The sequence below is a fragment of the Meriones unguiculatus genome, chromosome X (assembly GCF_030254825.1).
Source record: "Meriones unguiculatus strain TT.TT164.6M chromosome X, Bangor_MerUng_6.1, whole genome shotgun sequence".
In the NCBI taxonomy this organism is placed as follows: Eukaryota; Metazoa; Chordata; class Mammalia; order Rodentia; family Muridae; genus Meriones; species Meriones unguiculatus.
Window position 1 is genome coordinate 14,109,061 of NC_083369.1, and position 121,896 is coordinate 14,230,956.

The 121,896-nt window shown below is 38.9% G+C and overlaps 1 protein-coding gene and 1 pseudogene across 1 annotated transcript; both read left to right on the top strand.

Moving 5' to 3' along the window:
• Positions 1 to 60,234: 60,234 nt before the first annotated feature.
• On the top strand, positions 60,235 to 115,709 carry LOC110542913 (fibronectin type III domain containing protein 3C1-like). The gene is made up of 26 exons (XM_060374627.1): positions 60,235 to 60,345; positions 62,015 to 62,131; positions 62,474 to 62,549; positions 85,965 to 86,041; positions 87,564 to 87,837; positions 89,230 to 89,847; positions 91,088 to 91,143; positions 91,614 to 91,753; positions 93,790 to 93,849; positions 94,293 to 94,431; positions 95,120 to 95,173; positions 96,239 to 96,360; positions 96,465 to 96,639; positions 97,644 to 97,730; positions 97,918 to 98,056; positions 98,639 to 98,710; positions 99,143 to 99,261; positions 99,381 to 99,486; positions 99,893 to 99,999; positions 100,211 to 100,324; positions 101,557 to 101,706; positions 109,819 to 110,093; positions 110,403 to 110,615; positions 111,113 to 111,279; positions 114,230 to 114,351; positions 115,122 to 115,709. The coding sequence occupies exons 1-26, from the start codon at positions 60,268 to 60,270 to the stop codon at positions 115,455 to 115,457; spliced, it is 3,993 nt and encodes a 1,330-aa protein (XP_060230610.1). The 5' UTR covers positions 60,235 to 60,267; the 3' UTR covers positions 115,458 to 115,709.
• Positions 115,710 to 116,927: 1,218 nt separating this feature from the next.
• LOC110542914 (biogenesis of lysosome-related organelles complex 1 subunit 1-like) lies at positions 116,928 to 117,326 on the top strand (annotated as a pseudogene).
• Positions 117,327 to 121,896: the final 4,570 nt, after the last annotated feature.

Genomic DNA, 121,896 nt, shown 5'->3' on the forward strand with positions numbered 1-121,896 from the left:
AACATAAACTAAAATCATGTTTGAAATTTAAAATTCAATAATTCAAATGGAAAGCCTTACTGGATTTCATATGGATCATGTGAAAAATGAAATACCAGGACTGGAATACCAGATAAAAGAATTTGATCATTCAGTAAATGTCAATGATATGAACTCAGTGGCTGGCTCTTTGACATTCTCCCCCCACCTCAAGGGAGGAGCAACCTTGCCAGGCCACAGAGGAGGACATTGCAGCCAGTCCTGATGAGACCTAGAAAGCTAGGGTCAGATGGAAGGGAAGGAGGTCCTCCACTATCAGTGGACCTAAAGAAGGGCAGGGAGGAGATGAGGGAAGGAGGGTGGGATTGGGAGGGAATGAGGGAGAGGGCTACAGCTGGGATACAAAGTAAATAAACTGTAATTAATATAAAAAAATAAAAATTTAATTAAAAAGTCAATGATAGATTTTTTTAAATATGTTTTCAAAACTAAATAAACTTGGGAGTGTTATGAGATGCCAATGAAAAGACCGAACCTATTCAATTATGGGTGTAAAAGAATATCATGTCAAAGACATAGAAAATTTTTTCAATAAATCATACAAGAAACTTCTCCAAACCTAAAGTAAACAATATCCATCCAGATACAAAAAAAACTATAAAATGTCAGAGAGACAGAACCATAAAATAAACTCTCTATGATATATTAAAGTTCTAAAAATGTAAAATAAAGAAAGGGTATTGAAAGATGCAATAGATGAGGGCAGAATCACCTTAAAAGATAGGCCCATAAGTATAATAGCTGATTATTCAATAAAAACTTTTAAACCAGAAGGTCTTGGAAAGGTGTATTCCAAGTTCTGAACAACCACAATTGCCAACACAGAATATTATGCCCCGCAGAACTATCTACCATATAAAGCTATCCATATCAAAAAGAAACTAACGTAATTATTATTCACTAATTCAGCTCTACAAAGGATACTAGAAAGAGTGCTTCAGACTTAAGAGAAAGATAAATATACCCAAGAGGCCATGAGAAAAAAATAAACAATACCAGAACAATTAATCAAATAGTGTAAAGCCTCAGAACTGGTTCTTTTTTTTTTTCATGATTATTTTGGTTATTTAGGGTGTGTGTGCGCGCGCATGTGTGTGCACGCATGTGCATGCATGTGTGTAATTCCATATACAATACATGTTTATTTTTTCTTATTTCTATGAAGAATGTCATTGATATTTTGCTAGGGATTTATTAACTTTGGGTTGTAGATGACCTAAGTTCAATCCTCAAGATACATGTGGTAGAAGGAAAGAATTTTCTCCTACAAGTTGTTCTCTAATTTCCCCATGCATATGTCTCTCTCTCTCTCTCTCTCTCTCTCTCTCTCTCTCTCTCGCACACACACACACAAATCAATAAAATAAACTTAATTAACTTTTTTATCTTTTTTTAATTTTTTTTATCAGTTACATTTTATTAACTCTGTATCCCAGCCGTGTCCCGATCCCTCATTCCCTCCCAGTCCCTCCCTCCCTCCCTCATCTCCACCGTGCCCCTTTCTAAGTCCACTGATAGGGGGGACCTCCTCCCCATTCATCTGATCCTGTTTTATCAGGTATCTTCAGGACTGGCTGCAAAGCCCTCCTCTGTGGCCTAACAGGACTGCTCCTCCCTTCGGGGGTGGGGAGGCCAAAGAGACAGTCATTGAGTTCCTGTTAGAAATAGTCCCTGTTCCCCTCACTTTGGGCTTAATTAACTTTTTAAAAAGAATAGTGTTTCTTCCAAAGAAAATCTTGTTGTTTGTAGCAATGGCTGGTGCTTAAGGATATTAGGTTAAGTAAGCCAGTCACCAGAAGACAAGGACCCCATGTTCTCTTTCTGATGTTCAACTTAAAACTTTTTAATGTTATAAGCTACATTGAAGTGACAGAAATGTTTCATAATTAATAAAGAGAAAAAGCAAAAAATATAGAAAATGTATGCATAAGTTTATTCTAACCTTGCAATCTATTCTTCCCTGCCATTTGGGGTTTTTGTTTGTTTGCACTGTTTTGCTTTATTTTTGAGACAAGGTCTTCCTAGGTGGCCCAACCTGGCTGAGAACTCACTGTGCCCACATGGCTTCATTCTCCGTGCTTTTGCTTTCTAATTGACGGGATCACAGGCATGCAATGTCACACCCAGATCATTAAAAATCTGGTATCCCAATTTACATCTCTATCTATTGCCTCTCTACACATTGATGTGACTTTTTTAAATTCTAATTACTTCATTTTATCTTCATGTGGAGGATATAAATAGTTTACATACCATATTTACAATATTACAGCATTCTGGAACTGTCTATACAGTTTCTTCTAGCAATGACCTTTATGCTTTCTTAAGTTTCTTTCTACTTTCTAAGGGCTCCCTTTAACATTTCTTCTAAGACAGGCAAAGGGAAGACATACTTTCTCAGCTTTTATTCTTTTGGGATTTTTTTGTTACTCCTTCAGTATTGTGGATATTTTATGCCATGGTTTCCTGGTTAAGAGGTCTCGGAGGCAAAATCTGCTGTCGGGTGAACTAAAGTTCTGCTGTGTTGTTGTCTGTGTCTTTCCTCTTGCTGCTTGAAAAATCTTTCCTTGGTTGATTTTGGCTGTTGCTCTCCAGTTTCCTGTACCTGGACATTTGCATCCTACTCCAGGCTTGGGGACAGTTTTGCTATGAAATCTTTGAATAAAGTTTCTTCTTCGGAACGAACAAGTCCCCCTTGAAGAACAACAGTCAAATATTGCCCTTTTAGTGTTGTTCCAAAGTTCCCATAAGCATTTTCATGCCCGGTCATTCTTTTTCATTTCCTTCCAATTTTACATTTTCAAATAGCTTACCACCGAAATAACTAATGTATTCTTTGTTTACTCTGTTCTGCTATTGCTGTTTGTCTAGTATTTGATTTTACTTAACGTGTTTTCAGCTTAAAGACTTGTGTTTTCTTACTGTTTCGGCACCTGTAAACTTTCAGTGTTAGAGTAGTAAATCACTTCCCTAAGCTAACTCTTTTAAATTCTTCAGGGGAATGTTAACCCATACTGATTTGGAGATCCTTGGTTTCCAGCACCTTCTTTGTACTGTTCCGTAAATATCATGAGTCCATTAAAGTTTGTAATCCTTGCTAGTATTCAGCATCATCTGTACATTGGAGGACTGAGCCTTTGTTCTCATCTCCGTAAAGTGGCTTTGTATTTTCCTGTCTCCCAGGAAAGTTCTAAGTAGGGGAATTACTTTCTTTGCACCTATAGTAACTTCCCTTATTTCAACACTAGGTGGCAGCCAGGCTTAGATTTGCCACAAATCTGTATTGTTGGTGTGCTGTCACAATGTTTGGGCACTAGAAGATAACCCTGGTCCAATTTTGTTCTTTTGGTCGATTGGCTGGTGTGGTTTTAATTAACTTTATAATTTTTTTAAACTTGAAAATAATTAAAAACGTCATGTACCAAAATTAACCAGACACAAGGTCTATACAACTCAGTGAACTTCTTCTATACAGTTAGAATAGGCATTCAGAATGGAAGCTGTGAATTATCACATTAAATTTTACATTTTACACATTTGTCCACCACCAAAACAAAAGAATTAGAACTTGAAAAACAAATTTTCATCCTCTTTCATAGCTTATGTCCATTACCTGCATTCAGTCCTTCCTCATTCCCTTATATTTAGCCTTTCTTGTCTCTTTTCTACATGTTATTTTAACCACATGCAAATTTATTTACATCTATACATATGTTATTGGATAAATTTCACATTTGACGTGTAAGATTTTTTTTCCTTTTTAAATCCGTGTGGCATCACTTAATATTATACATTCTAAGTCCATCCATTTTCCTACAAACTTTTTCACTTCATTTTTCTTTCATTCTTCTCTCATACAATATACCCACACTGCAATTTCCCATGCCTCTTCTAGTCCCAATATTGCTCTCTTTCCCTCTCCCCCAGATCCAACTGCCTCACCCTATATCCTCCACCAGGAAAGAGCGGGCCTACCAGAGACATCAACTGAACAAAACGCAAGAAGATACAATAAGACTAGGCACAAACCCTCACATCAAGGCTGGATGAGGGAACCTAGGAGGAGGAAAAGGGTTCCAAGAACAAGCAAAAAAAATCAGAAATGGCACCAATCTCACTGTCAGGAGTCCCCCCAAAAACAGCAAGCCAACAGCAATAATACATGCAGAGGATCCAGTACAGACCCATGCATCGTCCATGTTTGCCACGTCAGTCTCTGTGAGCCCCTATGAGCCCAGTTTGTTGATTCTGTGGGCTATGTTTTCCTGGTGTCCTCAACCCCTCTGGCTTCCACAATTCCTCTTCCTCATCTTTTACAGCCTTCCCCAAGCTTCAAGGAGACAGACCTCATGGAGACCTCCAAATGGGGCTGTCTTTCCACCTAATGTTTGGTTGTGGGTCTCTGCATCTGCTCCCACCAGCTGCTGGAGGAAGCTTCTCTAATGACTACTGGGCTAGAGTATAGAAGAATATCATTAGGAATCAGTACATGGATTTTTCTTTTGGGCCAATTAGGTTGGATTCTATCCTAGGACTTCGGGCTATGCAGCCTCTGGTTCCTGGCCCTCGGGTACTGTTAGGGATGGGCTCCCTCTCATTGCCTGGGCTGCCAACTAGATCAGTCATTGTTTGGCCATTCCCACGTTCTACACCACCACTGCCCCAGCACAACTTACAGGCAAGACGCAAAGTGTCTTGAAGGTTTTATGGCTAGGCTCATATCCAGGTTTCTCTTCTGTAGTCTGCAGAGTACCTTCTTAAGCCAAACAGACTAGAATGTGGGAAGGAAGGCTCCAAACAAGGACCAATTTGTCCTCTACTTTCAATGAGCTGTTTGGATGATGTCTTTGGAAATAGGGCCTCCGCTGTCAGTTTTCAGGTAGCAATTTTCTGGCCTAGCATTGGCCTGGGTTGTTTAGGGATCTCCGCTGGACCCCCCTCAGCCAACAACTCAACAGAATGCAGCCCAGTCTCACCACTAGAAACTTTGCCTGGCTACAAAATATGGCCAGTTCAGACTGCATACCCTCCATGACTACGAGTCCTCACTAGGATCACCCTCACAAATTTTAGGAAGTTTCCACCTCACTGTTTCCACCTCAACCTCCAATGCTCCCCAGTTCCTGCTGTCTCTCCCTGCACCTTCTCCTGCTCTCCCTCCCTTCTCTGTGCGAACACCTGATTCTGCCCTTTCCAATCTCCATCTGCTCTCAATCCTCCCTCAAAATCTATTCTACTTCCCCTTCCCAGGTAGCTTCATTCATTCCTTTTAGAACCTTCCTCTTTTAACTAACCTTTCTGGGTCTTTGGACTGCAGCTTGATTACCATTTATTTCACATCCAATATTCACTTAAAGTTGAATGTCTGTCTTTTTGGGTCTGGGTTACCCTACTCAGAATGATTTTTCTAGTTGCATCCATTTGCCTCCAAGTTTCGTGATGTCATTTTTTAAAAACAGCTGAGTAATAGTACTACATTGTGTAATGTACCACATTTTCTTTATCCATTCTTCAGCTGAGGAACGTCTATGTTGTTATAGTTTCTGACTATTATGAACAAATCCATTATTAATATAGTTAAGCAAGTATCCTTGCGGTTGGATGGACTGTCCTTTGGCTATATGCCCAAGAGTGGTATAGCTGGGTATGCAGGCAGGTCAATTTACAGTTTTCTGAGGAACTGCAATATTGATTTCCATGGTGGAAGTACAAGTTTGCACTCCCACCAGCAATGGAAGAGTGTTGCTTTTTCTCCATATCCTCACCAGCCTGAGCTGTCACATGTGTTATTGATCTTAGCGATTCAAACAGGTGTAATATGGAATCTCAGAGTCATCTTGATTTGCATTTTCCTGATGGCTAAAGATGTTGAACACTTTCTTTGTTTCACCATTTGAGATTCCTCTTGTTGAGAATTGTTTGTTTAGATTTGTTCCTCATTTTTTTAAATTGGATTGTTTGGTTTGTTTGTCTCTAATTTGTTGAGTTCTTTCTATATGTTGAATATTAGCCCTCTGTTGGATTTGGAGTTGGTGAAAAATCTTTTCCTACTCTGTAGGCTTCTATTTTGTCCTACTGACTGTGTCCTCTGTTATATAGAAGTTTCATTAAGTCCCATTTTTTAAAGTTGAGATATATATCTTCTAACAATATTTAAGGTATTTCTCTTTTTTAATTTTTTTTATATCCCAACTGCGGTTTCCACTCTCTCATCTTCTCCAGTACCTCACACACCACCTCTCCTTTGCCTGCATCAACTTCTCCTCCATTTCTCTTCAGAAAGGGCAGGTCTCCCATTGATATCAACCAACCATGGCTTATCAAGTTACAGTAAGACCAGGTACATCCTTCTCCTATTAAGGCTGGACAAGGCAACCCATTAGGAGGAAAGGGTCCCAAAAGCAGGCAATATACTCAGAGACAGCCTCTGTTCCCACTGTTAAGAGTCCCACAAGAAGACCACAAATCACAACTGTCACACCTACATCAGTCTTATACGGGCTCTCTGATTGGTGGTTCAGTCTCTGGGAGCCCCTATTGAGACAGGTTATTTGATTCTGTGGGTTTTTCTTGTGGTGTCCTTGACCCCTCTACCTCCTAAAAGCATTCCTACTATTTTACATAGGATTCCCCAAATTCCACATAATGTTTGGCTGTGTTTTTCTGCCGCTGTTCCCATCAGTTGCTGGATGAAGCCTCTCTGATGACAATTGGGCTAGGCACCAATTTATGAGTATAGCATTAGGTATCATTTCATTGACATTTTTGCCAGTCATGTTTGGTTCTATACTAGGTCTCTGAGCTATCTGGCCTCTGGTTCCTGGCCCTCCAGGCAATGTCATGGGTGGTCTCCCTCTCATGACATTGGTCTCAAGCTGAACCAGTCATTGGCTGGCCACTCCCATGATTTCTGTGCCACCTTTACCAAAGCACATCTTGTAGGCAGGACAAATTGTAGGTCAAAGGCTTTGTGGCTTGGTTGGTGTTCTAATCTCTCCATTGGAAGTTTTGTGTGGTTACAGGAGATGGCTAGCTCAGGCTCCATATTCTCCTGTTGTAGGCATTTTAGCTGGGGTCACTCTTATAGATTCCTGAAGTTTCCATTCCACTAAGTTTCTAGCTCATCTCGGAGATGACCCCCACTTCCAAATGTCGCTCCTAGTATGCTTTCCCTCCATCTTCCTCCCACCTGATTCTTCCTGTTCCTAGCCCCACCCATCCACATCTGCCTGTACCTACAAAGTCCATTCTATTTGCCCTTCTCAAGGAGATTCATGCATCTCTCCATGAGCCATAAGGTCCCATTTGTTAATTGTTGATCTTAGTGCCTGTGCTACCGGTGTTCTATTCAGAAAGTTATCCTCTATGCCAATGCGTTAAAAGCTATTCTCTACTTTTTCTTCTATCATGTTCTGGTATATTTAGTTATATGTTGAAGTTTTTGATTCATTTGGACTTGGGTTTGTGCAGGGTGATAAATATGGATCTATTTGTATTATTCTACACACAGCCATCCACTTACACCAGTACTATTTGTTGAAGATGCTGTCTTTTTTTTTTTTTTTATTGTTCTCATCCTATTATTGTGACAGTTTTTTTTTTCTTTTTTTTTTTTTTTCAATGCAGTTTATTCAGGAACCTTGAACAATCATCTGACCCTGGGGAAAGCCAGCCCACAGCTTAAATAGCCTCTGGGTAGCCAACCCCAGCGTGCTACGTGGGCAATGCAGATAGGTCCACATACATGGAAGCAAGCCAGATCCTCAGCCTTAGCCAAATGTGGAATTGTTCGTGACAGAGAGCACTCACCATCGGGAAGGTGGAAGGCGGAAACCAGCTCCATCTTTAAGGCGCGGCATTCCGCAGCTCTCTACAGTTCCCCCTTTTTGTTTTAGACACATCAGGCAAGAGTAGAGGTCTGATCTCTGATATTAGAAATAAATTGGGACTTTGTACCGAGCATCAGACCCGTCCGATACCTTTTTCTCAGAAGCGGGACCTGGGGTATTAACCCGCATGCAATCAGACATGCTCTTCTCTGGGTCCAAAGCGGCTGACCCTGAGTGCAGTGCTTAGCCTCGCATCCTGAGCATAACATTTTAGCTTTTTATGGTATCCAACCATGCTTGGGGCGAATGTCCTGCTTCAATGGCTGTAAAGGCCTGAATGATCATGGCTGCATCACACTGTTGTGAGACTCTAATCTTGCATATATACCACAGGCAAACCAAGGAGACCAACACCAGAAGGCCTGCTAACGCTCCCATGCCCGCCCATTCCTTCAAATGATTCATGGCTGCAGCAATCCATGATGATAATCCTGTGGCCAGTCCTGCGTCCACTCTGGTAGAATTTACTGTGACAATGGCCACTCTCAGCTGCTCCATCATAGTATCGAATTCTCCAGTCCAATTACCTAAAATATAGCTCGACAATTGTTTAGACAGATTTGCAGCACAGGAAAAATTCTCATGTTATATGCTGATGCTGTCTTTTTTTTTTTCCATTGTATATTTCTCCCTTGTTTCTCAAAAAGCAGATGTCCATAGATGTGTGGATTTATGTCTGGGTCTTGGATCAATTTCATTAATCAATATGACTGGTTTTATGCCAATATAATGAATGGTTTTTCTGTTGTTGTTGTTCTGTTTTGTTTTGTTTTTACTATAGCTCTGTAGTGTAGTATAGCTTGAAATCAAGGATGGTGATACTTCCATAAGGTCTTTCATTGTTCAGGATAATTTTAGCTGTCCTTTAAAGGTCTGTAAAGAATTGTGTTGGAATTTTTATGAGAATTGCATTGAATCTGTAGATTGCTTTTAGTAAGATGGCCATTTTTACTATACTAATCCTACTGATCCATGAGCATGAGAGATCTTTTCATCCTCTGAAAATTTCTTCAATTTCTTCCTTCAAGTCCTTGAAGTTTTTGCCATACAAATCTTCGCTTGCTTGGTTAGAGTTACCGCAAGATATTTCATATTATTTGTGGCTATTGTAATGCATGTTGTTTCTCTGATTTCTTTCTCAGATCATTTGTCATTTGTACATAGGGGGGCTACTGATTTGGGAGGGGTATTCACCTACTTCACTGAAGGTTTTTATCAACTGTAGGAGTTACCTGATAGAATTCTTGGAGTCACCTATGAATATTATCATATCTGCAAATAATGATACTTTGACTTCTTCCTTTCCAATTTGTATCACCTTGGCCTCCTTCAGTTGTCTTGTTGCTCTAGCTAAGATTTCAAGTATATGTTGACTAGGTATGGGAAGAAAGTCTTATTCTTTATTTTGTCTTTTTCTTTATTTTATTGCAATTGCTATGAGTTTCTCTCCATTTAATTTAATGTTGGATATAGGCTTGTGGTAAATTGCCTTTACTATCTTAAGGTATGTTCTTTATGTCCCTAATCTCTCCATGACTTTTATAATAAAGGGAAGTTCATAAGCTTTCTGTTCTTTCTGTTGTTAACCAGCTTTAATCCATAGTGGTTTGATAGAATGCAGGGTGTTATTTCTCTTTTCTTGTGTATGATGAGACTTGCTTTAGGTCTGAGTATGTGGTCAGCTTTGGAGAAAGTTTATGAGGTGCTGAGAAGAAGGTATATTCTTTTGTGTTAAGGTAAAATGCTCTGTAGATATATTAGGTCCATTTGGTTCATAATGTCTGTTAGCTCTAGTGCTTCTCTGTTTAGTTTTTGTTTGGAAGACCTGTCCATTGGTGAGAGTGGGGTATTGAAGTCTCCCAGCATTAATGTGTGAAGGTTATTGTGTAAATGTGAATGTGTGATTTAATCTTTAGTAATACTTTTTTATAAATGTGGGTACTTTTCCATTTGGGACAGAGATGTGTTGACTGCTCAGTTAGAATTATGATCTACAGTCTCTACAGCAAACTACAGTGGATGTTTGCTGGAACAGACATCTGATAGTCTGGGGGCACAACTATGCCTGCCTGCAAAGTTTTTCCAGTGACTCCATTTGCAGACACTGGTAAATGACACCTGTTAGAACTTATCATTCAGCAGCCCAACACTGAGTTCCAAGACTAAGTTCTGAACTTCCTACCATGTCTTAAACACAAATAATAGGGTCTTCTTAGATGCTGTCCTCTCCAAGAGTAATGTGGCAGAGGTAAAGGCAGTCTTTCCACTATCTAAATTATCACTAAACAGGATTGCACCTACTCTTACAGTTTCACAGTCCTATGTACTCTCAGAGGCACAACAAGACCCATGCCACAGCTGATGGCAATGCCAACTTATGTATGAGTCCATCTCACTGAAATACAGGCTCTGCCTGATGCTAGGCCAGGCCTACAGGCTACAGTTTTTTGTTGTTGTTGTTGATTGTTTTTAAAGATTTATTTATTTTATTACGTGTACAATGTTATGCCTGCATGTACACCTGAATGCCAGAAGAAGGTACCAGATTTCATTATAGATGATTATGAGCCACCATGTGGTTGCTGGGAATTGAACTTGTGACTTCTGGAAGAGCAACCAGTGCTCTTAACCTCTGAGCCATCTCTCCAGCCCCAGGCTACAATTTTGATCAGTGATATGACAATAATTGTGTTGCCTGCTTCAAATTGAGAAGCATATGGTGAATATAGTCTCTTGGTCTTTAGGGGTGAATTAAGTTGGTCCATGCATGATTTCATTTTTACAGAGACATACATACAACTGAATAATATCTCCCAAGGTTTCAAGAGGGGTAGTATGTCATAGGCCCATTCCAAGGCTGACAAGTGAACCATACTGAAACTCCAGTGCATCCCAGTAGCACACAATTCTCCATTTCCAGTTCAGATATGGAGGCTCCATCTACAAACTCTAATCTGAATGTAAAGACCTTTATTTTGCATGTTGTATGTGGTCTGACTACAGCAAATAACTGAGTAACAAAACTCAATCGTTTGCTAGCTTTAACGCCTCCTGCCCTACCCCAACCCCAGAGGCAGGGAGCTTGTTTCACTGTGGCAGGAATAGTCTAAGGTCTAGATTTAATTCCCTTGAAAAGCAGGAGGTACCTCTCCACTAATAGAATTTGGGAGAATGGTGATATAGTCAGTTTTTATTTCTTGGATTCTTTAATGCATCTGCCATTTTAGAATTTTCACATTAAAACTAAGAACTATGGTCTTTTCTCTGAATCCCTTAGCTATCATGAAGGTTATTTGATAGATTAATAAGTGTTCAAACTGAGGTGACAATTCTCAGAGGATATTAGTCATCATCTTCTTCTCCCTCTTCATTCTGTGTATATCATAAGTTATTTCTCTAATATAGTTTACCCTTCGTGGAAATAATATATAGAAGAGTAACCAAGAAAATCTTCATTTAAATAGTAAAGTTACACAAATAGTAAAATTTTAAGTTGAAATAGATGTCATCAAAAATTATAGTCATGAGCTGATGAGATGGCTTATTTAGGATTTCTACTGCTGTGATGAAACTCCATGACCAAAAGCAACTTAGGGAAGAAAGGGTTTATTTTCCTTATGTTTCCATATCACAGTTCATCATCAAAGGAAGTCAGGACAGGAACTCAAGCAGGGCAGCAACCTGGAGGCAGAAGCTGATACAGAGGTGATGGAGGAGTACTGCTTACTAACTTGTTCCACATGGCTTGTTCTTCCTACCTTCTTAAACACCCAGGACCACCACCACAGGGATGACACTGCATACAGTGAACTGGGCCCTCCCACATCAGTCATCAACTAAGGAACTGCATCAGAGGTTTGCTCACAGGCAAATCTGGAGTGAGCATTTTCTAAATCAAGTTTCAGTTCTCTCTCCCAAAATAACTCTGGCTTATGTCAACTTGACATAAAAACTAGCCAGCACAATGGATCCACAGATTGGTGCTTGCATACTGATGACCTGGGTTTGATCCACAGACCCCACACGGTGAGAGTAGAGAACTGATGCCAGCAAGTTGACCTTTGACCTCAAAATGCATGCCTGAATTCAAAGGCACACAAGCAAAGACACACACGTGTAATTTTTAAAGGTTTTAAGTAAAAATTTTAAAATCAGTAATATAGTCAAAAGATCAATGTCTTCCCTCTCTCATCACTCAGAACTGAAAAAAATAAAAGGATGGCAAAACTATCATAATCAACTTTTACAGAACTCTAGAATCTAGTTTAAAAAAAAAACTATTACAGCAGCCTCAGGCAAGTTTAATGAAGAAATCCTTTGCTACATGTAATAAGGGAACACTGTAGCCAATGTTTACTTTCCTCCATCGCATAGTTTCCTGATGGTCATGAGGAGAGCAACTCTAATTCACGATGACGTTAATAGTGACAGAGAGAACAGCATGAGCTTGCTCTCAAAGGATTGCACTTACATAATCTTTTTCTTTTTCTTTTTTTTTTTTTTTAATTTTCTGGCATCTACCTCAAAACCTAGTAGGAAGTCTCTTTTTTTTCCAATGACATGAAATAATCCCAGAACTGAGGTGTTATCCTGGGGAACCCTGGTTAAGATCATTGTAAGGTAAAATAATTGGGCTTAGTAACGTAAGAAAACAAATAGGACAAGCCAAATGTAGGAGAAAAATCCTGGAGATGAAGTGGTATAGGAAAAAAAAAATCACAAGAAAGGGGAAATTTCTAAAGCTATGGCATACACCACGATTTCTAGGATATTATGTTCATACATAGAGCTGAATCCATGATCAGGAAAGGCCTAATAAGACCCTAAACTTTGCCCTGTAAATGAATCTACTGGTTACTCCTCTGTTGCTGTGATAAAATGCCATGACCAAAAACAACTTATAGAAAGACGAGCTTGATTTGGCTGACAGCTCCAAAGGGAGTGTTCATAGTGACAAAGAGGCATGACTGCAGTCAACCAGAACAGAGAACTGAGAGGTCACATCTCCAACCAGACACTGGAAGCAGAGAAAATCAAAAGGAAGGTAAAACAATTATTTGTCCAATTATCCAGCAAAATACTTCCTCCAGCAAGGCTTCATGTCCTAAAAGTCCCATAACCTCTCAAAACAGTGATACCAACTGGGGAGCAAGTGTTCAGTCACATAAGCCTATGTGGGATATTTCTCATTTACACCATCACTTTCCACTGCCTGACCCTGATTTGATAAAAGATGAAAAACAATAAGTACATGTTGTAAATGGCCTACCTAATCACTGAAAAAGTATTTGTGTCATAGAACCAATCTTTTTTACATTTACATAATATTTTTTCTGTAAATATATTTTTATTTCTTCTTTCTTTCAGATTTCAATATAGTTATATCATTTCCCTTCCCTTTCTTCCATATACTCCTCACAGTCTAAATTCCATAAACCCTGTTTTCATCAATTATTGTTACACATATCTATGAATATGTATATGTATAAACACATCTATTTCTAAATGCAGCTTACTTTCTGTATCATACTATATCTGTATATGCTTTTCGGTCTGGACACTTGGTATTGGATAACCAATTACTGTGCTCTTCCCTGAAGGAAGACATTTCCACTAGTCTCAGTTCACTTAGTTATTTGTGAAGAATTCAGGCCTCTTGGTTCCTTTTATTCTCTTTTTTATTTTTTTTATTTAATTATTTTTATTTTTATTAATTACAGTTTATTCACTTTGTATCACCCCGTACCTCCTTCCCTCTTCCCTTCCCAATCCTACCGTCTCTCTTCCCCACCCGTGTCCCTCTCCCAGTCCACTGAAAAGTAAGGTCCTCCTCCCCTTCCCTCTGACCCTAGTCTATCAGGTCCCATCAGGACTGGCTGCATTGTCTTCCTCTGTGGCCTGGTAAGCCTGCTCCCCCACCTCCTCAGGAAGAGGTGATCAAAGAGTCAGCCACAGTGAGTTCCATAAATTTCACCTTACACCAATCAGAACAGCTAAGATAAAATACTCAAGCGATCCACCATATAAACAAACTAAAAGGGAAAAATAAAAAGCACATGATTATCTCCTTAGATGTTGAAAAAGCATTTGATAAAATCCAACATTTGTTTATGTTTAAAGACCTAGAGAGATCAGGTATACAAGGCACTTACCTAAACATAGTAAAGGCAATATACAGCAAGCCTATACCAATATCAAACTAAACGGAGACAAATTTAAATCAATCATACTGAAATCAGGGACAAGGCAAGGCTGCCCACTCTCTCTATATCTCTTCAACGTAGTTCTTGAAGTCCTTGCTAGAGCAATAAGACAATTAAAGAAGATTAAGGGGATTCAGTTCAGAAAGGAAGAAGTTAACGTACCACTATTGCAGATGATATGATATGATACATGAGTGACCCCAAAAATTCTACCAGGGAACTCCTACATCTGATAAATAACTTCAGCAACATGACTGGATACAAACTTAACCAAAAAAAAAAATCAGTAGCCCTCCTATATACAAAAGACAAAAGGGCTGAGAAAGAAAATAGGGAAATAACACCCTTCACAATAAACCCAAAGACAAAAAGTACCTTGGTGTACCTCTAACCAAGCAAGTCAAAGACTTGTACGAAAATAACTTCTAGTCTCTGAACAAAGAAATAGAAGAAGATATCAAAAGATGGAAAGATCTCTCATGCTCATGGCTTGGCAGGAATAACATAGTAAAAAGGACCATCTTACCAAAAGCAATCTACAGATTCAGTGCAATTCCCATCAAATTACCAACACAATTCTTTACAGACCTTGAAAGAAAAATTCTCAACTTCATATGGAATAACAAGAAACCCAGAATTGCTAAAAAAAGAAAAAAAAAAAGTCCCATACAATAAAAGGTCTTCTGGAGGTATCTCCATTCCTGAAATTCCTGAATCCTTGATCTCAAGCTGTACTATAGAGCAAAAGTAGAAAAACTGCATGGTACTGGCATAGAAACTGGCTGGCAGAACAATGGAATAAAATAGAAGACCGAGAAATACCCCACAAACTTATGGACACCTGATTTTTTTTACAAAAAAAAAAAAAAAAAGCCAAAATAATACAATGGAAAAAAGATTAGCATCTTCAACAAATGGTGCTGGTCTAACTGAATGTCTACATATAGAAAAATGCAAATAGATCCATATTTATCACCCTGCACAAAATGAAAAAACAAGTGGATCAAAGACCTCAACATAAAACCAGACACACCAAACCTGTTAGAAGAAAAAGTGGGAAAGAGCCTTGAACTCTTGGCACAGGAGACAACTTCCTGAACATAATACCAACAGCACAGGCTCTAAGATCAACAATCAATAAATGAGACCTCATGAAACTTAAAAGCTTCTGTAAAGCAAAGGACACTGTTGTCAAAACAAAATGACAGCCTACAGACTGGGAAAGGATCTTCACCAACCCTATATCTGACAGAGGGCTAATATCCAGAATATATAAAGAACTAAAGAAGTTAAACAGCAACAAATCAAGTAATAGTCCAATCAAAAAATGGAGTACAGACTAAATAGAATTTTCAATAAAGGAATATCGAATGACAGAGAAACACTTAAAGAGATGCTCAACATCCTTAGCCATCAGAGAGATGCAAATCCAAACGACCCTAAGAGTTCACCTTACACCCATCAGAATGGCTAAGACCAAAAACTCAAGTGACAACACAGGCTGGAGAGGATGTGAAGAAAGGGGAAGCCTCCTCTATTGCTGATGCAAATGTAAACTTGTACAACCACTCTGAAAATCAACCTGGAGATTTCTCAGAAAACTGGTAATAGTGCTTCCTCAAGACCCAGCTATATTAGTCCTAGGCATATATCCAAAAGATGCTCAAGTACACAACAAGGACATTTGCTCAGCCATGTTTGTAGCAGCTTTATTTGTAATATCCAGAATCTGGAATCAACCTAGTTGTCCCTCCGTTGAGGAATGGATACAGAAATTGTGGTACATTTACACAATGGAATACTACTCAATTAAAAACAAGGAAATCATGCAATTTACATGCAAATGGTGGCAACTAGAAACTATCATCTTTAGTGAAGTATCCCAGGAGCAGAAAGACACTCGTGGTATATGCTCACTTATAAGTAGATAATAGACATATAATATAGGATAATCATACTAAAATCTGTACAAGTAAAGAAGCTAAGCAAGGAGGAGGGCCCTGGGTAAGATGATCAATCCTCTTTCAGAAAGGCAAATGGGATAGACATCAGAAGAGGATGAAAACAGAGAACAAGACAGGAACCTACCACAGAGGGCCTCAGAAAGACTGTACTCAACAGCATATTAAAGCAGACGCTCATACTCATAGCCAAACTTTGAGCAGAATGCAGGGAATCTTAAGAAAGAAGGAGGAGACAAGACCTGGAGGGGACTGGAGCTCCATAAGGAGAACAACAGAACCAAAAACTCTGGGCCCAGGGGTCTTTTCTGAGACTAATACTCCAACATAGGACCATGCATAGAGATAACCTAGAACCCCTAGAACTCCAGCAGAGATGTTGCCCATGGAAGCTCAGTCTCCAAATGGGCTACCTAGTAAGGGGAAAAGGGACTGTCTCTGACATAAACTCAGTGGCTGGTCTTTGATCATCTCCCCCTGAGTGGAGGCAGCCTTATCAGGCCACAGACAAAGACAATGAAGACGTCCTGATGAGACCTGATAGGCTTGGGTCAGATGGAGGAGGAGGAGGACCTCCCCTATCAGTGGACTGGGAAAGGGGCATGGAAGGAGAAGAAGGAGTGATGGCAAGATTGGGAGGGGTCAACGGAGGGAGCTACAGCTGGGATACTAAGTGAATAAATTGTAATAAATAAATTTTAAAAATGTTTTAAATTTTAAAAAATTATTTCTCATAGTAATGGACAAAAAAAGAAGACTTTAATTCAAAACCTATAAAATAAATCATAGCGGCCATTAAGGGAGTCAGTTCAGCAAGAGACCATAATGATTAAAAGTAAGTGCTAAAAAATTATGTGGAGAAATTGTGAACCCTGCACACTAGAGAAGAGAATTATATGAGTGCATCCAGTATGTAAAACAGCATGGAGAGTCCTGAAAATATTAAAACCAGACTGTCAGATAGCCCAGAAAATTCCACTACTAAACATCTACAGGCAAATGGAATCAAACAATATCTCAAAGAAGTAGCTATACTTCCATGTTCATTGGACTTACACAAACCAAGAAACAGAAACATTCTATATATCTATCAATAGATGAATATATAAGGCAAATATGATATGTGGAATGCTATTTAGCATTAAAAAGGAAGAACATGCAAAGAAGAATGACATTCTATCATTTACAACACTATGAATTAAATAATTATTAAGTTGAATAAAGTGAGAACACAAAGGCAAACATGGCATAGCCCCACTAAATCTAAACTAGTTGAACACATCAGAGGTACGGGAGCAAAGAGGCTGTTGGGAAAATATTGGGCAAAGAAAACAAAATTTCAGTTGCACAGGACGAATAAGCTCGAGGTATATAGCATAAACCTGGTGGATGTGTTCCTAAGAATGTACTGTATTTTAGGACAAATCAGAAGAGTGTGTAACCTGCACAGAATAGCCCTAGTGATTGACAAGCTCCAGTATTGGAGGAGACATAAGGAAGCTGCTGTGGGGCACTGTCTCTGTGTTTGGAATTGCTTTATTGCCACTCTGAAGTTTTTCCTTCTGGGCATATGTTTCTATTCTTAAAAACGTTTTAATTTTATTTTCAGAAGCAGCTTACGTATTTTTTCTCTTAAGTTATATAATTTGCCTATATGTTTCTTTACTGTGCTGGCAGGTCTTTCTTATCTTTTCCTCTTTAATCTCCCACTTCCTAACCTTCTTCTCCCATCTTCTGCCTCTTTCTTTTTCTTTCTTCTTCTTCTTCTTTTTTTTTCTTTTTTTTTTTTTTTTTGTTTTATAATATTTATTTACTCCTGGTAAGATGGCTTTCCACCAAATCTTTTTTAATAAATTTTTATTTTTTATATTAATTACTATTTATTCACTTTGTATCCCAGCTGTAGCCCCCTCCCTCATTCAATCCCAATCCCTCCCTCTTCTCCTCCCATGCCCCTCCCCAAGTCCACTGATAGGAGAGGTCTTCCTCCCCTTCCATCTGACCCTCGCCTATCAGGTCTCATCAGGACTGGTTGCATTGTCTTCCTCTGTGGCCTGGTAAGCCTGCTCCCCCCTCAGGAGGAAGTGATCAAAGAAGCAGCCATTGAGTTCCTGTCAGAGACAGCCCCTGTTTCCCTTACTAGGGAACCTACTTGGATACTGAGCTGCCATGGGCTACATCTGAGCAGGGGATCTAGGTTTTATCCATGAATAGTCCTTGGTTTGAGTATGTCTGTTTCTTTTTCATTTAAAAAGGATTGTGCTTTCATTTTTCCCTTGCCCTGTTGTTTATTTTGTTTCACTATCCTATTTTTGTGTTAGCTAATTTTCAACTGTGTACCTTATTCTACATCATTTTCAAATGTGTATTTGTGTGTAGGTACCCAAAGAAAGTAGATCTACTAAAGTTGGAGTAACAGGCACCCAACATGGATGTTGGGGTCCAAACTCAGGTCCTCTGGAAGAGCAATCAGTGGCTCTTAGCCACTGAGGCATCTCTCAAGCCTTTACATTACTTTTGCCATTTTCCATTCTATGGTCACTGATGACATCAGAGCTGGCTGTAATCAGCTTAAAGTGTCTGTTTATATTCTGGTTGCTTTAGCATTGCTGCTATTGCAGTGTTTAACTTTCTTCCCACTGAGTGGTGCTAAGGACTAAATATTCAAGTGAGGGCTGCTCACTAGGATAGCAAAATCAGAAAAGAAATCAACAATCAGGTGTGCATATCAGAGCAGAAAAACACAACAAACATAAAAATTAAGGCAGTGTGTCATGTATTTTACCAAATTCCAAGCATATGAAACAGATAGTTTCAACCCACTTTGCAAGGATTTTCTTGAGAAGCTCCATGTCTGTGCTTATACAAATTAAGAGTTTCTATTTTGCTCTATCTTACCTGACAGGAAATGGAAACAGCCTGGAGTCCCATCAACTGATGAATGGATAATAAAAATGTGGTATGTTTACACAGCAGAATATTATTGGACTGTTAAGAAAAGTGAATTGGTTTTGTAGCTGCTGCTGCTTCTGTGACTGAGCAAATAGTGGAAGGCATGCAAAAAATGTGAAAGAAAACCTGGTTCAGTCATCACTCCCAACACATTAAAACATGATGTACCACAGGAAGTGGTGATGGAAAAAGGTTTGACATTTAGCTGAGCATGGTGGTGTACACCTGTAATCTCAGCACTCTGAGAGGCAGAGGCAGAGGCAGACAGATCTCTGTAAGTTCAAGGCCGGTCTTGTCTGTCAATTGAGTACAGGACAGCCAAAGCTACACAGAGAAACCCTGTCTCAAAACAGCATCTGAGGCTGAAGAGATGGCTCAGAGGTTAAGAGCACTGGCTGGTCTCTCAAAGGACCTCAGTTCAATTCCTAGGAACCATATGGTGGTTCATAGCCATCTATAATGAAATCTGATGCCCTCTTCTAGCAAGCAAACATACATGCAGGCAAAATGCTGTAATAAAATAAATCTTTTTTTAAAACATAAAGAAAAAAAAAGTTTTGACTTCAAAAAAAGCAAGGTTTCATCCACACAGAAAGGATAAGTTCTCCAGCTACAGAATTTGTAAAAGTTTTTTATACCACCCAGGTTTCCACTACTGTCAGGGCTACAAAATGGGCGTCTGTACCCTGCATGGCAAAAGGGGCGACAGAGCCTCTGGAACTGTAGTTACAGATGGTTATCAGCAGCCATGGGGTGCTGGGAAACAAATTCTGGTTCTTTGCAGGAGCAGCAAATGCTCTCCACCTGGGAGCCATCTCTCCAGCCCCAAAGAGGATTAAGCTTAGACCAGAGAAACTGACCTATTTTCAATTTTTTGCTCTTAAGAAATCCTGAAGAGCAATGATGTTAACAGTCTTGTGCCTTAAGTGGTTACCTTTCTTATGATCATTTTATTTAACTTGAATAAGTGACAAATTAAAAAAAAAATACTCCTGAGCTCTGTATGCATGTTATATTTAACACTATTCTTATAGATTTTATTTAATCCATGTATTTTATATATGCTATTACATATATAAAAATGCTAATGCTTTACTCTGAACTTGAATCCACACTTAAAATTCCTCCCTCAATCTTCACAAATGCCACAGATCTTAGACTCAACAGTCACTTAATTAATTGCAGTTTCATGAGCTATTTACAAGTTTGAGGTCATTATTGCTGAATGGTATTTCAGTCACTAGTACAAAGCAATATTAAAGACAAGTTGTATTTTTTTTTAAGATTTTTGCTGAAGCTAAAATGCCAGTCCCTTTGTCATGTGAACAAGAACCCAAGCAGCACCTGTTAGTACAAATGAGCACACTAGATTTCAGGGAAACACATGTTAACCACATTATCTTAAATTCAAACTGTCATGAAATTGTCCAGAAAACATTGTTCATCCGTGTCCGTATGTGCCTGGGTTCTTAAGTAATAAAAACAAGCCTCTACTTTTTGAGAGATATCTTTGAAACAGAAAACAAAGTTTAAAAAGTCAAAGGAGAATGGTGCATGGTGACACAAGCCTTTAAGCCATTAAAAATTAGGTTGATATTCTTTGAGAAAGGTACATTTCTAGGGGTCAGTCTGGGCCAGAACTTGCATAACTCATCTTTTATGTTTACCTTGAGTAGCTTCCTTACATGAGTAAGCCCGGTGTCCTGATCCAAATGCTCCAGAGATTTCTTTATTATGTCTCAGGGAAGAATGTGAGGGTTAATAATCTTCACACTGATGAATAATAATAGCGTGATTCATCAGCTGAGTAGATGTAACTATCAGATAAAGAAGTTCCAAAAAGAACATAAAAATAAAATACTTTGTACAAAGGAAGGCAAAAAACAGGGTACAGCAAAACAAGATAGTAAAATCAAAGCCAGTAATATTTTGACAATGTATAAAAGTGATGGAAATCTGCAACGTATGTCGGCACCAAATGATACAGCTATAGGTGTGTTTGGAAGTTTCTGTGTAGGTGGGGGAAACTTGACAAGACTACTGATATTGTCTCTAGGAAGAGGCTTAGCCCTTTCCATCCTTGTGTGGACTCCCTAATGTCTTTTTGTTCCCAAACCCCTTACCCAGAAGAACATTCCAGGACTAAACATTTTAGTATTCAAAGTTTCAAGAATTTTAGGTCGATGATCTAGTCATTGCTTTGACTTCATTTTGAAATGTTTGCTGCACTGCTCTTTGATCACCTTCCCCTGAGGGGGGAGCAGCGTTACCAGGCCACAGCAGATGACAATGCAGCCACTGATAGACTAAGATCAGAAGGAAGGAGAGGAGGACCTCCCCTAACAGTGGACTTGGGGAGGGGCATTTGTGAAGAAGGGGGCGGGGGTGGTGGGAATAGGAGGGGAGGAGGGAGGGTTTATAGGGGGATACAAAGTGAATAAAGTGTAATTAATAAAATAATAAAAAATAAAACTTTATTATTTTCTGTTTTTTTTTTTTTCTTTTTTCTTTGAAGCATTTGAGAGCACAGTGTAGGCACCATCCATTTACTCTTCATACTGCACATGGCCTTCATATGAATAAACATATGATCTTACCTAAGGGTAGTTGGGAATTCAGGGGCTGAACATTATGTAACAGCTTTGTCTAGCTGGCAGTCTGTACTCTGGTTTCATCAGTTCCATTTCTTATCAGCAGTGGGATCCAACCCAGGATTGTGTGATGCCTGTCAGGACTCTATAATGTGCAGAAACTGCTCTGCTGTTTTATGTCTTTTAAAATACTGTTGCAATGGAAAAACAGATAAGAATAATTGGTTATTTTCTGTTGTGCCTCCTGGCTAGATTGTGCAGGGTGAAGGGGAATAATGTCAAGTGATGTTCAATCACTAAGTACCATATCCAGATGCACAGAGTAGCTCTACCTAGTGATGCTAAGTTGGTAACATGGTCAGATGGGGGCCCACTTTCACCCCTGTGTAGTCACTGTTTTCCTTTTCATGGCTCATAACTTGTCAATAAAACTCTACTATATTTAACATCTTTTGATAATTCTTATCCGAACAATTTTTATCAGAATGTTTGTAAAATTGTGATTCTTTAAACTCCACAATTTCTTGTGTATTTATTATCTCTAATGAATAGGCTCTGTGTTATCTATAAGTCTAGGAAATGTGCTTTGGTTCTGAACCATTTAAATGTTTGTTGCAGACTCCTTTACCCAGTGTACTTGAATTTGTATTTCCTAAAGATAAACATACTTTCCTTTAAAGAAAAAAGGAAATCTTGAAATTCATAGGTAAATGGCTAGAACTGGAAACAATCATTCTGAGTGACATAACACAGAACCCGAAAGACATATGTCTCATGCTTTCTATCATTTGTGGGTGTTAGCTTTGAACATTTAGATGTGTGTGCTTTATTTGGAATACTCAGAGAGGTCGGGTAATTAAAAAGGGCCATGGGGAGAAAGAGCTTTCAAGGGAGGGAAGATAGAACACAGTGATAAAATACAGAGGAAAGGAGAATAATGGAACAGGAAGGGTTAACTGGGTTGGGGGATGGAGGTCAAGACAGAGGAGGGAATTTGGGAAGGGGTAACTAACACTAAAGACCTTCTGAAAAAGTCATATGTAGAAGGATAACAGCAGAAGCTTCCTAAAATATAACCCTACCTATATAAAATTTCCTTAAAGTTCTGGTGGAATTTCGCAGTGAACCTGATTAGTCCTGGATTTTCCTTTGATACTTCAGTTTCATTGCTTGTTAAAGATCTCTTTAATTTGTAAAGACACATGTCACCAAGACTGATAATTTGAGTTTGATCCCTGGGACCTACATGGTGAAAGGAGAGAATAGATTCCTGCAAGTTGCTCTCTGACTTCCACGTGTGTGCCATGGAATATCCATGCACATTCATGTAGTATACAAGTGAGTAAATAAAATATAATGCAATTCAGTGGCTGGATCATTGATCACCTCCCCCTGGGTAAGGGAGCAGCCTTACCAGGCTACGGAGGAAGACAATGCAGCCTGATAGGTGAGACCTGATAAGCTAGGGTCAGAGAAAAGGGGAGGAGGACCTCCCCTATCAGTGGACTAAGGGAGGGGCATAGGGGGAGAAGAAGGAGGGAGAGTGGGATTGGGAGTGAACGAAGAAGGGAGCTACAGCGAGGATACAAAGTGAATAAACTACAATAAATTTTTAAAATGTTCTGTTTATATAATGAATGTATTGCCACATGCAAGCAATGTCCACAAATGCTAAAAGGGGGCATAGAATCCTCTGTAACTGGAGTTCTTCATGGTTGTGTGTCACAATGTAAGTGTTAAGAATCGACCCCAGGACCTCTGAAAGAGCAACCAGCTTTCTTAACTGTTGAATCATCTCTCCAAATCAATAGGACCTAAACAGACCCATAACAAATAAGGAAGTTGAAACAGTAATAAAAAGCCTTCTTGCAAAAAAACAAAAACAAAAACCAAACAAAAAGCCGTGGATTCACAGCAGAAGTCTACCAGACTTTCAAAGAACTGTAACTGATACCTCTTAAATTGTTCTAGAAAATAGAAACAGAAAAAGAACTTCCAAACTACTCCTACAGAGCTGGTATAACTCTAATACAAAACCAGGTAGTGACATACAAAAATAGAAAGAAATATAGACCAGTATCCCTGATGAAAATAGATGCAAAACACCTCAATAAAATACTCACAAGTCAAATACAGGTATTATATATCAATAAGGTCACCCTTCATGATCAAGTTTTCTTTATCCCAAAGGTGCAAGGATAATTGAGCATACATAAATCAATAAATGCAATATATCATATAAATGAGTTTAAAGACAAAAATCACATGATCATCTCAATGGATGCTTAAAAGGCCTTTGGCAGAATCCAACAATGCATTCATAATAAAGATTATAGGGGCTGCAGAGATGGTTCAGAGGTTAAGAGCATTGGCTATTCTTCCAAAGGTCCTAAGTTCAATTCCCAGCAACAATGTGGTGGCTCATAACCATCTACAGTGAGATCTGGTGCCCTTTTCTGGTGTGCAGTCACACATGCAAACAGAATGCTATATATAAATAATAAATGGTATATATATATAGTAGAATATAAATAATAATATTATTTATATATTAAATAATAAATAAATGAATATTAAAAATAAAGATCATAGAAAGAACAGAAAAATGAAGGAAATATACCTCAGCATAATAAAGACAATATAAGCCCACAGCCAACATCATCCTAAGTGAACAAAAGCTCTAAGCAATTCCGTGAAAATCAGAAGTGAAATGGGGTTGTTCACTATCCTCACTCCTTTTCAATATATTGATTGAAGCACTAACAGGAGCAATAAGACAAGAGAAGAAAAATTAAAGGGAGAGAAATAGAAAAGGAAGTTAAATTATTTCTATTTGCAAATTATATATTATAAATAGAGATCCCAAAAATTCCACCAGAAAACTTCTAGAAATGATTTTAAAATTCAGCAAAGTGGCAATTTACAAAAATTAGTTCCTTTTTTATACACCGACAAATACTCTGAGGGTAACCAACAGCTATCTGAGCAGACTTAAGCCAGCTCAGCAGGAAGAAAATGATACCTATTACTGTATACCTTGCCAACTACCAATGGCTGGTAAGGTCATGGACCGTAGAGGAGGACCTACAATTGTCAGTTTCCTAAACCAGTTTAATTTCAAATTGCATTCTAAATGTTTATCCTTATACCCACAGATATGTGTAATTCTCATTCCTCACAAAAGGAGCTTTATCAAGTAGCTAGAGACCATCACAGAATTCACAACTGGTCAAAGTGCAGAGAACATTTAAAATTAACTGAAACAGGGAACACTCATGAGGAATTTTCAGTTAACTGGATCATTTGAGGTTTATAGCGTGAGTCCAGAAGACCCACGTTTAAGCTTGGCCATACCTTCTGGCAGCCAGTCCCAAATGATGTATCTTCAGCACAACCCCCACGTCTAAGGCTCAGAACACATCATGGAAGAGGGGATGGAAAAATTGTAAGAGCTGGAGGACAAGTATGTCTGCTGTGAGACAGTGCTTCTAGATATGACAGAGAAGATGCACCCATGAAATTTCAGCAAATATGGTCACCTAGATAAGACTTGAACAACACTATCAGTTGGCATGCCACCATGGATAGTAGATTCTCACAAGGCCCCTACATAAAGAACTATAGGCTACTAATGGATGCTGAGAGAAGAAGAATCAGTCTTCTGTAAGGATGAGTTCCCTGATAAATTGTCTAATCCCAAATAGTCAACTTTAATGTATATATATATATATATATATATATACATACATACATACATACATACATATAAACAACACCAAATGGACTCAATAGGCTGTGTGTGTGTGTGAGAGAGAGAGAGAGAGAGAGAGAGAGAGAGAAGGAGAGAATAATTGAAAAGGTGGATGTAAGGAATTTGAGAGGAGATTGAAAAGACATTGGAGGAGTTGCATTGGGGAAAGAAAAAGGTAGAAATGATGTAAAACAACACTCAAGTAAGAAATTCTCATCTCTTTAATTTAAATAAAATATAAAATAATGACTATAGTGATTAAAATTTCACTATATATGCAACATAAAATATTAGCTGAAGTAAAATATAAATTTTGTATACTGTTAAATTTATTAGATTAAAATAGAATTTACATCTATGAAGGTTTTTTGTAATCCTCATTTAACCATTGTATGTATTAGTTGTGGTTCTCTAGAGAAACTGAACTGACAGAATTGATAATATGAAGAGATAGAAGATATAGCAAGCAGTAGATTAGATTGGGTCCAGTTAGTCCAAGAATTGCTGTCTCCCAATAGAAAGTCCAAGAATCCAGTCCATCATGAGGCTGAATGTCTCAGCTGGTCTTCAGTATATGCTGGATTCCCAAAAAAGTAGGCTCTAATACCAGTGAAGGGATGTGTGAGGGCAAGCCAGGAAAGAGAAAGATTTTCTTTCTCCTTTGTCCTTTATCTAAACTGACAGAAGTTGTGACCCAGATTAAGAGTGGGTCTTCTGACCTCAAGTTATATGGACTTAAGGTGAGTCTTCCTACCTCAAATGATCCAGTTAACTAATCAGTCTTCACGAGTGTACCCTGCTTTAGTTAATTCCAGATGTAGTCAAGTTGACAACCGAAAGTCGCCATCACTATTGGAAACCTGTTGTGGGGCTCTGCTGAATAAGGTCCAGATAGCCATTTATTTGCTCTTGAGCTATGATGATAGACTTCCTTTTCTCAGTGGGATTTTGAAAGTCTCTCCTGATCTGGGTGTTTTTCCAAGTCATGTAATAGCCCTCAGGGCAGATTACAGGCCGGACCAGTCCTCTGATAAGGAAACTGCTCTAGCAAGCACCTACGAATTCCTAGACACTCCCCCACCCTGCTAAGGATCTTAGTCCTACAGTGGCCTTCAGTTGTACTTGGAGCTCGGCCACCCGCTCCCATAGGATAATTAATTACTGTATTTTCCTTCTTGTAATAGGACCATTAAATATCCCTGACCACCTAATCTCAGCGAATCAAACACATTCACCCTCACAATCTCTCCCTCTGTCTAGGGTTTACATTACCCTTGATTTCACACAAATAAAGGTGTTCGCTTTTTTACGTCAGGACCATCTGAGAGTCATCACTTATCCTCCACTGGGCCTGCCCTCTAACCCACTGGGCCTGGGCCTCACTGGGCATGGGCCTCGCCAGATCTGTGTCTGGGCTGCAAGTCGACCGACCAGGCATGGGCTTTGGCCCACACTTCTGCGGTAATCAGCAAAGTAGCTTGATCAAGAGCTGTAACACTTTGGTGTCTCAATAGAGTTTGGAATGCCCAGCTTCCATTGCCACCAGTGACCTCATGCTAAGAAAGCTAAACTGTAACACTCTGTAGAAAACCTTTTCTACACTCTGCCTTAGCATACTTGGGTCTCACCCTAAGGTTCTCCAGCTGCCCCTAAGAGAAACCAAACAACTGTTCTCCATCTGGAAGTTCCAGAACCCCAGGCAAGATCCAGAGTCCTGCCGATCTGAGAACAACAACCTGTAGCTAGGCAGGAGGCTGAGGCAGGAAGATCATAGGTTTCAAACTATCATGGAATATACAGCAAAAAACCCTGTTACAATAAAAATAAAAGAACAAAAAGATAAATAAATGTGTAAAATAATTATTAACATTCAACAAATAACAAAGGAAAATGGCAAAAAGGATTAAAACTGAGACAGATGTAATGAAAATAGCTTTTATCCATTAATAACATTTCAAGCACAAATAGATTAGCGTCTATAATAAAAATATACAGACTATACTCAGGAAACAGACATGAAAGAATTAGGAGCTTGAGACTAGCTTGAGAAACTATCTTTTAAAAAATGATAAGTATACAGACAGATGAACATAAAAGAAGATAAGCTGCTATGTGTTATCTACTTTACAATTAGTCACTTAGAGACTGGAGAAGAAGGAATAAAGAAAGATATTCCATATTAATGACTACCAAAAGAGAGAAAGAGTGACTGTACTTTATCAAACAATCAATGGAAGAAAAAAACAAGTATATCCATTTTGCTAAGATAAAAAGGACAATTCAGCAAGACTCCATCAAATATATATATTACTATGCATCCAATATCAGTGCACTTAAATAAATAAGGCAAATGTTGACAGATGTAAAGGTATAAAAGCACAATACAATAAAAGCAAATGTCAATGTTCCCTCTCAACAATGAACAAAGCTTTTAAACAGAAAATGACTCAGGAAACAGCATGTTTGAACTATGCAAGCCTGGCAGTCATGCCCGGTAATCCCAGCACTCAGGGATGCAAAGGCAAGCAGATCTCTGTGAATTTGAGGCCAGCCTGGTCTACAGAGAAAGTCCAGGACAGCCAAGGCTACACAGAGAAACCCTGTCTTGAAAAAAAAAAGGAAAGAAAGAAAGAAAGAAAGAAGGAAAGAAAGAAAGAAAGAAAGAAAGAAAGAAAGAAAGAAAGAAAGAAAGAAAGAAATATTCTACCCAGCAATATGTTTTTCTGAATAATGCATGTTCTTCTGAAGTTTACAGAGAACATTCTCCAGATGAGAATAATCTCTCCAGGCTAGATATGTTAGGTAATTAATAAGCAAAAAATATTACAATGGAAATGATACAAAATGAAATGAAGCCCCAAATCATTAATATAAGAAAACCCAAAATTCGTAACTGTATGGAGGATAAACGAGGTAATTTAAACTACTGAAACAACGAATAAATCAAAACTAAGTATAAAACTCTGTCAGCCAAAAGAAAATGAAATGCAATATACCAAGATATACAGCATGTAAGCAAACACTATGAAGAGGAGAGTGAAGTAATAAATATTTCCACTAAGAAAGAAGAAAGCTATCAAATGAATAACAAGTCTTTCAAATTCAAGGGATTAGAAAAAGAACAAATTGAACACAGAGTTAGCAAGAGAAAGGAAATAACAAAGAGCAGGGCAGAAATAAATACACACAGGCCAACATTACAACCTGATCCTGTCATTCCTTCATTCATTCTCACCTTCCAAGTGATTCTAGATTGTGACAAGATGACATCTAAAACAAACTATCACCAAATATGTGTATGCTCATAAATAAACAGAATGAAAGACAGAAAATATACAAAGAACAGGAATAAATTAGGATAAGTTTTTTTATGGAAATGAAGTATAACTAACATGACAAAAGAAAGATTACTAAGAAACGCAGTACACGCCTTAAATCCAAGCATTTAGGGAGCAGAGGCAGGTAGATCTCTGAGATCAAGACCAGGCTGGTGCACAGAGAGAGAGTTCTAAGGCTACCAGGGCTATTCAGAAAATAGCCCTGACTGAACAAAAGAAAAAAAAAAACTTTAAAAATGCAGTTAAAATCACAAAGGCAAGTGGACATAGTTGTGAGTATCTATACTTGTAGTACGAAGAAAGTGGAGACAAAAGGATCCCAATCTAAGACTACCCCGGTACAAGGTCAGCCTCAACTACAAATTAAGACCCTGTCTCAAAACACTAAAAGCTTGGAATATATCTCGGTGGAACAGAACTAGCCTAACTTTGCAAAGCAGGAAGAGATGCTTGCCAACAAATCATCTTCAGAATACACATTCTCTCAACTCATACAGAACATTCATTGAGAGAGATGACATAACAGCTTGTCAAATTTTTTAATTAATAACAATCACAAAAAACATATTCTCAGACAATGAGATTAAAATAGAAATCACTATCAGAATTATACCTTGTAACCTCCAAATACATAGATTTTTTCCTTTTTATTTATTAATTTATTTTATTATAATTTATTCACTTTGTATCCCAGCTGTAGCCCCCTCCCTCATCCCCTTCCAATACAGGCCTCCCTCCATCTTCTCCTCCCATGACCCTCCCCAAGTCCACTGATGGGGGAGGTCCTGCTCCGATTCCATGTGACCCTAGCCTATCAGGTCTCATCAGGACTGTCTGCATTGTCTTCCTCTGTGGCCTGGTAAGGCTGCACACCCTTCAGAGGGAGGTGATCAAAGAGCCAGCCACTGAGTTCATGTCAGAGACAGTCCCTGTTCCCATTACTAGGACACACACTTGGACACTGAGCTGCCATGGGCTACATATGTGCAAAGATTCTAGGTTATCTCCATGCGTGGTCCTTGGTTGGAGTATCGGTCTCAGAAAAAAAACCTTGGGCCCAGATTTTTTGGTTCTGTTCCTCTCCTGGTGGACTGCCTGTCCCCTCTAGGTCTTTCTATCATGGGCTTCTTTCATAAGATTCCCTGCACTCTGCCCAAAGTTTGGCTATGAGTCACAGCACCTGCTTCAATACCCTGCTGGATAGAGTCTTTCAGAGGCCCTCTGTGATAGGTTCCTGTCCTATTCCCTGTTTTCTCCCTCTTCAGATGTCTATCATGATTGCCTTTCTGAAAGAGGATTGAGCATCTTACCCAGGGTCCTCCTTCTTGCTTAGCATTTTTAGATGTACAGATTTTAGTATGTTTATTCTATTTTATATGTCTAGTATCCACTTACTAGTGAGTATATACCATGAGTGTCTTTCTCCTTCCAGGTTACCTCACTAAGATAGTTTCTAGATCCCACCATTTGCATACAAATCGCATGATTTCCTTGTTTTTTAGTTGCTGAGTAGTATTCCATTGTGTAAATGTACCACAACTTCTGTATCCATTCCTCTGTTGAGGGACAACTAGGTTGATTCCAGATTCTGGAGATTATGAAATGAAGCTTCCATGAACATGGTTGAACAAATGTCCTTGTTGTGTACTTGAGCATCTTTTGGATATATGCCTAGGAGTGGTATAGGTGGGTCTTGAGGTGGCACTATTACCAGTTTTCTGAGAAATCTCCAGGTTGATTTTCAGAGTGGTTGTACAAGTTTACATTTGCATCAGCAATAGAGGAGGGTTCCCCTTTCTTCACATCCTCTCCAGCATGTGTTGTCACTTGAGTTTTTGATCTTAGCCATTCTGATGGGTGTAAGGTGAAATCTGTGTTTTTTTTTAATTAAAGTTTTATTTTTATATTAATTACAGTTTATTCACTTTGTATCCCAGCTGTAGCCCCCTTCCTTCTCCTGTCCTCATTCCACCCCACCCCCCATCATCTCCTCCTATGCGCCTCTCCAAGCTCACACATAGGGGAGGACCTCCTCCCCTTCCATCTGACCCTAGCTTATCTTGTCTCATCAGAACTGGCTGCATTGTCCTCCTCGGTGGCTTGGCAAGGCTGCTCCACCATCCAGGGGAGATGGTCAAAGAGCTAGCCACTGAGTTCAGGTCAGAAAGAGTTCCTGTTCCCTTTACTAAAAAACCCACTTGGATATTGAGCTGCCATGGGGTACATATGAGCAAGGGTTCTAGGTTATATCCAGGAATGGTCCTTGGTTGGAGTATCAGTCTCAGAAAAGACCCCTGTCCACAGATATTTGGTTCTGTTGCTATGCTTGTGGTGCTCCTGGCCTCTCCAGTTCTTTCTATCTCTCCCTTCTTTCCTAAGATTCCCTGCACGCTGGCCAATGTTTGTTTACGAGTCTCATTATCTGCTTTTATACAATGCTGGGTAGAATCTTTCAGAGGCCCTCCGTGATAGGCTCCTGTCCTATTTCCTGTTTTCTCCTTCTTACAATGTCTGCCCCGTATGCCTTTCTGAATGAAGATTGATATTCTTACCCAGGATCCTCCTTCTAGCTCACCTTCTTTAGGTGTACAGATTTTTGTAGGTTTATCCTATATTATATGTCTAGTATCCACTTATATGTGAGTATATACCACGTGTATTTTTCTGTTTCTGGGATACTTCACTTAAGATAATCTTTTCTAGCTCCTACCATTTCCCTGCAAATTTCATGATTTCCTTGATTTTAATTGCTGAGTAGTATCAGGGTTGTTTTGATTTTCATTTCATTGATAAGTTAGGATGTTGAGCACTTCTTAGTGTTTCTCTGCCTTTCAATATTCCTCTACTGAGAATTCTCTGTTTAACTCTGTATCCCATGTTTGTAATTGGATTACTTGGTTTGTTGCTGTTTAACTTCTTGAGTTCTTAATATATTCTGGATATTAGCCCTCTGTCAGATATAGGGTTGGTGAAGACCCTTTCCCAATTTGCAGCCTGGCATTTTCTTCTTATGACAGTGTCCTTTCCTTTACAGAAGCTTCTCAGTCTCATGAGGTCCCATTTATTGATTGTTGATCTTAGAGCCTGCGGTGTTGGTGTTCTGATCAGGAAGTTGTCTCCTGTGCCAAAAGTTCAAGGCTCTTCCCCACTTTTTCTTCTAACAGGGTTAGTGTGTCTGGTTTTATGTTGAGGTCTTTGATTCACTTGGACTGTAGTTTTGTGCAGGGTGATAAATATGGATCTTTTTGCATTTTTATACATGTAGATATCCAGTTAAACCAGCACTATTTGCTGAAGATGCTGTCTTTTTGCCATTGTGTGGTTTTGGCTTCTTTGTCCAAAATTAATTATATGTAGACATGTGGGTTTATTTCTACGTCCTCTATTCGATTCCATTGATCCAGCATTCTGTTTCTATGTCAGTATCATGCAGTTTTTATTACTGTTGCCCTATAGTACAGCTTGAGATCAAGGATGGAGATACCTCCAGATGATCTGTTGTTGTACAGGAATGTTTTAGCAATTCTGGGTTTTTTGTTTTTCAATATGAAATTGAGAATTGTTCTTTCAAGGTCTGTAAAGATTTGTGTTGGTATTTTGATGGGAATTGCACTGAATCTGTAGATTGCTTTTGGCAGGATGTCCATTTTAAATATGCTAATCCTGCTGATCCATGATCATGGAAGATCTTTCCATCTTCTGATATCCTCTTCCATTTCTTTCTTCAGAGATTTGAAGTTGTTGGGTTTTTTGTTTTGTTTTGTTTTTGTTTTTGTTTTTTGTTTTTTTTCAAACAGGTCTTTCACGTGCTTGTTACAGTCACACCAAGGTACTTCATTTTATTTGTGGCTACAGTAAAAGTTGTTGTTTCCTTAATTTCTTCCTCAGTCCTTTTGTCTTTTGTATACAGGAGTGCTACTGATTTTTTTTTTTTTTTTTTTTTTTTTTTTTTAGTTAATTTGGTATCCATCCACTTTGCTCAAGGTGTCTGTCACCTGAAGGAATTCTCTGGTTGAATTTTGGGGGTTGCTCATGTATACTATCATATCATCTGCAAATAGTGACACTTTGACCTCTTCCTTTCCCATTTGTATCCCCTTGATCTCCTTTAGTTGTCTTATAGCTCCATCTATGACCTCAAGTACTATGTTAAAAAGATATGGAGAGAGTGGGCATCCTTGCCTTCTCCCTGATTTCAATGGCATTGACTGAAGTTTCTCTGCTATAAGCTGACTGTATATTATCTTTACTATGTTTAGGTATGTGCCTTGTATCCCTGCTCTCTCCAAGACTTTAAACAAGAATGGGTGTTGGATTTTGTCAAATGCTTTTTAGGCATCTAAGGAGATGATCTTGTGGTTTTTCTCCTTCAGTTTGGTTATGTAGTGGATTACATTGATGGATTTCCGTATGTTGAACCCTCTCTGAACACCTGAGATGAAGCTTACTTGGTCATGGTGGATGATATATTTTATGTGTTCTTGGATTCAGTTTGAGAGTATTTTGTTGGGTGTTTTTGCATCAACGTTCATAAGTGAGACTGGCCTGAAATTCTCTTTCCTTTTTTTGGGTCTTTGTGAGCTTTAGGTATCAAGGTGACTGTGGCCCCATAGAATGAAGTTGCTAATGTTCCTTCTATTTCTATTCTGTGGAAGAGTTTGAAGAGAACTGGAGTTAGCACTTCTTTAAAGGTCTGGTAGAATTCTACATTGAAGCCATCTGACCCTGGGCTCTATTTGGAAGGGAGACTTTTGATGACTGCTTTTATTTCCTTGTGTAATAAAGGACTATTTAATCTATTTACCTGATCTTGATTTAATTTCAGTAAATGGAATCTATCAAGAAAACTGCCCATTTCATGTAGATTTTCAAATTTTGTGTCTTATAGCCTTTTGTAGTAAGACCTAATGATTGTCTGGATTTCCTCAGTGTCTGTTGTTATGTCCCCCCTTTTTTTCTGATTTTGCTGATTTGGATAATTTTTCTCTGCCTTTTAGTTAGTTTGGCTAAGTGTTTGTTTATCTTGTTGATTTTCTCAAAGAACCAGCTCTTGGTTTCATTGATTCTTTGAGTTGTTTTCTTTGTTTCTATTTGATTGATTTCAGATCGGTGTTGGATTATTTCTAATTGTCTACTCCTCTTGGGTGTGTCTGCTTCTTTTTTTTTCTAGGGCTTTTAGGTGTACTCTTAAGCTGCTTGTATGAGATGCTTCAAACTTCTTTTTGAAGGCACTTGGTGCTATGAGCTTTCCTCTTAGCACTGCTTTCATTGTGTCCCATAAGTTTGGGTAAGTTCTACCCTCATTTTCATTGAATTTTAGGAATTCTCTAATTTCCATTTTTATTTCTTCCCTGACCAAGCTGTCATTGAGTAGAGAGTTGTTTAGTTTCCATGTGTATGTAGCCTTTTTGTTATTTCTATTGTTGTTTAGGTTTAGTTTTCATCCATGGTGGTCTGATAGAATACAAGGGATTATTTCAATCTTCTTGCATCTGTTGAGACTTGCTTTGGCCCTAATACATGGTCAATTTTTGAGAAGGTTCCTTGAGGTGCTGAAAAGAAAGCATACTCTTTTGAGTTTTGGTGAGAAGTTCTGTAGACATCTATTAGGTCCATCTGATTTACGACCTCTGTAAGTGTCGTTATTTCCCTATATAGTTTCTGTCTAGATCATCTGACAGAATGAGTGGAATGTTGAAATCTTCCACTATTAAGGTGTTGGGATTGATGTGTGATTTAAGCTTTAATAATGTTTCATTTATGAATGTAAGTGCTCTTGTATTTGAGGCATAGATGTTCAGGATTGAAATGTCCTCTTATTGGATTTTTCCTTTCATTAGAATGAAGTGTCCCTCCTCATCTTTTTTTTATTAATTTTGATTGAAAGTCTATTTTATTAGATATTAGGATGGCTAATCCAGCTTGTCTTCAGGGTCCATTTGCTTGAAAAGCCTTTTTCCAGCCCATTACTCTGAGGTAGTGTTAATCTTTGTCAAAGAGGTGTGTTTCTTGGATACAGCAGAATGTTGGATCCTGTTTCTGCAACCATTCTGTTAGTCTCGGTCTTTTTATTGGAGAGTTAAATCCGTTGATGTTAATAGATAATAGTGACCAATGAATGTTAGTTCCTTTTATTGTGGAGTTGGTGGTGATACTGTGTTTCTGTGCTTGTTTTCTTTTAATTTTTTGTTGTGAAGTTATCTGTATCTTGTGTTTTCTTGGGTAGTTGATTTCATTGGATTGGAGTTTTCCTTTAAATCTTCTGTAGGGCTGGTTCCCTGTGTTGATATTGTTTAAGTTTAGTTTTTCACGGAATATTTTGTTTTCTCCATCTTTGTTGCTTGAAAGCTTTGCTGCATATAGTAATCTGGTTTCACATCTGTGTTCTCTTAGAGTCTGCATGACATCTGCCCAGGCCCTTTTGGCTTTCAGATTTTCTGTTGAGAAGTCTGGTATTATTCTGATAGGTCTACCTTTATATGTTACTTGGCTTTTTCCCTTGCTGCTATTAATATTTTTTCTTTGTTCTGTAGATTTACAGTTTTGACTAATATGTGACATGAGGAGTTTTTTGGGGGGCTAATTTATTTGGTGTTTTATAGGGCTCTTGTATGTTTATGGACATCTCTTTCTTTAAGTTGGAGAAATTTTCTTGTATAATTTTTTTAGAGAATATTTTTTGGACGTTAGAGCCTGGAATCCTCTTTTTCATCTATTCCTATTATTTTTAGGTTTTTGTCTTTTCATGGTGTCCTTGATTTCTTGGAAGTTTTGTGTCAGGACCTTTTCTGGTTTTATGTCTTTTTTGAGAGATGTATTGATTTCTTCAAGTGTGCTTTCGGTGCCAGAGATTCTCTCCTCCACATCTTGAATTCTGTTGGTGATGCTTACCTCTGTGGTTTTTGATGTGTTCACTACATTATCCATCTCCAGGAGTTTCTCGGTGTGTGAATTCTGTTTTCATATCTTGCACCATTTCCTTCATCTGTTTGAATGTGGATTCCTGTCTGCCCATGATGGCCTCTATCTTTTGTTTGTTTCCTCTCTATATACCACTATATGTGCCTCTATATGTTCCTTTACATGTTCCTCTCTTTGTTTGGCTGTATTTGTCTGTGTTTCTTTAAGAGCTTTGTTCATTTCTTCTTTATGTGCCTCTAATAACTGAATAAGCATAGATTTGAGATCATTTTCCTGTGTTTCTGATGAATTAAAATATCCATTGATTTTGGGGGTTGCTGGTGAAGCCATAATGTCATGATTTTTGTTGGAAGTGTTCTTACATGAGCCTCTAGCCATGTGCTTATCTGTGACCTTCACTGTTTTTTCCTGGAGCCTATAGTGCAGACGGGTCCGTCTTTCTCTGGTGTCTGGAGTATTCTTCAGGAAGATGAAAAAGGTCCACTGGTTTGAGAGTGTATGTTGGTGTTTCAGCTGTAGTTAAGGGAGGAAGGTCACAAGCACGTGTGTGCAAGTGCAGGAGTGTGTGTGAAAGTGTGCCTTGGAGGACAGGGTACTAGTGCATGTAGATGCCTGGCAGTGTGGAGCATAAGCACAGGTGGGAGTGCTGGTGCAGTTCGCAGGCACAATGCACATGTGCAGGTGCCCTGAATGCCTCAGTGGCCCAAAGGCCTGTCATACTGTCCTCCAAGCATTCAGATCTGTCTGGGTTGCACCATCTTGGCTCTGGGAATTGTTTGCCTGGACTCCTCTGGGAGACTCACAGAACAAGGGATTCAGCATTGAGATAGCTGTCCTAAGGATCCCTATGTTACCCACAGTAGGGGGTGTAGGTGGGAGGGATCAGATGTCTGGCTGCTAGCATAGAGAGACCCTGGATCTGGGGCTCTCCACGCACTCACTTGAAAGAGCACTCACTGGTTTGTAGGCCTATGCAGAAAGAACCAGGGTCCTCACCCCACCCCCATTCTCTACTCTCAGATTTGGGCTGGCAGAGGCAAATGAAAGTGTAGGAGATCTGTCAGTGGTGTCATCTGTTTGGCTGCCTGGCAGGGAGGCCATGCTTGGGACAAGAAACAGTGCAGGGAGTCAAATATTCCCCACTCTTAGACCCTGGAGACATCCACAGGCAACCTGGATCTAAATTGTCCCAGCTCACAGATTGTCCCCTATGCCAAGGAAACCTCAATATCAATGTTCTGGCTTCAGCCACCCTTCTACTCACTAGTTTCTGAGTTTTGGATCCTCCGCCCCTCAGATATGGTGCCCACTGGTCACCGCCTTTTTAGACCCTCACCCCCACCCCAAATACATAGCCAGTATACTTCTAAATAATGTCTGAGTTAATGGGAGAATATCAAAATAAATCTTAAAATATTTGAAACTAAATAAAAACTCAACTTAGCAAAATTTGTCAAATGCAGCAAAATTGTGTTTATATAACATTCTGCCTGTCCACCAGATCTTACTATAGATGGTTATGAGCCACCATGTGGTTGCTGGGAATTGAACTCAGGACCTTTGGAAGAACAGTGAGTGTTCTTAACCTCTGAGCCATCTCTCCAGCCCAAGATTCATATTTTTAAAAGAACAAATAGTGAAAAACTTGTCACCTAAGATTCTACTTTAGGACACTAAAAAAAAAAAAAAAAAAAAAAAAAAGAGTAAATTAAATCCAAAAGAAGCAGAAGAAGTAGCAAAATTATTTAAGTACAAATCATTGAAACTAGAAGCAAGGAACAGAAAATTATTAAAACCAAAAGTTGCTTTTTCGAAAAGATCAAGAAAATTTATAAGTCTTTGGCCAGGCTAACTAAGAAGAAAAGAGAATTCTGTGAACATTTTTAAATTAATTAACTAATACCATTCTGTCTTAAACTGTTCCAAAAAAGAAACAAGGAAGAACACTTCTGAACTAAGTTTATGAGGCCAGAATTATCCAGATTCCAAAACCAGACAAAGATACTACAAGTAAGGAAAATTAAAGCACACTCTCTCTGATTAACACAAATACGAGAATACTCAGCAAAATATAAGCAAATCAAATCCAATAGAACATTTTTTAAAAACATTATTATGAACAACTGAGATTCAGTTCACAGATGAAAGGATGATTTAACATATGCAAATCCATGAGCAAAACACACCACTAGCAGAATGAAGGACAAAAACCATATGAACATTTTAATAGGTGTTAAAAGGTATTTGACAAACACAGTAACTTTTCATTATTGGAACTCATAAATTAGCTAGAAGATGAATTATTCTAAACTTGATAAAGACAATATATGACAGTCCAAAGCTAACGTTGTACTCTGTGGCATAAACCAGAAAAATTTTTGTTTACAGTCTAGAAACAGGAAAGGAATGCCCCATCTTGCCAAAAAATATATATATATGTAATAAGGAAAAGATGAAATTAGTTCCTTACCTTACACCATAAACAATGATCAACCCACAATGAATTAAATATTTAAGACTTAAAATTTTAAGAAGAAAACAGAAGATAAGATCCATAGCACATTGGGTTTAGCAGTCCTCTTTTGGATATGACACCAGAGGCACAGCAAGAAACAAAGCGAAAGTAAATAAGTAAGATTACATCAAACTGAAAACGTCTTGCACAATAAAGGAAACAAACAACAAGATTAGAAGACAACATATAAGATGGGAGAAAGTATTTGCAAAGTGTGTATCTTAAATGGAGCTGATATCCAGAAAACGTAAAACTCACAGCAAATATACATATATATACATATATAGATATATATGTTTAAACTACCAATAGCCTAGTTATAAGATAAAATAAAATAGATGAAACACTTAAGTAGATTTTTTTTCAAAGAAAACACAGAAATGGCCAACAGGTACATAAATGCACTACCGTTATTCATCATCACAGGAATGCAAACCAAGACCACAGTGAGGTCTTGACCACTTGATACTAGCCATTAGGATGGCTAGTATCAAAAGTCACAAGATAACAAATGCTAGTAAAAATGTGGAGAAATAGGAAACCTTATACATTGTTGGTGGGAAGGTAAATTAGCACATCATGGAAAATAAGCATAGAAGTTACTCGAGGTGCTAAAAATAGAGATAACATATGATCCAGGAAACCTACTTCTAGGAGTATGACCAAAGGAAACAAAATTAACACCTCATGAGGATATATACACTCCCAAGATCACTGAAGAATTATTCACAAGAGCCAAGACACGGAAACAACCTATGAGTTTACAGGTATAGAAAATTACTATAAAATATTATTCAGAACCAGAAAAATAAATGCTATCTGATTTCATTGATATGTGAAATTTTGAAAAATGAAACTCATAAATGCTGAGTAGAGCTGAGGTTTGTAGATCAAGGGTAAAGTAACAGAGAAATGATGATAAAAATTACAATTTTGTCTATAACACAAAATTCTGGGGAATTCTAACCTATAGCATGATGACTATAATTAATAGTTTATTATATATTCGAACTATTAAGAGCAATGCTTAAGCATACTCACCACAGTCACGTGATTGGTAACCATGTAAGGGTATTATGGATCTCCTCACAGCAAATATCAAAAGATCACATTATACACCTCAAATACATATAATTTTTCCATGGATAATCTTGATTCATCAACTTCGTTTGTTTAGAAAGTGCCTGGAAAATTAGAAAAGCTTATTTCTAAGTATGCATGTGAAGTCACTTCCTGAAAAGAGCAATAGAAGAAAGATATACTCAAGAAGACTAAACAGAACAGGTAACATATACTGCTGATCCCTTTACATGGGAATAACTCTGAAACTGACTGAGACATCAAATATGTCTCCAGCCAGAACTTCAATACATAGCCAATAAATCATTGGCTACAATAACCTCAAAATTTATTATGCCATTCTTTTAATGGGCATGGATAAAATTGGTTTACAATTTAGTTTCATCCTGCACATCTCATACATTTATAATTTTAGAACTGTATAATGCTTGTGAGAAGTTATATGTTTGCAGAACAAGAGGAATTGGAACCATGAGGAGAGATGAACCGGAACTAAGAAATGACTAAAAGCAAGTCATAATGTGGTAAATCTGAATGGTAGGAAACTATGCGGGCTTGAAGGTTTAGGATGGAGTAACTATTGTCCAGCATTGTGCTCTAGGGTAATTAAATAAATCGTAGTCTCTGTGTGGTGATTTGGGTATACAGCCGGTTTAGGAATAACCAAGGCTTAACTAAAAGATGAATCAATAATAAATATTAATAACCCACAACAACACACCTTCAATATGAGTTACATATTCCTCAAGTCCTAGGCTCAAAGGGAATAAAAGAGAAAGCCAAGATGCTGGAGAGAAGGCACAGTGGTTAAGAGCACTGTCTGCTCTTCCAGAAATCCTGAGTTCAATTCCTAGCAACCACCTCGTGGCTCACAACCATCTACACTGGGGTCTGATGACCTCATTTGGCATGAAGGCATACATGTGTATAGAGCACTCATCCATAAAATAAATAAAATCTTTTAAAAGAGAGGGAGAAAGAGAAAAGCAGGTAGCAGGATTACACAAATGCTCATATTCATTCTCCCTCCCTCACCTCTTCTCCTCCTCCTCTTTATGGGCCACTGTAATATCAACTATTCTGCCACTGTAATATAAATTCCTCTGCTACCATGATACTGATAGTGTACTAGCCAGTTATTCTGCTCTGCCCTATTCTCTACACCGTAGAGGACTGGGTCTCCTGAAAGCATGCGCTAAGATAAGTCTTTCCTTCTCTCTTTTTTATTATTAATTACACTTTCTTCACTTTGTATCCCCTCATAACCCCCTCCCTCCTCCCATCCCGGTCCCACCCTCCCTCCCCCTTCTTCACGCATGCCCCTCCCCAAGTCCACTGATAGGGGAGGTCCTCCTCTCCTTCCTTCTGATCTTAGTCTATCAGTTCACATCAAAAGTGGCTGCATTGTCCTCTACTATGGCCTGGTAAGGCTGCTCCCCCGTCAGGGGGAGGTGATCAAAGAGCAGGCCAATCAGTTCATGTCAGAGACAGTCCCTCTTCCCATTACTATGGAACCCACTTGGATACTAAACTGCCATGGGCTACATCTGTGCAGGGGTTCTAGGTTATCTCCATGCCTGGTACTTGGTTGGAATATGGGTCTCTGGGAATTTCCCTGTGTTCAAATTTTCTGGTTCTGTTGCTCTCCTTCTCTTTGAAGTTGTTAATTCAAGTACTCTATAGCAACAATGAAAAAGTAATAAATTTTTGTTGTCTTTTATACCTCAATAAAACTAAAAAAGAAATCTTTCCTGTTATAAAAACATTGAGGTAATCCCCAAATATTTTCATTGTGTAACTTCCATATTTCTATTATAAATTGCTTAACATTGGGCTATAAATACTTTCAAATGAAAAGTGTATTATATGACATGCTTTTTAAAATAACTACTAGTAAGTGCACTAAGATTCCTGGATTTAGGTGTCACAAATAATATTTTATACTAAATCTGCTACATGAAGTCTCTTTCCAGTTCAACCTGACACATCTTTACAATGGCTTTGTCCTTTTTGGAGTAACCACAATCTGTTGATACCCTAGCATAGGAGCTCACGCCTGTAAGCCTAGCACTGCAGAGGCAGAGGCAGGAGGATTATAGAGAGTTTAGTGCCAGCCTGGGCTGCATGTAAATTCCAGGCCACACCCAGTTTTCAGTGTAAGATTTTATCTCAAAAAAAAAAACCAAAACAAAACAAAAACTGAAAAGCCAAAAAAGTTTTTAGAAATGCTAAACAATGCTTATTTGTTATTTGGATGCATGTTTACACTTAAGAACTACCTTGACTTGTTTTCCATTCTGTAGTTTGATAGTAATTTTGGAGCATTCTTTAGAATTTTTCTCTCATTTGTCACCCAATTCCTTTCAGTAAAACTGTTTGGAATAAGGCTCACATTTCCAGAAGTCCAACTCAAATTCTATTAAAGAGAAGCATGTGCATCTATGCATAGGATGTGACTATTTGCTAGGATACTGCCGGCCTCTAAGAGTTTTTGACTATTGATTTACTTAGGTTCAACTCGGCCACTAAGGGTATTTTCAGGGTATGATCTCTACATACCATTTTTTTCTAATTTAATTTTGTTTTTTTTTTTTATTATTAGTTACATTTTATTAACTCTGTATCCCAGCTGTATCCTGCTCCCTCATTCCCTCCCAATCCCATCCTCCCTCCCTGGTCTCCTCCCTGCCCCTTTCCAAGTCCACTGATTGGGGAGGTCCTCCTCCGCTTTCAACTGACCCTGTTTTATCAGGTCTCTCCAGAGTCCTCCTGTTTTTAAAACCCTCTGTTTCATGGTTGCCCAGACCTAGACTACATTCCTTTAAGTAGTATGTCCTAGTAAGCTGTCATTTATCTGGTGAATAAGTTATCTACCTCTGTATAAGCTTTCAAATGCCTCTACAAAGAAATTGTCTCAGATCACATATACTGATTAACACAGCACTTGGGGAGCCATAAGCAGACTCCCTTGCTTAACTTTACTTTTTTTTTTTTTTGAGTCAGTTAAAGCAGGAAATCATGAAAGGGATAGAAATCTTAGTAAGACATGACCCTTGCCGCTCAAAAGGACTTCTTTCAACTGTGGCAGCCTTACCCGGTCCTAAAACATCTCCTTCACCAGGCAAGGTGCAGTGCTGCAAACTGAAACATGGGTCTCTATGCCCTACACACTGTGAATGTTTATGTGGAGAACAGCACAAAGTTGATAATCAAGAGACCAATTTTGCCACTAAAGAGCAAGCCTCTTCACTCACTGGCTTTTACTACTTCCTTCAGTGAGAAATGCAGATGATTTAATGATTCTCACATTCTATCCTCTAAGTTACATCTGTCAAGGCATGTTCTTTTAAATCGTTGGCCCACTGAGCCTCTCCCAGAAACTTCTTGTGTCTGCCCCTGCATCATACAGATTAGTTCCTATGAGAACTTAAACATCAAGGTCCCATTAACTTCCCTTATAGCTTCCGGTTCCTAGTTTCCAGGACCTGCCTAACTCTGTGAGCTCACTCTGTTCTTATTGTTCCTTGTCTCTTTTTGCACTAGTCTTACCTTTATCTGAGACAGGTAGTTCCTACTCCATTCCACAGATCTGTCGTCCTTGTCTGATGGCTTCAATCTTCGCTACTGGGAGATAGTCTCCCATTCCCCCACACTACCACAGTTTATGAAGTTGGGAGTATATCCCTTTCTATCTGATGCCAGCATCAGAGGGCTCTAAATTATAAGTCAGCTGAACTGAATTGAATTGAATTGAATTGAATTGAATTGAATTGAATTGAATTGAATTGAATTGAATTGAAATGAATTGACTGAACTTCCCTCTTGAGAATCACCACATCACAAACCGGGCTCCTGGCACTTGTCTTCTGTCAGACATAAGCATCCCTACAACTCTTTTTTTCTTTCTTTTTTATTAAATTTATTTTTTATTTATTACAATTTATTCACTTTGTATCCCAGCTTTAGCCTCCTCCCTCGTCCCCTCCCAAGCCTACCCTCTCCCTCTTCTCTTTCCATACCCCTCCCCAAGTCCACTGATAGTGGAGGTCCTCTTCCCCTTCCATCTGAACCTAGCCTATCAGGTCTCATCAGGACTGTCTGCATTTTCTTCTTCTGTGGCCTGGTAAGACTGCCCCCCACCTCCCGGCTCAGGGGGAGGTGATCAAAGAGCCAGCCACTGTGTTCATGTCAGAGACAGCCTCTCTTCCCCTTATTAGGGCACCCACTTAGAGACTTAGTCTATGGGTCACATATGTGCAGGGGTTCTAGGTTATTTGCATGCATGGTCCTTGTTTGGAGTATCAGTCTCAGAAAAGACCCTTGGGCCAGATTTTTGGTACTTTTGCTCTCCTTGTGGACCTCTTGCCCCCTCCAGGTCTTTCTACTGCCCATTTCTTTCATAAGGTTCCCTGCACTCTGTCCAAAGTTTGGTTATGGGTCTTAGTATCTGCTTTGATACCCTGCTAGGTAGAGTCTTTCAGAAGCCCTCTGTGGTAGGCTCCTGTCCTGTTCCCTGTTTTCTCCCTCTATCATGATTGCCTTTCTGAAAAAGGATTGATCATCTTACCCAGGGTCCTCCTTGCTTGGCTTCTTTAGGTGTACAGATTTTAGTATGTTTATCCTATATTATACGTCTGCTGCTGGTCTAACTGGATATTTATTGTAGAAAAATGCAAATAAATCTTCAACTCTTAAGGGCAGTTTGTTTGTTTACTCTGGCCCAAGACAGGCTAGGGAATTTTTCCAATCCTCTTATTAAAGATGACAGGAATGGAGGGGTGGAAGTTGGCAGAGAAGAGGGAGCCTGGCCACACCATTCTTTCTGAGTTACAGTATTTTATAAGTGCCCTTGCTCTTTCCCTTCACAAATCCTTTTGTTAGAGAACACTTGTGTCCAATCCTATGATTCAGCAATTTCCTCTTCTGGACCCTTTCACTTTTGAGCCGCAGCTGCCACAGACCCTTAAGAAACAGAAGCCACACAATAAAATGGCCAAGGAGATAGGTTTGCAAATTGGGAGTGCTAATCTCTCAAGAGAAAGCAAGAAAAGGTTGGCCGGTCCCATGATTGCGCAAATTAGTGAATAGCGTCGTATACAAAGAGGCAAAAGGCCCTGATAGGAAAGAACTCGCAGCATTGGCTTTCCATCCCTGGGTCCGGGGGGTTGCGGGGCGGGGGTAGACACACATCCGAGTCAATGTCCTTTGATGCCCATCGATGAGTTTTAACCCGCTTTCAGAAAGCCAGGCTGCAGAGGCTGGCAGCTGTAAGGGACGGATCTGGGGTGGACCAAGGACCGCCTGCAGAGTCGGGAGACTCACAACTGTCTAGATTTGGGAATGGGAACCTCTCTCAACACACAGACCCTGGCCAAGAAAATGAGAACCGCTGCACAGCCGCTAGTAAGTTGTCAGCTCAAGCGACCTAGAAAGTGCCAAAGGGACAAGAGAAGAGCAAGTAGATAAAGTTTGGTTTGTATTATTCTTTCCCTGTTTTTTTTTTTGGGGGGGGGTGGATGGGGTGCAATGTCTTTTAGGAAGCTCGCTTTGTACCCGGCCTGGCACTCACTTAGGCTCATTCTGCCTTGCCTAGACCTCAGAAGCAGAGGTCCTTCTGTGCCCCCAAACCTCAAAGGTTGAAATCTAGGAGTGCTCAATCCACCACTTCCAGTTGTTCCTTTAATAACTTGTTGCTTGCACACTATAGCAATGAGGTCCAGGGCTTTCGGAAAAGCTCAGGGGCTTAAAGGACAGAGAAGACCCAACAGGGATAATAAGAAAGAATGGGATCTTTGTCAGCACGGGTTGAGAGGGGTGGTCAAGGAGCCACGACCAGTCCCCGCCCCCTCCCTCCCTTTTCCCCTGACCTGGTGGCCTGGTTAGTGTGTTGGTACCCTTCTGGGGCCAAGGGCCTGTGACCCTGCTGCGAGGACAGTGGGGGGCGGGGGGCACAGCCACTCTTTTTTCCCCCCTGTCACTTTTTCTTTTCCACCCCTCCCTTCTCAGTCTTAGGGCTTGGAACAGCTGCTGCAGTAGCTCCTAACTTTGTGCCTTTCTTCTTCCCCCCCCCCCCCACGAAGGCTGTTGGCGTCTTTGGAGACACGGGCTAGCCACCCCACCAAGGGGGCGTGAGCAGCCTGGACCAGGACGAGTGCATGCCGAAGGGGCTCCAATGGTGCGGTGGTGACGGGATGGAAAGGGGCAAGGAGCACCAGGCGGCTAGAGAGGGGCGGGGAGGGGAGAGGGGGCGGGGAGGGGCGGGACAAGCAGGCCAGGGGCTGGATGTGCCTGTTGCTGAGATGCTGATGGATAGGGTTACGGGGCTGTTGGGGCCCGCTCGAGGAGGTGAGGGGATATTTTTGGAGGGAAGAGTTTCTGAGTTTGGGATCGGGAGTGGGGGAGGGCGAGAGGACACCAGAAGTTCCTCCTACATGTGGGCTTTCATCTGGATTGAGACCATGTAAATGGCGCGGGCCCCCGCTAGTCATTGGGTGCCACATGGACCTTCCAACTGCTCTCTAGTGCCGTGCGTCTGGCGATCGGCCCCATAGGTCCCGTCAGCTCTGTCTTTCTTCCCTTAGCTTCGCTTGCTTGTCTTTGTATTAGGGACTGTTTTCCAGCTCTTTCTAAATCTTGAATCGGTCACTGTTGCCGAAAAACTTGCTATCTGAACTCAGAACGAGAAGTACCTGACTGAAGAGCGACGCTCTGGGAGAAGCAGTTTTGTATCTGCTTAGCTATGCTCCTTGACTTTGCGGCAACTATACTTTTCCATGTGCAGTTAGTCACAGAATTCGGAGCTCTTACTCTCTGTGAACGCTTTGCAGAAAATCTGGTCTAATTCTGTCCGGGGCTTTTTTTTTTTTTTTTTTTTGTTATACATTGACTGGTAAGTGAACTAGGTGCTTATTTTATTGAGGGGAGAAATTTAGATTCTCTGAGGAATGTACACAAGAGGCTTGCCCTGCTCGGGTCACCATTTATTTAGACACCTAAGGGATAAGTATTTATGGCTTAGGGGGGAGAGACTGGAAATCATTGGTGTTTTGTTTTATTTTGCTTTATTTCTGCACTTTTGTTTCCCGCCTTGAGGGTATTGTTATTTTCGTGGATGTAAATTTTTTTTCCAGAGCTTAAAAGAAAAGTAACTGGTTATGTCCTTGCATTTTCTACCTAGTTTATTATTGTTGCTGTTATTACTTGCTCGCCGGCTTGAATGAGGTATCTTGTGAAATCAAGTTGCCTGGCTCCTTCCCGGTGGTACAGTTGAAAATTTCTCATCCTGAATTCTGTCTATTTAACAAAAGAACAAATTAATTCTTTTCAAAGAGTTTTTTTTTTGTTTTTTTTTTTTTTTACGCTGAATTCACTGAAGAATTTAGCAGTCATTTTCTCAGGTATTCTGGTAGATTAAAAGAGATCAGGAAACTTAAACATTGATTCGAAAGGTAAACACCTGAAAAGGAGAAATCAACCTTTTTGCTACCTCAGGGCTGGGCTTTGCGCACCCAAGTTTCCTGTGTCTTGCGGGGCTCTGGCGCACTCTACCCCCTCCCTTGACATTCCACATAATGAATACACTTGAAATATGATTCTCAAAGTAATATCTGTGCCATATAGCGTGAGTAACAGGAATACCAAGGAGCTTTCATGGTTTATTTTTGGAAATGACCAACACGATTATTTCTTACAAATTTGTTACCTTTTTGTTTTGCAAAGAACAAGAAATTAGTTCTCAGAAATGTATGTTCATGTCTTTCTCCACAAATGGAATATATGTTACTTTTAATCATTAATCAAGGCATAAAATGTTCATGAAGGGTGGCAAATTAAAGATAGTTTGTCTCCTGAGAATATTTTTATTTGAAAAATTTCTAATAACGACTTTTTCATTCAACAGTAAATAGAACCCTGAATGGCAGGATTGTAAAGCATAACTTTAGGTGACTTTTTTCCAGCTGTTTTTGTGTCCACCTCAAAGCAAGCCTGTGTTGAAGTCTTTCCAGACCAATGTGGCTCCATGCAGCTCATCACTGCTGAGTGCCAGATTTTAGCAGAAGAGTAAGTACCTTTTACTGCATTGACTTATTAAGCCCTTGAAGCACTGATTGTAAAAGCAGTATCACCTCTTATTTTAAATCACTCTGTGCCCAATAATACAATCCTGACATCCTAGGACCTCAAATCCAGCTTTAAGCTCTAAGCAAAACTACTTATGCTCTATTTCAGTAAAATTAGATTAAACAAGAAAACAAAATCTCAACTTCCCTTCTATTATATTGGAACTGTGTTATAAATTGCAATTGCAGTGCATTATGAAATTTATTCTGGAATATTTGAGGGAAAATACATTTATAGTGATATGCTGCTTAGAATTGCCAGCTTTCATGATCTCTCAAATCTTCATACAAAGAAGTTTTGTGTTTGTGTGTTCATTCAGTGTTGGTTTGTGTGTGTGTGTGTGTGTGTTTGTGTGTGTATGCTTGCTTGCTTTCATTTGTTTTGCTGTGGTTTAGAATAAGAGTTTGACACTATCACCAAAATTTTCATTTCAAAATAAAAACAGATTTTTCACAATTTCTCATTTTGTTGCAATTACACTAGTGAATTAAATAAGTTAAAAGACAGATTTAAACATATTAAACATAAATTCTTTGCTACTTTGCTAAAAGTTTTTCTGATTAAAAGATTCAACAATTAAACGTAATTCAACTATGTAAAAGTTCAGAATTTTGAAATGTACAATTTAAGATACTGTATTTTGGTTACACTTTTTGATGTTCAGCATAATTTGATGCTTAATGATAGCTTAAGAACATGAATTCAATAGATTGCCTAAAATTAAAGAATAAACAGCATTTTTAAAATCAACCTTTTTAATGATAACATCTTGTTCTTCTGTAGTAAGAAAGGCTGTGCTCTTCAATATAAGAAATTCAATTTTAAATAGGAATATATGACAAAATGAAACATATTCAAAGATATCTTACCCTAATAATTTGTATATAATAATTCTTTAAAATTCTTTTACCAGAAAGTATCCTTTCTTTTGTCAAAGGGAAACAACATTCACATCCAGCTTCTTGAGTCCAGGAAGGACACACATACAAAATATGACCCCACTGACTGTTGCCAAAGCTAAACATAACTTCTCAATTATGACTGGCATTTGTAGTTTTGACTTTCTTGGAGGCATTACCTTTAAGATGTAACATAGGTCAGATGGAAGGGGAGGAGGATCTCCCCTATCAGTGGACTTAGAGAGGGGAATGGGAGTAGATGAGGGAGGGAGGATGAGTCTGGGAGGGAGGGAGGGAGGGGGTTACAGCTGGGATATAAAGTGAATAAACTCTCCCCTATCAGTGGACTTGGGGAGAGGCATGCATGCAGAAAGGGGGCCAGGGTGGGACCGGGAGGGGAGGAGGGAGGGGCTTATGGGGGGATACAAAAGGAATAAAGTGTAATTAATAAAAGTTAAATAAAAAATTAAAAAAATAAAATAAAGTGAATAAACTGTAATTAATATAAAAATAAAAATTTAATTTAAAAAGATGTAACATAAGGATTTCTTGCTGGAGAAAATTTGAAGTTAAAAATGCCATTCTGGGTCAGCCCAGTGATCAACCATTCCCATAATCCAAACCTGGTAGTGACACCAAAAATGTTTTGTGAAGAATATATCTGATTCTTATCATAAGCCTCAGAACACTAGACTGGCATTTTATACATCCTTGGTTTCCATTAATAACCCAAAATTGATCAATGTTTTAAAATTTTATCTAGCTTCTCAGGCATATTTGTATGCTATATTCCCATAGACATTCTATATTTTAAAAATATATATTCTCATCTACTTGAATGATGTATCAGTTATTAATTTATATTTGTCTTTAAAATCATTATGTCAGCCTTGAGTTTCCTCGACTCAGTGCACATCCCCATGAATGGGGGATGGAAAGGTACCAAGAAGGATCTTGATTTGGGTATTTCAACGCATGTTGTAAAAATGCACATTTATCCTACATTTGCTCTCTCTTTTTCTCCTTTATGCTTGAGTTTACATTTTAAAAGTGAAATAGGAAAATAATTTTTTAAAAAAAATATAAATCACTTGTCACACCATCCAACAAGAGTCAGCCACTGGTAAAGCCCAATTATATTAGTGTCCAATCTTTTTTCTGCACATATGCACAGAAAAGTACTAGTCACTGTTGGATGCATGCTACACATAGTTTGTTTGGGTTTTGTGCTTGTTTGAAAGTTTTTTATTCATTTTTATATTTGTTTTTGGTTTGGGGGTTGTTTGGGGTTTTTGAGAGAGTTATGTATGTGTGATTGTTTTTTGTCACACTAAGCCCTGTGCTCATTGTTCCTTAACCTCTCTTGTAGCTTGAATTATGGATTGCACCACTGTCGTTCTTTATCTTTCTATCCTAAAGTTCTACCTTTTAAAGTCAGTATTTAGGTATGCCTAACATACTTAAGCAGTGAGGTTTGGAATCATTTTTTATTACATCTGAAGTGTTATTTCTCTTCTTATTTCATTGAAAAACAATATATTTTACTCAAGTGTTGTGTCTTTTGGTTAACAACCAATTCCTGGGAAGTTCTCCAATGATATTTAAATTTGTAATCAACTTCTTTTGCAAATGTATTCTATGCAGAAATTACTAAACAGGACACTAAGTATTATCTTTAATTTTTTTGTTTTCATCCATATAAAGTAATAATAACATGTTAAATCCCTGATTTTTTTCTTGAGAAAATGTCTCCCTTTGTACTTAGGGCTGGCCCCAGACATGATTCTTCTGTCTCAACATCTTGAGCGCTGAGATTACAGGAGTGTACCACCAGGTCCAAATTCTACATTTCCAACTTTAAAATTTTCCATTCCCTAAAATGTGATAATTTCAAATTTTTAATTACATGGAATTTTATTTTTATTTTCAAATATTACCTCTTACACCCATTTTTAGGGAAACATCTCATTGATATTATTTGTAATTTTTAACCTAATTTTGTAAATTTTTTTCACAGAACATGTTTTTTATCAAGCTTACTGGCTAACCCATAATTACTCAAGTATTATAAGTATGTGTTTCTAGAGCTAAGTAATTTTGGAAAACTTTGAAATAATGGTGGTGGTGGTGGTGGTGGTGGTGGTGGTGGTGGTGGTGTGTGTGCCTGTGCCTGTGTCTATGTGTCTGTGTCTCTGTATGTGTCTAGTCTGTGTCTGGCTTGATCCTGTGCCATTGATTTTCCACATTCTCCAAGAACTACTGTAGAATCCACTGGAGGCTGTGTTAAACATTTATGTAATTACTGTTACAGAAGCAAATAAAGAGTTAATAATAGTCCTCTAATTTTATCAGAGAAAATAATTTAAGATGAAAGGTTTGAAATACGTCTTCTCTGTTTTCTAATCTTAGAATAGGTTAGGCCAGATACTAAGACTCACAACCAAACCTTCGGCAGAGTGCAGGGAATCATACGAAAGAAGGGGAGTTTGATGTGGAAAGGATAGGAGCTCCACAAGGACCAAACGTATCTGGGCACAGGGTCTTTTCTGAGATGGACATTTAGCCAAAGACCATGAGAGGATAAAACCTAGAACCTCTGCTCGGATGTGACCCGTGATAGCTCAGTAACCAATTGGTTTCCCATAGTAAGGGGAACAAGGACTATTTCTAACAGGAACTCAGTGACTGGCTCTTTGACCTCCCCACCTCCCAAGGGAGGAGCAGTCCTGTTAGGCCACAGAGGACGGCTTTGCAGCCAGTCCTGAAGATACCTGATAAAACAGGATCAGATGAATGGGGAGGAGGTCCCCCCCATCAGTGGACTTGGAAAGGGGCACGGTGGAGATGAGGGAGGGAGGGAGGGACTGGGAGGGAATGAGGGATACAGCTGGGATACAGAATTAACCAAATGTAACTAATGAGAAAAATAAAATTATAGAAAAAAAAAAGAATAGGTTAGGCCATTTAGTGTTCCTGTGTTTTGTCATTTCTTCTACAGTGTATTGTATATATACATAATATTTAATCATAAACTATGTTTTTCTAGATATATACTTCATATGTATATATATTCTAACTTAGTTAAATATTTGATTGATCATAAAAGGTCTTTGAGTTTGCTAATAAAAATACATAGTTCATAGTTTATTGATCATTTATCGATCATTTTAAGCACCACTGATCTCTCCCTATTCTTACTCTTTCTGGAAGTATTGTCATTATTATATGTTTTAATGTTTTACTCTACTTGGTTTAGCATTTTGTAACCCCACTTAACAAATAAGTTTGTGCTTAATATGTGTAGACTCACTAATCTGGAAATTTTGGTGCATTTTCACAAATAATTAATAGCACAAAATAGTAATTAGAATCCCTAGAAATTTAAAAACTTTCTTGAATTTTGAATGCTGGAACTTAAAGGGCAAAATGAATTAAGTTAAAGTATACTGAAAGAGTAGTAAGACACTGGAATTCTTTTTTTAATGTAAGTTTTTATTATTTAAGGATTTCGTACTTGTATACAATGTATTTTGATCATAACCAACCCCTGCTCCGCTCTCTCTTTTCTTTTGTTTTATAACACACTGAGTACAAAGCAGTACTTCCAGAAAGCACATGGGTGTGGATCACCAAGTGGCCAATGACCACAAACTGGAAGAAAACTGGCTCTCCTTCCCCCAGCAACTATCAACTGCCAATAGCTCTTCACTGGGGGTGAGGTCTCGTGAGGCCCTCCCCAGTGACTGGCTGCTCTGTCTTCATGAGTGCAAAGGCCATAAGATATGGGAATTCTTAAGGAACTTCTAGATAGAAGTAGAGAGATAGCTCAGCAATTAAGAGTACTAGCTAAACTTGTAGAAGATCTAGGTTCAGTTCCCATCACCCACATGGGGGCTCAAAACCACCCAATACTCCAGTTCTAGGGGATCTGCTCTACCTCCTGACCTCTGTGGGCACCAAGTACACATGCAGTGCATATGCATACACAGAGACAAAACACTCATACAAATAAACTAGAATAAATAAGTCATGCTTTTAATTAAAAAAAAACTTCTAGGCAAGCAGGTAGAGAACATTTATTTGCCATGTGCATTTTCATTAGTAAATTTAATACTTTGTTTTAGACCTATTACCCTCATTACTTTTTATTATTAACACATGAGGGTAAGGCATTTTCCCTTCTGAGACCTGCAGATTGAAAAGCAATTTTTAATGGGAACTATGCAAGAGTGAAAAGTCAAAGTTAATCTGCATAGGAGCTAGGTGCTGGAGGCACTGGACTTTAATCACAAGACCCCTGAGGTAGGTGGATCTCTGTGAGTGAAACTAGCCTGTGGCTACACAGAGAAACCTTGTCTCAGGAAAAAAAAACTGCACAGTCTTATGTGGGTGAATTAAGTAATAAGTATAAGTAATAAATATAGATATGATATGTTGCAAGGTAAACTGAGTTAGAAGATGAACTGAAAGAAACTGATTTTAAGTCAGTTCTCCATTTGGCCTCCAGATTATTTGAACAGAAAAAGACTGAGAAGTCATGAAATTCTTACGGTGTGTTCCCTTTGTCTGAGCTGGGAATGTAGCTCCGTGATAGACCACTTGCTCAGTATGTGCAAGGCCCTGGCTTTGACCCTCAACACTGCAAAGGAGGAGGAGCAAGAAGGGAGGTGGAGCAAGTAGGGAGGAGGAGGCAGCCAAGGAAGAAAACAACAGAATGTCCTTCCTTAAAAGAATTTAAACTCCTCTAGTTCCACACACTATCAGGCCTATGCCAATCACATGTTAAACACTTAGTACATAATAGCAATATAATAAAATGCCTACTTCATATGCTACTGTAATGATTAGAAGGATTTATGTTTGAATAATGCTTAGAATGGTGTTTAGCATGTATTGGAGGAACAATGGATTCTCTGTTATTATTGCAATTTCAACTATTTTTAATGCTAGTTTTCATGTATGTGTGAATATATGAATGTGTGTGTGTTTTTGTATGTGTATGTGTGTGTGTATATAGGTATGTGTGCATAAGTGTATATAGGTGTACTCACACACAATAAAGTACATGTGGAGACCAGAGGTCACTGTGTCTTTCTCAATATCTCTCCACCTTATTTTTTTGAGATGGGTTCCATAATTAAACCTGCAGCTTGCTGATTGATAGACTGGATAGCCTTCAAGCCCCAGGGATCCACCTGCCCATCCTCAAAGTGCTGGGATCCTATGCATGAACTAGTGCACCTGGCTTCTCACTGGGTACTGGGACTCTGATCTCAGATCCTCATGCTTGGGCTACAGGCACTTTACCCATGGTGCTATCTCTCCAACCCTTTATTGTTTGTTTTCTTTTTTCAGATGTCTTTTCCTTCATTGTATGTCTTTTTATTTTGCAATAGTACTATAGACAAAGAGATGCCAGAGAAAACTTCATCTAGAAGGTAGCATTGCAGAACTTAATACCACCATAGGTGACTATCACAGTATTTCTTACATCTTCACAGTGATAATTACCTGAGATTTGAAGTCATAATTTCCCACTATCACTCTAACTTCAGTTTTCCATAATCTCTTCAATGACATCTCCAACTCTCATGAACTCTGAGATGACATCATAAGGACAAAGCCCTTCACAGGAGCTTAAACCAGTGAGTACAGAGCACAGGATTCCTTAAAATGTGTTTGTTTTATTTAATTAAACCTCTTGCAATACTCTGAAATGTTCATTTTGGGCAAAAAAAGCACATGTCCTCATGAGTTAATAATGTATATAGCAGGATGAAAATAATTAATAACATTGTATTATATTACGTATCTCAAAATAGAAGGAATATGAGTGTACTCATCATGAAGAAACGATAAAAGTTTAAAATAATGGACATGTTAGCTCCTATGACTTGATTTACTACATGAATCAAAGCATCCCATTGTATCTCATAAATATGTATGAATATGGTATGTCAGTCAAATTGTAATGTACTTTTTAATGAGGACATTTAATGAGCACTGTCTAGTAAACATTGCCTTACAGTGAGCATGGACTTAAAGCTCAGCTTCAGAGTTAAACTTGTCTTGAAACAGGGACTAGGGTTGACTTAAAAAGGAGACTGGAGGTAAGATGTAACTATGTCATCTGGTTAATTGACCACTTTAGGCCCCCTAAAGTGCTAGAAATATTAGCTAAAAGAGCTAGAAATATTAGTAATTGCATCATTCCTGAGGTTGTCATCTTCAGGGTCCATTTCCTGGTCAAGCTGTTGTATTAATAAGAAAATGTAGGTGGAATGAACTTTCAATAGATAACATTACAGAAATTTACTCTTTTAAATTTAAATAAAATAGATATCTCTGATATTATCCACTTAAAATAGCAAACACCTTTTTTGCAGAAATAGTTTTATCTCTAAACTGGAAATTTTTCCTTTTTAATTTGAAGCTTGAACATCTGTTCATGTTATGCACAGGGAAAGCCAGTGATCCTCAAGATAATAATTCATTTATATAGTAAACTCTTGTTTAGCAAGCGCTCTTTTCTTTGGAAATAGAGCATTTGATTTTTGAACACTTTGTAACTGGAACTATTTTGCCGTGATTGACTGCTAAAGTAGGGCATTTTCAGGTAAGACCTCCTTTTAAAATTAGCCTTTATTGAGCATTTCTGAAGTGCCTGCTAAGTACTCAATGGCATAGAATGCAAACAGAACAGAACTAGCTTCATTAGGAGCAAAGCCAGAATTTGACCCCAGGTCTTTTGACCATCAGACTTTTCTATAAAACAGTGCATCCTACCTTCTCTAACATAAAGCAAAAAAATATTAAAATGTTAACATCACCTGTTCTCCTTCACTAAGACTGAATAAGCCCTATCAGTTATCTGCATAATTAATGCAGATATCAAAAAATACAAATTGTGATTTATATAAAATTAAAAGTTAAATTATTTCCAATCATAGCAAGCAGTATTTACAAGGACCAATTCCTAATCAGGTTACATGTATGGTACTTTTTTTCTGCTTTTCAATAAAAGTTGAAAATAATGTCTAAGGTTCATGTATTCTTTTTGAAATGACTCACACGTGGACTAGTAGAACACATACATAGGTAACTTCTCAAGCATTCTAGTTGTTGGAGCAGACACAGCGACAGATATCAAAGCTGCCTATTTGAAATATCCTTATTTTCTTACAATATAATAACAGTGGATATTTATGTCAGATCATTCACTTAAGTGAACTATAAAAAATTCGCAGAGCAGAATGATTCCTTGGGATCCTTCCTTTTGCTACATTGGATGTTAATGGTAAATGTACCCAGTCACATAGCTTAGCTTCAATGTTTATGTAGTGAGGTTTTTTAATTAAATTTTTATTTTTTACATTAATTACATTTTATTCACTTTGTATCCGAGCTGTAGCCCCCTCCGTCCTTCATCTCCTCCCATGCCCCTTTCCAAGTCCACTGATAGGGGAGGTCTACCTCCCCTTCCATCTGACCTTAGCTTATCAGGTCTCATCAGGACTGACTGCAATGTCCTCTTCTGTGGCCTGGCAAGGCTGCTCCTCCTTCAGGGTGGGTGATCAAAGAGCCAGCCACTGAGTTCATTTAAGAGACAGTCCCTCTTCCCCTTACTAGGGAACCTTATAGTGAGTTTTTTTTTTTAAATGCTTTATTGCTGACTGAGATAGGGCACCAGTACTTTTTAAATGTAACAGTTTCTGAACTTCTGAGATTGAAAAAACATGAATCTATAACCACCTTGAAATTAAAAGTATAAAAACATCTAAGAAGCCTAAATGTGTCTGTTGTAATGTTTTCTGATCAATTTCTAAAGCTTTTTCTGCTTCTAAAAAGCACGTTATTTATCCGTGTTTTGTAATTCCTTATTTTGGCCACAGTTAATAAATTTTGTTCATATGAAGCAAATTTAGTGAAATGAATTTCAAGGGATTTGTAGTTGCACAAATGCCACACAGTTTTTGTACTTTTTCTGACACGGCATTTTTCTTCTTTAGAATTGTTTCATGTTAACACATTACATTCATAGGCCAATTACAGTACAAAGTAGTAGCAGAGTAATAGTGAATTTGTGAGGAAAATGGAACAGCAAAATGGAAGCATCTATGGGATTTTTTTTCCAAGAGATTTCAAGAGCCTCAAAAAATCAAAACTATTAAAGCTTCATTCAGAAAGGTACTTCACCTTACAGAGCAGTTAACTGACCTACTTAATGAGGTGGAAAATAGTTTAGTTTGGGAGAGAGGTATTTAATGAAGCAACCCTAGAAATTCTCTACACTAGGAAAAAAATTCTTTGTAACCAAGCCTTTGTCAAAATGTCCTCTATTGTGCACTTACTTATCTTACTTGTACCTAAATGGATGAAAGTTGTATTTAAAGCAATTGTTAGACCAACCACATTGTAGATAGGAAGAGTGTATGCCTTTAATCCACTTTTTTCTCTAATAATACTGATATAACTATGAAAGTTCAGTTCTAGAGAGTTTACACTTTGATTGTCAATATTTTCTTGTGTATGCAAAAAGGATAAGTGTGTCTTCATTGAAATAATTGTGATATTACGTTTAAATTTTGGTGGTGGTTATATAAAGTCATAGTATGTTATAAATTTTATGACCATTATTTTGTGTGTGTGTGAATATTTTGCCTATTTGTACACCATTTGCAGGCCTGGTGCCAATGCAAGGCAGAAAAGGGCACTGGATCACTTGGAACTAGAGTTACAGAAGGTTGTAAACTCTGTAAACCATCATGGATGTTGAGAATCGAACCTGTGTCCTCTAGAAAAACAGCCAGTGTTCTTAATCTCTGAGCTATCTCTCCAGCTCAAAAATAGTTATACAGTCTTTAAGAAATTGAAGATCTAAAGATGATTTTAACAGTTAGTTGTTTAATAAAATTAATGATCAAGTTATAAGGAGAAAACATAAGTCGCTACCCATACTCTAAAAAGGAATTCAATTCCCTACATAATAGAGATAACTTAACCTATAAGACTTAACAATTTAAAAGTCCAAAAGGGAACTGAATACAATATAATGTTTGGTTATGGGGAAAGAATTTTAAGATGTCCCTGTTTTAGAAAATCTGATACCAATTGTAGTTTCAGAACAAGTAAAACTTCTTTGTTAGTTTGTACTGAAGAGTAGTTCTCTCCCTTAGCCTGTCCACTGTGAATCTGTTGCATATGGATGTCATCCACAAGCCAACAGAGTTTAGCAGTGACACAGGAAATTATATCAATTTAAGATTACTCATGTACAAATGACTGGAAGTTCTGATAAAACTTAGCACATTATAGAGTGAGAAAGAGGAGACGGAGAGAAAGACAGGGAGAAAAGGAGAGGGGAGAGAGGACAAAAGGAGATTTAAGATGAGAGAGAGAAGACACAGAAAGAGGAAAGATGGGAAGAAAGAAGAGAAGGAAAGAGAGAAGAGGGAGAGAAAAGAAAGGAGAGGGAGGAGAGAAAGAGAAAAAGGAGGTAGAAAGAGAGAAGTTGAAGAGGTAAAAGAGAGAGATTCTGATTTAAAATGGTATTTTAAGTTGATCAATCCAGCCATCAGAATAGACCACAAAGCAATGACTTTTGCCCTAAATTAAGCCAATATCTCAATTACAAACGAGATATTTAAAATAACATAAATTGCTTGGCACTCCTGAGGCGACATTTTAAAGCTCTTAAAGGGACAACTAGTCACTATCTCTCTAACATAAAAGTATGTGTGTTTTTCCCTGCTAGATACAATCTAGATTTCTTCATGACTCCAAAACAGTTTTCTTTTCAATATACTTATCTTTAATTTGGGGAAAAATATTCAATAATTAGGAATGTCCTAGGAGCACTTTAAAAGCTTGGAAAGGAAAGGAAATTATGACTTATGAGTGTTCTTTTGCTAAAGGTCTGTGGCATTGTCACAGGACCCTCATTTCCAGACTTGCCTCCTTCCGGAAAGGTTCACTATTGAGCATCTTCTCTATCATGAAAGTAACTACATTTTCCTTCCTGTTTTTCATCTAAGTGTTGATTTTCTTGTTCATTGTCATCTATTGATGAAGTGTTTCAATCAAAAAAAAAAGAAGAAATACAAGTTTAAATGTTTGAGTTTGAAGATTGACATTAGCTTTAAGAAGTATGGTTTAGAGTACAAGACAGCTAAGGCAATTTTCTGTATTTCTAACATAATTAATGTGAACTACTTAGTTCTTACAGCTATCTTTATAATATAAAACCTTATTTATTTTTTACATAACAGCTTCATTCACTTTATTCATTTTTTATAATTATTTTTATTTTATTAATTACAATTCATTCACTTTGTAACCCCCCATACCTCCTTCCCTCCTCCCCTTCCAATCCTACCCTCCTTCTTACCCACCAGTGTCCCTCTCCCGTTCACTGCTAAGGGAGGTCCTCCTCCCCTTCCCTCTGATCCTAGTCTACCAGGTCTCATCAGGACTGGCTGCACTGTCTTCTTCTGTGGCCTGGTAAAGCTGCTCCCCCCTCAGAGGGAGGTGATCAAAGAGCAGGCCATTCAGATTATGTCAGAGACAGTCCCTGTCCCCATTACTATGGAACCCACTTGGATACTGAACTGCCATGGGTTACCTCCATGCAGGGGTTCCAGGCCTTCTCGATGAGTGGTCCTTGGCTGGAGTATCAGTCTCAGAAAAGACCCCTGTGCCCAGACTTTTTGAATCTGCTGCTGTCTTTGTGGAGCTCCTGTCCTCTCCAGGTCTTACTATCTCCTACTTCTTTCACAAGATTCCCTGTACTCTGTCCAAAGTTTGGCGATGAGTCTCAGCATCTGCCTCAATACCCTGGAGGGTAGAGCCTTTCAGAGTCCCTCTGTGATAGGCTCCTGTCCTGTTCCCTGTTTTCTCCCTCCTCCGATGTCCATCCTCTTTGCCTTTCTGAATGGGGATTGAGCATCTTAGCCAGAGTCCTCCTTCTTTATTAGCTTCCTCAGGAGTACAGATTTTAGTATTTTATCCTATGTTATATGTCTAATATCCACTTATGAATGAGTATATACCCTGTGTGTCTTTCTGCTCCTGGGATACCTCACTCAGGATGATCTTTTCCAGTTCCCACCATTTGATTGCAAATGTCATGATTTCCTTGTTTTTTATCACTGAGTAATATTCCATTGTGTAGATGTACTACAATTTCTGTATCCATCCTCAACTGAGGGGCATCTGGGCTGTTTCCAGGTTCTGGTTATTACAAATAAAGTTGCTACAAACATGGTCAAGCAGATGTCCTTGCTGTATACTTGAGCATCTTTTGGATATATGCCTAGGAGTAGTATAGCTGGATCTTGAGGAAGCACTATTCCTAATTATCTGAGAAAGTGCCAGATTGATTTCCAAAGTGGTTGTATAAGTTTACATTCCCACCAGCAATAGAGGAGAGTTCCTCTTTCTCCACATCCTCTCCAGCATGTGTTGTCACTTGAGTTACTCATCTTAGCCATTCTGATTGGTGTAAGGTGAAATCTCAGGGTCGTTTATGATTTGCATTTCCCTGATGACTAAGGACGTTGAACATTTCTTTAAGTGTTTCTCTGTCATTCGATATTCCTCTATTGAGAATTTAAAACCTTATTCATAATTCATGTCATAAATTAGAAATCAGTTGTTTGAATTAGATGTAAATGGATCAAATTGTCAATGACTTGTTTAATTAAACCCTTATTCATGTTGTTTAATGAGCTATCTTTGTCTTCACATGAACGAAGAGAAAACAATCAAGCAGAAACCGTCAACTCCATGCTTGGTTCTGTCCTATATGTTGCTTTAAATGATGTCTTTACATAATTCCACTTATGTCAAACATTCCTAAAAAGGAAAATTAAGATGTATTTTCTCAGAAGTACCTGTTCATGTTTTGTCATTTAAAAACATGCTCTGACTACATTTAATTAATCTGTATGTTTCTGTTTATTTGTTTTAGAAATATTACTTAATGTGAAAGTCAATCCATTTAGAGTCAATGGAACATCAACTTCTACCCATTCTTTCTGAAATCCCTCCGACAGTGCCAATTATCAATGGAGATCCCATGTACCCTGTAAGAGAAATTTTGCTTCTTTTTATTTTCACTGTAACTGGTTAAAATATTATGAAATCTAGCATTGATTTTTATGATCACTTATTTAGAAAGATTTTTTTTCTTGTCTTTTTGGCGTTGATTAGTTTCTTCGCAGGCCTTTCAGTGGACTTGGAGTGGGGCATGAGAGGAGATGATAGAGGGAGGGGGAGGTTGGAAGGGAATGAGGGAGTGGGCTACAGCTGGGATACAAAGGAAATAATTGTAACTAATATAAACAGAAAAAATAAAATTAAAAAGGGAAAATAACTTAAGACATCCAACACTGGCTTATCCTACATAAAATTTCCCTTCGAATTGCTTTAGTTGCTTTTTATAGTCCTTTGCCTGGTCCTATGATATAGGCCCAGTCCTATGTCATCATAAAGTTTCTACTCCCTACAGTTTCCTATCACAACATTCTGTACCTACAGTTACAGTCTCTTTTGAAATTGTGGGTTCAATCAAGACTAACATTCATCAGAACTCCATGCTCATTCAGTTGTAAGTTCAGTGATCTAATATTTGAAAGTACTGTGTTTGAATAGCAATGATTTATATGAATAAGTCTGGTTTCTAGAAAGAAAGTGTTCTTCAGCATTTGCTCCTTTAATAGACTCAGGAAAAGGCCTAAGCACTATAAAATATCTCACAGGCTAATTTTTTGAATGCCTGAAATGTTTGGTGGCCGAGTAAATCTGAAGAGCATCCAGCCAAGAGTCCTCTGATGGGACTTTGGGGTGAATGTTCAGTTATATTGCTGGAGAGTGAAATCTTGAGATCTGAAAAGATATCTGATAATTGAGTGCAAATGAAATAGAAAAGGTCTGAACAATATCTGGAAATGGAGGGTGGGGAAAATGTCCCACAAATCAGCTAAGAATCTAAACTAATTGGGCAAGAAATCAAAGTAAGCTCACTGTTTACACTGCCATTGATTCATGTCAAATAAATCCATTTTCACCATTTTGGTGTGAGCCAGCCAGGAAAACAATGTAGAATTGACAGTAAGAATATTGTCATGCCAGTAAAATTGATTTTAATTTCTAGATGGTGAAATTAATTATGGCATTTTCTGTTTTAGGGTCTCTGTTGTGTTTATTTTAAGGCAAAGTCTTACTCTGTTTTCTAATCTTGCTTTAACTTACTGTAAAACCAATGATAATGTAAAGAGATGACCAACTTTTTCTTCTTAAATTTAAAAATAAGCAAAGATGGTACTTTAGCATAATAACACAGACAGAAATGATTGAGATTGTATGCATGAAATGTCAAAATGACTAGTTTATTATTAGTGTACGATAATTTTTTGAGATAATTTTACTTTTCATATACAGTAAAATGTTCCACAAACTGATGAAAGGAGTATGTAAAATGTGAACCTACAAAAAAATAAAATTTAATAAAGACCGGGCATGGTCTTTAATCCCAGCACATAAGAGACAGAGGCAAAAAGATCTCTGTGAATTCAAATCTAGACTGGTCTACAGTGAGTCCAGCTTAGCCAGAGTACATAGTGAGACCCTAACTGAAAAGAAAAAGCAAAAGTAAACTTACTATAATTATGTATAGTCCTAATGTTTTATTTTTATGATAATAACAAGTTTTATCCTAAAAGTGAAAAATTGTAATCAAAATTACATTATTTTAGATGGAGAATTATCTTCTGGACCCCAATGCCATGGCAGCGTATTCTAATTATCCACAGATCATGACTCAGCCCAAGATGTATAACACCTGGCCTTCTTGTCCCCAGTACTGGCCTCAAGTATGTGTGAATTTCACCTTCAGATAAATTGTCTTTGCTGGGGTTTTATTTGTTTGTAGAGGTTTGGTTCTGGGGCTGGATGTAGAGGACAATGCTGTCTTTCCACCTCAATGCATCTATTTTTATGACCTTATTAAGATTTACTTGGGTGGGGGAATGAGCTGTTCTTACTAAGGGGTATTGAATTTCTCCTAAGTGTCCATTGACCCGATTATACTCTTCTCCTTGAGCATTTTTAAAACGCCATAATTAGGGTAGCTGAATATAATTCAAAAGGGTAGTAATGACTTTTTTCTATAGATTTACAAAAATATATACCATTACGTACTTATCTATTTCTAGATCGTATTTGTTCAAGTTAACCCCGGAGAGATCCTTACCATAAAGACTGATGACGGGTCCATTCAGAACATTCAAGGTTTGTCAAAGTAGAATTAAATGTGTTTTGTTTTACAGTCAGGCCAAGTGAACCCAAATATTGGTGGAAAATTGCTAATAATTCAGTGATGTTCTTACTACTTAGGAGACGGAATGCTCATTAGTAGCTTAACATCAACAGAAGGCCCAGAGCTCATCTTGCTATTTTTTCTAGGAAACTTCAAAATGAACTTTTAAAATATGAAAGTCAGTTGAAGAATTGTATTTGAAAAAGACCAGACATTACAGCCATTGATTTTTACTTACACTTTTACTTCTGACTTCAGTGTGGGAATTTAATCACTTGCCTTTCAATAGGATCTGTGCTAAAGCTTTTAATTTAACAGTAAATTATTAGAATCAATATACTACAGGTTAATACAGAGGACTATATTTTATGTCCATTGGGATGTTTGGCATAGTTGTCAGACTAGAGAATACCAAAAGTTAATGAAAATCACTGTATATACATGTATTATTTGCACCAAATTATAAGGCCACAAAATGGCAAGTTGACCTGTCAGGATGTGCAGGCTAGTTTTTATACAGTTCGATATTTGCAAATATACCTATATTTACAAGTTTCCATGATATCTGAATTACAGTGAATTAGATATTCTTATCAAAGTTAAATTCAGGTTCATGGAATATACAGCTCAGTATAACTGATGAACAGAATAAAACATAAATTATTCAAAGGCAAATGTCATTAGATATTCTCCTCTTAATGGCATTTTCTCCTCTTTTAAAAAGATGCAAACAGTTTTTTTTTTTTACTTCATGTATGTACATAACATATTGTGATCATATCTTCATTGCTCTCTCTTGCTCTCCTCTCACTGATGATGCCCTTCCTTTTCCCTCTTCTACTTTCATGGGTGTGCTTGCTTGCTTTTGGTGTCTCATTGAGTTTAGTTAGCATTACTTTCATGAGCATGAGCAAAGGGTTTTTAATAGAAGTATGGGCATCTTAGGAATGGCTATACCACTGAAGAAAATGTCTACCCCTTATAACCACCATTAACTGCCAATGATTCTTCAGGGAGGTGTGAGGTCTTGTGAACTCCTCCCCTCTAAGAACAGTTAACTGCCCGTAAATCTTCAAAGACTATACTACATTCTAATTTTCTAAACATGCTGATAAATGGTAACCTGTCTTGTTAACCACCAATCTTTACAATCTATAGCAACAAAACTAGATATATATTATGTAAATATGTATCATATACAATGAGTGTTTTATTGATCAATTTTAGAGTGTTCTACAGATGGTTCCTTCAGACAGCTCATGTATTCACATTTCCAACAAGTATTTCTTTAATGACTACCATGTACCATCATTGCACTATATACATAGTAATAATAATGTTCAAGAAAGAAGACACACATATAAAGCTTGTATAAGTATTTTATATAAGTATTTAAATTATACAACCATATTTTATTACACATATATACAAAAATTATCTCAATTTCAAGTGTTCAACAATAAAGTGTATTGCTTTATTTTCAGTCTCATTACTAACTCTTTTGTTTTATGGGAATTTTTTATATTCTAAAGTGGTTTTAATCTGCTGCTGTGCCAGGAATGACAGTAACAAGCCAGAAGTCCAGTAAATGTACAGACCAGGCAAGAACAGATGCAGAAAAGATTGATTAAATCTTCAGAAATAGAGACACAGTGAGCAATTTGTAACAGAGAAAATCAACCCCTAGAAGGGAATAGGGTTCTTTTATACAGGTAAGGAAAGGTACTTAGTGTTGCTTCGTATGCCATTTGTATAGATCTGTATTTGGATACATAAGTAAGCCCCTCACTAGCTTGTTAAGTAGTAAATTGCCTAGTACCACTTGTTGTGGGTTTGGTCGTTTGGAATAAGGCACCATGGATCTTGAACACTTTTTAGACTTTAAAACACGGTATAATCATATACCTTTAATCCCAGCACTCAGGAGGCAGATGTAGAGCCTAGGAGTATCTACCAGGATCTACGAGGCTAGACATGTCTACATAGAGAGTTCCAGGACAGCCAGGGTTACATAGAGAGACTCTGTCTCCAAAAAAGATTTATTGGGCTTTAAATGTTTATATGAGGCTTCACAAGGCACTTTGGATGGGTTCCAAGTAGCGAGGGGTTAATGGTTACAATGGGGGTGTTGCTTTTATCTTTAAATTTGCTCACTGACAGACCAGCAGGGTCATGTCATTGAGAAGGGGCAAGTATCATGTCCAGAGCTCAGAAGGGTTGTCAAAGGGGATTTATTAACGTTGCTGATATATCATACTGTTTGAAGACTGTGGGTAAAACATAGAAACCTTAAGAAGCACTTTGGAGGAGAAGGGGGAATGACAATCTCAAGTGGTTGAAGGCCTAACTAACATCAACTTGGAGACTGTGAAGTCCTTGATGGAGGAAGACAGGCACTGATGTCAGTGGTAATAGGAATGAGAATGGGAATGGCCCTGTAACAGTATCTTGGGAAGTTAATGACCTTTATTCTGGAAAATACCAATTATACTAGACGGTTAAGCAAGAAAAGATGAGGAAGGTGGCATTACGTCTGTGAGTGAGCCCAGGAGAGAAAAGCAAGTCAGCCCCTTGTGTCCTTCCATAGGAGCCATCCATCAGAGGCTCTCTCCCTTTAATTACACGCCTGTTCTTAAAAGAACTACATCCTGTACTGTCCTGTACTTATAACTACATCCTGTACTATCCCTACTTAATTATCACATACATAACATTTCTGTTCCAGAACCAGGCAGGTAATTCTTGAAGTACTGTAAAAAAAAATAAAAAATAAAAATAAAAATAAAATAAAATCCTACCAGTTTAACTTTCTAAATGAAGCCCTTAGAAAATTAAATTCGCCCTGAAAGGATTTTAGGGCTACTGAGATGTGTTCTACTCCTCTAGGTTATTTTGGCCAGCAAGTATGATAAGCATAAGGAGCCAATGTGAGTTCTCTTATTCTGGTACCTATGCCTGCCATCGTGGCTCATCCCACTAGGAAGCGTATCAGCTGAAAAGCTCTTCTAGGTCAAGAGATCCTGAAAGATGGTACTGGGAGGAGCTAGATGAAAAGAGCAACTTGTATATCAGGAGCAGTAAAGGCATTGGTACGGGTATCAGATGAATTAGTCAGAAGACAACAAGAGAGCTTAGTCCTACATAGGAAGGAGGCTGCTGAGGAATTAAGGTCCATGCTGATAACTAGATAGAAAAGTAAGTGTTAAAGGAGTAAGTTGAGACATAAAAGGAATTGTGGCAAGCCAAGACTATTCCAACTAAGAACTGAAGCTGAGTAATTTTATGTCAAAGTAATGAGAGTGTTTTCTATATTTTTTTAATACTGATAGAACTTGGGTAGATCAATTTGGGCCAACTATCGGTCATTGGAGAGAGTGGAAACATGAACGGCTTCCTGAGAAAAGTCAGAATCTTGTCAAAGAGACAGAATGGGATGACCTAAGTGGCTAACTTGATGGAATGGATAGTTTTCATTTTGAGTTTTGTCTGAAGTGTTTGAGAACGCATGCCTGCGAGAGCTGTACATTTTCTTGGATTTGGGAGTATGTTGTTTTTGTCTTTTTGTCCTGTCTAACAGGAGAGTGAAGTCACGTGATGAAAGGATGCCTACAGGAATAGACTTTTTCCTATAGCCATAACAAAGATGGAAATCTGGCTTAAGAGGCAATCTGATGGAAAAAGGATGTGAGGAAGGTACATTTGTGTTCACATCCAGTCATAAGAGTGTTGGAAGGTATCCCACAAGATACAGATTTAATTAGAAATGGAGGAGGGAGATGATCAGTTGTGTTCATGTAAATGGAGTGGCTGGGTAAGAATTGATAATCTAGTTAGGAGTTATGGTCAGGCAAAGCCAGAAATCCTTTGCAACGGTTGAGAGGAGATCATGAACCTTTTGGAAAAGGTGGTAAGAGAAAATGGCTGTAAGGTCTGGGAATAGGAATGGGTAATAAAAGTAACAGTGATTAAAAGTGATACCATATGGTGATTTTAGGGAGGCAAGTAAGTATAATAATAATGGCTGTGAAGATTAGAAGAAACCCTCTGCTTCTTAGAGGAGTACAGTGAGGAGTGCACAATGAGGAATGAGTCAACGTCCAAGAATACTTGAAGAAATTTCCATAAGGACCACAAGATGGCTCTGCAGGAAAAACTTCTTGCCATGCAAACCTGTAAACCTGACTTTAATTTTCTGTAAGCACAAACAAGGAGAGAACTGACTCTTGAAATTGTTCTCTGACCTCCACCCATGCATGCCTGCACTCATATACACATGTATCATTCACACACATAAAACACATACATACATACATACATACATACATAGAAATCTCTAAAGGAAAAAAAAAGTCTTGTATGAGTTTTCTAAACTGAGTTGGGTCTTGGCGAAAGAATATCAAGGGAATATGAGGAAAGAGCACGTAAGATTATATCACAGAACACAGAAAAGTGAGAGAAAGAGAACTAGCTACTCATTGGGATCTAGGAAGCTTTACAGGTCTGCTTCCCCTGGGTCTTGTTATAAGAGGAGTCAGGGATCTCTAAGAGACTTGCGGAAGTAGTCCTTTTAGGCTTCTAGAGGTGGAACAGTATCCAGGCTGCACAGATAATGCCGTGAGAAATGGGCCTGATAGTTTTGCTGCTTTTGGGATAATGGGTAACAGTTGATAAAATCTGGTCCCAACAGTTTGAAAGACTGTGGGGAGGTCTTTAAGTCAGGCTCAATCCCTTCGGTTAAGTGAGAAATGGCCATCACTTTATAATAAAAGCAGTGGAGACTCAATGTGATGAAAGTTAGATGGTTTATTTTATGACCTTGCAAATCTGAGAGCCAGCCTAGAGAGGCAAGGTCGCTGATTAAGCACAAAAAACACAAGCCTCTTAATCCCATTCTCCTCTGGCTGAGTAATCAGGAGAGCGAAAACTTATCCTTTTATATTCCTTAACAGCCACTCCTATCACATCTGCCTGGCTTGAGGTTTTGAAACTTCAAAGTCCAACCCCAGTGATACTCCTCCTCCAACAAGGACAGCTTACCCCAAGGACACACCTTCCAATCCTTCCTAACAGTCTACCAATTGCAAAACCAGACATTCAAATATACAAACAAGCATATTGGGACATTCTTATTAAAACCATCACAGGGCCTCATGTAGCTCTTTCCTTATTGGAAGCAAAGCATAAGAAGGAAAGAAAGACAATGAGGCAAACCTACAGTGGTGGGAGGAGGTCTGTTTCTAAATCAACCCAAGAAGGGTTCTCATCAGAGAAAGGAAGAGAGCAAACTTTGCTTACAGGCTAGAATTTTTATCAGAGCTGATGAAAGAACTGAGATCAAGTTGTTCTGGTAGTAGTTACTAGTAAACTAGGCTCTACAGAAACGTTATTAGGGGTGTTGATTTGAGGAAGTTGACTATGGAAAATTGAAACTGCTGGCCACAGGAAGGCTGTTTCAGTGGAATATAAGCATAGGAAGAAAGGGCATTCAAATTGAATGTAGTTTATAGTGAGGAAGGGACGGGTGTAGAATGGCCTCCAAGTGTTACTCTTGATCTCTTGATTCAGGCTCTATGGCTACAAAGGAAGATGGGGTGGCATAGGTTCTTGCCCTCTTTCCTGTAGAAGGACATCAGGTTTGGAAGTGAAGGGCCTGAAGGATGAGAACAACCTTGACTTGTTTTTGAGATGTTGCTGAAGAGACTGTGACTGTGGCGTTTGCTAGGAAGAGGATCATCTGCACAGCCGGGTATATCCTGGCAGAAGTCTAGATAGTGATTGGGATGAGTTCATCATAAGAATGACATTGTGGGTTACAGAGAAGTAAGAGTACATGAATCTCTCCAGTTCTTAAACGAAGCATAAACAGGGCTGGGGAGCCATGAGTCCAGAAGATTCCAGTGGTGTATGTCAGGCAGGGAAAAGGTCAAAGCAGGATATCTGGAAGAGCTTCTCTGAGTGTTCACATTTGGGGTGAGTGAGTGTGACAGACAGAGATGGAGTATATAAAGTCTAAGGGGTGGTGGCATGGCAGTCTGAAGGGGGCACCTCCAAGGTTGAGTTCTGAGAGTATTGGATTTTAGCAATGGGATTTTAGAGAAATTATGGGCAAGAATCAAATAGCAGGTAGAGATGGAGTTGGAGAGGGACAGAGGAGGACCAGGAGTTTGAAAAGAAGGACAAGGGGAAATGAGGACAGTGACGTCCTCCCTAGCAGCTGAAGGATCAGGCTTTGGTCACTGATTGCTTAAAGGTGGACACTTCGGTTAGTCTAAGGAGTTCACCAGACTGAAGAGAAAGAGTTGTACCGGCGTGGTAGAGGGGGAAAGTGTAGTTAGCTTGGGGCTGCACAGAGAGGAGTGAAGGCTGCCAGCAGGTATGGAGAAAGGAAACACAAGGGATGCAAAGGGGAACTTGGCAGGCCAGGCAAAGGGGCCTTTGGGTTGGCCTCCTGAAGAGATGTTGAGGGGGTTGTAGGCAGGTAAGAAATCTCTGGAGATTAAGTATAGTGACCTGACAGCAGAAGTCTTTGCCTCAAATCCAGTCATCCCGTGCACCCATTCAGTTTCAGGTTTGCTACCAGGCATGGTGCAGTTCCCCTGTTGAAGAAAGCCAAGCAGATATGGAGCAGGAAAGCCCAGTCTGCTACCAGGGACACAAACATAGTGCCAACATGAGGAGAACAGGGAGGAGTTATGGAATTTCATGAGGTTGGTGGGTAGAAAGACAGTCTCGATGAGGTATGTAAGTTAGAACCCCTGTCTGAGGCGGGGAGAGTAGTAGAAGAAGGGACAGGTTGGGAAGTGGATCAGAGAGTATGTCATCAGCCCTCCCTGTCCTCCAGGATGCAGTTGAGACATATCGAGCTGGGTCTTTTGGTTAGGTACTAGTAGGACTCCTGAAATAGGTCTCCTGAAATTCAAACTCTGGTTGAGCTGAGCTGTTCTGCCTGTGTGATGGGGTGAGGTGGGGGGAGGAGATGAGTGATGTAGACAGACGAAAGAGAGAGTGGGGCCCATCCTGGTCCTAGACTCCTAGGCCAGCCCAGAGTTGGGCCATTCGATTCCCCAGGGAGACAGCCTTTGTCTGATGGCCTTTCCGGTGGATGACAGCATCCCCTTTGGACATGCTTCCAGGAGGAGAGGGAAAGGCCTCTCATTGATGATGGTGGTGGCCTTTGGTGTGAGGAAACCTGATTTTCTCCAAATCTAGGAGATGGAGTGAATGATGCTATAAGTAGGTAGGTACATGTAGAATCAGGATAGATGTAACTGCAGAGTTTCAGGCTGAGGGAAGGACCCTGGTGAGTGGAGTGAGCTCTGCCTGCTAAGGAATGGTCTTAAGAAGAAGGAAGATTGCCTCCTCCACTCACTGAAAATGAAAGCAGTTGATATTTTCATAATACCCATCAACAACAAAATCCCAACAAGGGGGGTGAGGTTATCCTTGAGTGTGCTACCCCCAGTCAACCAATCCAGGGTCCCAGGAATGGGAGTGGAATTGAGCTGGCGAAAAGCCTAAGGGCTTCATCTACTGTCTTTTTGAGTAACTGTGAGGTGTGTACGTGTGTACGTGTCACAAGCAAGGATATTATCTGTAGCTGGGAGCAGAGTGTCAGAGATTCTGGAGGACAGGCCTGTACAGAGGCTGCAGGGTAGAGAAGGCTGACGTACAAGACTGGAGGCAAAGGGAGGAAACAGAGGAGAGGACAGGAAAAAACAGGTTAATAAAACGTAGATTGAAGGCTGTGGGGCATAACAAGATCGGCAGTTGCCTGAAGTTATAGATATAAAGCCCCAGCTCTGACACATGGCTTCAGTTTGTTTAGATAAATGGGCTACAGGCTGGAGTGGTTAGTAGGCCAGAGAGCTCAAGGCCTGGTTACACATGTTGGGAAGGTAAAAGTGAACAGTACTTGGGGAAGAAAGTACCCTTGAGATCTAAGAGAGTGAAGTGAGTTTTTGATTTGTAGTGAGGTGCCAGGGGGTTGAAAAAGGAGGGAAAAAGAAGGAATGAGGGGTCAGGTCCATTGGGTAGATGAGAACAACTGAACAGTTGGCCTGATCTGAAGGCCCTGTATGAGGTGGTGGAAGTCCTTGGATTTAAGGGATGCAAGGATAGGAGTATTTGGCAGGAAGGAGTTCTGGGGATGAGGATGACTGACACAAGGAGGAAAAAGATGATGTCTTTGAGTCTCCATAGCCCCACAGGGGAGAATAGGTATTGAGGTATTGAAGTAAACTGAGGAGGTGTCTCTGGGGTAGACATTCACCAGTTAGGAGACTGGGCAATTATTAGACAACTTATGTGCTACACAATGGAGTCTGTCTGGGGAAAAAAAATCAAGAAGAAAATAAGAGACAGACAAATTTATTTTGGGTTAAACATGAGGGCTCTCATCAGGAAAAGACAATGATAGAGCAAACCTCTGTTCTGCAGGTTAGGATTTTTATAGGGCTTGTGGTGGTAGGGTGGTCAGTGGTCTGGACATTTGTTGGCAGAGCTGAATGGCCAAATGATGAATTGGTGGTGTCAAACTAGGATGAATGGTATTAATGGTTTTGATGTTGTGGAAACTGAAAACTATCAGTTACATGAAGGAAGAAGATAACATGGCTGCTTAAACAAGACCTGCACAATGATACCAGTTGACATGCTAACATAGATGGGGGAAATTCCATAAGCCCCACCCCTAGATGATATACAGAGGTAGATGATGATATGAGGTACAGGCAATTAAAGACTGCTGAGAGAGGTATCACTCTTCTCCAGGGATGAAACCTTAATACGTTATGTGTTCTCAAGGGCTCAGTGCCAAACACACACACACACACACACACACACACACACACACTGCATATATGTGCAACACTAAACTCAGAATTTTGCATTCATGTGTTTATTTTCATATATACAAATGTATGTACATATATATCACAATAATAAAGAATAAGACGCCATGGAGTTGAAAGTTATGGAGCATAGGAGGGACTGGAGAGAAGGGGGAGGGGAGACAATATAATTATATTTTAATTAAATAAAATGAGTCTTCTCAGGTTGGAATGGGGCTGCCTTCAAGATAAAATGGCTGTCCTTTTGCTCTCTAAGAGACAGTTATTACAGTTAAGACAACCTTTATAGAATCTTTATTCCAAACAAATTGATTTCTACCTGCAAACTGTGCTCCTCTACCTGTCTTGGTCCTCAAAATCAGTTCTTCCAGAAATGTTTCCCATATACCAGCTGGAAGTGTTCCGTTCTTCTGAAGGACTGGAATTATAATGTATGTAACTTCACCATTTGAGGGGGGGAGCACAAACTTAAAATCATCTGAAATGTGCTCTCTGCAGAGTTTAAGCCATCAAAGCCATCGCAATACCATAGGGCTGCATGTGAGCCTTAACTGTAGGCCACTTGCCTAGCATGTGCGAAGGCCCTGGGTGTCAAACTCAGAGCAACTCAGCCCTACCAATATGAGAGAAAGAAAAAATAAAGGAGGAAATGCTGAGCATGTGGTTCATAGTTAGAACCTCAACACTTGGGAGATGAAGACAAGGAAATCACAAGATCAAGGTTAGCCTGGGCAAGACAGTGATGCCCTTTTCCTAGAAAAGGATCCTTAGTACCCTCATTCCTCAGTTGACAGCATCAGCACAGAAAAAGATACTTAAGAGGACAGTTGTGAGCAATTTAGGTAGAGGATCCCAGTCTCTGAATGTTCCCCTGGCTGGGACAGTCCCTATTCTAGTGCCCCAAGTGACTACAAACTAGGCACAGTTTGGTGGGTGGCCTCAGGTTTGGACAAATCTTTGCCCAGTGTCCAGAGTGTTACAACAAAAACTTGGTCCATGTGGACCAGTAATGAAGTGACAGGTTTCTTCTTCAGAAGCCCCTTGGGCTGGTCCTGTATGGCCAAGACAAGCATGTGAGTTTTAACCTGTAACTAGCAAAATTCTTGGCTTTTTGAAGCTTAAGTTTGCATCATGTTGTTAAAGACATGAAGGTTCAAGTTGAGAAGTTCCCTCTGTGGGATCTTTGGACCATCCCCAAGGTATTATAGCTTTCTTCTTAATGGCTGTGGCTGATTGAGAAATGAACCAAAAGTGGAGGACTTCCCGGAAGCTCAGGTTTAAGATTCACAAATTTATAAAGCCTAGGTTAATCGGATTGAAAGGGGAGTTGGTTCTCAATTAGAACCTGTGTGACTATCTTTCTGGCCCTGTTCGGCCATGCCAGCTGAAATACTGTAGACCAATTAGTCTTCTGTCTACAGTCAGCCATGGCTTTCTTCAAGTGATCATCAGATGCCTGACAAAAAAGACTGTCAGCATGGACCTCAGCCATCCTCCAGAAATGCTCCTTCTCATCCAGAGTTAAAGAGGAATAACAGATAATATAGTCAACCAGTCAGGTCAGGCCAAACAGTTGGGTAATGTGGAGAAACTATCTACAGTCGTGGTCAGCAGGATCCACAGAAAAGGGAAACAATGTGGCCTCTATTCAGGCCAGTGGGATTTGGAAAAGGACACTACTCAAGCTGGTCCCTAGAGTCTAGTGACCTCATGTATGGGGAGAGATCACAGGGCGGGAGTCATATAACAGAGGAGCTGTGAATGATGATGAGCCAAGGCAAAGGGTCTGGGATTGGGAGCACATTTGGGGTGTGAGGAGAGCAAAAGAGGTGGAGGGCCAGGAAGCTGGAACAGAGGAGGCAGGCAATGCCTGTTTCCTGATGGCAGGCTCTCATCAAAAGGAAAGGGAGGAAACTTCCACAGGTGAGGGATTCTATAAGGCTTAGTCTTAGAAAGGGGTTACAAGTGGTGGGGCTTGAGATTTTCCTGGATGATCAGAATAGGTTATGGGATCAATGAAATGGTATTCATGGTTAAATTGGGGTGTGCAGGAATGGTGTATTCTGCTAAAGTCTGGTTTCAGGAAGCTGAAATTGTTAGTTCATGAAATGGAACTGCCTTCAAAATAAGAGGATCATGAATCTTGTCACTCAAGTCAGGAACCTTGTCACTCATACATCAGTAGGAAGACAGGCAACCAAGTCTCTAACGGTACTTTCTGCTAGGGAGGAGGGTGGTCCTAGGAGCCCAGGGTCTGAAAGAAGAGGGCAGCTTTGAGGTGTTCTTGTGATTTCACTTCTCTAGGAAAAATTCAAGTAATCCTGTGAACCAAAAGTTCTGGAAGAGGGTAGTGAGGAAAGGAGGCAGAGGAGCCCAGGATGATGAAGGTGAAATGGGGCAGCTAAAGGAAACAGCTAGGACAATGAAGATGCCAACCATGAGCTGGGGTCCTGCAGAGGGGCAGTGGCTCTATCCCTTACCTTTGTGCTCCATCTCTACCAGGGTTGACTTCCTGATAAAGAAGTAGCCCCAATCACTCAGAAGTACACATACACCCCTAAGGAAGGCCTGCAGAAACCGAGATCCTGTGTGACAACAGCAGTTGGGAAAGAGTTCTGGTCCCGAACTGTCAGGAGCCCATGTGCAGCATCTTTGAGATTCCTAATACTTGTTTGCAAAGAAGGGTTAACTGGCGAAAGGTTGCTCACAGGATGGAAGTTCCTGTATCCATTTTCATGAGAACCCCCCAAGATTACTAACAGGAAGATCATCTTCACAGCCCAGTGTATCCTAGCAGGGGTCAAGATATGGGTTGGGATTTGTGTGTCAGGAGGGAAAAGTTAGATTGTGGGGTAGAGGAAGGTAAGAGTACATACACTTATCTAATTAACAGGAAGACACATGTATGCCTGGGAGCTGCAAATGCAAAAGATTCCAGTGGTGTATGTCAGGCAGTGACAAGGTCAAAGCAGCATGTCTGAAAGAGCTTCCCTGAGTGTCCATATTTGGTGTTAAGCGTATGTGTGCCAGAGGGAGATGGAGTGTCCAAAGGCTAAGGCTGTGACAGGTTACATAGGGTGGCATGACAATCTGAAGAGGACACTTCCTAGGTTAAGTTGAAAATATTTTTTTTTTCAGAACAGGAGTTCAGAGAAACTATGGGTACGAATTTAATAGCGAGTAAGAGATGCATTGGGGGATAGGAAGGGTTAGAAGAAAACTACAGGATGTGGAAAGTCAAACACAAGGAAGGGATCAGAAAGCCAGTCTCTTCCTTTGTAGACAGTGGATCTGAGTTTTGGCTTCTGGCTGATAAATGGAGGTTGTTTTCAGTTCTAAGGAGTGCTTCAGATTGAGCAGGGAGAGGCAGGTTAATGTTGTGAGTTGGGGAAAGAGTGGTTAGGGTAAAGGTTGCAGAGACCAGGTTGTAAGCTGTCAACAATCAACAAAATGAAATGAGGGATTACGGTCAGGAGTTGCATCGAGGGGGTTTGGTAGGCTAAGCAAAGGCCTTTATTGTTGCCAGTGAAAAGATGCTGAGGGGGTTATAGGCAAGTGAGTAATCTCTGGAAACTAATTATGGTAGTCTTTTTGCAGAAATCTTCACCTCCATCCCAGCCATCTTGCATGTGTGTACTCAGATCCAGCAATGTCCTGTCAGGCATGGTGGAGTTCTGGTTCTAAAGCAAGTCAGCCAGTTGACAGAAGTCAGTAAAGCCTTTTTTAGTTACCTGAGGCAAGTGAAGGCAGATCCAACAAGAGGAGTTGATGGAATCATTAAAGGACTTGAGGGGGTTCATAATGAATAAGACAGTCTGGTTTAGGTATCAGGTAAAGACCCAGGCCCCTGTCTGAGAGGGAGGAAAAAGAGAAAGAAAGGGTGCAGAGTTAAAGTGGTAGACAGGGGAGGATGCATTAGTTCATGTCCTCTAGGATGCAGATGAGGCACATCAAGGCAGGTCCTGTGCAGGTGGAATAGTATTTAGTAACTAGTGTGTTCAAGTCCCCAGGGTCAAAGGGAACATTTGTTATGGAGGAGAAGTGGTACCAATAGAAACAATCTTGACATTTGGGCATGCAAGGATGGTTAGAATGAGCTTGTGCAGGCGTTCTAAGTTATTTCCATATGGCCCTTGGTTGGAGTATCAGTCTTTGCAAAGACTGCTGGGCCCAGATATTTTGGTCCTGTTGCTCTCCTTGTGTAACTCCTGTCCCCTCCAATTTTGTCTATCTCCACTTCTTTCATAAGATTCCCTGAACTCTGCTCAAAATTTGGGTATGAGTGTCAGCATCTGTCTTGATACCCTGCTGGGTATCTTTCAAAGGCCCTCTGTGGTAGGCTCCTGTCCTGTTCCCTGTTTTCTCTCTCTTCCGATATCTATCTCTTTTGCCTTTCTGAATGAAGATTGATCATTGATCATCTTACCCAGGGTCCTCCTTCTTGATTAGGTGAATAGATTTTATTATGTTTATCCTATATTATATGGCTAATAACCACTTATAAGTGAGTACATACCATGTGTGTCTTTCAGTTTCTGGGATACCTCATTCAAGATGATCTTTTCTAGTTCCCACTATTTGTCTGCAAATTTCATGATTTCCTTATTTTTAATTGCTAAATAGTAGTCCATTGTGTAAATGTACCATAATTTCTGCATCCATTCCTCAGTTGAGGGGCATCTGGGTTGTTTCCAGCTTCTGGCTATTAAAAATAAAGCTGCTACAAACATGGTTGAGCAAATGTCCTTGTTGTGTACTTGAGCATATTTTGGAGTGGTATAGCTAGGTCGTGAGGTAGTACTATTCCTAATTGTCTGAGAAAGTGTCTGATTGATTTCCAAAGTGGTTATACAAGGTTACATTCCCACCAGCAGTGGAGGAGGTTTCCCCTTTCTCCACATCCTCTCCAGCATGTGTTGTCACTTGAGTTACTCATCTTAGCCATTCTGATGGGTGTAAGGTGAAATCTCAGGGTCACTGGATTTGCATTTCCCTGCTGACTAAGGACGTTGAGCATTTCTTTAAGTGTTTCTCTGCCATTCAATATGCAAGAGGGTCTTTTGATGTGTTCAAATTAGAAGGATGTGTAGGCAAAATGAGGTGCCTACACATTAACTCAGAAGGGTTGGGAATGGGAGGGTTACAAGGAAGATCATGAAGTTTGAGTAAAGAAATCCAGTCCCTGTTTAACTAAAGGGAGAAGCAGGCTAGACTGTTTTGTAGGTGCCATTGCTCTTTGTCCTTTCCCAATGAGCTGGTTATGTTAAGGATCGTAGAAACTTCCAGAAATGTTTAGGACATAGCCGGTCCATTGATAATAATTTCAGAGCCATTGTCAAGTTGAATGGGGATCTAGTACCCAAAGTGAGGAACAATTTCTCTTAGTATCCCAGAGGATGCAATGAGGCACATTTGTTAGAAGTGAGAAATACCTCCACCCAACCTTTGAAAGTACTGCCAGGAAGAATTTGGTGCATCTTACAGGAGAGAGGCATGAGTTCAACCATAAGTAGATGAGTTGGAAAAGATGGGGGCCTAATGTTAGCTTAAGGAGAGAACCTTTGACAGATGTTGCACTGTTTACAGAGATCCTGTAAGAATTCTTTCTTAAGAGAGCTGAGATGAACGTGTGTACCTAGGACATTTCAGAGGAGGAAGTGGTTGACCTGTAAACTAGGAGTGGCTCTCTTGGAGGAATAAAAGATCAGGAAGAAATTACTAGGTTGTTAAGACACAGTAGGGTTCTCAAAAGTTGGCTTTGGTGGATCTGAAGTATTCTGCTGGTATGGTAAGATAAGTTTGAAAGGGAGAGAAGATAAGTAATATAGTCAGGTGAGAAAGATAGTGGGGCACATTCTGGTCCTTGGACAGCTAGCAGGCCCAGGGTTTAGGTAGTCATTTTGCCAAAGTGGAATCTTTTGGTAATGGGGCTGCTTCAAGGAAACAGGGGATAAGTTTCCCATTAATGACAAGGTGCCCTTTGAAGCGAGGAAACATTATTCTCTCCAAGTTTTGGAGTTTGAATGAATGGTGTTATAGGTATATTTAAAATGTATGTAGATGCTAACTGGTATTTCTTGCTAGGTTTAGGACCCCCTAGGGAGTTCAATGAGCTCTGCCTGCCGAAAAGTAGTCTGAAAAAAGAGGGGAGTTGCCTCTGCCACCCATAGAGGGAAGCAGTCAAGATCGTCATGTTACCCCTCTAAGACTGTTATCATAGCTAACTGGATAAGGAGATACCTTGAGAAAACTACCATCAATGGACCTATCCAGAGGTCCGGGAATGGGAAGTGGTACACAACCTTAGGGGCCTCATCTATTATATTGGAACAATTATGTGGTATTTGGGCTACACAAAAGATGTTACCTGTATTTTTAGAGAGAGCAGAGTGGCTACAGTTCAGTGGATGCCAGGGCTGAAAAGGAAGGTAATGTGACAAGATGGGGAACAAAAGGAGGAAGTGGAGGAGAGTGCCAGAAAGCTAATCATGTTGCCCACGGGTGGCAGAGAAAACATAGATTGAAGGAAAGTAAGTCTGAAGACTCTGGAGCTGAACAGAATGTCATTTCCGAGAACTGTGGGATAGAAGGGGGCAGCTCTGAGATACAGTTTAATTTGTTTAGAGAACTGAGCAACAGGCTAGAGTGTCCTACTGGTTGTGATTATGAGCACTGCACAGTTGAAGGTTGGAAAAGGTTGGGAGCAGTTGGGGAGCCCCAGGGCAGGAGTTCCTGAGGGCCTGCCTCGGGGTTATAAACCTTTGTGCGTGTCTGGAGTGGAAGCCAGATGACTATGAGGTCATCTTTGAATGGAGCATATAAAGGTTGAGAGAGAATAGCAACGTTGGAGACCTACAGCCTCTGTGACACAGGACTGAAAGGAGGTCTCTCTGCCTTATGAAAGGTAATTGACTGTGCAGCAGGTCTATCTACTTGGAGAAGAAAGCTGTGGGAAATGGAGACTATTTGGGAGGAGAAAGAGGGAGAGTTGGAGAGAAAGACGGGAGAAACGAAGGAAGAGAGGCTGACTGACACTGAAGAACTTTCCCAAAATGGTAGGAGCTCTCTCAGAATCCCTGCAGAGAACCATTTGGGTAAGTTGCTGGGAAAAGTTAGAGTCAGGGTCAGTCCAAGTGAAGGCAGAATGGTTTTAAGATTTGACTGCCGGATAATGGTGATGAAGGCAACTTTGAGGTCCAAAACTGAAAGGGGAGTTGATGTCTGGGGGATCTGAGAGAAAATGCTAGAAGGTTGGGGAGATACGTGGGTGAATGGGAACTAGGAGACAGTTGCCTTGTCAGAGGTCTTGCACAAGGTGGTAGGAACACTGGGCTTTCAAACAATAAGGACGGGCACGTTGGTGGTGGTGGGTTTGTGGGCATGGAGATATTCACAAAGAGGTGAGACGTGATGGGTTTGAGTCCCTGAAGCCCAGCAGGGGAAAATAGGTACTGCAGATTTAAGATATATCAAGAAGGACATCTGAGGGAAATGAGCAGATTGTTGGGTGGTTTGTATCCTATGTAATAGGGTTGACTTTAGAGACAAGAACAGGATTGAAGGATGGGAAGGAGTCAACCTCAGGTTCAGCTAGCACAGGAGGATAAGTTAATAATTTGACAGCTAAGAGAGACTGTGGTGGATCCAAATTTATGAAGCAAGTCCCTTCAGAGTAAAGGAAATGGACTGTGGGGTAATTTGAGAAATGAGTGCATAAGAGTTATGTCCTAGAAGAGCAGACGAAGGGTGGGTATGATATGCGGAGGCTTTCATGCCAGTGACAAAAAGTATTTCTTATAGTTGGAAAAGCAGTGAGGAGGAGGACAACAGAAGTGTCCGCCACTTTTTTATCTAGGGGCCATGTTCAGTGAGCAAGTCACCAGGCTCCAGAGCAGCAGGTAGAGGCACCAGGTGGGAGATGGTTTGGAGGAGGATCAGCAGCAGCTCTAAGGGTGGAATCTCCAAGGGAGAGAGAAGGGTGTGGTCTCTCTCAAGAGAAGAATATGGGTAGAAGAGTAGGTTTAACACAGGAAAAGCCAACGGGAGGCAGCCTTGTGAGGAGCTTCCTGTGACTTTCTGGTTCTAGTCCTAGAGTGACCTGAGAATTGGCCAAGTCAGATGTCCCATTCAGACCACAGAGAGGTGTTGTCCAATTTACATCACCACCAGGCCATTTACTGGATCAGATCTCACTCCCTTTAGAGAAGTTAGACAAAAAGCCCCTAAGAGGAGATACTGAAGGTGTGAAGGAAGTTTGGAAACTCATGGTGGTGAGGAGAGCTCAGGGTGTTCTGAAGGCCCCTGACAAGTGGCCCTGTAATGTTGTCAGTGAACTGTGGGACATTTCCTGTAGAGGTTAAAAAAAAATGGCAGCTGGGCAGTGGTGTCCCACACCTGTAATCCAAGCACTTAGGGAAGCAGAGGCAGGTGGTTTCTGAGTTTGAGGCCAGCCTGATCTACAGAACAAGTTCCAGAACACCCAAGGCTACACAGAGAATCCCTGTCTCAAAAAGGGGGTGGGTGGCCAGGCATCCCAGTAAATAATTCCTTGACCTCTCAATCTGGGCAGTACCCGAGGGACCAATCTCCTAGTCACCTTAAGACAGCAGCAGACAGAAGGGATCACTGAACTCTTATAAGTACAGAGCCAGAAGACTCCACAATGCCAGAAATGCTAAAGAAGGGAATATAAGAGGATGTGATGGAGAGAGGGGAAGATAAAGGGAGAGAAAAAGAGAGGAGAGAATGAGAGGAGGAAAGAGAAAAGAGAGGAGAGAGAAAGAAAAGAGAAAGAGAGAGCACCAGCCTAGTGGATTACCCAGTAGCTGGAGTGGGTTGGAGAAGGCTAAATTCTGCATATTGTTTGGGATGTCCAGCAGGGAATAACCCCCTGACCAGGATGCCACACTTCTATAAAACGGCCAAAAGATTGGCCTTCATGCCATCTGAAGCTAAGACTGAAAAAAAAAAAAAAAAAGGTGTGAAGGAGAACAGGGTGAAAGCCAAGGACTCCCCCCCAGGATAAGCTGCCACTGTCAGATGCTTCCTGGGTTGCAAGAAGATGCTGACTCTGAAGAGGTGGTTCCACAACAGTGAGGAAAGGTTTATGTTGAAGTAAACCTAAGAAGGTCTCTCATCAGAGAAGGCGAGAGAGCAAACTTCTCTTATCAGAGCTGTGGAAGTGGCCGAGGTCGGGTTGGGCAGGTAATAGACATGGCTAACCTAAGAGTCTTAGGAATGGCATTAGTGGTATGAAGTTAGGGAAGCTGACTACGAGAAATTGGCACTGCTAGCCACAGGAAGGAGGGACTATTCAAACTGGAATTTAATGACAGGAGAGGATGGTGCTGGAATGGAGATTGCCTCTGTGTCGCGTTTTTGTTCTCTCACAAAATCATGGGCAAGTTACTGGGTTTTTTTTTGTTTTGTTTTGTTTTGTTTTGTTTTGTTTTAGGTTTGATCTGAGGGTGGGTTCTTTGGGCGGAGGTTGAGCCTTCCCTCACAAGGAAGAGAGGTACTTTTTGCCTCCAATTGGCCTGTACTTTTTAGATTGGACGTGTCCTGAAGGAAGTGTATAGCCCAGTAACTTTCAGAACTCATAGCTAAAATGTCCTTGCTAGCAACAGCAACGGCAGGAAAGAGTCCTTTGGCCCATAAATGAGTTAGTTCCTTGTGAATAAACAGGGTGGCCACTAGATGGCGCTCGAGAGTTTCCTGAGATAAGCGAGAATAAGACAATTGTGGTTATTAAAGATCCTGAAGGCCGTGTCTAATAAAGTGAAGCAAGAGTTTAGGATTCCTTTACGCTTTTATCTAATGTCTGGAGAGATTTTGCTTGTAAAATGTATAGCCAGGTTGTCTTGGCTTTCTGACATACAGCCAGATTAGTGTGCTTCTACATGGTTTCAATGAGCCTAGATTGGGAGCATCCCTGTGCTGTCTCCCACAAGGTGTTATAGTTATTAAGTTCGATAATGACCCTTTTCAAAATTTTCTAATAAACAAGATACTGTCTTGGCAAAACTTTCCTCGTAAGTTTCCATTTTAGTGCCCTGAGATGGCCAGTGGAGCTACACCACACCATAACCCTGGCCTAACTAACCAGACTGAGCACAGCCTTTGGTAAATAAAGATAAATAAAGACTTCTCAAGATCGTCCCCCAGAACTAATTGTAGAGGTCATGAAATTGTGTAAGGCACCTAAGGCATCTCTCTCACAACTGAAGATCATTAAGCCATTAAGACTTAGATATAGGGGACCTCAGAGTCTTTTGATAAATTAGAACAAAATAGATCTAAATATAGATTGTAGTTATAGCTTAATATGCCATGAGGTGGCAGGCATTCTTGAGCTAGGAGTGTGTATAAGGGCCAAATTTTTTTTTTACATTTTTTTATTTTTTATATTAATCACAGGTTATTTACTTTGTATCCCAGCTATAGCCCCCTCTCTCATTCTCTCTCGATCTCACCCACCCTCCCTCCCTCATCTCCTCCCTGCCCCTTTCTAAGTCCACTGATAGGGGTCCTCCTCCCCTTCCATCTGACCCTAGCTTATCAGGTCTCATCAGGACTGGCTGCAATGTCCTCTTCTGGGGTCTAGCAAGGTTGCTCCTCCCTCGGGGGGGAGGGGGTCAAAGAGCTCGCCATAGGGTTCATGTCAGAAGTAGTCACTGTTCCCCTTACTAGGGAAACCCACTTGGATACTCAGCTACCATGGGCTATATCTGAGCAGGAGTTCTAGGTTATATCCACTATTTCTCCAAACAAGAGCCAATTTTTTTTTACAAAAGAAAATAAGATTTTTTTTTTCTTTTTAAGAGTGAGAATCAAATTTAGACCAGTTTTTAAGACCACAACCAAGTGTTCAGTAAGAAAAAGTATAAGGATATGAGAGCCATTGCATGAGTCTGACACAAGTTGCATTGTTCACCCAGAGAATATTTCTTGAGGGCAGTGAACTACCCCTGTAGTCAGAGGTAAGATCACTGTCACCATACTGACCAGTCTGAGGAATGCTCTAAGCTGGAGCATCCTCTGAGAGCAGAGACCCTTCTGTTTTTTAGAAGTTAGAGACAATTTTATCAGGATAGATTAACATTGAAAGGAAATCTCACAGACCAAGCGTGACCACAAAACAGTTCTGAGGAAAAAGAGAGGACTCGTGGTCCTGGAGCAGTTAAAAAAAAAAAAAAACTGGTGGGTATTTCTGTTTTGAAAAGCAGTAGCAAACACTGGGACAGAGAAAAGGAGACAGACAAAAGAAGGAGGAGTCCTCACTATGTGGGAATTAAATCTGGACAAGCTGCCGGCCACAACACATGTTCAGAATGGCTTCTTAACCTTACAGATTTATAATGGATTTCCTTCCTTTTCTGCTGCCTTCAGTTCCCACCAAAGAATAGCTTTGAGCCAGGCACAGTGGTGTAAGGTCAGCCAACACTACAGAGTCCAGGACAGCCAAGGCTACAGAGAGAAACTCTGTCTTGAAAAACCAGAACAGGCTCTTTGGCCTCCCCACCTCCCAAGGGAGGAGCAGTACTGTTAGGCCACAGAGGAGGACTTTGCAGCCAGTCCTGAAAATACCTGACAAAAGGGAGTCATATGAAAGGGGAGGAGGTCCTCCCCTATCAGTGGACTTGGAAAGGGGCAGGGAGGAGATGAGGGAGGGAGGGTGGGATTGGGGAGGGAATGAGGGATACAGCTGGGATACAGAATTAACAAAATGTAACTAATGAGAAAAATAAAATTATAGAAAAAAAAGAAAAACCAGTAAAAACAATAATAATAACAACAATAATAATAGGAAGAGAAAGAAAGGGGAAAAAAAGAATAGCTTCGACCAGAGTCTTTAAGTTGCAAGCAAAAAGTAAGTTTTTCCACAGAAACCAGAAGGAATTTCTTGATGAGTGATAATTAGTTGAGAGTCTTAGCTCAGAAGACATTGGAGCTCATTGAAAATGCCCCAAGCTTACTTGGCTGACTATCATAATCACCAGACTGGAGAAAGGTCCAAAGAGGCAAGAATGGGTACCCTTCCAGCCACCAAAATGTTGTATTAGAAAGAACAGTAGCAAGCCAAAGGCACCATGGTAAATGTATTTACCAGACGAGAACAGATAAGGAAATATTAAAGAAACTACAGTAAAATCTCTAACTCCAGGAATGACAGACTTGTGCTGCTCTCAACCCTGGCTGGGGGAAGCTTCTTACTGCAGAGCCTGGTCATGGTTAATGCAGAGACTTTCTAACTTTTCAAAATGCTGAGAATGAGCAATTTTGACCCCTCAGAAGTAGATAGATCATCTATATCAAAACACACACACATGAATGCACCTGTGCACACACACATACTCATAAAACAACAACAAAAAGTTCAGGGAATAATCTTGGAGGTACGATGAGAAAGAACGTAAGAGCCAGAGGATGGAGAGGTTTGCTTCTGAAAGGCCGGCCTCTGGACTTGACATGGTTGCTGTACACATGAATTCAGCAGCTGTGGTTTTTGAAAAAGACCTTCAAAAGATCAAGAGAGTTAAATTCCAGCATGGAGGGGGGTGCAGCTTCCATGCTCCACCCCTTTCTGAGGAGTAATGGCAGTTGATGACTATTGAGGGTGGGCCATTTCTCTTTGTGGGAGGACTTCCATTAGATTGCCCATGCCTCAGTGCGTGGAACACACACACACACACACACACACACACAGGCAGAATTAATTGGACTTAGTGGATTATATTAAAAAATTAAGAGGGTGAAATAAGAAATGGAAGGGTGAGAAGAACTAGAGAGAGAGAGAGGGAGAGGGAAGGATATATATGACCAACACACAGTATATGTGTATGTATATGTATATGTATATGTGAAATTACCAAAAAGGAAAATATACTGCAGAGACAGAAACACAGCAAAAAATTCTTCAGAGAAAGATTCACCCCTTGAAAAGAATGAAAGTTCTCTTACAGGAAAGTTATTTAGTCTTATCTCATGCCATTTCTGTGGGTCTGTAACTGGATAAGCGTGTAAGCATCTCTATTTTGTTAAGTAACACATTTCATTAAGTAGCATCCATTTTCTTGACATTGATCATTTGGGGTACGGTTCATTGGAAGTTTCTTGTTAAGAAGTGAAGAGGTCTTCTTGCTCTTGCAGAGGACCCAAGTATAGTTCCTAGCACCCACAAGACAGCTTACAACCGTTTGTAACTCCAATTCCAGTAGATTCATCACCCTTTTCTGGACTCTGCAGGCACAAGAAAACACATGGTCGACATACATACATATAAACACTTATACACATAAAATAAACCTAAATCATTTTTAAAAGAAATTAGAGTCTAATGTTCATATAAGACATCTCAAGTCACTGAGGTAAGGTTGCAGTTGCCCAGTCAGATTGTTAAAGTGTGGGGAATTTCTGTTTTTATTTTGTTGGGCTTTTTGTCTCTGCACTTGTGTCTCCAGCGTTTCTGAAAATATCATCTAATAATAGATTTTAAATAGTTGGTATGGAATGTTTATCATGAACTCACACAGATGACCATTCTAGGGCCTTAAAACTAATGCACTATTTGAAATAAATACTAAATATAATATTTCAAATAATCCAAAGAATGATGACAAATCAGTATCTGCATTGTAGTAACTTTCAGCTGTTATGCAAATATGTTTGAGATATTAAGAATATGTGATAGAAAAGTGCATCAATGCATACGTTCTTCTTTTTAGTAAGTCATTTCCTAAAAACTATTTGCTCTATTTTTCGAGGATTTACTTCTTTTTATTTTATGTGTATGATTGTTTTGCATGCATATATGTCTGTTCACCAATGTGGAGGAGAGAGGGATCGTCAGATGCCCTGGAACTTGAGTTAACAAAGAGTTATGAACTAACTGTGGGAGCCCGGAATTGAAGCCAGGCTCTCTGGAAGATTAGCCAGTGCTCTTAACCACTGAGTGATCCATCTGGGCTCCTGTTTCACTTTTTTTAATGATTCCTTTCATTTTGAAGTTATACTATAATTATATCATTCTCTCCTTTCCCTTTACTCTCTCCACACTATCCCATATACCCCTTCTTGCTCTCTTTAATATTCATGGCCTCTTTTTCATGAATTGTTATTATATACATATGTATGTATTCTCCTTGATATTATTCAAAGGAAGACCTAATATAACAATTCCTTTCATTTTTATTAGGCAATATCACTGCAAGAAATTATTTTATGACACAAAGTAAAACTTTAGGCCACCATGCTAAGTGGGAGAACATTACCAGAAAGCTGATAATTCATTTTCATTACAGTGAACTTGCCAATATTTTTAAAACATATATTTTACCCACTACTCATTGTATCTCTTGATTATATTCCACTGAAGGAAATAAGTTTTCATGGATTCAACTATACTTCAGCAAAAGGCTTTGTGAATACACAGAAATACCCTTTCCGAATGGTTATTGTTAAATCTTCGTGCTGGTTCCCAGCAAAGTTCAGTGTATTCTGTAATGGACTTTGTCTAACATTTGTTAATAATTCTCTTAGGACCCGCAGACACGCCTCTGATAGTGCCAGCCAATAATTTGCCACCAGTCTACGTTCCTCCTGGTTACATAACTCACGTATGTTACTGTGCTTTTTGTTTGGTGTTTAAATGTTCATCACTTAACTTTTTTTTTTTTTACTGTGTCACTATATGATAATAGATACTTTACTGTTATCATTTCTTTAAATTTTGTTTTTAACTAAAGCTTTAACTGTAATTATTTCAAGTGTTTGACTTTAACCAAACCTCCCTTAGATTGCCTCATAAATGATACCTGATTTCTTACTGAGTTTGGATCACTTAATATTTAATAATCTTCCATTACTTTGAAGAGTCTATCCATCCACCTTAAATGCCATTACAATTCTTATAGTATGGCTTCTGGTAATGTATAATCTTTAGTCCTTAAAATCAGTTAGTATTTTCAACTCAGTAGTATCTCATTCTTAAAAGCCTAAGAAAACTTTTAAAATTCCTCAAATAGTTATTGTGCACTTCAAATGATAGCCAGATAAAACTTCTACTGGAATTAATAAAATATTCAATGGCCTTGGAAATATAGTACCTGAGAAAATGTTTTGTTATTCTCCTTATAGCCTTTGTTTTCATGACAAATTGGGTTGATATTGCATAGTCGTATAGATGCAGAAGATGCTAAACATGATAATATAATGTACTTCAACTCTGAAATTATTTACTTGTTAAAAAGAAAACACCTAGTGAAAATATGAGTGTACAGATGTCTGCACTCAGCAATCCACTTTAAAGAATTTATAAGACAGACATGTTTACAACTTTGGAATGTTACATTATGAAAACGTACATACAGTATTTTTTTACAGTGTTGTTCATAATCACAAAGAGGTTTAAAAATAAATCCGATAACTATAATTGAGTGAGTGAATAATATATGCAGATAATGATGCACTATAAACCTAAGTGCCTTTAATCTCAACACTCAGGAGGCAGAAGCAGGCAGATCTTTACACAGTGAGTTCCAGGACAGCCAGTGCTACACAGTGAGACCCTGTCTCCAAATTAAATACAAAAAGGTGGCAGATCATAAATCTATACAGAAAAGTCTTCAAAGGTATATTACTAAATAAAATAAGAAAGTGTGGAATAGTAGAATAATGCTGTTGTGATATAATAAAAAGAAGGAAATTTCAGGAGTGTTCATAAGATATTAACAGTAGTTTCCAATTAGGAAGCATTGAGTAAGTAAAGATTAGGAAGGATATTTTTAAATTATATGTTGTACTTTAAGGTTTTGAAATTCATAAGAAATTACCTTTAAAAAAAAAGAAAGCTAGCTATAGCAACACATGACGGAACATATTTTTAATACCAGTACTCAGCAGGCAGAAGCCAGTAGATCTCTGTGAGTTCAAGTCAGCCTGGTCTGCATAGTCTGAAAATTTCATAGTGAGACACTGTCTCAAAAGAAATCAAGCTACTTGGGGGGAAAAAAATGAATGATCTTACCTCTTGACTATTGGTCTGTGATGCTTTAGGTTTCTAAATTAACAGCATATGATCTATTTCTAAAACGTAGTGATTTCTACGGATTTTAATATGTACATATGATTCCATTTTAGGTAGTGGAAGAAAATGGAATTCAAAAAATCATCGTTATGCCTCAGACACTTGACTATCAGATGCCTGTGGTAGCTCCTGCGCAACAACCCTTCACAGCAGCACCACCGCTCACATACCCATCAGCCCCTCAACTTTTGTACTCCCCAGCTCAAGGGGACTTTCCAATAACTTACATCCAAGAATCTGTTCCGCAGCAAATGCCGCCACCTCCACCACTACCGCCGCTGCCAATGCTACCACCACCACCACCATTTATCTACCAGGAACATCTTGGTAATACATACTTTTCTTCTATTGCAATTTTATTTTTTATTGGTATGAAGTGTTTGCCTGAAATGTACATCTGTACACCGTGTGTGTGCAGTACCTGCGGAAAACAGAAGAGGGCATCAGATCCCCCTGGAACTGAAGTTAGACAGTAGTTAGCTGCCCTGTCGGGGCTGGGAATTGAACCCAGATCCTCTCCAAGAGCACCCAGAGGTCTTAACCACTATGAGATTTCTCCAGCTGCAGTATATACTTTTCTTAAATGCAAAGCATTGTCACTGGTTGAGATATAAATTCATATGTGATATGGAAGTACAAGTGAGTCTGTCTGGGAATTGAGAATGCTGTTCAGTTAGCAGAGTACTTGTGTGGCATTCACAAAGCCCTGGGTTCCATCCCCAGTACCACATGAAATTAGACATGGTGGCACATGCCTGTAATGTCAGCATTCTCAATATGGAAGGAAGAGGATTCATCTGCTAGAGTTTGAGGCCTGCCTTGGATATATGTGATTTTTTTGGCTCAAGAAGAGGAGGAGTAAGATGATGATGATGATGACAACAACTATCTCAAAAAACAAAAAAACAAAAAAAACAAACAAACAAAAAACAACCAAACAGAAAAGAACAGGAGGGGAGGGGAAAGAAATAGGAGGGTAAGGGGGAAATATGGGCAAAGTATGTGATATACTTTTCCGAAGATGTTTTTGTGATGCATATCACTACATGCAATGAATATGTGCCAGTCAAAAGAGAAAATTTTACAAAAGTGGAAAAAATACAAAATTTTCAGTTTGTTAAAAGCAAACAGATTTGGACAGTTATTAAAGTGGAAAAAAGCAGAGGATGATAACATTTCCATGAATGATTGCATATCATGCATATATCTTAGGACTGATGATAATTTACAGGTAAAATGCTTATAAATGCTTAAAGTTTATGACCTAGGTAAAAAATACTCATTAAACCGAATTTTTATAAATATTTGTTTTGTTTCTATATAGCATGTAATTTGTGATATATATTTTTCCTGACTGGTCTATAAAATTAGATTGGAAAATCATAAAAATCTTGACTATTAATGTTATCTATTGAGAATATAAGAGACACTGGAAGACTGTCATCACAATCATCATAAGACCTTAAGATTTGAAAGTGAAGTTACTAGGAAAATAATGTATTTGCTCAGGTAATTTTTTGTGCCTATCCTTATACCATAAATAGATATACACAGAACATATACATAAATACTGAATATTTAGATTGAAGCAAAGTAAGAAAAACTTTTAAAGTAAAGCATGATTATTTATCAGTGATCTTTTGATGGTTAGGTGAAAGAAAGAATTTAAGAGAATATAATAATTATGATGACTGAACATTATCACATGATCTCTTTTAGAAACCTATCCTCATGAAAGAGTAAATCATAACCAGTTTGATGAAAAGACTGTTAAGATGGGAGAATATTCAAAGAAGAAAATGAGAGATCGCCAATTTGATGAACATAAAACCAGCTCCCTGTTTAATGATGCCCCTTTGCTTCTGAACAAAGCTGTAGACATGCCTGGTACTTCTGCTACTCTCTTTCCTTACACTGTGGATACAGCTCCAGGCACTCACACTGACAACAAAATCACTAGTTCTTCTGATCATGCCCCTAGCACTTCTACCTCAAATACCACTTTTTGCTCTGACGTCATGAACAGTGCTCCAGGTCCTTCCAGGAGTAGTTACAATCCAGTCACCTCTGATGGAACTCACAAATCATCAACTACTGATAGTATTCCAAGCTATGCTTCCAAAGCTGCTTGCAATGCTTTCACCTCGGAAAAGGCTCATACCTCCTCTTCAATTAATAAGGCTCTCAGACCTTCCGGTTCTGCCAGCATTTCCAACAATACCTGGTCTTATACTGAAAAAACTCATGGAAAGAGAGAAAATAATATGGGAAGTGGAGACAATAAGCAGAATTCAGGTGGAAAACAGAAAATTCAGTCATCAAATTCAGCACTGAAAGGTAAATCCAGGAATCCAATTTTGTTGCCGATAAGTACTCTCAACGTGTTTTTAAATAAATGTCTATTACATATAATTATTTATTTAGCCTTTGTATATGTGTGAATGAGGAGATCAGAGGGCAACTTGTGGGGATTTGTTTTCTTGTTTCAAACATGCAGATCCCCAGTTCAAACTCAGGTATAGTGCTGGGTGAAAATCACCTTTACTCACATGTCACCTCACCAGCCCATTTTAAATATTAAAGTGCCATTCTCTGTTTCTGCTTCTTCTTTACCTCATTACAGCTGCACCTACATTTTTATAATTTGTTTTAAATTTATTATTAGTTGACAAATAATAAGCCTACATTTATAAAGTACAATGTGACAATTTGACACATACTTATATATGTAATATATAAATATAATGTGGAAGTAGTAAATGAAGCTAACTAACATCCATCTTCTCACTTACCAATTAGGGTGGGTTTTTATTTTTTCTTTTTTTATGATGAAGCATTTTAAATGTATGTTCATTATATTGAAATATACCTTATATTGACTAGAGTCACCCTACCATGAAATAGCTCTCAAAACCTATTCCTCCAATATGAAATTTTATTTCCTTTGATCAGCAAGTACCCATATTCTTCCACACTGCTCCTATTCTCTGATGTTTCTTTCAATGTTACTAAATTCTACATGCAAGTGAGATCATGATATATTTGTTTTTCTGGGCTTACCTTATTTCAGTTAGTGTAATGTCCTTCGGGTTTACATATGTTGCAGCAAACTGGGACTTTTATTCTACCTTTGAAGTCCAAATAGTATATGCAGAACTCATAATTAGGCTGCCTTTTAAAATCATAAAGAACGCTAGAATGTATCTCAATGGTGAAGTGCGTGTATAGTATGCCAAAAGCCCCAGATTAAATTCCTAACAACACACACACACAACTACACATGAAATGATAATAATAATAATAATTCCTTGAATGTTTTTCTAGTTGTTTTCTAAGAAAAAATTGCAAATTTCAACTCTTCTTAGTTTGTCTGGTTTTACTTAAATAATTTATAAATATCCTTAGAATTTAATACATATTTTGGCCGGGTTCTGTTTTAAATATTATAAAGTATAATTAGGTCTTAGTAGTTTTCATAGTGATGATATATTTGTAGTGTGATAACAGACATAACTCTTTTCTCTTGTTCGTGTCAATATATTATTTTGTTTGAACTGTTTTTTTTTCTCACTTTCAGAACACAATACGAAATACAGAATACAGCCATGCTCTTTCAACATTGAAAAACCTGTGGTAAGTAACAAAAGTGATGATTTCATCTTCTTTTACCTTTTCAGTCCAAACCATGAAAATTCACTACTATTTTTCTTTGAAACATTTACTCAGTTAAAATTTTCATAGTCTTCATCAGCAATGCAATAACCCAAGGTGGAATCAATAAAGATAGGATTAGTGGCTAATTATTTACTTAATTATTTATTTAATTAGTAAATAAGTATTTAAGCACCTACTATGGGAATTACACATAATATTAAATGAAACTTTTAAATAAAGCTGTATTCAAGATTACAGATTAATCTGAGCATGGCAGCACATGTCTTTAATCTCAGCACTCAGGAAGGCAGAGGCAAGAGGATCGCTGTGAGTCTGAGGCCAAGCCTGCTCTACAAAGCAAGTCGAGGACAGCCAAGCTACACAGAGAAACCTTATCTCAAAAAAAGATACAGATTATGGTTATACTACTTGCATTTTCTTCATTTCAGGTTTCTAATATTCAAACCCGTTCTGCTATTATTTCATGGAGTCTGAACAGTACTGAGAAATATGACATTAATTCTCCTATGATATTTGAGTTGGCACTGTCTAGCAGTGGTAAAAATGGAATCTATAAAAACATTTATACGTAAGTCTTTTTCATTTTTTCTCATTATTTAATTCAAATATACTGTAGAAACATAAAAATATAGTCATTGTGCTCCAATGTATATCTAGGCTGAATTCTTCATTTTTGCCTAAATTCTTTTTGACAGGGGTAAGATTCTACTAGTAGGTTGCCAAATCAATCCACAAAGCCCATTATGATTATTTTATGTTATTTAAATATCAGTTCATCAGCCAGGCAGTGGTAGTACACACTTTTAGTTCAAGCAGATGGAGGCAGATCTCTGAGTTGGAGGCCAGCCTGTTCTACCTAGTGAGTCTAGGACAGCCAGAGCCACAAAGAGAAAAACCAAAATAAATAAATTAATTAATTTAATTAAATTAAATAACTAAGTAAGTAAGTAAATGTATGCCAGCTCATCCATTTTCAGCTACAGGCTTCCTATTAGACAAATTTGAACTCAAAGATAAAAAATTAAAAAAATAAAAATAAAAACTCTAGGTCCTCCTTTCACTTGGTTCATTTTAGAAACAAAAAGCCCCACATGATGGTATCTTTGGGTAAAGTAGTGAGATAATTTACATTTCAGTAGTAATTCAAGATTTGGACTCTGCTAAGAATTTCATTCCTGGAGCTGGTTACAAGAAAGAAATTGTGACAATAGCAAGATAAGTTCAGGGATGTGAATCAAAAGATAGAGCCAGGACTAGGGAGAATACAATGGATGATAGCATGAACATATTCTGAACAGCAGCCAGCCTGGATGGGAATGTAAACAGAGAGAGACAGGAAAGAAAAGACACGCAAATATAGGGGAAAGGACAATTATATACCCATGGATCAATGAGTAAGTGGGCCAGAGAATCATATACAATACTTTGAAAATAATACCTACCAATTTTATTTTCTAGAATTTGTCAGAGACTTGGAGTGAAAATGGGAATTTATGTAGTTTTATTTCTTTGGTAATTAGGTAAAATTGTTAGATTTAAAAATCACAACCAACAATCCTCTCTATCCTATGTAGGGGAGACGGGGAAAAGCAAAATTAACTTGAATGGAAATATTTTTCTGGTATGACATGTACTTTACAAATATCACTAGTTTAAAAAGAAATAAAACTTAGCTGTCAGCATTGGGAAGAGGAGGAAGAAGAGGAGCCACAGCAGGGAGAGGAGGTTGCCTGGTGGTTTACATCTCTGATTACTCTTCACTTTGAAGTAGCCTTTGCCTAAAAGTATCAACATCTTCCATTTTTAGAGTGGTCTTTTTAGGATCTAGAGCTAGAAGGAATTCCTTGGTATGGTGGAGTACACCAAGGTACTTATAAGTATTTGCTCAGGAAGACGTAAATACAGGAATATAATCCCTCTGTGTAACAGATGGGATCCCACCCAGAAACATCCCTCTGAAACTGAATAAATGAATTGCGTGAGACATGGTGTTCTTTGAAGTTTTGGTATCTACACTCTTTTAATGAGCTACTTAAAGGCAAATCTGTACTATTTCAGTTAAATATATGCGGTAGTAAAATGCAAATGGACTGCTCTGAATTAGTAATATAATTTTGGTGTGTGGTATAAAGATTTACTGAATGAAGGGACAAGCCAAACTCGGTGCTTTTGGTGGCTGCTTTCCTGATGACTAGCAGCCCCTTCCTCAGCTCCTTCAGCTTCTTCTTGATGCAGATGTGCAGATAGGTCGATGAACGGATGCGCACATGTGCATCCCCACCCTCTGAACTTGAGCACCTGCCTTCGAGACCTAGAGCAGCCCTGAGGTATGTCCACGAGCTGGTGAAAAAGCACGTACCTCCCGGGTCATACCATCCCTCAAAAACGTGATATGCTTGGTGAAGCGCTGCTACCCCTCCAGGGAGGCTTCAGCCCCCTGATAGCATTATTTTGCACAGGTATAATGTGCTTTAAAGACAGCCAAGCTTCAAGGAGAACCGTGCTTCATTGTCAGCTACTCAGTTATCATGAGACTAGGAAGAGCCGCTTGCTTAGCTGTTAAATATATGTGAGATCCCATATAAACAAAGGTTATCTTCACAGTGGTGGTGGAGTGACTGTAGCCCTACGTGATCTACAACCTTGCATGCTGTACTTTTTAAGGTAAGCACTCTGTCACACAAGACCTACCACCAGCCTGTGGCCAGCCAAGAGTCCTTAATCTATGAGTTTAGGGCTTAGAATTCCTGAAGTCAGTCTAGCTCTTTGCCAGCAAAGTGGCCTTTCCTTGCAGCTTCAAATAACCTGACCAGCATGCTCACGTAATTACACAACTGTAGTTTAGACTCATTAGGTTAGCAAAAAAAGAAAATCGATGAATAATGAAAGTGGGGGAAGAAATAAAAGGATCAGTGAGAGTGGGCAGGGAACAAAAGAGCATAAGGGGGAGGGGAGCATTAGCATATATTAAAGTGACATACTGAAATCCATTACTATGTATAATTAATATATGCTAACAAAAGAAACAACAACAAAAAATGTGTCTAGAAACACACGCTTGCAACTCGGTACTTGAAAGTTTACAACAATTGCTGTTACCCTTTCAGAGTTACGACCATAAGAGGCACAGAACACCGAAGTGTGTCTGAAGTGGTTAGCTTCACAACACAAGGCTGTGAACCAGACCCTCCTCTTGCACCCAAACTGATTAACAGAACCAAGAACAGCTTGAATTTACAGTGGAAAGTAAGGATTTTACTGATGAAAGCGTCTCAACGTGATTTTCAAATGCTCTCCTGTATCCTGAATTTTAAAGACAGATTATGCATTCTTTATCTAACTCCAGTGCTTTTCATAGTGAGCTTTCTCTTCTGTCTAAGAGATCATGCTACAGGCCAGGTGGTGCAGGTTTGTAATCCCAGCACTCAGGGAGGCAGAGGCTGGTGGATCTCTGTGGGTTTGAGACCAGCCTGGTCTATAGAGTCAGTTCCAGGACAGCCAAGGCTACACAGAGAAACCCTGTCTCTTAAAACAACAACAAAAGAATTGTGATTCTAAGAGATCATGCCAAGTGAATTGAGAAATGTCGATATAATTTTGATAATTAATAAAAAGAGAACTGCAGTTAAATTTGGGGTTTAATCATCCTAGTTACCAATAAGTCTACCTTTCCATGTTTTTAGATATTCCTTTTAATTGCCTTCCTTTTATGCAGTCTGGAAACATGAAGTATAGAATCAGCGTGTGTCTTGTAGACTGAAAAATGTGTTTTAACCTTAAATCCAAATTGTCATAAAAGTAAAATATCCGAAGACAAATTTTTACAGTAATTTATACCACTTTCATTGCATATACATACATATATAATATTTGTGGCACATATATGTACTATATAAAAACAACCCAAAATAATTTATCATTATGATCTTTTCAGGGTTCCAATGATAATGGATCCAAAATAAGCAGCTTTCTTTTGGAATGGGATGAGGTATGTACATTTATTTTTAATTATATTTTTTATTAAAAATATTTTTCCATACAATATATTCTAATTACTATTTCCCCTCCCCTCCCTAAATCACCCCTATACAAATCCACACCCTTACTTGTTCTCATTAGAAAACAGGCATCTAAAAACAAAAAGATGAAAATAATAATACAGTAAGATAAAATAAAAACAAACAAACTCGAATAGGATACAGGAAACAAATGAACAACAACAACAAAAAAGGAGTCAAAGAAAAAGCATAAGGAACATATATAGGCACAGAGATACACACATTCGTACACACAGAAATCTTTTAAAGATACAAACTCAGAAAGCATAATATACAAGCAAAAGACTTGTAGGGGTTTTTAATGCCAGACAAAGCATTATGAGCCAAAAAAAAAAAAACAAAAAACTCCAAAATTACCATTGGGTTTGTGTTGTTGTTGTTGTTGTTGTTGTTGTTGCCCAACTACTACTTGGCATACAGCCTGCCCTTAACTGTGGTTTGTACACCCAGTGAGACTCCATTGTAAGAAACTAATTTTTTTCTTTGCAAGCGGTTATCAGTTGGAGACAGCTTCTGGATTAGGGATTAGGGCTTGTTAGAAACAAGCTTCCCTTCACAGTGCTTGTTTCCAGCTCCCTTTCCGTCAGAATAGGGCAGGCCTCCCAAAGATAACCAAACATGGCATATAAGACTAGGAAAATATCTTCATATCAAGCTAGATGAAGCAACCCAGTAGGAGAAAAAGAGTTCCAAGAGCAGGCGAAAGAGTCACACACACACACACACACACACACACACACACACACACACACACAGTCACTGTTAGAAATCTCACAAGAACCAAGCTAACAGCCATAACATAATCATAGAGGACCTGGTGCAGAACACTTTGGGGTTTGAAAGGACGAAGGTACTTTCTCAAGACCCCATCGGGCTTAGACCTGATGCACAGTTATTTTTTAAAATCACCTGATTGTGAATGATTAATGCTATGGTGAACATATGTTAAATGTGATGTTTTAAAACATTCTAATATTTTTATATGCATTGTCAAGGGTAAAGGTGAAGACTTCAAAAGTTGTTACAGTGGCCCCATGAAACAGCACAAGATCATTAAACTGCGTGCTTCTACAAAGTATTCATTCAGATTAGCTGCCAAAAATAACTTCGGCTGCAGGTACATTGAATTTTTTTTGTACCATTGAAAATCTGCTTTTCAAAGTCTGAAATACTGCATTCAGATCCTGAAACTAATGCTTTCATATTACTATATTCTTTCAGTAATTTCAGTGAAATAGCGGTCTTCTATACATCAGGGAACACACCTCCAACACCGCTGCCACCTAAGCTGAAAGAAGCAGGGGTCTACAGTTTGTCACTAGAGTGGTGTGCCCCGAAAAACCTAAGCCCAAATGACACTCTTACTTATGTGCTAGAGATGGATGAAGCAAAATATGTAAGTTTTTCTTTTTTAAATACTATGGTCTTTAGCCTCACCGTTCAACTTTTTTTTGTATTCACTTCTCACTTGGGAAAAAAAAAAAAACAACCTTGATTCCCTGTGTTCTGAATGTGATCAATGCAGAGCCACTGTTGGGCAAGTCTGCATAGGCCTCCTTATCCCCAAACTAGCTTAATGCAAGAACAGCACCTCCATGTCTCTAGCTCCAGGCCTGTTCTGGATGACTCCCTGTGGTCACACATACCTTTCAGCACCTTCACAGAATTCTGCCAAGCTATGTGCTTTCTTCATCTCAGTTTCCTCCTGAGGGTGGGCAAGTACTTCATTCCACTCTGAACTTCCAAATCTGTGTCAAAGAGCTAGTCAATTTAAAAAACAACCATAAATTACTGTGTACATGTTACCAAATTTTAAATAAAGCAGATAACATTGAGATATGTTCTGGGTTGTAACTAATAGGCTAGTTGCTTACATGTGTGCTATCTTATTAAATCTTGAAAAATAGAACCATTGAAATAGAAATTCTGTCCATTTTTTTATTTAAAATAGATTCTTCTCTCATATAATACCGTTTCCCTGACCAGTTTCCCTTCCCTCCACTCCTCCCTCTATACTCCTCTGTACCCCAGATATAACCTCTCTTTCTGTCAGAATAAGGCAGGCATCCCAAAGATAACCAAACATGGCATATAAGACTAGGAACATATCTTCATATCAAGCTAGATGAGGCAACCCAGTAGGAGAAAAAGAGTCCCAAGAGCAGGCAAAAGAGTCACACACACACACACACACACACACACACACACACACAGCCACTGTTAGAAATCTCACAAGAACCAAGCTAACAGCCATAACATATACATAGAGGACCTGGTGCAGAACACTTTGGGGTTTGAAAGGACTAAGGTACTTTCTCAAGACCATTCAGGTAGACAACAGATTGAAGCTATACCTTGAACCTGGGCTTTCTCCCTAAATTCATTGTCCTCCATTTTCAGGGATTAGGTTTTAAACCTAAATACAATGGAGAGGACCTTTCCTGCACTGTAAGAAATCTTCAGAGAAATACTACATACAAGTTTCGGGTATGTGGCATGACTTATAAATTGGTGTTGTGCTTGCATATAAGATCACTGAAGAAAGCCAACTGCTGGTGCTTTCCTTTGAAATGAAACTTTACTTTGCATTTAACTCTTGTAAGTTCTCATTCATCTGGCACACTACACATTATTATGCCAGTGATCAACAAAATATTCTCTTTCACTCAAACAGATTTTTGCCTACAATCTGGAAGGAAGAAGCAACTCCAGTGGAGAAGTAAGATACAGTACTCGTCCAGCTAGCCCTGGATGCCCTAAAAAACCATATGTCATGGGAGCAATCCATGCACGTCAAGTGAAAATTGGATGGGGTAAATAATGCTTCCATGTTTAAACTTTGTTTTCTCAATATTAGTATTTGCTATTGAAGAGAAATCTTTCTGCAACTGCCCTAAGCAAAATATTGTCATTTGCCTGTGAAATATTCTGCCATATGAATGAGTTTAGTTGTAACCCCTATTTTTTTTTAATTGCTACTGAATTTCCTATTGCTAGCTTAACATATGAAAAATTGTTGAACTTTGTATGGAACCTTAAATAACATTCTAAGTGAAATTTATTGATTTCTAACATAAGTACCATAGTTAGAAGTCTGTGTCAGAGATAAATGTCAGCTTAACGAGAAATTATATTTATGCAAATTTATTACCTCTAAACTAGGTAAGTGATAATTATTCCACATACACTCATCATTTCCGTCTCTTCCCAAGAATTTTGAAATGCTCTCTAAATGATTGATGAGCGATATCGAATGTATATAGCTTGTATTATGTTGAGATTATTAATATATAGATATTAATATAACAATGTGCCATGATAACATTTTATGAGATAAGATTTTAGTGAAAGACTTGTATTTTCAATAATCACTTACAAATTATTTCTCCTTTTAGACTCACCCAAAGATAATGGTGGGATGAACATTTCAAGTTACAGTTTAGAAGTTAGTGAAAATTCAAACGGTGGTAAGGCAATACAAATTTTAAAAGATTTTCTTTTGGTATAATCTTACACTCATCTAGAAATTATGAAAAGAATAGATTTCCCCTGTAAAATTTTCACTTAGCTTCACTGAATAGCAGCATCTTATGTAACCATAGTACAATTACCAGAACGAGAAAATTGATATTAATACACACCTATAAACCAAACCCCAGAATGTAATTGGATTCCTTTGGGTTTTATAAGAAATAACTATTTACTGATCCCTTATACTTGTTGTTTAATTCTACTGGGAATGAAATTATTTTAACAATCATAAAAAAATTATTAGATCAAGTTCTTTTCCAAAATGGTTGTTTCTTAGCACACACACATATATATATATATTGCATACATTAGTTGTTAACGGGGTTTATAGATAATTTATGAATAAATTGAACCAATTTTTTTTTCAGCGAATCTCTGGAACATAATCTACAATGGCACTCTACAAGAATTTCTGTATGATGACCTCCAACCAGGCACCACATATAAACTGAGAGTCTTTTGCACTTCATCTATAGGCCAAAGCCAGGTAAGAAAGCAGAAAAAGTCTTCAAATTGAATATTGAAATAAACTGTAATATTATTAAAAGTCTCCCAAAGCTGATCTTGAATTGAGTATAGTAGTAAAATGCTTTGTATTTCTCTTAGCCTTCAGAGGTATTGACAATTCAGACACCTACTCTTCCTCCTGAGTCTTGCCGTTCACTGTCCTTAAATGGTAAAACAAAGGGCAAGAACACCAACCTTCTCCTTGGTAAGTAATGCTTCCTATGTGATTGACAACTGTCCTTAAACTTCCTGTCCTGTGACTTTTGTTTTGTTTGCATGTGCTAATATTATCAACTACAGTTTCCTTTTAGTACAGAATTGAATAATTCTTAGCAAAACAACTCTTGGTGATTGAAAACCAACTTTCTAATGTCTAAGTGAAATTATGAGCTTAGTTGATGCAATGAGCTTTGAGTCTCTAAGTATTTTAAAAGTTTTCTTAATTCACTCTACCATATGTTGTATGTTAAAGAAACATCACTAAAAACTAGGGACTTAGTGTGGAGCTAAAAGATAGTATGTGTGCTTAGTATTCACAAAACACAGGGTTCAGTCACTAGTACAATGATAAATTTGGGGGGAAAACTGAGGGCATTTTGTATATTTTCTAGACAAACGTTCTGTTAATGGGAACTTGAAAACACCTTTGCGTGGCAAAAAATCAAAAGGTCCTCGGAATGACAGAAAGGAGTGCCCCAACTCTGAAAAGAAATGTGCAGTAAGTACATTGATTCCCGCAAAACCCACAGTTTCTGGTTACACACGTAAAACAGGAGTAGAAAGTTATACCATTTTGGTGGCCCCCTTGTGCTTCATTTCACTTTGAATGAATACATGCTTGCACTGTACTTTGTTGTCAAGGTGAGGAGTGACCATGCCTGCAAAGTCGTGCATGTGTTTGTTGATTTGTATGTCTGTTTAATTTGTAGCTTGGATCTCAGGCAATGAAGTGTGGAACTGTACAAGCCTGGCACCCTCCTTCTCGGTGTGGTACACCTGTGCTAACCTGCAAGGCTCCAACCTGTGTTATTGTCAGTTGGGAAGTATGTTACCAATTCAACACTTTATTCATTTTGCCAATACACAAACACGTTAATCATTTAGACCATTTTGGGGGGGGGGAATGAAATGAATCAAATTAAAGTTAGATCCCAGAACCCTCAGACCATGTTTCTAAAGCATACCTAGGACCCAATACCACTCAGATCATAAAGACTACAGAACTAATAATCTGCTCTTCGAATCTCAGCAAACATTCGGGGACCAAAGTAAACCATCAATGGGTAACTAACTGAATTTTTAAAGCTACTGCAAGAGACAGTGAAGGTAAAACAATTTTTAAGAAGTTTAATTTTCTGTGGCTCTAAGGACTGGTCCCAGGGCTTCATACATGCTAGGCAAGCACTCTACTTCTGAACAATAGCCCCAGCCCAGATTAGTATCCTTTGAAGAACTTCATTGGGAAATCTGGTACTCTAATATGTACCTACAATGTGGAACGTACACAGTGTTAAAGATTTAAAAATATACTTTTACAGCCATGTGAATGTCTTACCAAACTAATTAAACTTTTAAAAATAAAGAATTAGCCTTATAATGGAGCTGGTTTCCGCCTTCCACCTTCCCGATGGTGAGTGCTCTCTGTCACGAACAACTCCACATTTGGCTAAGGCCAAGGATCTGGCTTGCTTCCATGTATGTGGACCTATCTGCATTGCCCACATGGCATGCTGGGGTTGGCTACCCAGAGGCTATTTAAGCTGTGGGCTGGCTTTCCCCAGGGTCAGATGATTGTTCAAGGTTCCTGAATAAACTGCATTGAAAAAAAAAAAAAAAGAATTAGCCTAACTAGCTAGGCATATAGGTTTATTTAGGTTATTCTCTTTTTTCCCCTAATCTCAAGCAATGATAATTTTTTTAACCTTGACACAAAAGACTTAGTCTGTTAATAATGCATGACAGAACTGATTATTCAACTAATAAAGGCTAGATCACCAGAGCATGTGACTTACCATACTAACCAATGATAATTTTAAACAATATTAATACATCTGTTTTCATTCATGTAATATGTAGAATTAGTAAGTCCCTTTTCTTACTTTAACTTGTGTCTTTCAGTGTTACTACAGTGACCTGACTGTGTTTGTTTCTACACATCTCCATCCTGTATCACTTGATGGATTACAAGATTTCATGTTCTATTTTTCTCCCGAGCATCTAATATGGTAATCGCTTAGAAAAAGAATTGAATTTCTGTGTCTGTTCCATCTTTCAGATTCCTAAATGCAATGGTTCTGAAATCACTGATTACCGACTACAGTGGGGGCAGGTTGAAGATTCCATGAGTTTGATTTACACTGGCCCTTGTCTGAGCTATGAAGTTAAAGGTCTTATTCCGGCAACCACGTATTTTTGCAGAGTCCAGGTAAAGCTGACATTTCCTTCACTATAAAGAGGGCAACAGCTATTAACCTGTATGTCCCACATATTTAATACTAGAGACATTTCCAATGTCAATACCGGAGTAGAGTCAAGAAGGGAAGGATTTTCACATCACGAATATTGCTTATATTTAACAACAGCATTTGGGGTTCCTTCGTTTGTTATTTAAAGGCCACATGATTTCGCATGTATTTCCCATTCCATCTTGATATGCCATATTTCCTTTGTACTTTTGTGTTTTTCAGTTTTTTCTTAACTTAGAAATTACCTAAAATGCTTATTAAAAACACTGAGTGACTCCAGCCAGGCTAGTAGTACATGATTCTCAGACTTTTGGAAGCTGATGCAGGAGGGTTTCCACATATTTGAGATCATCCTGGGATAGTAAGTTTAGGGCTAGCCTGGGGTGTAGAGTAAGACCCTCTCTCAAACAAATATGCCTCATTCAGGCCAATGTAATCAGGTTTTGTTGGTGGTGGTGATGGTGATGATAGTCTTGGTGTTGGTGTTGGTGTTGGTGTTGGTGTTGGTGTTGGTGTTGGTGTTGGTGTTGGTGTTGGTGTTGGTATTGGCACGGTGGTGATCGGTTGGTTGGTTTTGGTGTTTTGATACAGGATTTCTTTCTGTAGCCCTAGCTGTCCTGGAACTTTCTCTGTAGACCAAAATGTCCTTGAACTCAGAAATCCAACTGCCTCTGCCTCTCAGAGTGCTGTGATTAAAGGTGTGTCCCGCTACTGCTTGACCAATTAGTTCCTAATCTCCAAGTGTGGTACTCACTATATTTAAAAAGCATGTACAATGACTGTAAGAAGAAAAGACAAAGGTTCTCAAAGTCAAGGACAAGTTTATTTTGAGATCAGTTTGGACAGACTCTGATCAGAAGTCAAAACATAAGACAATGAACTTCTTTTACTTTCTAAGGTTGTTAAAAGCTTGGGTTTTGAAAGGGGCTACTTGGGTGCGGGGGTGCTGGGAATTTTCCTGAATGATCAAAATGGGTTTCTTGGTTAGATGAGATGGTGTTAGTGATTAAACTGTGATGTGCAAGAATGGTATATTCAGTTAAAGTCTGGCTTCAGAAAACTGAAACTATTATTTTCATGAAAGGGATCACTATTTCGGCCAGAATGGGGCTGACTTCAAGGCAAGATGGTCAGGCATCTGTTCTCTCAGTTTAAGTACTATGGTTTGGTAGGAAAAGAGAGCAACCAAGTCTCTAGTAGTACTTTCTGCTAGAAAGGGGTGACGGTCCTAAGAATGAAGGGTCTGAAGGAGGAAGACATATTTAAGATGTTATTGTGAAGTGATCCTGTCAGCCAATACCTTCTGGGAAGCATTAATAAAGCAAGTGAGGAAAAGGAGTCCCAGGATGTTCATGATAATCAGGAGAAACAAAAGGAACAACCTAAAATGTGAAAGGGTTCATCATGAGGTGGAGGAACTGCTGAAGAGAAATGGCTCTGTCATTTAATATTTTAATTTAATTTTATAAGCATGCCTGCCATCCACAAAAGCCAGAGGAGAAGGCAGGAGTTCTCCTGAAACAAGCTTTAAAGGGAGCTGTGGGCCACCATGTGGGTCCTGAGAACTGGAGCCAGGGCCTCTGGAAGAGCAAAACTTGCTGTTAATTGTCAAGGCATATCTCCACCCCACTAGACTTTAAACCATAGGTACCATTTCTGCCAGAGCTGACAAACAGGTAGAGAAATAGCACTGTTCATTCAGAATGGTGCATTCAGAAGTGCACACACAGCCCAATGGGTGGCTTCTAGAAGACAGTTCTACATGAGAACAGCAGTTAGGTAACATATCTGGTATTGGAATCTTAGGAGTTAATGTGCACTGCTCTTGATGCTCTCTAATAGTTGCTTGGAAAGAAGGGTTACCTGGTTATTCACAAGATGTAGGTCCCAGTATCCAACTGCATCAGGACTTTCAGGGTTGCTAGGAGAAGGATCATCTGCACTGCTTTGAGGCCGTGATGGAGGCTAAAACCAGGATGGGTACATCAGAAGGGAGAAGAGACTGTGGGGTATAGAAAGAAAAGGGAACATTTCCCTTATCTGATTAACAAGGAGGCACATGTGGATTTAGAGAGTGCAAGTCCAGAAGATTCCAGTGGTATACGTCAGGCAGGGGAAAGGTCAGAGCAGGATATCTGGAAGAGCTTCTCTGAGTGTTCACATTTGGGGTGAGTGAGTGTGCCAGACAGAGATGGAGTATATAAAGTCTAATGGGTGGCATGGCAGTCTGAAGGGGGCACCTCCAAGGTTGAGTTCTGAGGGTATTGGAATTTAGCAATGGGATTTTAGAGAAATTGTGGGCAAGAATCAAATAGCAGGTAGAGATGGAGTTGGAGAGGGACAGAGGAGGACTAGGAGTTTGAAAAGAAGGACAAGGGGAAATGAGGACAGTGACGTCCTCCCTAACAGCTGAAGGATCAGGCTTTGGTCACTAATTGCTTAAAGGTGAACATTTCAGTTAGTCTAAGGAGTTCACCAGACTGAAGAGAAAGAGCTGTCCCAGTGTGGTAGATAGTGTAGTTAGCTTGAGGCTGCACAGAGAGGAGTGAAGGCTGCCAGCAGGTATGGAGAAAGGAAACACAAGGGATGCAAAGGGGGACTTGGCAGGCCAGGCAAAGGGACCTTTGGGTTGGCCTCCTAAAGAGATGTTGAGGGGGTTGTAGGCAGGTAAGAAATCTGTGGTCCCGTGCACACATTCAGTTTCAGGTTTGCTACCAGGCATGGTGCAGTTCCCCTGTTGAAGAAAGCCAAGCAGATATGGAGCAGGAAAGCCCAGTCTGCTACCAGGGACACAAACATAGTGCCAACATGAGGAGAACAGGGAGGAGTTATGGAATTTCATGAGGTTGGTGGGTAGAAAGACAGTCTCGATGAGGTATGTAAGTTAGAACCCCTGTCTGAGGCGGGGAGAGTAGTAGAAGGGACAGGTTGGGAAGTGGATCAGAGAGTATGTCATCAGCCCTCCCTGTCCTCCAGGATGCAGTTGAGACATATCGAGCTGGGTCTTTTGGTTAGGTACTAGTAGGACTCCTGAAATAGGTCTCCTGAAATTCAAACTCTGGTTGAGCTGAGCTGTTCTGCCTGTGTGATGGGGTGAGGTGGGGGGAGGAGATGAGTGATGTAGACAGACGAAAGAGAGAGTGGGGCCCATCCTGGTCCTAGACTCCTAGGCCAGCCCAGAGTTGGGCCATTCGATTCCCCAGGGAGACAGCCTTTGTCTGATGGCCTTTCCGGTGGATGACAGCATCCCCTTTGGACATGCTTCCAGGAGGAGAGGGAAAGGCCTCTCATTGATGATGGTGGTGGCCTTTGGTGTGAGGAAACCTGATTTTCTCCAAATCTAGGAGATGGAGTGAATGATGCTATAAGTAGGTAGGTACATGTAGAATCAGGATAGATGTAACTGCAGAGTTTCAGGCTGAGGGAAGGACCCTGGTGAGTGGAGTGAGCTCTGCCTGCTAAGGAATGGTCTTAAGAAGAAGGAAGATTGCCTCCTCCACTCACTGAAAATGAAAGCAGTTGATATTTTCATAATACCCATCAACAACAAAATCCCAACAAGGGGGGTGAGGTTATCCTTGAGTGTGCTACCCCCAGTCAACCAATCCAGGGTCCCAGGAATGGGAGTGGAATTGAGCTGGCGAAAAGCCTAAGGGCTTCATCTACTGTCTTTTTGAGTAACTGTGAGGTGTGTACGTGTGTACGTGTCACAAGCAAGGATATTATCTGTAGCTGGGAGCAGAGTGTCAGAGATTCTGGAGGACAGGCCTGTACAGAGGCTGCAGGGTAGAGAAGGCTGACGTACAAGACTGGAGGCAAAGGGAGGAAACAGAGGAGAGGACAGGAAAAAACAGGTTAATAAAACGTAGATTGAAGGCTGTGGGGCATAACAAGATCGGCAGTTGCCTGAAGTTATAGATATAAAGCCCCAGCTCTGACACATGGCTTCAGTTTGTTTAGATAAATGGGCTACAGGCTGGAGTGGTTAGTAGGCCAGAGAGCTCAAGGCCTGGTTACACATGTTGGGAAGGTAAAAGTGAACAGTACTTGGGGAAGAAAGTACCCTTGAGATCTAAGAGAGTGAAGTGAGTTTTTGATTTGTAGTGAGGTGCCAGGGGGTTGAAAAAGGAGGGAAAAAGAAGGAATGAGGGGTCAGGTCCATTGGGTAGATGAGAACAACTGAACAGTTGGCCTGATCTGAAGGCCCTGTATGAGGTGGTGGAAGTCCTTGGATTTAAGGGATGCAAGGATAGGAGTATTTGGCAGGAAGGAGTTCTGGGGATGAGGATGACTGACACAAGGAGGAAAAAGATGATGTCTTTGAGTCTCCATAGCCCCACAGGGGAGAATAGGTATTGAGGTATTGAAGTAAACTGAGGAGGTGTCTCTGGGGTAGACATTCACCAGTTAGGAGACTGGGCAATTATTAGACAACTTATGTGCTACACAATGGAGTCTGTCTGGGGAAAAAAAATCAAGAAGAAAATAAGAGACAGACAAATTTATTTTGGGTTAAACATGAGGGCTCTCATCAGGAAAAGACAATGATAGAGCAAACCTCTGTTCTGCAGGTTAGGATTTTTATAGGGCTTGTGGTGGTAGGGTGGTCAGTGGTCTGGACATTTGTTGGCAGAGCTGAATGGCCAAATGATGAATTGGTGGTGTCAAACTAGGATGAATGGTATTAATGGTTTTGATGTTGTGGAAACTGAAAACTATCAGTTACATGAAGGAAGAAGATAACATGGCTGCTTAAACAAGACCTGCACAATGATACCAGTTGACATGCTAACATAGATGGGGGAAATTCCATAAGCCCCACCCCTAGATGATATACAGAGGTAGATGATGATATGAGGTACAGGCAATTAAAGACTGCTGAGAGAGGTATCACTCTTCTCCAGGGATGAAACTTTAATAGGTTATGTGTTCTCAAGGGCTCAGTGCCAAACACACACACACACACACACACACACACACACACACACACACACACACTGCATATATGTGCAACACTAAACTCAGAATTTTGCATTCATGTGTTTATTTTCATATATACAAATGTATGTACATATATATCACAATAATAAAGAATAAGACGCCATGGAGTTGAAAGTTATGGAGCATAGGAGGGACTGGAGAGAAGGGGGAGAGGAGACAATATAATTATATTTTAATTAAATAAAATGAGTCTTCTCAGGTTGGAATGGGGCTGCCTTCAAGATAAAATGGCTGTCCTTTTGCTCTCTAAGAGACAGTTATTACAGTTAAGACAACCTTTATAGAATCTTTATTCCAAACAAATTGATTTCTACCTGCAAACTGTGCTCCTCTACCTGTCTTGGTCCTCAAAATCAGTTCTTCCAGAAATGTTTCCCATATACCAGCTGGAAGTGTTCCGTTCTTCTGAAGGACTGGAATTATAATGTATGTAACTTCACCATTTGAGGGGGGGAGCACAAACTTAAAATCATCTGAAATGTGCTCTCTGCAGAGTTTAAGCCATCAAAGCCATCGCAATACCATAGGGCTGCATGTGAGCCTTAACTGTAGGCCACTTGCCTAGCATGTGCGAAGGCCCTGGGTGTCAAACTCAGAGCAACTCAGCCCTACCAATATGAGAGAAAGAAAAAATAAAGGAGGAAATGCTGAGCATGTGGTTCATAGTTAGAACCCCAACACTTGGGAGATGAAGACAAGGAAATCACAAGATCGAGGTTAGCCTGGACGAGACAGTGATGCCTTCTTCCTAGAAGGAAAAAATGAATTAAGTAGTGAGTGTTTAAATATTGCTGCGTTGGACAAAGGTGGTATGTATCTCAGCAGAATACTTGTTTGTCATATTCAAATCACTGTGTTCATCCTTAGTACCATGAAAATAAAGAGAAAGAAAGAAAATACTGACAAATATAAGGTCAAATTTTAAGTCAATTTTTCTTCATTTATTTCTTTCGTTGTTGTTGTTGTTTTTACTTTATATACTCCTTAAGTCATATTCCTTTTTCTTCTCTTCCTCTTAGTTTGGGTTTGGTCCTCACTGTCCTAGCTCATTGATATTGTTTGAGATCTTTCTGTGTTTTTCAATGTAGGTATTCATTGATTTAATCAACTTTCTGTTGTTTCCCTTGAGTTTTGGTGTGCAACTTTTTGTTGTTTCCCTTTGAGTTTCTATTTTCATTTGTTTAAAGAAAAATTTAAGTCTCCCTCTTGACTTCTTTGACTATTAGTTGTTCAAGATCAAGGTCTTTATTTTCCATGCATTTATACTATTTTTTCGGCTTTTCTTATTATTTCTAGTTTCATTTTATTATGAATAGAAAAGATAGTCAAGGGTTTGGGGAGATGGTTCAGTGAGTAAAACTGCTTGCCACATATGTATGAGGATCTGCGTTCAAATTCCCAAAACCTACATAATAGCATTTGCATCTATACTTTTAGAACTCTTACAAAGAGATAGGAGGCAGGGGCAGGAAAAAGTCTACCAGCTTACAGGCCAACTGTACTGGAATACGCAGCAGAAAAACGAAAAAGAAACTCTGTCTCAAAATACTTAGAAGACAAGGACCAATTTCAAAGCTTGTCCTCTGACACCACACACATACATTGTACAGATACACCCGTCATACACATACACAAACACTGTCAAAATCATTTCAGTGTTGCAAGCCTTTTTGAGAGTCACTTTGTTGCCTGTCCTGAAAATGTTCATGTGCATATTTGCTTTAGGATACAATTTAACTCTGCTCTTTCTTTGTTGATATTCTGTTAGGATAATGTGACTATTGCTGAAAGTAGGATGCTCAAGTCTCCAATTATTACTGCATTGGAATCTGCCTCTCCAATGAGGTTAATCATAATTTGCTTTATATATAAAGGTGTTCCAAAATTTCACAGATAGCCCTTTAGAATTCATTATATAATGATACTCTTTGTTTCTTCATATTCTTTTGATTGAAGGTTATTTTTTTTTCTGATATAAGTATGGTTACTTCTGCTTTCGTTCAGATTACATTTGCACAAAATATCATATTCTTATTCTATGCTTTCTCATTCAGTGTGTGTGTGTCTGTGTGTGTGTGTGTGTTCTTAAAAGAATAAGTGTGTTTCTTGCAAGCAGCCTATAATTGGGTCTTGTTTTACAACTAGTAACATATTTTTTCTTAAGATAGGATCTTTTTATGTAGCCCAGGTGGCCTTGAACTACTGATCCTTCTACCAAAAAGTACTGGGATTATATGTATGTGACACCATGCCTGGCACTCTGTATGTTTTAATCAGAAAAGTTTAATACAGAATGATCTTTGACCATAGTGGAATCAAATTATAAATCAATATAAAAAGAGCATAAATGTTTGTCAGAAAGGAATTAAGTGATACATTTCTAAATTATTCATGGTCAAAGATGAAATCTCAAAGAAACACACATTTAATGTTCAGAACTATAGTCATGAAAGAAACTCAAGTCTATACATTAAAAAAAAAAACACTTAGAAATTTCCATTCCCAGATGGTTTCACTGGAGAATTCTACAAATAATTTAAATAGAAATTAACAGTGAGTTACATCTCCCTTTCAAGAAAATAGACACTAAAATAAAACCATAAACCAAGCCAAGCAAAATGGCATGTATATGTTGTCTCAACTACTCAAGGCTGAAATGATAGGATCCCTTAAGCCCAGAGGTTTGGTCCAACCTGGGCCTTATAACAAGAAATCTGTCTCCTAAAAATAAATAAGATATAGAGAGACTGATGAGCAGTTAAAAGCACAAAATGAAATAGTAGTAAATTTGACCTACTCAAAGTCTAAAGCTTTTACTTTTCTACCTTCTAAAAAGGATAAAAAGTATAATTTTCCTAAAGTATTCCTATTAATACTCTAGACTTTCTTTCTCTCATGTGAACTGCTGACATTCCTAAAGACACAGCCTGCAGGTCTCAGCGTGTATTTTTGCCGTGTAGAACCAAATTGTTGAACTATGGATGTAGAACTCATTGTTGTGTTATGCAACAAAATGGTTTGTGCAGAGAAAATAGTTAAAATTAATTACTGACAAATCATGTGTTTTACAGGCTGTAAATATAGTTGGGGTTGGAATGTTTGGAGGAACTGGAAAAATAACTACACCTGGAACTGTCCCAGCAGTAGTTCCAATGTTACAAGAAGTTGAAAACAAATTGCCTGCCAAATTGTCTTCAACTTGCCTAGCTATCCAATGGGAGGAGCCAGACTGCCATGGCTCTCCCATCACCGGATATAACATTGAATATGGAGGTAAAAAAATCTTGACTGTCAAAAGAGTAACAGAGCATGTCCTGAAAAATCTACAACCTAATACTACATATAGGTAAGTCACCCATATCTTGTCTGGGTAAATGGAAAGAATGTTGAGAATTTCGAGCAGATCTACATGTCTGTATTTAATACACTTCAGATTTCTTTTAAAGATGGTCCTGCTTTATTAGTGAAATTTAGTAATAGCAAGAGCCCATTTCTGCTTTTTATCAATAATTTTCCATAGTAGCTATATTAGGAAACGGTCTTGTAATCAGTATGATAGTCATTCTGTGTAGAGATATAGAGGGTTGGCTTACATGAAGAAAATATTTATGTATTAAATATAAATTCATGTATTTTAACTTATTTTTACCACTAGAATCAGAATTCAAGCTATCAATCATTATGGACTAGGCCCTTTTAGCCCACCGATTAGAAGCAAAACCAAGCCACTGCCACCAGATCCTCCGCCTCTTACCTGTGCGGTCTACAGACACCAGAGTCTCAGACTCAAATGGGGCACCTCCTCAAGCAAAAAACCACTTGCCAGCTTTGTAAGCTACAACTTGTTCATGGAAGATCGACATGGCAGGTAACTAGTTTTGCCATTTAATACCTACTACAATAAAAAGCAGTTTAAATTGTCATGTCTTGCCAGGCATTCTCTCTCTCTCTCTCTCTCTCTCTCTCTCTCTCTCTCTCTCTCTCTCTCCCTCTCTCCTCTCTTGCTCTCACTCTCACTCTCTCTCAAACACACACACACACACACACACACACACACACACACACAGTATTAATCCAAAGTAGTTTCAGTTCCTGTTGCTGTGTGAAACAAAACTTTCAAATATTGTCCATGGTTAAGCTGTGTGTTTTCTCGTCTTCCTCATTTTCCTTTACCCAGTGCAGTGTCAGTACCAGAGAATAGAAGTCATTGGAGAAAAAAAAAAAAAAAAGCCCAGCATCTTGACAGTATATGATCTTAAGACTTGGTTTCCTTCGGCCTTTTTACCTTACTGGCTTAATTTGACTTCCTGGGCTTAACTGTTGATGATAATGTTGCTGTATTAATCTTTATCTTTTTTCTCTCAGATTTTCTGTCATTTATCAAGGGTCCGATTTGAATCACAAAGTGCAAAAATTGAGTGAATATACACAATACAAGTTTAAAATCCAGGCATGTAATGAAGCTGGTGAGGGACCAGAGTCTGATGTCTACACTTTCACTACTACAAAAACCCCACCTCCTGCACTTAAAGGTAAATAGTGTACAGAGACACTAAACATTTTATTCATGTTTCTACAGCACATATATAAAATTGATCAGTTACTGGAAAATACTGTATTAAAAGAAGTAACCAGGCTCAGAAAGATAAATGACACATGTGTTCTCTCATATGAAAACTCCTGCTTCTAAATTTTTATGTAAATGTATTTAAGTGACAGTAATGATGACCCGAGGCCAGGAAACTAGAAATCATAAGGTAGGGGGGGAGACTCTAAAAAGGGAGATATGGAGGACATAGAACACATATAATGGGAAAGTGGATGTGGGAATACTGGATGTTGAGGCGTACACGTAGGATGAGGAATTAGGAAGCTGGGATGAACAGCAACTGGGGGACTTAACCAAAAATAAAAATGTATGAAAAAGCTGTAAGGAAACCTATTATTTTGTTTGCTGATTAAAAATTAAATCTTGGGGCTGGAGGGATGGCTCAGTGGTTAAGCGCACTGGGCGCTCTTCTAAAGGACCAGGGTTTGATTTCCAGTACCCACATGGCAGTTTACAATTGTGTGTTCCAGGAAATCCACTGCCTTCTTCTGGCCTCCACGGGTACCAGGCACACATGCGGTGCAGACATACATTATGCAGGCAAACAAGTACACACATAAAATAAATAAATCATTTTAAAAGTAAAGTATATCTTTAAAAATATTAGAAGTAGTGATTTTTAAAATTCACTAATAGATTACAGAAACAGGTAGTACTTAATTATGGATTTAAGGGGAAATGTAAGATTTATTAAGACTTCAGGCTTGGGTGTGGTGGCCCACGCCTTTAATCCCAGCACTCAGGAGGCAGAGGCAGATGTATCTCTGTGAGTTCAAGGCCAGGCTAGTCTACAGAGTGCGTTCTAGGACAGCCAAGGTTACATAGACAAACTTGGACTTGAAACACCGTGAAAATGGCTTAATAAGATTCCCACAATCAATATTTTTCAATCAATATTTATCTTAGCAATCATCTAATTCTACCACTGCCACTTTTAAGAATAAGACAAGGAGCTGAAGAAGTAGCTCAGAGGTAAAGAGCAATTGTTGCTCTTTCAGAGGACCCAAGTTCAATTCCCAGCATCCACTTGGTGGTTCAAAACTATTCATAACTCCAGTTCCAGGGGATCCAATGTCCTCTCTGACCTCTGGGAACAACAAACACACACACTGGTGCCCATGCCTATATGTAAGCAAAACAGACATAATATAAAATTAATAAATCTAATAAAGATTTAGAAAAAAAATGTGAGACAGTACATCCCACAGATGGGAGGCAACTTGGCTAAAGGAGTCTCTGAATCCACAGCAGAGCCAAGATTAGAACTGCTGGCTCTTCATTCCCATGATGGTGGGTCTTTCACATTGTCATATCCACTCATTGCTACACATTATATTTTCTCAGATGGTTTGTTGTGGGGGAAAAAAATCAATTGACAGGTTTAGCTATACTTATTAAAGCTAAAATTTACATGTAAACTTTAAAAAGTTTATTTCTAAAACTATGAATTTATTCTCCTTAACAGTATGGTGGGGTATCCACCAGAGAAGACTGCTCACACATGGGTTTAAAGCTAATAGAAAGTCGTTATTAGCCGGCCAGAGACTGGGTTTTGGGGATTCCAGTATAGCACTGAGCCTTTCTCAGGGTGAGCTTTTAAGCACAAAAGCCATGTCCTGGATTGACATACTCCATCCAGTTAACAAGAACAGTTAGCCAGAAGTAAAACTACAGAAGCCAAAAGCAAGGTTAGTGTATTTAGAGACTTTCCAGAACTATGGACTTTGATGGGTAAGGCCTTTGTTTCAGATTTGGCAGGTGGTGCTGTCTAAGCGCTGAGTTTTATGGCCTGGATGGTACTTCCACCATGGAGTCAGTTGTGCTAAGGTCTAGGAGCCTGTTACAATCAGAACAGTAAAATATTATATGTCACACTAACAATAACTCCAAGTTTGCAGTTCTTAGAACCTCGGGTTTAAGGATTATTTTCCCTTTCCCAGTTGTGATGTTTGATTGATCTAATATTTCCACATGAGTTCAATAATTGTTTTTTTTTTATCTATTTATATGCATCAGTGTTTTGCCTGCATGTATGTATCTGAGAGGGTGTTAGATCCCCTAGAACTAGAGTTACAGACAGTTATAAGCTGACATATAGGTGCTGGGAATTGAACCTAGGTCCTCTGAAAGACTAGCCTGTGCTCCTAACTGCTGAGCTATCTCTCTAGCCCCCAAGTTCAATCACTAATATGAATCCATTCCTCTTCAGTGTAATGCTAAGTGAAACACATTTGAGTTTAACTAATCATGCTTTTTTCTGACTACTCTCCCTATATATTTAAGCCCCATTTTCTTAAAATGTACAGACTAACAACATGAAATGATTAATCTGCTCCTTCCTACCTCACACACTTGTTGAACTCTTTAAAAAAAAATTATTTATCCATACATGAATGCTTCTAAATATACAATGTATCATATAAATACAATGCAGATTGTTCTAGGAGAGAAAATTAAAATGTATGAAATATGGATAAAAAAATCTAAACAAGAATTATTAAGTTACAACTTCGAAGGTTTTTCTTCAGTCGTGATACCTGATAGTAAAACAAAAGTTTTTCCAATAGTAAGTATAGTTCTGCTGGGAGTTTTAGTGCATGCCTTTAATGTCAGCACAAGGTGAGCAACAGCAGGTGAATAACTGTGTCAATAAGGCTAATCTTGTCTTCAGAGCAAGTTCCAAGCTAGCCACAGCTGCATAGAAAGACCTCTCTCAAAATACATGAATGTCTTTTTTTAAGTATGCTTATCTATTTCTCGTATTAGGTCTACAAGTGCTTGTAATGACTATATACTTGTATGAGTCATTTCAATGTATTCACCATCATTTAGAAAAAGGTAGAACCTTCTGAAATGTAATTTTCCTTTTCCAGCACCTAAATTTCATGTACTGCATAACAACAGTTGTGAGATAAAATGGGAGTCCTTGCAGCCAATGAAAGGTGATCCCATTGTTTACTGTCTTCAAGTCACCAATGGAAAAAAGGCTGAACAGGTACATGCTCTCAAATTTAGCCTTCACCATTCTGCCAGCCATGGTAGCACATGTCTGTAGCCTCAGCACTTGTGGGGTAGAGGCAGGAGGATAGCGGTGCACTTTGGCTACATAGCAAGTTTGAGGGTAGCCTGGGCTCTAGGAAACCTTGCTTTTAAAAAAGAAAAAAAAAAATCTGAGCAGTAGTGGCACGACCCTTTAATCCCAACACTCCAAAGGCAGATCTCTTAGTTCTAGGTTAGCTTGGTATACAGAAGTTCCAGGATGGCCAGGGCTACACAGAGACACCCTGTCTCAAAAGAATGTGTAATTCTATGTCTAACTGAGGTTTGAGCTTTTGCAAGGAATGTGTTTTTTTTTTTTTTAAGGTGCTTAAAGTAACTAAATCTTATTCCAAAGTTCCGTCTTATCTATAACATTTATATACATAATCTTTATTTGGGGACAAACAGCTTATTCACTTAATTAAGTCATTACCATTGAATTGTTTAGTATTTCTTGATTCCACTAGCTAAGATACATGATTCAAATACATAATGTAATCAAACTTTAACAGCTGTAGGGTTTTGCTATGCTTCATTGAACATAGTTATCTAATTAAAACTGAATTCCTTCAGAACATCAGAAACATTGAGGAAAATTTTACTCTTGTTCTGAATATGTTCATGAAACTAATGAATTTTTGATTTTCTTGTCATTAAAAAAACTATACAATATATATTTTTAATTGGAAAGAAACTAAAATTTTCATTTAATCCCCTTTTCTTTAGATTTACAAAGGACCGAACACTTCTTTTTCCTTTTCCAATTATCTTGCAAATTCACGATATCGCTTCAAGGTCTGTGCCGGACGCCAATATGAAAATTCAAATGGCATGCAAGAGCTCTGGGGGCCATATAGCCCCAGCACACTTTTTTCGACTTATAAGCATCACTCCAAGAATGGCAAAGGCAGTGGAGGTAAAGGAAAAGGCAACCACAATGAGAAAGATGAAAAGTACAAGACAGAGATAAGTGATGATACCTTTGTTCTAATCCTTCTGATAGGATTTGCACTTATTGCCATCTTGTGTGCTGTTGCAATTCAGTACTTCCTGATTAACTAGTCTATTCTTTTAGGAAGTAAGAACGTAAATTATATCAAATTTAGGAAACCTTTGATACATCTTAACTCATTCTTAAAGATAAAACTAATTGATAGAAACTAATAACAGCAAAAAAAAAACTAAAAAAAAAGCTGCCTTAATTTTAAGAATTTTTTGTGACAGTAAAGAAGATTTTTAAGAAAACAGGCATACCTTGAATTTTATCATTTTGTCAACAAAACATTACATGGTTATGTAAAACTAAGACCTTTTGTTGAAACTATTACCTGGTTTAACTATGATATAACAGTATTTTGGAATTTTATTTAGAACAAAATGAGAAAAATTACTTCTAAGTGTCCAGTTAACATCCATATGAAGTAATAAAAAGCATCTACCAAACTTTTGTACTCTTATTTGTTCAAAGTAATGTATTCAGCTATTGGTTTCTGCCCTGACATTTTGTGTGTTAGTTTGGATTATCTAAAGGAACAAAACTGACAGAATGAGTACATATATTAAAGGGGGATTTATCAGACTGGCTGACAGGACATGGTCTGGATAGTCCAACAACAGCTGTCTTACGACAAAAAGGCCAAGTATTAGTAGTTGCTTCATCTCCAAGGCCGGATGTCTCAGCCAGTCTGGTTCTGGAGCCCCTGAGGATTCCTGCAGAGCTGCTGGTTTTCAGACTGCATTGAAATCCTGAAGAAGGTGGATTTAATATTGACCATAGAAACAGGAGAGATAAAGTTGCCAGGGAGAGTGAGGAAAAGCAGGTAAATGTTTCCTTTTCCTGTGTCCTTAGAAAGTGTGGCCCTGATTTAGGGTGGGTCTTTCTGCTTCAAATAATTGAATTAAGGAAATTGCTCACAAGAGTACCCAAAACTTTGGGTTTTGGTTGACTCCAGATGCATTCATATTCATATTGACAACCAAGATTAGTCATTATGCTTTGATAGTGGAGAAATAGTAATTTATAGCACTTTTCTATTAAAGGAACTAGGAGAAATGAAGTGAGGACAAGGAGTACAATTCTATAACACTGTAAGCTCTTAAAAATACACCTGTGCTGGTTACTCTCTCAATGGTATTGTCAAATACTGTATACACAATCATATATATTCATGTGTATACAACTTATTATAATTGTTTTCTCTCAAAATAGATGGATTCATATCCATTTCTATTTACACATAAAGCATCTCACCTAAGTTCCCACAGTTCACCCTCCGGGAACTTTTCTCAAAGTCTGTCAATAAACTTACCACCCTCACTGAAAATGTTTAAAGTGCTATCTTCTATGTCAGTGGTTTTATTAATGTTTTAAAACTGAATGTGTTAAATTCTGTAAGATAATATACATGTGTAATGGCCACTGACAATTTTGTCATATTCTGTGATATAAGCCTTCTGATAAGTGATATTATGAAAGTACCAGCACATGGAACCAAGGCACAACCTAGCTCCCACAGCCCTAGGGAAGGGCCCATCGTGTCCACACACAGCCAGACTCGACCATGCTCTCCTGCCTACTCAAAGAACAGCAGACCAAGCAGAATGAATGCAAGCAGCTACAGGAGAAAAGGAGGCAAGAAGCTATCACTGCAGTGGCCTGCCCAACCTTTGGTGGATCACCTCAATGTGGGTGTGGCCCAGGCCTACATGAACCAGACAAAGCTGGACCATGAAGACTCTACAGGTCCAGGCTGCCCAGTTTGTCAAGCAGACAGGACAGTGGATTGGAAAAGGTAGAGAATTTCAACCAGGCACTTAAAGAAATTGGGCATGTGGAAAACTGGGATAGAAGCATCAAGCTGGACATGCTCACCATTAGCCACTGCTCTGAAGTATGTCTACAAAAGGCAGCTTCAGTCTGCTTCATCCTAGAGTAAAACCCACCCCTCTTATCTCACCCTCCTGGACAAGAGGGAGCTGGTGGGCCATGAATAAAGACACAAGCTTCCAGTCAAAAAATGTCCAGTACATTTTGATACATACTGGCTCAGTCTTTCACTAAGAAAAATAACCGTTAGTCCATAAGACAATTGCAACAAATCTAGTTCCACTTGCATTCCTCTTGATTTCTGAGACTAGCTTGTAACCTTTGCAATAGATTAGATGTTGTAAAAAAAAAAAAAAAAAAAAAAAAAAAAAAAGGTTATTAAACAATAGTACAATCCTATCCATAATAAGCCCATTGACTAAGAAAATTGGCTGAGCTGAGCAGTGGTGGCACATGCCTTTAATCCCAGCATTCAGGAGGCAGAGACAAGCAGATCTCTGAACTCAGGGTCAGCCTGGTCTACAGACTGAGTTCCAGAACAGCCAAGACTACACAGAGAAAGCCTGTCTTCAACCTCAGCTCCCAGGAAGAAAGAAAAGAAGAAAGAAAGAAAGAAAGAAAGAAAGAAAGAAAGAAAGAAAGAAAGAAAGAAAGAAAGAAAGAAAGAAGAAATAGTGAAAATAGTGGCTAGCATACATACATGATTGACTATTACTCAGCTGTAAAGAAACAAAAAAATCCTGTCATTTGTAGCAAAATTTTTAGAACTGAAAGATAGCCTGTAGTGGTAGGGCAAAGTATTTTACTTCCCACCCTTATAGCACCCTGGAAATAATTACTCATGAGAATCAAGTATTATTTTACAAATACCTAGGTCATATAGCTAAGCTCTTCTCTGACTAGCTCATAACTTAAAATAATTCATTTATTCTAATTACAGTCATCCACGTGGCCAGTTACCTGAGCTCAGGCACCATGTGTCCATCCTCTTCATATCTTGACAGCTGAATCTTCTGCACCTGGCTCTCACCCAGAATCCATTCTGCCTGCCGGATGTCACACCTATTTTCTGCTTCAGCCATAGATCATAGGTGTTTTTTTTAATTGATAAGTGTTGCATCCATACAATACACAAGATATTCTTTCTACAATTCTCCTTTTCAGTCCAATAAATGGTTCTTTTTCTTTTAATAATAAACTAAAAAACAATAATAATTGTGGAACAGTTGTGAAAACTATTAGGTAATATTTACATTCACAATGCCCAGTCCATATGCACTTGGCGACTTGGGAGAAAATATTCTATTATGTATCTTATCTTGATGAGTTTAGAGTTCTGTACCTCAATCATTGTCTATCCTGATTTCCATTATCAAACTAAAAACATCTTCTTAGACCCAAAATATCTTAACTCCTAAACAATAAGCTTAATTGTAAGACTATAACTATCTAGTCTTCAAACCCATCAGAGACTTGAGAAGGAAATAAACATTATGTAAGTATATAGGCAGTACAGGCAAGGAGCTTCCAATATTAAGAACTGCCAGACAACTGGCTCCCTAGACAGTCACCCAAATTTTCTCTATAAAGTTGGAGCATCATCTTCAGCCTTCTGGCCCAGAATATCTGACAGACATATTTGTAAAACAGGAATTATGAAGGACTTGCTTACCTGTCTTGGCAGAGCTTGGCAGTCAACTTCCCTACTTCCAATTTTTGCCCATTTCTGACTGCACTTTTCTGCAGTGAAGCAAGAGAGTTTTTGCCCAGTGGCTAGCTTGCCACAATTGGAGCCATCTCCTAGTGGAGATTCTTCAATGTTCATCAACTTCTTTCAAGTTGAATGGTGTGCTGCCAAGAGCTGACACGTCTCGTTTCCAGAAAAGCCTTAAAATAATAAAAATATCTTTAAATGCCATATTCTATATGTCTCTAGGTTTTTTGAAGACCACCCATTTATCTATACACATTTACATAGTGATTAATCATTATCTATCTATAGTAAATCTGAATAGGCAAATGTTGCTTGTTTCTAGCTATTCATTATTAGTTTAACCTAGGATGTATATTTTGTGATAAACTAGACAAGTAACTGACATGACTATGAGTTTGACTGACTATTAACTTATATTACATAAGTATCCTAAACAGTTTGTAATAGCAGCTTTTAAAAGAACTGGAAGTAAACCCTTTATTTTAAATGAGTACAATGGTCCAATACCTTGTAAAAAAGTTGAAACAAAATTACGTTGTAACAAAAATAACCTTAATTCTTGTATCAATGTTCAAAGATTTATACCAATGAAAACTTTAAATTTGAATCAATATAGAAAATTCTAAATCAATGTAAGGTTATTGATTTATAAAAACATTCTTTGGTTTAAGTGTAGATTCATCAAAGAATTTACCTTCTTCTCAGCACCTCATAGTACCTTGTCCAAAATAGATTATACAGTTGGTCACAAAGCAAGCCTCAACAGATACAAGAAGATTGAAATAATCCCTTGTATCCTATAAGACCACCATAGAATAAAGCTGAACCTCAACAACAGATATACTGAAAAGCCTAAACACACATGGACACTTAGCAAATCTCTACTCAATGACAGCTGGACCAGGGAAGAAAAAAAATTAGAGACTTCCTAAAATTCAATGAAAATTAAGGTACAACATGCTCAAACTTATGGGACACAATGAAAGCAGGGCAAAGAGGGAAGTTCATAGCACTAAGTGTCTTCAAGAAGAAATTTCAAACATCTCATTCAAGCACCCTAATGGCTCACCTGAAAGCCATAGGGAAAAAAAAGAAGAAGCATACACACCCAAGGAGTAGACAGCTGGAAATAATCAAACTCAGGGCTGAAATCAATAAATTAGAAACAAAATAATTCAAAGGATCAATTAAACCAAGAGCTGGTTCTTTGAGAAAATCAACAAGATAGACAAACCCTTAGCTAAACTTACTAAAAGGCAGAGAGACACTATCCAAATCAATAAAATCAGAAATGAAAAGGGGAACATAACAAAAGACACTGAGAAAATCCAATCATTAGGTCCTATTTCAAAAGCCTATAGACCACAAATTTTGAAAATCTAAATGAAATGGTCAATTTTCTTAATTGATTCCACTTACCAAAACTGAATCAAGACCAGGTAAATAAACTAAATAGTCCTATATCCCCTAAGGAAATAGAAGCTATCATCACAAGTCTCCCATCAAACTATTCCAAAAAAAAATTGAAACAGAAGGAATATTACCATACTCATTCTATAAAGCTACAGTCACGTTGGCACCTAAACCTCACAAATACCCAACAAAGAAAGAAAAATTCAAGCCAATCTCCCTTATGAACATTGATGCAAAAATACGCAACAAAATACTTGCAAACTGAATACAGGAACACATCAAAGATATCATCCACTATGACCAAGTAAGCTTTAGCCCAGTTATACAGGGGTGGTTCGATATATGGAAATCCATCAATATAATCCACCATATAAACAAACTGAAAGAAAAAAAACCACATGATCACTTCCTTAGATGCTGAAAAAGCATTTGACAAAATCCTATACCCATTCAGGCTTAAAGTCTTGGAAAGATCAGGGATACAAAACACATACCTAAACATAGTAAAGACAATAACAAGCAAATAGCCAACATCAGACTAAACGGAAACTTAAATCAATCCCACTGAAATCAGGGACAAGGCAAGGCTACCCACTCTCTCCGTATCTCTTCAACATAGTTCTTGAAGTCTTTGCTAGGGCAATAAGACAGTTGAAGGAGATCAAGGGAATACAAATTGGAAAGGATGAACTCAAAGTATCACTATTTGCAGATGATATGATAGTATACGTGAGTGACCCCAAAAATTCTACCAGGGAATTCCTACAGCTGATAAACACCTTCAGCAAAGTGGCCGGATACAAAATTAACTCAAAAAAAAAAATCAGTAGCCCTCCTGTATACAAAAGACAAATGGGCTGAGAAAGAAATTAGGGAAACAACACCCTTAACAATAGGCACAAAGGACATAAGTCCCTTGGTGTGACTCTAACAAAGTCAAAGACTTGTATGAAAAAAACTTCCAGTCACTGAGCAAAGAAATAGAAGAAGATATCAGAAGATGGAAAAATCTCCCATACTCGTGGCATGGCAGGATTAACCTAGTAAAAATGGCCATTTTACTAAAAGCAGTCTACAAATTCAGTGCAGTTCCCATCAAATTACCAACACAATTCTTTACAAAACTTGAAAGAAAAATTCTCAACTTCATATGGAGTAACAAGAAACCCAGAATTGCTAAAACAATCCTCTACAATAAAAGATCTTTTTGATGTATCTCCATCCCTGATCTCAAGCCGTACTATAGAGCAACAGTAATAAAAACTGCATGGTATTGGCATAGAAACAGAATGGTGGATCAATGGAACCGAACAGAAGACCCAGAAATAAACCCACATACTTATGGACACCGTTTTTTGACAAAGATGCCAAAACCATACAATGGAAAAGAGATAGCATCTTCAACAAATGGTGCTGGTCTAACTGGATGTCTACATGTAAAGAAATGCAAATAGTTCCATTTTTATCACCCTGCACAACACTAAAGTCCAAGTGGATCAAAGACCTCCGTATAAAATCAGACACACTAAACCTGTTAGAATAAATAG

Excerpts from the sequence above, each read along its gene's own strand:
- LOC110542913 (XM_060374627.1), top strand. The coding sequence starts at position 60,268 with ATGGAACATCAACTTCTACCCATTCTTTCTGAAATCCCTCCGACAGTG. Across the intron at positions 60,346-62,014 it reads ATGGAGATCCCATGTACCCT|ATGGAGAATTATCTTCTGGA; the intron begins GTAAGAGAAATT and ends ACATTATTTTAG. Across the intron at positions 91,754-93,789 it reads ATCTATAAAAACATTTATAC|TGGTGGTGGAGTGACTGTAG; the intron begins GTAAGTCTTTTT and ends TTATCTTCACAG.